The 138591-nt window shown below is 41.6% G+C and overlaps 1 protein-coding gene across 4 annotated transcripts; it reads left to right on the top strand.

The window, feature by feature from the left end:
• The first annotated feature begins 2455 nt into the window (after positions 1-2455).
• osbpl8 (oxysterol binding protein-like 8) lies at positions 2456-120227 on the top strand. Of its 4 annotated transcripts, none has more exons than XM_080051038.1 (24): positions 2456-2739; positions 50331-50419; positions 71515-71551; positions 74622-74798; positions 96632-96705; positions 98215-98295; positions 98625-98726; positions 99300-99503; positions 100638-100722; positions 101602-101767; positions 102803-103028; positions 105089-105273; positions 105894-105975; positions 106120-106218; positions 106464-106560; positions 108307-108405; positions 111985-112082; positions 113020-113109; positions 113494-113630; positions 113983-114168; positions 114749-114902; positions 116989-117091; positions 117212-117317; positions 117415-120227. In XM_080051038.1, the coding sequence occupies exons 2-24, from the start codon at positions 50375-50377 to the stop codon at positions 117542-117544; spliced, it is 2763 nt and encodes a 920-aa protein (XP_079907164.1). In that variant the 5' UTR covers positions 2456-2739; positions 50331-50374; the 3' UTR covers positions 117545-120227. The 4 variants fall into 4 exon arrangements, with proteins under 4 accessions (XP_079907164.1, XP_079907166.1, XP_079907165.1 ...); XM_080051040.1 differs by having other exon boundaries at positions 114749-114836; XM_080051039.1 differs by lacking the exon at positions 2456-2739 and adding an exon at positions 3082-3113.
• Positions 120228-138591: the final 18364 nt, after the last annotated feature.

Genomic DNA, 138591 nt, shown 5'->3' on the forward strand with positions numbered 1-138591 from the left:
TACCACTTCCTTCCCCCACTTGACTGAGATCAGCTGTTAGCCTAGGCTACTATCACTATCAAGCCTTCATAAACAGTTTGAAATAGCCTATATAACATCCACTAGTGCCTCGATTAACCTCAGGGCAAAGGCGGCCGTTACACTGATCATTAAGATCAAGCCCAAATGACTAAATCATACGTTTACAATAGCCCACAGTCTGACTCTGCAGACTGGAACTAGGGAACCTATAAAGGAGACAGGGTTTGTGGACAACTGCAGGGAAGGCAAGATGAAGCTCATAAAAGGCCTATACCGTTTTGCCCCAGGGTTACTGGGCTCATTAGACATAAACCCACTATACAGACAGGCTCTACAGTAAATCAACCAATCTTAATTTAAACCTGCCTTGTGATCATTTCAGGGGCCATGCTGAGAGTATTTCTGTGTAAAAGCGCATGCCCAAATAGAAGGCTATGTCTTTGGATAAAATTAAATATATATTTTTTTTATTTGAATTTAATTTAAGTGCTCTCACACTTAGTACATTCAGTGGTGTTTTTACTTTTGTTTATTTCAAATCTTCAATAGCTCCAAGAATATGTATAGCCTACACAGTAACTAGTTGCACAAGCAAGGGTATGCTTTGTATTCTGATTAAATATGCATAGCACACAATGTACCGTTTGTAAGGATGGCATTTCTATGGAACAACAAAACCCTACACAGAAACCTATTGATTCAATTATTTAAGGTGAGACGGAAGCTTCACAAGAAGGGTTTAAGTCTAGGATACAGAGTGTCTTTAAATTTAAAATGATTGCAAAAAAATTACACACAAACCATCATAGCAATTTAATAAACAATGAATACATTTACAATATAGCCTACTTTTAACATTGTTCTGATAAGAATATAAAACAGAACAGAATTGAGTAGAACAAATTCAAATCTAAATTCAAATCCTAGTACTTGTGTGCATAATATTGTCATGAGGACATGTGTATTTACAGCCATGGAGGAGAATGATTGATGGTTTCTGACAGCTCAGGAGGCCAAAGACAGCTAATGGAAGGCATGGACAAGATTGCAGTTACTCATTTGTGCCAGATGCTCTCCATGTCCCATCGCACCTATTTCTACTGAACCTAAACCTCCATCAGCCACTGGATGTCACTCTTTACCCAAGCATGCAGCTCCATGAACACAACTACAGTCAATAAACCTACTTTTTTTTTTACTAAGTCCAATACCATTATAAGATTGAATACAAATATTGATGATATCATTCCACACACACCCCGAATATAGTAAAGCAAATGAGTCACAGAAGAGTGCTTGACATTGTATTAAGCCTATGTGATATTACATAATCTTTCCTAATTATTTTCACTCCCACCCCCACATAGGCCCACATTTTTTTTTTTAATTGTATATATTACAACATATTGCCTATATTTTAGTAGGTCAACCCTCAATATCTTGATTAGTGCATTTTATATATGAATGGCATGGATTTAGCCAGCTAAGGTAATCATGATTTCCACCCCCTTGATGTGACCTACTGGACTAATGGATCTTTAACAAGGTCTCGACATGTTCAGCTGGACTGCGTTTCAAGGGAAAGTGGACTGAACTGGTCACATGCATGTTGATGTTGACGATGTCTCGTCCAGCCAGGCAAATCAGATGATCACCGAGCAGAAAAAATGGAGGAAGTGTGATGTTGCGTCAAGTTCCCTCATTTTTAATCCGAATCCGAATGTTAATTGTAAGGCCTTCAAAATAAAAGTCAGGATCGCAGCACGAGTACAAAAATGTAACTATACAGTGAATTATTATTGCCATTAATATTACTGAAGCCAATTTTGATTAAAATAATATAAACTTTATTTGTGCACACTTAATAATATGCTTTGCAGAACTAATCTTAAAACAATTTACAATGTAGTAGCAATGACACAATAGGCCTACTACAGTACAATAGTTACACTATGATTATGTAAGAAATATGACTTATCAAGAGACCGCAATATTCAGCTAGCAAGACTAATGCAATTATACAGTCTAAAACAAATAACAAAACCAAAAGACAATGTTTCTAAGGTTTACATAAACAGACTTCTTTACAAAATAGTCATATTTCATAAGAAGCTTTAGAATTATTATTCCCCTGTTTGTATCAAAATGTAGGCTCAATGTTATATTTAACACAATTAATATAAGACAACTGTTCATGGTAAGATCATTTAAGATAAATGAAATAACAATAAAATGGATATAAATCAAGATTAAAACAAGTTGTTTTGGTATGGACAGAAATAGAAAACTAAGGTGCCTGTAAATTTGACATTTGCGTGACTTTTAATCTGAAATCTATAACCGGAAATACAGTTCAAAGTGACTGACTTGACCTGTGTCCGCTCAAAAGCAAAACCAACCCATGACAGCGCAGCGCAGGCGGGCTAGTGGCTAACAAGTTGACCATATCGGCGGTTAACAGACAGAATAAAACACACCAGCAATTGTTAACTCAAATGTTTTAAACCGGCCCCAAACTTGTACAATTGGACAACATGACCTCACTGGGCTGAGAAGGACGCGAGACATCAACAGCCGAAGAGGCGAATTATTATAAGAAATAAAATAATTTGAAACGTCGCCAGCTAACTGTTAGCGGGCAGACAAACGTCAAACGTGAGGACTGCCTGAAAATTCACAGCCAACGTTTCCTTCCGCGAGACCCCCGACGAAGCAGAGGTAAGCGAACAAAATTACTTAAAACAACTAAATAAACCAGCTGCTAATAGTGTGAAATAAACGCAGCTAGTACGCAGCTAGCTCATAAGTAAGTTCTCTGTGTATGTGAATGTGTGGTAAATTGACAGCCATGTCTATGCGGCTGAGCAGTGCGTACTATTATGTAATAAACCAGGGCTAGCGATAGCAGAGTTAGAGGTTTAGCAGTGTCTCTCTCCATCTCCATCCGCCTCCTAGAACGCCTTCCCGTCGGCCCCAGTAGCTACTCCTCTTATGACATCACGATAGAGACGGTCATACAGTTTTATAGTGTGTAATGTTAGCCTGTTGGCAGTCGTGCAATTTGGACGGGGTGTGCATATTCAGCAAAGTGGGTAAGTAAGGCATGCTTAATTTTGATTTCCTGCAACCACAATGCATCTATTGAATTGAAGATCTTCTTTTGGCTTTGGTTGTACGTCACGACATGTCACGTTGCCCCTTGTCTAACATGACCTCCCCTCGCTGTCTACATATAGCCCATCATGCATAACACACACACACACACACACACACACACACACACACACACACACACACACACACACACACACACACACACACACACACACACACACACACACACACACACACACACACACACACACACACAGGAGCCCCGAGCAGAAACGGGACACTGAACAGGGCCAGCAAGAACGGTTCCTAATTGTGTCAGACAACTGATGCATCCGCCACATCCTGACCTGTTATCAGATACCAGCCCTGTCATGCCATTTGCCTTTCCAAGGTTTAGAATTAGATGGAGGTTTCTCCCTCACTCCTAATCACTCTCTACAGTAGATCCTATACAAGGTTTCACAGTTCAAATGCTAATTCTGTAATTGAGGCCTCAAATATCAGGTTTCCTGACCTTTCAGTTGAGGAAGTGAGAAGCAGGAACTTCAGACAGAAGCAAGTACGAATGCTTTTTGTTTAATTGTTTTTTTTGGTCATGAAATTGGTCCGATTGAAAGACACAGGATGATGCACTTCAAATGGTAATAACTAGGGTGTCTTGATTCTCCAAGTACTAGATTCTATTTGATTTTTGATTTTAAGGTCACAATTTGATTCAATTCTTGATTATTTGAAACAGCTGGTCGGATCAGGGAATGGTCTAAAATGTCAACCCGGTATCACGCCGAGGCGTGAGATCCACACGCATGGACCGGCGGCTCTATTACACGCCTTGCCTGACCAGGGCGTGTGAGTTACGCGCACCTCCCGCCCGTCTAAATGAACGGAGGAATAGTCTAAATGAACGGAGGAATAGCACCAACAGGGGCCGACATGTTCTCCCAGGAATAGCACAACATGTTCTCCCAGCATTTCAATACTATCTAGCTGCAGCCCCCTGGGTGGTTAGGGTTAGGGCAAGGGGACAGGGAGAGGTTAGAATATAGATAGAACATTGACGGGAACAGCGCGGCGGCCATCTTGACTACGGGAGGTGCGCGACCGCGGCGGCCATCTTGACTACGGGAGGTGCGCGTGTAACTCACACGCCCTGGTCAGGCAAGGCGTGTAATAGAGCCGCCGGTCCATGCGTGTGGATCTCACGCCTCGGCGTGAGATCGGGTTGAAAATGTACAGGTGCTCCAGGAGGAGATCTACAGTAGAAACACTGCTCTAGTGTATGACCAGACCGCAAGACTGGCACATAGCTCAGTTTTCAGTATGAATGAAATCGCTCTTTCATTGGAATGGTCCTTGAAGCCCCTTTCATGCTTTCCATGTGCGCGTCGCAGCATAATAATGTAAATATAGTTATAAAGTAATAATACGGCACACAACACCAGACAAGTCCATGGGACGTGGGAACGCAAACTACATCCATAACTGTGATTTCAGAGAGGCAGGAGGGGGTTCAAGTTGTGTTGACGTTTCAGCAGTTGCCATGGTGTCTTTTGGCTGCAGGTAGGTATAGGAGGAGGTTACTCACAGCGGCTTCATGCTGTGAGTGTGTTTTCTCTCTCTCTCTCTCTCTCTCTCTCTCTCTCTCTCTCTCTCTCTCTCTCTCTCTCTCTCTCTCTCGTGGCAAACATGCTGAACATGACATTGGGATTGAACTACATTTTCGAAGGTTGAGATCGTGAATTAATTTCAATCGATTTCCAACTCACAATCAAGATCGTGACACCCCTCGAAATACAGTAGCCCTCCTACTCTGGTTTTTGTCTAACCCCATATAGTAGGTGAGATCATTGGAATTGAGTTAACTTATTGACCACAGGTGACTTAGGTTCTATACTGTATTTCCATAGTTTCCATCCTCTGCTTATTTGCATGTAAATCTCTGACCGTCTTCGCCAAATATTTGCAGGGGTGAGGCTCGCACTCCAAGTTTACGAGAGTGACCAGCTTATTTGCCAGCCAAATGGAGTTTCCATGCTGCCCTTCTGGAGCCACAGTTTGTTGGCTGGCCTCTCCTCGCTTCACCGGCAGAGACATGTAGCTCTTCATTTGAATGCAGAATCCACTTTGAGAGCAAAGGCATTGTGTTCATTCTGAAATGCAAAAGAACAGCAACAGATAGGAAAGGAAAACACTTTGCTGGAACAGAAAACGGAAGTGGTTTCCCACAGGGAAACGCCACAAGTAATGTTGTACACATAGCATCACATCGGTATGATTTCCCGTATTAAATAGTGATGCCATTAAAGGTTGGTTTAGGCTGCAGCTAACAGTCATTTACATCATGAATTAATTTGATTATTTTTTCAGTATGTTTGTTTCTGTGAATTGTCAGAAAAATTGTGAGAGGCCAGGCCCTGTCTGCACAAGGTATTTGTGAAAAAAGAAATGCATGAAATTCTAAATATTAACCACTCCATCTCTTAGTTGTCTCCACATCCATCTACACTGGTTTTATAGGGCCAAAGGGCAGATTGTTGTGTCAGCTGTAGCTGTCATTTGGGTTTTATACGTGTTTGTTTGCGCGTGTATGAGAGATTAGATAATGTGGGTGAAATGGGGTGAGCAGACATCATTTTCCAGTAATGGTTTGCTTAGCACGAAAAGGCTCTTTGTTGTCAACACGACCTTGTTCTCCTTACACATCTTTTTTTCAATGTAGTTTTGACTCACCATCCCATGTTTAGTTTTACTATCAGCAATTAGATCATATGAAGAGGTCAACTCTATTTAATTGTTTGTCTGAAACTGCCAAATAGGCTTTTGTCTATTCTATTGTTGCACTGAAGGGTCTCATTCCAGATTAATAATGACAATACACTTTTTTTAAAAGTTCTATTGTTGCAAATAGAACATTTGAAATACATCCTTTCTTTTCAATGGATTCTTGCTATCCAATTAAAAATGAATATGTTTTACAGGAAGATGGGCTTTTTGCGGGCATGCTGACACATGACTGTGACTCGGAGCAACTTGTCTGTCACTGAATTGGAATTCAATGTGTTGCGTTATGAAACCTGTTTTCCTATACTGTGAAAGCACTTTGATGGTGAGAGTAATGAATTCCATTTTATGTTGATCAACTTAGCACTTCCTCCACCTGTGATAAGCACACCCCCAGATACCCCTTAATCTAACTGGAAATCAGATTCTAGGCCAATCAGAGCAGACTGAGCTTTTTGGAAGGCAGGGCTTAGAGAGACACTGTATGAAACTGAGCGTTTCCGACTGAGGCTTAAGAGAGGAGATTTAGCAATGGAACTGTGAGAAATATAAAGGGTTCTTTTGGACACTAGAACATGAAAACAGTTTCTTGTAGAACCCCAATAACAATTTTGAACCTGAACATGAGCATAATATTTTACCTTTAACTTCAGAGCAAATATTCACTCTCAGTAAGACCCACAGCAAGCTTTTCTCTTCTGCCTCCAGACTGTAACACTATTAACAGCTATAACAAATGCTCTGTTTCACATAAAGTTATTGAAATGCCATGGCCTGTGCATCAGTGCAGTATAATCATCCCTGCTGGAGAATGGGCTGTGGTCTTGCAGATTAGACTCATTTGTTCTCTCAAAAGACAGACTTTTTGTAGTGATAGAGCTGCCTCTTGCTTCCCTTCAATCGGATAAATCCAAAAGCAGCGCATAAATCAGCCTTTATTAGCATCCAATATAAAGGTTAGCTCAGGCTTACCAATGAAAACAGCTGTTTTTTATTACCGTGAAACTATATTATGTGTAACTTTTCATTTAATAGTCGAGACCTTTATTATTCCGAGAAGCTCGGCTACCCTTGGTTCCCACACATCAAATACATCTGAACAAACATTTCATTTGCCCCTGTCTCCTCCAGTAATGAAAGTGTTCAGTTAAGTGTGACTTCTTGTATCAGCCTTGCACCAGGTCCACTGCCGCTGAGCAGGATTTGTTATTTGATAAAGGGAAGTGGGCGTGTCAAACCCTTCATGAATGTCCCAGTCCATTAACTTCAGTGTCCGCCCTCGTCAGGCCCCCAGGGCAATGGGGCATAGCTTTCCAGGCAGGTGAACCTTATCACTGTCACTGCCCACCTGAACTGTAGCTTCCTCCTATATCACAGAGAGATACAGCTTTCAAAGTTACACATGTTGCATCAAATCCAACCAACTATAAAGGACTGTAATGCTGTTTTGGCTTAGAATCCTCTGTACTATAGATGTAAAGAATTATCTATGTCTTGCTGACTCAAAATGCTAACAAATATAGAATGAAATCATGTAAAATGTGTGTCTTCATTTATCCAGCGACTCAAGGAACAAAGCTTGGATCTACTGAGTCACTTAAACCCTTCCCACAGAGCTGTGATAGTGGATTTTGTTCGAAGCGTAAAGCAGATTTACAGTCAATCCCCCTCATAGAATGGAAACAGTTAAGATTAGTTTTTTAAGCGGCCTTACTCATCTTTAACACCAAATAATATGTATTCCTACTTTCTTGCTTACTTACACTAACATGAAGAGAATTACCATCTTACTATTTTATATTAATATTTCTATTGAAGAATCCATATGTTTTTCTTCAATTGCTATATCGAGATATATATTGTTCAGCCTAAAAATATCGGGATATGAAGTTTTGTCAATATCGTGCAGCCCTACTTTGCACCTTTAAGTATTATGAGTGTTATTTGCTCCCCACTAAATGTCCCTAAAGCAGCAGCCACCACCATCATCTTCACTTGATGCACCCCAGTGTTTTAAGCAAGCTAATAACAGGTATTTGAGGGGGAAATTATCATGACTTTTGCTGCAGCTAATTGTCTGACATACATTATAGTTGCATCTGTTTTTACAATTGAGATAAAGAAGAAAGCTGGGGAAATGGAAATCAAGAACAACCTTCTGGGAGTCTTACAAAACATCAAGAACACTTGGATACAGCAACATGTTCAGTCGCTAAATCGAGAAAGGAAAGAAAAGGCATTCTCTCCAGGGATTTAGTTAAAAACAAGAATACATTTGTAATATGAATCAGTCCCATGGCCTTTCCCTCACAGAGGAATCTTGCTTTGCTGCATAACTTTCATTACTAGCCATCAGTTCTGCAACACAGCTGTCACAGCCAAAATAAAACCATTGTGTCTTAGCTAATGAGCTGGCTCATGAAAGCTTGGCTTTGGCCACACCTAGCAATGTACTGTGGGCATTTCAGCTGTTCCACCGTATATCTACAAGAGTGGACAAAATAATCAAACAAGCATACTGGATAACATATTTGACAGATGGAGCAATTGATTACCAGCCAGCAATGTTTTTATGCGAGTCTCTTGATAATTCACTGCTGCAGCTTTCTAAAAAGGATCAGCCAAATGTATTCTTGTTTTCTCAGAACACAATAAAAAAAACTAAATCCCTGGAGAGAATGCCTTTTCTTTCCTTTCTCGATTTAGCGACTGAACATGTTGCTGTATCCAAGTGTTCTTGATGTTTTGTAAGACTCCCAGAAGGTTGTTAGATTTCCATTTCCCCAGCTTTCTTCTTTATCTCTATTGTAAAAACAGATGCAACTATAATGCATGTCAGACAATTAGCTGCAGCAAAAGTCATGATAATTTCCCCCTCAAATACCTGTTATTAGCTTGCTTAAAACACTGGGGTGCATCAAGTGAAGATGATGGTGGTGGCTGCTGCTTTAGGGGCATTTTCAATCCCAATATTAAAGCAACCTTATTGCATTTGGCATTGCATGCACATACATAGATCCACACCTTTAATATCTACAGTATTAAGAGCCATGCCCTTAGCTTTGCTTAAAGTGTGTTCAATTACACATTTCGTCTATTTGTCCTGGCATTTGGGTGGATCCATAGTAATTAATTTGTCAGTAATTTTCACCATTTATATTGAAACTACTTTTCAGAATTACGTTTTATAGTTTAATCAGCAAATCTTACTTGTCATTGAGTTTCTTAATGTTTTTTTTTTTTTTTTTTTTTTTTTTTTTTTTTACAAATCCGGGCCTGCTCTGGTCATGGATCCAGTTATGGTCTCTACGGCTCAGGCTTTGTTCTCAAGCTGAACGAGTTAACGTATTTTGTACCTGCCCTGTTTCCTTGTGTCCTAATTCACTCATTCAGACTGCAGAATCCGGAGCACAGCTGCAGCTCTTTGAGGGATGAACAATGCATTGCTTTTGATGAGCCTGTTTGATATAGAGACATTGTGATGCCTTGTTTTGCTGAGCTCAGGCTAAGAGAGTACAGTGTGCAGCAAGGATACAATTTAATATCGTACCAGAAAGTTATCACTCACTGTTAGGGTGAACAGAATTACAGCAGCGTTTAGCTTTTGACAGGTTGGTATTACAACCGCTATATGCACAGAGTTTTCTTTTTGCCAATAATCGCCGACCAGCGAGGAACTAGGTAACTGAATGATTAGATGCCATTTACTGTACTTCTCTCTCGTATGTCAGTGGCCTAATATCATTACTCACTGTAGATTTTAAATCAAGATACTGTCCTTAATGGTATGGTGGACGATAGCTAAATTAGTCTTTCTGCAACTGTATGTCCATCATAGACTTTTCCTTTATCTCTTGGCTGATCACAAATAAAATAACAACTTTTCTTTTGAGATAGAGTGTTCAAGATACGTTTTGATTTTATCTCTCATATTTCTCTGTTGTTGTGTTCTCATCACCATTTTATTTGTTTACTAAAAAAACTTCCTTATCACTTTGTACTTAAGTTATCTCTGCAGGCCCATCTCTCCACCCTCTGATCAGGTTTGGCAGGCTTTACTGAGTCTCTGGCAAAGATTTGTCACTGATTATTCCTGCGTTTGAGGACACTGCCTTCTTCAACAAAGAGATGTATAACTTTGAGGAATTGTTGTAGAATTGTGCTTTTGTCCGTGCACTGCCCTCCATATAAAAAAACGGACTCCACATTACAAGGCTTTGGTCTTTGTCCCTGTTCTCAGTCTCTTTAATACCTTTGAAGATGACTTTTCACTGCAATGGTGTAATCTCCTCACTTGGTCCCGGCAATCCAGCAAGGTCAGATGAGATCCTCCAGTCTCATTGAATAGAATGTGATGCTTGCCACAGGAGCAACTGTCTAAGACAGACTAACCTTTTTTACTAGGAGCACTGGCGCCCCTAACTCAGAATTGTTAGGGGTGCAAGCAGACAATTTAGGGGCAAACATTAAATAGACCTGCAACGCATCTATTAAAATGTTTCCCAATTTAAACTATATTAGGCCTACTGATATTGTATTGCCAGCATGTTTTGGACCACACTGACAACAGATGATACAGTTCATTGTGTTTTTGATTTTGCATCACCATGTGAAATTCTTCAGACATTCCTTTAGGAAAAGTAATTTTTTTGCCCATTTTCACCACAACCACTAGATCCAAGCCCTCTGATTTTTCCTACTCTATCTCTGCTGACTCCTGTAAGGAAAATAGCCTAGTTATTGGCCCAAAAGTAACTAGTAGGAACTAGATGACACTATCAACTAATTTGCATTATAGCCTATGCTATTCTGAAAGTTAAATTAATAGAAAATGCTGACCAGGTAATTTACAAATTAACTACTTCTATTTACATTACAAACTCACTTTACACACTTTTTTAGTTGCCATATAACTACAAGGTTAGTCAGCGGTGAGGAGTAGACAGCTCCGTTGCTACTCTGCTCTTGTGCGCGTGGTTAAAAAAAAATCGCAAGATGTGTCTCTGGACTCTAACATCCTTATCGCTATAGCGGAAAGTCGTCAAATATAGCGGAAAAAGTCGCCAGTTGGCAACATGAGATGAGAGTAGGTCACGTGATCCGCGCTGTTGATCGTTCCACTGATCACTCGTGGACTATCCCTTCTCTCTATCTCTCTCTCAAAGCACTAATAATAATAATGATACAAATGTCGGAGAATTTTCCGGTCGCGCGCGTGCCCCTAGTTTTAAAAACTACTCGCACTGTCTCCAAAAATGGTTGCAAAATGCGAGCATTTGGTCGCAGTCTAGAGCCCAGGGGCCTCTCCGAATAGTCTTTTTTGCATAGGAAATTTCCTTTCCTATCGAGATGAACCGGAAGTACTCGGCGGATAGGCGATTCGAATTCTCAAAATGCTTAGGGAAGGCATAGGAAAGGAGCCTCGATTCATCCTTTAACCCTCCTTTAGCATAGGTTACTCCGGACCAACCTATGCGAAAGGAAAGGAGATAGTGGTATCCCACAATCCTTTACGGCGGCAATATTTAAAGGAAGAAGCCACCGACGGAGTTAACCGACTCTACACAAATACGAACGAGAGAGAATAGAGGAAGATTTAACTCGGCTAAAACAAAATCCCCCCCCCCATAAAGATAATAAAGAACCCATAAAAGACCAACATCATAATAGTTTTTTTCGTAGCACATAATTTACACCATAAGAAAACAAAATGACAACTAATGAAGAATACTGGGGGCAGTTCATTTCAATATCAACAGCGTAGCCTCTTTTTTTCCACAAGTGAATTGGGCTTCAAGTGGCCTTAAATATTCCCATTGGCTAAGTCCGATCTAAGTGATTCTCACTCTGTTGGCGACACCCTGATTAAAATCAATATGAAAAGAACCCATGGATCAAACAAGCGCTTGTTGTAGTCCATTTTCGGAAAATAGTGTAGTTTCACGCGAGTGACTCGCGTCAGCAATACTCGCCGTCACGCAATGACATTGGATAGGAAAAGTGGAGTTGAATTCATTTGAAACAGTGCTGTCTTTTCCTATGTTCGATAGGAAGCACCTTTAATCTCTCCTTAACCCCGATGACTAGGGCTGTGTCAAAACAATCGAAATATCGAAATATCGCGATACTTAGTTTCGCGATATCAGTATCGATTTTTATAACTAAAAATCGATATATATATTTTTTTTATGATTTTTTATTTTTTTTGCTTTTCAAGGCTTTATTGACAGTGCAGAGACACAGATATGAAATGGGGCAGAGAGGGAAAGAAATGCAGAGAACAACCACGGGTCAGATTCAAACCCATGTCTGCTGTCAGGCCTGAGCCTCTAGGATACTGACTATTGAAGTTAAATATGTTTTGTTTAGAACACTTAAGATTCACTGTGTCACAAAAGCACACTGATGTGTTTTCATTTGCATTGTGTCCTGTACAGTTAGTACAAGAGTGAATTGCATTTGTTATTTTTATGTTATGGCAGCTGCAGTTTGATCATTTGCCAAAACCAAAAAAAAAGGAAGAAAATAGTAAAGGAAGTTGTGAATGAAATAGTTTTGACTTCATTTGTCTGTGCAATTATCAATATATTGTGCTGTTATGTTTGACAGGGCAACTTGTTTATGGAATATCGCAATATATCGTGATATATCAAGATACGCAATATATCGTGATATATCGTATCGTGATACGTATCGTATCGCGAAGTCCTTGACGATACCCAGCCCTACCGATGACGTTTAGGGGTTAAGGTATAGGAAAGGAGGCTTATAGGTTAGGAGATTGGACTATTCGGAGAGGCCCCTGGTCTAAAACTAAAACAAGATGGTAGTGGCTTTTATACTCATATGGATAGTTTATCAAACTGCTGTAGATGAACACTAACATGCTAGCCAGCTTGACTAGCACAAGTCAGTCACAATAGCTCATTTTCTTACTGTTCTGTTTTGCAGATTTACTTGGCCGCTAAGAGCACCCCCACTAATTGAGGCAATTCCTTTGGTACTAATTGAAATGTTCTAAATGTTCCATTGCATTGGAAATGTGAGTTGTAATTCCAAGCCAAACTACTGGGTTTGACAGTTTGCAAGCAGATGCAGTCATAATCGATACCTGATGTATTCTGGTTTGGAGGGAGGTCTGTATGTCTTATAGATGTATGCATTGTCTGATCCGCAGCAGCTAACTTAGATTAGCCAATTTGCTGCACTCTGCTCTACAGCCACCTGCCACAGGATAGCAGATAGGCCAATCCAGGCTGATGCTTTACGAGCAGCTTCAAGCTCCAACCAACTGTGTAATACAGTTAATATAATGCGTCTATCTGTGTAGGGATAATGGGAAGGGTGAGAAATTGTTGTTACAGTAAACTCCACAAAGGGCATTTGATAAAATTTCTATAGGAGAATGCACTATCCTTTATTTAGGGAATATAACAACATTTCCCTTTGCACAGAAATAATGTCTCGTGTTTTTTGAATAGTCGTTTTTTCCCCGCATCAGGCTGTTGTGGAAACCAGACTGTTTTTCCCTTCAGGGGAACGACACATAAACCAGCAAAGGGACTTCATTTTGAGGTAGTGGAGGTGTCCGGAGATCATTGTGAGATTTAATTGAAAAATATACACACACACACAAACACAGAATCCTCACGCTATCAAACTCCCTACATCATAGGCATGTGAGCAGACACTTATGCTCTTAATTTCATAAAGGAACAGATCACAGCATTAAAAGCATCAACTGAGACAGAGCATATGGTCCAGAGCCTGATAACACTCCCATGTTCAGAGATGCACCATGATAACATGGCAGGTTGGTGAAGAATATAGGACATACGGGGTAAAGATAGGGAGGATTAATTTTCATGTATGAGATCCAAGATTATATTCTGTGAGTTTAGAATGAGGAGCTTCCCAGTGGATCAGTGAACCTGAATCCACTTAACAAGGAAAGTAGAAGGCACTGTGTGAGAAGATGTTGGGCATTTATTAGCATTTGGAAATGTTACCGACTAAAAAACAAACACACTGTTAAATAATAATGAAGTGTTCTATGAAGCCCTATTCCATATAAATCTTCCTATAATCCAGCCTCTCTGTATACTCCAAACAAACATGCCTACAAAAGACTTTGAGAATAAGCCTTGATCCCTCTAAAGAGGAAGTTGACAGAGAACTTATATTTTAATGGTTTGTAGCTAACCAGGAGGCAGCTTGTGCGTGATAAAAACTTTAAACTGGGTCATAATTTACCAGGACAACATTAGCACTTTGTTTTCCCTGATTTATTACTACAAAGTGCATGCACAATGGCATCCATAAAACAGTGACACATCAATCTTAATTTCATTGGCGCACATCACCGCAATTTGTAAAATGAAACATTTCTAAGCGGTATGATGTCAATCTCTCAGTTATTTCGGGTGGCTCTGTTTGAGGGGCTCTGCTACGATTGTGGAGCCCCCTTACAACATGCAGCCTTTCCCAGCAATGTGCTGGTATTTTGCTGGGTAGGGGTAATTTGTGAATGAAAGCCAGACTCGCTGTTACGGCAAATCACGGTTCACGGCGTGAACTAACCGCGAAGGGAAATGTACACATCCTCATGCCTGTGTGAAAAAAGACAGTGCCGATGACGTATTTGATCCGCGATTCGTTTACAACAGCAGCAGTGCCTTGAAATCAACATCTTTTGTTTGTTAAACGTGCTATGAGGAACTTTTTAATATTTCTGAAAGAGTCACATTTTTCCTCTGATGATCATGAATGACATGTAACAGCAAATGAGACCATCAGTGCAAAGAATGATATTTTTATAAAGTTTTTCTTAATGCCTTTGTCATGGGTACACTCACCAAGGAACAACAGCTAGCGTAGTAGAAACACAACCGCTTTTGTCCAAAGGGGGTGCTAGAAATAACAAAAACGGAAAGTTCCTCAGAGCACCTTTAAGTTATATTCTTCTATAATGGCTGAAAATAAGAAACAACAATAGAGCCCGAACAATAGAGCTCATCTCTGTCCGCGCAGAAGACAGGCAGGAACGTCAGCTGCCTTGATCAAGCTTCTTCTTCTTCTGTTGACTTTGGCAGTGTATATGCTACTAGGCGTATTACTGCCCCCTGCTAGATATCTAGCACCACCTATTACTGGCATTGCCATGTCATGCATAAACAAGCACAACACAGGAATGTTCTTGGATGTGTGTGTGAATAGTGAAAATCAATAGTGGTGCTGGGAATGTCTCCCCTGTAATTTCCTGGGAACCAAGTGTGAAAGGGGATCAATACACTCAGACTGAGGTCACATCCAGCATCCAATGAATATATAAATATGATAAGCGTACTCCTCACTCATTGCACACACACAGAGGGAGCTCTAACTGCCGCCTTGCAGCACTAGCCTACATTTTAGAGGAGGAAGAAGAAAAAATATGGTGATGTCATCTCTCTCTCTCTATCTCTCTCTCTCTCTTTCTGGTCCTCTCTCAGAGGCTGTGTTGTAAACGTAATGGTGCTTTCTGCAACCCGAGCTGCGTGAGGTAGGTTCTTCATTCAGCTCCTGCGCTCTCTTATGCACATGTGCATGTTGAATCGGTCTAATTTCCTCTGTGCCTGTGTATCTGTGTCCTTGCACTGGATTTGGATAAATGTAGCCTGTTAATGTTCTTATCTGTTGAATAGTTTCACTAGTCTTGAAGCTCCTTTTTGGGTGTTTTTCACACTGCATGCACGTGTGGGAAGCCTCGGAAGGGTAACGGATGCTACTACATCGAGGTCACATCACACTTCAGCCTAATGAGGTGTCCTGATACCCGGCTTGCTACTCAATGTACTCGTGTCTGTGTGCGGTGGTGTCAGGCTGCAGCCGTTGAAATCCCAGGCTAAGTTGCTGAGCTGAATCATATTTGTCCAGCTGCTGACAGCACTAAGCATGTTGGGATAATGACTAACATCCCGTCTCCCAGCTCCCCCCCCGTTTTTTTCCCATGTACTGTATTCCTAAAAGGTCATTCTCGGGTCACAGGAATATCGCCTGTGCCTGTTACCTTTACACTCGTTACTTCCTCATGATGTCCCGAAGCCTTTGAAAACCTAGAATATGAATTATGTTTTGGTTAAATGCGCTGGCATCTCCGCTTCACTTTTTTTTTCTTCTCTTTTCTGTTATGCAAGAGGTGTCTTACACACACACACACACACACAAAAGTAGACACATATTCAAATAGAGCTGTTTGCGTACATATTTCCACCGTGCAGCTCTATGACTCTGTTTTCTCTGTGAATTTCCTCTGGGTCTCTCTGGCAGGAGAGGTTTAGTGGTGTCCGTTAGGAGCGATCAGCCAGTTCATAAAAGGCATATCACCCAGCAGCAGTTTCTCCTAATAAGGGATAGAACGCTCTGAGGTCACTGTCTCCTTGAACCACACGGGAGTTCAGGGCTTCTCATCCTCCTCCTTCTCATCAGCATTCCCATCCACATGACGCTCAGATGGATCAGATAGAAGGCTGTTGCTGGGTGCTGAGTCACCTTGTTGAATTCAAAAGAGTAGCAGTTATAGGGAGGGGGGCAGGGGATATCAAAGATTCACATGCCAATTTTTGATTGTTAGAGATGATACTAAAGCACTTGTTTTAGGATTTTGATCTTATAAGAACACTCAAATAATCAGGTTTCATACAATACTGTTCTTGTCTCTAGTTGAGTAGAGCTCTATTGTATCTCCATCTTTAGAACAATTGCAGTGCTGTATTTATGACCTGTTTTCTCCAGTGTGACTTAGCTCAGGACTGACAGCTTTTATTCATTGTTTGGCATATAAGGAATAAGTATAGCCTTATCCTTTAAATTGCCTCCTGTTAGAATGTCTGCAACCTTTGCTGCTTTCAATTATTACTAGAACTGCAAGCAGTTGTGAACGGGGGCCAAGCCTCCCACGCGACTCGGGATCGGGCGTCGTCGTCCGCGTCGCCGGCCCCTCGCTTCACGGAATCCGGGGAAGTAAAGATTTTGAATGTGGGATGTTCGGTGTGGAAGTTATAGCCCCAAACGCGTTTCCTTTGATTTTTGTGGTTTTGGCGCCCCCTATGGATTACATTCGCAAAACTACGTTAGACGGAAAGATGCAGCTCAATGTACCAAACAAGTGGATGTCAAGTTTTTGAATGTGCGATGTTCGGTTGGGGAGTTATAGCAAAATGAAATTGTGAACCTCTCCATTGTAAAGACACTTTTTTGAATTTTCCCATTTTCCCGCCGAAAGACTTAGGAAATGGCGAAAAGAGGCAAAAAAATTGAAAAACTCTTTTTTTAAATAAGTCTGGCCCACATAGGAATTTCTTGCCCATATTTTTTTTATAGACTCAGGTATGCCCCATGATAGTCTCCCTTGAGTTTCAAGAAAATCCCTCTTTTTTTTTTTTTTTACGGATTTTCGCAAATCTTTAAAGCGCTACCGTTTGGTCTTCCGATGGTCGTAGAAGAATTATTTGACCAACTTTTGCTCGTGGGAGTTGGTAGAGCATAATGTTTTTGGTTTCGTATAAATCGGGCAAAAACTGTAGGAGGAGTATGTTTTGGTGACTGACACAGTTTTTGCGATATAGCGAAAAATCTATATATACGCAAATGGGCGTGGCCTATCTCAAAAGATGCATCTAACTTGTGTGCATCAGTGGATATAAAGTTTTTGACTGTCGGACTTTCGGTGCGGAAGTTATAGCCCAAAACGCCTTTTCCTTTGTTGTAGCGCCACCTAGTGGCCGGGATGTCTGAATTTTTTCCTCTGCGTACGTACCATGGACCTGGATAAGCCATGCAAGTGGCATGTCCCAACCCTTTACGGTTTGGGCTGCAGCACCACTTTTACGCATGGAAGAATAAGAATAAGAACTAGAACTGCGAGCAGTTGTGAACGGGGGCCAAGCCTCCCACGCGACTCGGGATCGGGCGTCGTCGTCCGCGGCGCCGGCCCCTCGCTTCACGGAATCCGGGGATGTAAAGTTTTTGAATGTGCGATGTTCGGTGTGGGAGTTATAGCCCCAAACGCGTTTTCTTTGCTTTTTGTGGTTTTGGTGCCCCCTATGGATGACATTCGCAAAACTGTGTTATACAGAAAGATGCAGCTCAATGTACCAAACAAGTGGATGTCAAGTTTTTGAATGTGTGATGTTTGGTGTGGGAGTTATAGCCCCACACGCATTTTCTTAGCTTTTTGTGGTTTTGGCGCCCCCTATGGATGACATCCGCAAAACTATGTTAGATGGAAAGATGCAGCTCAATGTACCGAACAAGTGGATGTCAAGTTTTAGAATGTGGGATGTTCGGTTTGGGAGTTATAGACCAAAAGGCAAAAAAATTGCAGAGAAAGATGCTCAAGTGGATAAGGAGATGTATACTTTTTGTGTTTTTGGCGCCCCCTTTTGGCGAAATTTTCCAAATTTTTTTGAGGATGTTCATTAGGACAGTACGACCATATTTCTAAAATATTGTCTTGATACGATGTATAGTTTTGGATTTATGATCACTTACGTACAAGGTATTACAAGGAAGCTAATCGGCGAATCTTTAAAGCGCTACCGTTTGGTCTTCCGATGGTCGTAGAAAAATTATTTGACCAACTTTTGCTCGTGGGAGTCATTAGAGCATAATGCTTTTGGTTTCGTCCAAATCGGGCGAAAACTGTAGGAGGAGTATGTTTTGGTGACTGACACAGTTTTTGCGACGTAGCAAAAAATGTATCCTATCGCAAATGGGCGTGGCCTATCTCAAAAGATGCAGCTGACTTGTGGGCATCTGTGGGTATAAAGTTTTTGACTGTCGGACTTTCGGTGTGGAAGTTATAGCCTCAAACGCGTTTTCCATTGTTGTAGCGCCACCTAGTGGCCGGGATGTCTGAATTTTTTCGTCTGTGTACCAGGCACGGACCTGGATCTAGTCATGCAAGTGGCATGTCCCAGCCTTTTACGGTTTGGGCTGCAGCACCATTTTAAATAAAAAGAAGAAGAAATGATCCATATCGAAAAATCGAATCTTTAAAGCGCTAGCGTTTGGTCTTCCGATGGCTGTAGAAAAATTATTTGACCAACTTTTGCTCGTGGGAGTCGGTAGAGCATAATGCTTTTGGTTTCGTCCAAATCGGGCAAAAACTGTAGGAGGAGTATGTTTTGGTGACTGACACAGTTTTTGCGACGTAGCGAAAAATGTATATATACGGAAATGGGCGTGGCCTATCTCAAAAGATGCAACTGACTTGTGGGCATCTGTGGATATAAAGTTTTTGACTGTCGGACTTTCGGTGTGGAAGTTATACACGTTTTCCTTTTTTTGTAGCGCCACCTAGTGGCCGGCATGTCTGAATTTTTTTGTCTGCGTACCAGGCACGGACTTGGATCTAGTCATGCAAGTGGCATGTCCCAACCCTTTACGGTTTGGGCTGCAGCACCACTTTTACAGGTGGAAGAATAACTAGAACTGCAAGCAGTTGTGAACGGGGGCCAAGCCTCCCACGCGACTCGGGATCGGGCGTCGTCGTCCGCGTCCGCGTCGCCGGCCCCTCGCTTCACGGAATCCGGGGAAGTAAAGATTTTGAATGTGGGATGTTCGGTGTGGAAGTTATAGCCCCAAACGCGTTTCCTTTGCTTTTTGTGGTTTTGGCGCCCCCTATGGATGACATTTGCAAAACTACGTTAGATAGAAAGATGCAGCTCAATGTACCAAACAAGTGGATGTCAAGTTTTTGAATGTGCGATGTTCGGTTGGGGAGTTATGAGCAAAATTAAATTGTGAACCTCTCCATTGTAAAGACAGTTTTTTGAATTTTCCCATTTTCCCGCCGAAAGACTTAGGAAATGGCGAAAACAGGCAAAAAAATTGAAAAACTCTTTTTTTTAATAAGTCCCGCCCAGAAAGGAATTTCTTGCCCATATTTTTGCCATAGACTCAGGTATGCCCCATGATAGTCTCCCTTGAGTTTCAAGAAAATCCCTTTTTTTTTTTTTTTTAACGGATTTTCGCAAATCTTTAAAGCGCTACCGTTTAGTCTTCCGATGGTCGTAGAGAAATTATTTGACCAACTTTTGCTCGTGGGAGTTGGTAGAGCATAATGCTTTTGGTTTCGTCCAAATCGGGTGAAAACTGTAGGAGGTGTATGTTTTGGTGACTGACACAGTTTTTGCGATGTAGCGAAAAATGTATATATACGCAAATGGGCGTGGCCTATCTCAAAAGATGCAGCTGACTTGTGGGCATCTGTGGATATAAAGTTTTTGACTGTCGGACTTTCGGTGCGGAAGTTATAGCCCAAAACGCCTTTTCCTTTGTTGTAGCGCCACCTAGTGGCCGGGATGTTTGAATTTTTTTGTCTGCGTACGGGGTACGGACTTGGATGAGCCCTGCAAGTGGCATGTCCCAACCCTTTACGGTTTGGGCTGCAGCACCACTTTTATGTGGAGAAGAATAATAAGAAGAACTAGAACTGCAAGCAGTTGTGAACGGGGGCCAAGCCTCCCGCGCGACTCGGGATCGGGCTTCGTCGTCCGCGGCGCCGGCCCCTCGCTTCACGGAATCCGGGGATGTAAAGTTTTTGAATGTGCGATGTTCGGTGTGGGAGTTATAGCCCCAAACGCGTTTTCTTTGCTTTTTGTGGTTTTGGCGCCCCCTATGGATGACATTCGCAAAACTACGTTAGATAGAAAGATGCAGCTCAATGTACCAAACAAGTGGATGTCAAGTTTTTGAATGTGCGATGTTCGGTTGGGGAGTTATAGCATAATCAAAGTGTCAACCTCTCCATTGTAAAGACACTTTTTTGAATTTTCCCATTTTCCCGCCTAAAGACTTAGAAAATGGCGAAAACAGGCAAAAAAATTGAAAAACTATTTTTTTTAATAAGTCCGGCCCACATAAAAATTTATTTCCCATATTTTTGCCATAGGCTCAGGTATGCCCCATGATAGTCTCCCTTCAGTTTCAAGAAAATCCCCCTTTTTTTTTTTTTAAAGGAATTTTCGCGAATCTTTAAAGCGCTACCGTTTGATCTTCCAATGGTCGTAGAAAAACTATTTGACCCACTTTTGCTCGTGGGAGTCGGTAGAGCGTAATGCTTTTGGTTTCGTCCAAATCGGGCAAAAACTGTAGGAGGAGTATGTTTTGGTGACTGACACAGTTTTTGCGACGTAGCAAAAAATCTATCCTATCGCAAATGGGCGTGGCCTATCTCAAAAGATGCAGCTGACTTGTGGGCATCTGTGGATATAAAGTTTTTGACTGTCGGACTTTCGGTGTGGGAGTTATAGCCCAAAACGCATTTTCCTTTGTTGTAGCGCCACCTAGTGGCCGGGATATCTGAATTTTTTTGTCTGCGTACGGGGTACGGACCTGGATAAGCCATGCAAGTGGCATGTCCCAACCCTTTACGGTTTGGGCTGCAGCACCACTTTTATGTGGAGAAGAATAAGAATAATAAAAGGCCCAACAAAAACAATAGGGTTCCCTGCCCCGCAGGGCTTGGGAACCGCGTTGCTCTGCAAAACGCGGTCCCAGCCCTACTCGGGCTTGGCCCCCTAATAATCCCTACAAGATCAATAGGGTTCCCTGCCCCGCAGGGCTTGGGAACCGCGTTGCTCTGCAAAACGCGGTCCCAGCCCTACTCGGGCTTGGCCCCCTAATAATAATCCCTACAAGAACAATAGGGTTCCCTGCCCCGCAGGGCTTTGGAACCGCGTTGCTCTGCAAAACGCGGTCCCAGCCCTACTCGGGCTTGGCCCCCTAACTAGAACTGCAAGCAGTTGTGGACGGGGGCCAAGCCGTCCCGCGCGACTCGGGATCGGGCGTCGTCGTGCGCGGTGCCGGCCCCTCGCTTCACGGAATCCGGGGATGTGAAGTTTTTGACTGTGGGATGTTTGGTGTGGAAGTTATAGCCCCTAACGCGTTTTCCTTGCTTTTTGTGGTTTTGGCGCCCTCTATGGATGACATTCGCAAAACTGCGTTAGATAGAAAGATTCAGGTCAATGTACCAAACAAGTGGATGTCAAGTTTTTTAATGTGCGATGTGTGGTTGGGGAGTTATGAGCAAAAGCAGATTGTCAGCCTTGACAAAATGGCGGCCGGAGCTAATTGCACAATGTAATGTCAATGGACATGCTAGCATTCCCGCCTTTTTTCTTTGACGGAAAAAAAATAAATCTAATTGTATTAAAAAGTCCCTTAAACATTACTATTTCTTGGCCATATTTTTTATATAGACTCGGGTATGCCCCTTGATGGTTTCCCGTGAGTTTTAAGAAAATTCCTCTGGCCAATTAGCAGATATCAAATTTCCTCGTTTATGGCGCCCCCTTATGGCGAAATTCTCCAAATGTTTTATTGAACGCAATTAAGGGTAGCCCCAACATATGTTTAGAATTTGGACTTGATCCGACTTATGATTTTGGATTTATAAATTTCTACGTGAAACGTAGCTAATGTGCAAATCTTTAAAGCGCTACCGTTTGGTCGTCCGATGGTCGTAGAAAAAGTCTTTACACAACTTTTGCGCGTGGGAGTCGGTAGAGCATAATGCTTTTGGTTTCGTCCAAATCGGGCAAAAACTCTAGGAGGTGTGTGTTTTGGTGACTGACACAGTTTTTGCGATGTAGAGAAAAATATTCCCACCCGCAAATGGGCGTGTCCTATTCCAGAAGATGCAGCTGACTTGCGGGCATCTGTGGATATAAAGTTTTTGACGGTGGGATGTTCGGTGTGGAAGTTATAGCCCCAAACGCGTTTCCTTTGCTTTTTGTGGTTTTGGCGCCCCCTATGGATGACATGCGCAAAACTTCGTTACATAGAAAGATGTAGGTCAATGTACCAAACAAGTGGATGTCAAGTTTTTGAATGTGCGATGTTTGGTTGGGGAGTTATGAGCAAAATCAAATTGTCAACCTCTCCACGTTTTTGAATTTTCCCGCCAAATAGTTCGAAACAGGAAGTGAAAGTGCAAAACTAATTTGTTTAATAAATCCGGCATACATAGGAATTTCTTGGCCAGATTTTTGGTATAGACTCAGGTATGCCCCATGATAGTGTCCCTTGAGTTTCAAGAAAATCCCTTTTGTTTCTTTTTTCGGGGGGATTTGCGCGAATGTTTGAAGCGCTAGCGTTTGGTCTTCCGACGGTCGTAGAAAAATTCCTTATCTAACTTTTGCTCGTGGGAGTCGGTAGAGCATAATGCTTTTGGTTTCGTCCAAATCGGGCGAAAACTGTAGGAGGAGTGTGTTTTGGTGACTGACACAGTTTTTGCGATGTAGCAAAAAATCTATCTATACGCAAATGGGCGTGGCCTATCTCGGAAGATGCAGCCGACTTGTGGGCATCTGTGGATATAAAGTTTTTGACTGTCGGACTTTCGGTGCGGAAGTTATAGCCCCAAAGGCGTTGTCCTTTGCTGTAGCGCCATCTAGTGGTTGGCATGTCTGAATTTTTGTGTCTGCGTACCAGGCACAGACCTGGATAAGCCCGACAAGTGGCATGTCTTTCCACTTTCTGGTTTGGGCTGCAGCACCACTTCTGCGCGTCTCCAAATAATAATAATAACTAGAACTGCAAGCAGTTGTGGACGGGGGCCAAGCCGTCCCGTGCGACTCGGGATCGGGCGTCGTCGTCCGCGGCGCCGGCCCCTCGCTTCACGGAATCCGGGGATGTAAAGTTTTTGAATGTGGGATGTTCGGTTCAGGAGTTATAGACCAAAAGGCGAAGAAATGGCAGAGAAAGATGCTGAAGTGTGTTTTTGGCGGCCCCTTTTGGAGCAATTTAAGGAGAAAGTAGAACCAACAGTAGGACAAACACATGTGTGAAGTTTGGTGTCAATAGGATGAATCGTTTTGGATTTAGGAGCAGTTTGGTACAAGGTAGCTAATGTGCAAATGTTGAAAGTGCTACCGTTTGGTCTTCCGACGGTCGTAGAGAAATTATTTAGTCAACTTTTGTTCGTGGGAGTCCATAGAGCATAATGCTTTTGGTTTCGTCCGAATCGGATAAAAACTGTAGGAGGTGTGTGTTTTGGTGACTGACACAGTTTTTGCGATGTAGCGAAAAAAAATCCCACCCGCAAATGTGCGTGGCCTATCTGAAAAGATGCAGCTGACTTGCGGGCATCTGTGGATGTAAAGTTTTGGACTGTGGGATGTTCGGTGTGGAAGTTATAGCCCCAAACGCGTTTTATTTGCGTTTTGTGGTTTTGGCGCCCCCTGTGGATGACATTCGCAAAACTGCGTTAGATAGAAAGATGTAGCTCAATGTACCAAAGAAGTGGATGTCAAGTTTTTGAATGTGCGATGTTTGGTTGCGGAGTTATGAGCAAAATCAAATTGTCTACCTCTCCACGTTTTTGAATTTTCCCGCCAAATAGTTCAAACAGGAAGTGAAAGTGCAAAACTAATTTGTTGAATAAATCCGGCATACATAGGAATTTCTTGGCCAGATTTTTTTTATAGACTCAGGTATGCCCCATGATAGTCTCCCTTGAGTTTCAAGAAAATTCCCTTTTTTTTTTTTTTCGGGGGGATTTGCGCGAATGTTTGAAGCGCTACCGTTTGGTCTTCCGATGGTCGTAGAAAAATTCTTTATCTTACTTTTGCTCGTGGGAGTCGGTAGAGCATAATGCTTTTGGTTTCGTCCAAATCGGGCGAAAACTGTAGGAGGAGTATGTTTTGGTGACTGACACAGTTTTTGCGATGTAGCGAAAAATTTATATATACGCAAATGGGCGTGGCCTATCTCAAAAGATGCAGCTGACTTGTGGGCATCTGTGGATATAAAGTTTTTGACTGTCGGACTTTCGGTGCGGAAGTTATAGCCCAAAACGCGTTTTCCTTTGTTGTAGCGCCACCTAGTGGCCGGGATGTCTGAATTTTTTTGTATGCTGAGAGACCGGGGCTCTGAACTAGTGATGCAAGTGGCATGTCCCAACCCTTTACGGTTTGGGCTGCAGCACCACTTTAAAACATGGAAGAATAATAATAATAACTAGAACTGCAAGCAGTTGTGAACGGGGGCCAAGCCTCCCACGCGACTCGGGATCGGGCGTCGTCGTCCGCGGCGCCGGCCCCTCGCTTCACGGAATCCGGGGATGTAAAGTTTTTGAATGTGGGATGTTCGGTGTGGGAGTTATAGCCCCAAACGCGTTTTCTTTGCTTTTTGTGGTTTTGGCGCCCCCTATGGATGACATTTGCAAAACTGTGTTTGATAGAAAGATGTTGCTCAATGTACCGAACAAGTGGATGTCAAGTTTTTGAATGTGCGATGTTCGGTTGGGGAGTTATAGCAAAATCAAATTGTCAACCTCTCCATTGTAAAGACACTTTTTTGAATTTTCACATTTTCCCGCCTAAAGACTTAGAAAATCGCGAAAACAGGCAAAAAAATTTAAAAACTCTTTTTTTTAATAAGTCCGGCCCACATAGGAATTTGTTGCCCATATTTTTGCCATAGGCTCGGGTATGCCCCATGATAGTCTCCCTTCAGTTTCAAGAAAATCCCCCTTTTTTTTTTTTTTTAAGGAATTATCGTGAATCTTTAAAGCGCTACCGTTTGGTCTTCCGATGGTCGTAGAACAATTATTTGACCTTCCTTTGCTCGTGGGAGTCGGTAGAGCATAATGCTTTTGGTTTCGTCCAAATCGGGCGAAAACTGTAGGAGGAGTATGTTTTGGTGACTGACACAGTTTTTGCGATGTAGCAAAAAACGTATATATACGCAAATGGGCGTGGCCTATCCCAAAAGATGCAGCTGACTTGCGGGCATCTGTGGATGTAAAGTTTTTGACTGTGGGATGTTCGGTGTGGAAGTTATAGGCCCAAACGCGTTTCCTTTGCTTTTTGTGGTTTTGGCGCCCCCTATGGATGACATTCGCGAAACTGCGTTAGATAGAAAGATGCAGCTCAGTGTACCAAAGAAGTGGATGTCAAGTTTGTGAATGTGCGATGTTTGGTTGGGGAGTTATGAGTAAAATCAAATTGTCAACCTCTCCACGTTTTTGAATTTTCCCGCCAAATAGTTCGAAACAGGAAGTGAAAGTGCAAAACTAATTTGTTTAATAAATCCGGCATACATAGGAATTTCTTGCCCATATTTTTTGTATAGACTCAGGTACGCCCCATGATAGTGTCCCTTGAGTTTCAAGAAAATCCCTTTATTTTATTTTTTTAAGGAATTTTCGCAAATCTTTAAAGCGCTACCGTTTGGTCTTCCGATGGTCGTAGAAAAATTATTTGACTTACTTTTGCTCGTGGGAGTCGGTAGAGCATAATGCTTTTGGTTTCGTCCAAATCGGGCGAAAACTGTAGGAGGAGTATGTTTTGGTGACTGACACAGTTTTCACGATGTAGCGAAAAATGTATATATACGCAAATGGGCGTGGCCTATCTCAAAAGATGCAGCTGACTTGTGGGCATCTGTGGATATAAAGTTTTTGACTGTCGGACTTTCGGTGTGGGAGTTATAGCCCCAAACATGTTTTTTTATTGTTGTAGCGCCACCTAGTGGCTGGCATGTCTGAATTTTTTTGTCTGCGTACCAGGCACGGACCTGGATAAGCCCTGCAAGTGGCATGTCCCAACCCTTTACGGTTTGGGCTGCAGCACCACTTTTACGTAAGGAAAAATAATAATAATAATAATAATCCCTACAAGAACAATAGGGTTCCCTGCCCCGCAGGGCTTGGGAACCGCGTTGCTCTGCAAAACGCGGTCCCAGCCCTACTCGGGCTTGGCCCCCTAATAACTAGAACTGCAAGCAGTTGTGAACGGGGGCCATCCACGCGACTCGGGATGGGGCGTGGTCGTCCGCGGCGCCGGCCCCTCGCTTCACGGAATCCGGGGATGTAAAGTTTTTGAATGTGCGATGTTCGGTGTGGGAGTTATAGCCCCAAACGCGTTTTCTTTGCTTTTTGTGGTTTTGGCGCCCCCTATGGATGACATTCGCAAAACTACGTTAGATAGAAAGATGCAGCTCAATGTACCGAACAAGTGGATGTCAAGTTTTTGAATGTGCGATGTTCGGTTGGGGAGTTAGAGCAAAATGAAATTGTCAACCTCTCCATTGTAAAGAGACTTTTTTGAATTTTCCCATTTTCCCGCCGAAAGACTTAGGAAATGGCGAAAAAAGGCAAAAAAATTGAAAAACTCTTTTTTTTAATAAGTCCGGCATACATAGGAATTTCTTGCCCATATTTTATTTATAGACTCAGGTATGCCCCATGATAGTCTCCCTTGAGTTTCAAGAAAATGCCTTTATTTTTATTTTTTTAAGGGATTTGCGCGAATGTTTGAAGCGCTACCGTTTGGTCTTCCGATGGTCGTAGAAAAATTCTTTATGCTATTTTTGCTCGTGGGAGTCGGTAGAGCATAATGCTTTTGGTTTCGTCCAAATCGGACGAAAACTGTAGGAGGAGTATGTTTTGGTGACTGATACAGTTTTTGCGATGTAGCGAAAAATGTATATATACGCAAATGGGCGTGGCCTATCTGAAAAGATGCAGCTGACTTGTGGGCATCTGTGGATATAAAGTTTTTGACTGTCGGACTTCCGGTGCAGAAGTTATAGCCCAAAACGCCTTTTCCTTTGTTGTAGCGCCACCTAGTGGCCGGGATGTCTGAATTTTTTTGTCTGCGTACGGGGTACGGACCTGGATAAGCCATGGAAGTGGCATGTCCCAACCCTTTACGGTTTGGGCTGCAGCACCACTTTTATGTGGAGAAGAATAATAAGAACTAGAACTGCAAGCAGTTGTGAACGGGGGCCAAGCCTCCCACGCGACTCGGGATCGGGCGTCGTCGTCCGCGGCGCCGGCCCCTCGCTTCACGGAATCCGGGGATGTAAAGTTTTTGAATGTGGGATGTTCGGTGTGGGAGTTATAGCCCCAAACGCGTTTTCTTTGCTTTTTGTGGTTTTGGCGCCCCCTATGGATGACATTTGCAAAACTGTGTTTGATAGAAAGATGTTGCTCAATGTACCGAACAAGTGGATGTCAAGTTTTTGAATGTGCGATGTTCGGTTGGGGAGTTATAGCAAAATCAAATTGTCAACCTCTCCATTGTAAAGACACTTTTTTGAATTTTCACATTTTCCCGCCTAAAGACTTAGAAAATCGCGAAAACAGGCAAAAAAATTTAAAAACTCTTTTTTTTAATAAGTCCGGCCCACATAGGAATTTGTTGCCCATATTTTTGCCATAGGCTCGGGTATGCCCCATGATAGTCTCCCTTCAGTTTCAAGAAAATCCCCCTTTTTTTTTTTTTTTAAGGAATTATCGTGAATCTTTAAAGCGCTACCGTTTGGTCTTCCGATGGTCGTAGAACAATTATTTGACCTTCCTTTGCTCGTGGGAGTCGGTAGAGCATAATGCTTTTGGTTTCGTCCAAATCGGGCGAAAACTGTAGGAGGAGTATGTTTTGGTGACTGACACAGTTTTTGCGATGTAGCAAAAAACGTATATATACGCAAATGGGCGTGGCCTATCCCAAAAGATGCAGCTGACTTGCGGGCATCTGTGGATGTAAAGTTTTTGACTGTGGGATGTTCGGTGTGGAAGTTATAGGCCCAAACGCGTTTCCTTTGCTTTTTGTGGTTTTGGCGCCCCCTATGGATGACATTCGCGAAACTGCGTTAGATAGAAAGATGCAGCTCAGTGTACCAAAGAAGTGGATGTCAAGTTTGTGAATGTGCGATGTTTGGTTGGGGAGTTATGAGTAAAATCAAATTGTCAACCTCTCCACGTTTTTGAATTTTCCCGCCAAATAGTTCGAAACAGGAAGTGAAAGTGCAAAACTAATTTGTTTAATAAATCCGGCATACATAGGAATTTCTTGCCCATATTTTTTGTATAGACTCAGGTACGCCCCATGATAGTGTCCCTTGAGTTTCAAGAAAATCCCTTTATTTTATTTTTTTAAGGAATTTTCGCAAATCTTTAAAGCGCTACCGTTTGGTCTTCCGATGGTCGTAGAAAAATTATTTGACTTACTTTTGCTCGTGGGAGTCGGTAGAGCATAATGCTTTTGGTTTCGTCCAAATCGGGCGAAAACTGTAGGAGGAGTATGTTTTGGTGACTGACACAGTTTTCACGATGTAGCGAAAAATGTATATATACGCAAATGGGCGTGGCCTATCTCAAAAGATGCAGCTGACTTGTGGGCATCTGTGGATATAAAGTTTTTGACTGTCGGACTTTCGGTGTGGGAGTTATAGCCCCAAACATGTTTTTTTATTGTTGTAGCGCCACCTAGTGGCTGGCATGTCTGAATTTTTTTGTCTGCGTACCAGGCACGGACCTGGATAAGCCCTGCAAGTGGCATGTCCCAACCCTTTACGGTTTGGGCTGCAGCACCACTTTTACGTAAGGAAAAATAATAATAATAATAATAATCCCTACAAGAACAATAGGGTTCCCTGCCCCGCAGGGCTTGGGAACCGCGTTGCTCTGCAAAACGCGGTCCCAGCCCTACTCGGGCTTGGCCCCCTAATAATCCCAGCAAAAACAATAGGGTTCCCAGCCCTGCGGGCTGGGAACCGCGTTGCTCTGCATAACGCGGTTCCCAGCCCTACTCGGGCTTGGCCCCCTAATAATAATAATAATCCCAGCAAGAACAATAGGGTTCCCTGCCCCGCAGGGCTTGGGAACCGCGTTGCTCTGCAAAACGCGGTCCCAGCCCTTCTCGGGCTTGGCCCCCTAATAATTCCTACTAAATCAATAGGGTTCCCTGCCCCGCAGTGTCATGGAACCGCGATGCTCTGCATTCCGCGGTCCCTTGCCCTTCTCGGGCTTGGCCCCCTAACTAGAACTGCAAGCAGTTGTGAACGGGGGCCAAGCCTCCCACGCGACTCGGGATCGGGCGTCGTCGTCCGCGGCGCCGGCCCCTCGCTTCACGGAATCCGAGGATGTAAAGTTTTTGAATGTGGGATGTTCGGTTTGGGAGTTATAGACCAAAAGGCAAAAAAAATCGCAGAGAAAGATGCTCAAGTGTGTTTTTGGCGCCCCCTTTTGGAGCAATTTAAGGAAAAAGTAGAACCAACCTGAGAACCATAGGACAAACACATGTGTGAAGTTTGGTGTTAATAGGATGAATCGTTTTGGATTTAGGAGCAGTTTGGTACAAGGTAGCTAATGTGCAAATCTTTAAAGCGCTACCGCTTGGTCTTCTGATGGTCGTAGAAAAATGATTTACACAACTTTTGCTCGTGGGAGTCGGTAGAGCATAATGCTTTTGGTTTCGTCCAAATCGGGCAAAAACTGTAGGAGGAATGTGTTTTGGTGACTGACACAGCGATGTAGGGAAAAAAAATCCCATACGGAAATGGGCGTGGCCTATCTGAAAAGATACAGCTGACTTGTGGGCATCTGTGAATATAAAGTTTTTGACTGTGGGATGTTCGGTGTGGAAGTTATAGCCCCAAACACGTTTTCTTTGCTTTTAGTGGTTTTGGCGCCCCCTATGGATGACATTCGCAAAACTACGTCAGATAGAAATATGCAGCTCAATGTACCGAACAAGTGGATGTCAAGTTTTTGAATGTGCGATGTTCGGTTGGGGAGTTATAGCAAAATCAAATTGTCGACCTCTCCATTGTAAAGACACTTTTTGAATTTTCCCGCCTAAAGACTTAGAAAATGGCGAAAACAGGCAAAAAAATTGAAAAACTCTTTTTTTTAATAAGTCCGGCCCACATAGGAATTTCTTGCCCATATTTTTGCCATAGACTCAGGTATGCCCCATGATAGTCTCCCTTCAGTTTCAAGAAAATCCCCCTTTTTTTTTTTTTTTAAGGAATGTTCGCGAATCTTTAAAGCGCTACCGTTTGGTCTTCCGATGGTCGTAGAAAAACTATTTGACCAAATCTTGCTCGTGGGAGTCGGTAGAGAATAATGCTTTTGGTTTCGTCCAAATCGGGCGAAAACTGTAGGAGGAGTATGTTTTGGTGACTGACACAGTTTTTGCGATGTAGCGAAAAATGTATATATACGCAAATGGGCGTGGCCTATCTCAAAAGATGCAGCTGACTTGTGGGCATATGTGGATATAAAGTTTTTGACTGTCGGACTTTCGGTGTGGGAGTTATAGCCCCAAACGTGTTTTTCGGCTGTTGTAGCGCCACCTAGTGGCCGGCATGTCTGAATTTTTTTGTCTGCGTACGGGGTACGGACCTGGATATGCCCTGGAAGTGGCATGTCCCAACCCTTTACGGTTTGGGCTGCAGCACCACTTTTACGCGGAGAAAAATAATAATAACTAGAACTGCAAGCAGTTGTGAACGGGGGCCAAGCCTCCCACGCGACTCGGGATCGGGCGTCGTTGTCCGCGGCGCCGGCCCCTCGCTTCACGGAATCCGGAGATGTAAAGTTTTTGAATGTGCGATGTTCGGTGTGGGAGTTATAGCCCCAAACGCGTTTTCTTTGCTTTTTGTGGTTTTGGCGCCCCCTATGGATGACATTCGCAAAACTACGTTAGATAGAAAGATGCAGCTCAATGTACCAAACAAGTGGATGTCAAGTTTTTGAATGTGCGATGTTCGGTTGGGGAGTTATAGCAAAATCAAATTGTCAACCTCTCCATTGTAAAGACACTTTTTTGAATTTTCCCATTTTCCCGCCTAAAGACTTAGAAAATGGCGAAAACAGGCCAAAAAATTGAAAAACTCTTTTTTTTAATAAGTCCGGCCCACATAAAAATTTCTTTCCCATATTTTTGCCATAGGCTCAGGTATGCCCCATGATAATCTCCCTTCAGTTTCAAGAAAAACCCCTTTTTTATTTTTTTTAAGGAATTTTCGCGAATCTTTAAAGCGCTACCGTTTGGTCTTCCGATAGTCGTAGAAAAACTATTTGACCCACTTTTGCTCGTGGGAGTCAGGAGAGCATAATGCTTTTGGTTTCGTCCAAATCGGGCGAAAACTGTAGGAGGAGTATGTTTTGGTGACTGACACAGTTTTTGCGATGTAGCAAAAAATGTATATATACGCAAATGGGCGTGGCCTATCTCAAAAGCTGCAACTGACTTGTGGGCATCTGTGGATATAAAGTTTTTGACTGTCGGACTTTCGGTGCGGAAGTTATAGACCCAAACGTGTTTTTCTGCTGTTGTAGCGCCACCTAGTGGCAGGCATGTCTGAATTTTTGTGTCTGCGTACGGGGTACGGACCTGGATATGCCCTGGAAGTGGCATGTCCCAACCCTTTACGGTTTGGGCTGCAGCACCACTTTTACGCGGAGAAAAATAATAATAATAACTAGAACTGCAAGCAGTTGTGAACGGGGGCCAAGCCTCCCACGCGACTCGGGATCGGGCGTTGTCGTCCGCGGCGCCGGCCCCTGGCTTCACGGAATCCGGAGATGTAAAGTTTTTTAATGTGCGATGTTCGGTGTGGGAGTTATAGCCCCAAACGCGTTTTCTTTGCTTTTTGTGGTTTTGGCGCCCCCTATGGATGACATTCGCAAAACTACGTTAGATAGAAAGATGCAGCTCAATGTACCAAACAAGTGGATGTCAAGTTTTTGAATGTGCGATGTTCGGTTGGGGAGTTATAGCAAAATCAAATTCTCATCCTCTCCATTGTAAAGACACTTTTTTGAATTTTCCCATTTTCCCGCCTAAAGACTTAGAAAATGGCGAAAACAGGCAAAAAAATTGAAAAACTCTTTTTTTTAATAAGTCCGGCCCACATAGAAATTTCTAGCCCATATTTTTTCCATAGGCTCAGGTATGCCCCATGATAGTCTCCCTTCAGTTTCAAGAAAATCCCCTTTTTTTTTTTTTTTAAGGAATTTTCGCGAATCTTTCAAGCGCTACTGTTTGGTCTTCCGATGGTCGTAGAAAAACTATTTGACCCACTTTTGCTCGTGGGAGTCAGGAGAGCGTAATGCTTTTGGTTTCGTCCAAATCGGGCGAAAACTGTAGGAGGAGTATGTTTTGGTGACTGACACAGTTTTTGCGACGTAGAAAAATATCTATCCTATCGCAAATGGGCGTGGCCTATCTCAAAAGATGCAGCTGACTTGTGGGCATCTGTGGATATAAAGGTTTTGACTGTCGGCCTTTCGGTGCGGAAGTTATAGCCCAAAACGCCTTTTCCTTTGTTGTAGCGCCACCTAGTGGCCGGCATGTCTGAATTTTTTTGTATGCTGAGAGACCGGGGGTCTGAACTAGTGATGCAAGTGGCATGTCCCAACCCTTTACGGTTTGGGCTGCAGCACCACTTGTACGTAAGGAATAGGAATAATAATAATAACTAGAACTGCGAGCAGTTGTGAACGGGGGCCAAGCCTCCCACGCGACTCGGGATCGGGCGTTGTCGTCCGCGGCGCCGGCCCCTCGCTTCACGGAATCCGGGGATGTAAAGTTTTTGAATGTGCGATGTTCGGTGTGGGAGTTATAGCCCCAAACGCGTTTTCTTTGCTTTTTGTGGTTTTGGCGCCCCCAATGGATGACATTCGCAAAACTAGGTTAGATAGAAAGATGCAGCTCAATGTACCAAACAAGTGGATGTCAAGTTTTTGAATGTGCGATGTTCGGTTGGGGAGTTATAGCAAAATCAAATTGTCAACCTCTCCATTGTAAAGACACTTTTTTGAATTTTCCCGCCTAAAGACTTAGAAAATGGCGAAAACAGGCAAAAAAATTGAAAAACTCTTTTTTCTAATAAGTCCGGCCCACATTAAAATTTATTTCCCATATTTTTGCCATAGGCTCAGGTATGCCCCATGATAGTCTCGCTTGAGTTTCAAGAAAAACCCCTTTTTTATTTTTTTTAAGGAATTTTCGCGAATCTTTAAAGCGCTACCGTTTGGTCTTCCGATAGTCGTAGAAAAACTATTTGACCCACTTTTGCTCGTGGGAGTCAGGAGAGCATAATGCTTTTGGTTTCGTCCAAATCGGGCGAAAACTGTAGGAGGAGTATGTTTTGGTGACTGACACAGTTTTTGCGATGTAGCAAAAAATGTATATATACGCAAATGGGCGTGGCCTATCTCAAAAGCTGCAACTGACTTGTGGGCATCTGTGGATATAAAGTTTTTGACTGTCGGACTTTCGGTGCGGAAGTTATAGACCCAAACGTGTTTTTCTGCTGTTGTAGCGCCACCTAGTGGCAGGCATGTCTGAATTTTTGTGTCTGCGTACGGGGTACGGACCTGGATATGCCCTGGAAGTGGCATGTCCCAACCCTTTACGGTTTGGGCTGCAGCACCACTTTTACGCGGAGAAAAATAATAATAATAACTAGAACTGCAAGCAGTTGTGAACGGGGGCCAAGCCTCCCACGCGACTCGGGATCGGGCGTTGTCGTCCGCGGCGCCGGCCCCTGGCTTCACGGAATCCGGAGATGTAAAGTTTTTTAATGTGCGATGTTCGGTGTGGGAGTTATAGCCCCAAACGCGTTTTCTTTGCTTTTTGTGGTTTTGGCGCCCCCTATGGATGACATTCGCAAAACTACGTTAGATAGAAAGATGCAGCTCAATGTACCAAACAAGTGGATGTCAAGTTTTTGAATGTGCGATGTTCGGTTGGGGAGTTATAGCAAAATCAAATTCTCATCCTCTCCATTGTAAAGACACTTTTTTGAATTTTCCCATTTTCCCGCCTAAAGACTTAGAAAATGGCGAAAACAGGCAAAAAAATTGAAAAACTCTTTTTTTTAATAAGTCCGGCCCACATAGAAATTTCTAGCCCATATTTTTTCCATAGGCTCAGGTATGCCCCATGATAGTCTCCCTTCAGTTTCAAGAAAATCCCCTTTTTTTTTTTTTTTAAGGAATTTTCGCGAATCTTTCAAGCGCTACTGTTTGGTCTTCCGATGGTCGTAGAAAAACTATTTGACCCACTTTTGCTCGTGGGAGTCAGGAGAGCGTAATGCTTTTGGTTTCGTCCAAATCGGGCGAAAACTGTAGGAGGAGTATGTTTTGGTGACTGACACAGTTTTTGCGACGTAGAAAAATATCTATCCTATCGCAAATGGGCGTGGCCTATCTCAAAAGATGCAGCTGACTTGTGGGCATCTGTGGATATAAAGGTTTTGACTGTCGGCCTTTCGGTGCGGAAGTTATAGCCCAAAACGCCTTTTCCTTTGTTGTAGCGCCACCTAGTGGCCGGCATGTCTGAATTTTTTTGTATGCTGAGAGACCGGGGGTCTGAACTAGTGATGCAAGTGGCATGTCCCAACCCTTTACGGTTTGGGCTGCAGCACCACTTGTACGTAAGGAATAGGAATAATAATAATAACTAGAACTGCGAGCAGTTGTGAACGGGGGCCAAGCCTCCCACGCGACTCGGGATCGGGCGTTGTCGTCCGCGGCGCCGGCCCCTCGCTTCACGGAATCCGGGGATGTAAAGTTTTTGAATGTGCGATGTTCGGTGTGGGAGTTATAGCCCCAAACGCGTTTTCTTTGCTTTTTGTGGTTTTGGCGCCCCCAATGGATGACATTCGCAAAACTAGGTTAGATAGAAAGATGCAGCTCAATGTACCAAACAAGTGGATGTCAAGTTTTTGAATGTGCGATGTTCGGTTGGGGAGTTATAGCAAAATCAAATTGTCAACCTCTCCATTGTAAAGACACTTTTTTGAATTTTCCCGCCTAAAGACTTAGAAAATGGCGAAAACAGGCAAAAAAATTGAAAAACTCTTTTTTCTAATAAGTCCGGCCCACATTAAAATTTATTTCCCATATTTTTGCCATAGGCTCAGGTATGCCCCATGATAGTCTCGCTTGAGTTTCAAGAAAAACCCCTTTTTTATTTTTTTTAAGGAATTTTCGCGAATCTTTAAAGCGCTACCGTTTGGTCTTCCGATAGTCGTAGAAAAACTATTTGACCCACTTTTGCTCGTGGGAGTCAGGAGAGCATAATGCTTTTGGTTTCGTCCAAATCGGGCGAAAACTGTAGGAGGAGTATGTTTTGGTGACTGACACAGTTTTTGCGATGTAGCAAAAAATGTATATATACGCAAATGGGCGTGGCCTATCTCAAAAGCTGCAACTGACTTGTGGGCATCTGTGGATATAAAGTTTTTGACTGTCGGACTTTCGGTGCGGAAGTTATAGACCCAAACGTGTTTTTCTGCTGTTGTAGCGCCACCTAGTGGCAGGCATGTCTGAATTTTTGTGTCTGCGTACGGGGTACGGACCTGGATATGCCCTGGAAGTGGCATGTCCCAACCCTTTACGGTTTGGGCTGCAGCACCACTTTTACGCGGAGAAAAATAATAATAATAACTAGAACTGCAAGCAGTTGTGAACGGGGGCCAAGCCTCCCACGCGACTCGGGATCGGGCGTTGTCGTCCGCGGCGCCGGCCCCTGGCTTCACGGAATCCGGAGATGTAAAGTTTTTTAATGTGCGATGTTCGGTGTGGGAGTTATAGCCCCAAACGCGTTTTCTTTGCTTTTTGTGGTTTTGGCGCCCCCTATGGATGACATTCGCAAAACTACGTTAGATAGAAAGATGCAGCTCAATGTACCAAACAAGTGGATGTCAAGTTTTTGAATGTGCGATGTTCGGTTGGGGAGTTATAGCAAAATCAAATTCTCATCCTCTCCATTGTAAAGACACTTTTTTGAATTTTCCCATTTTCCCGCCTAAAGACTTAGAAAATGGCGAAAACAGGCAAAAAAATTGAAAAACTCTTTTTTTTAATAAGTCCGGCCCACATAGAAATTTCTAGCCCATATTTTTTCCATAGGCTCAGGTATGCCCCATGATAGTCTCCCTTCAGTTTCAAGAAAATCCCCTTTTTTTTTTTTTTTAAGGAATTTTCGCGAATCTTTCAAGCGCTACTGTTTGGTCTTCCGATGGTCGTAGAAAAACTATTTGACCCACTTTTGCTCGTGGGAGTCAGGAGAGCGTAATGCTTTTGGTTTCGTCCAAATCGGGCGAAAACTGTAGGAGGAGTATGTTTTGGTGACTGACACAGTTTTTGCGACGTAGAAAAATATCTATCCTATCGCAAATGGGCGTGGCCTATCTCAAAAGATGCAGCTGACTTGTGGGCATCTGTGGATATAAAGGTTTTGACTGTCGGCCTTTCGGTGCGGAAGTTATAGCCCAAAACGCCTTTTCCTTTGTTGTAGCGCCACCTAGTGGCCGGCATGTCTGAATTTTTTTGTATGCTGAGAGACCGGGGGTCTGAACTAGTGATGCAAGTGGCATGTCCCAACCCTTTACGGTTTGGGCTGCAGCACCACTTGTACGTAAGGAATAGGAATAATAATAATAACTAGAACTGCGAGCAGTTGTGAACGGGGGCCAAGCCTCCCACGCGACTCGGGATCGGGCGTTGTCGTCCGCGGCGCCGGCCCCTCGCTTCACGGAATCCGGGGATGTAAAGTTTTTGAATGTGCGATGTTCGGTGTGGGAGTTATAGCCCCAAACGCGTTTTCTTTGCTTTTTGTGGTTTTGGCGCCCCCAATGGATGACATTCGCAAAACTAGGTTAGATAGAAAGATGCAGCTCAATGTACCAAACAAGTGGATGTCAAGTTTTTGAATGTGCGATGTTCGGTTGGGGAGTTATAGCAAAATCAAATTGTCAACCTCTCCATTGTAAAGACACTTTTTTGAATTTTCCCGCCTAAAGACTTAGAAAATGGCGAAAACAGGCAAAAAAATTGAAAAACTCTTTTTTCTAATAAGTCCGGCCCACATTAAAATTTATTTCCCATATTTTTGCCATAGGCTCAGGTATGCCCCATGATAGTCTCGCTTGAGTTTCAAGAAAATCCCTCTTTTTTTTTTTTTTAAGGGATTTTCGCAAATCTTGAAAGCGCTACCGTTTGGTCTTCCGATGGTCGTAGAAAAATTATTTGACCAACTTTTGCTCGTGGGAGTCGGTAAAGCATAATGCTTTTGGTTTCGTCCAAATCGGGCGAAAACTGTAGGAGGTGTATGTTTTGGTGACTGACACAGTTTTTGCGATGTAGCGAAAAATGTATATATACGCAAATGGGCGTGGCCTATCTCAAAAGATGCAGCTGACTTGTGGGCATCTGTGGATATAAAGTTTTTGACTGTCGGACTTTCGGTGCGGAAGTTATAGCCCAAAACGCCTTTTCCTTTGTTGTAGCGCCACCTAGTGGCCGGGATGTTTGAATTTTTTTGTCTGCGTACGGGGTACGGACTTGGATGAGCCCTGCAAGTGGCATGTCCCAACCCTTTACGGTTTGGGCTGCAGCACCACTTTTATGTGGAGAAGAATAATAAGAAGAATAATCCCTACAAGATCAATAGGGTTCCCTGCCCCGCAGGGCTTGGGAACCGCGTTGCTCTGCAAAACGCGGTCCCAGCCCTACTCGGGCTTGGCCCCCTAATAATAATCCCTACAAGATCAATAGGGTTCCCTGCCCCGCAGGGCTTGGGAACCGCGTTGCTCTGCAAAACGCGGTCCCAGCCCTACTCGGGCTTGGCCCCCTAATAAAAGGCCCAACAAAAACAATAGGGTTCCCTGCCCCGCAGGGCTTGGGAACCGCGTTGCTCTGCATTACGCGGTCCCAGCCCTACTCGGGCTTGGCCCCCTAACTAGAACTGCAAGCAGTTGTGAACGGGGGCCAAGCCTTCCACGCGACTCGGGATCGGGCGTCGTCGTCCGCGGCGCCGGCCCCTCGCTTCACGGAATCCGGGGATGTAAAGTTTTTGAATGTGGGATGTTTGGTTTGGGAGTTATAGACCAAAAGGCAAAAAGATTGCAGAGAAAGATGCTCAAGTGTGTTTTTGGCGCCCCCTTTTGGAGCAATTTAAGGAAAAAGTAGAACCAACCTGAGAACCACAGGACAAACACATGTGTGAAGTTTGGTGTTAATAGGATGAATCGTTTTGGATTTAGGAGCAGTTTGGTACAAGGTAGCTAATATGCAAATCTTTAAAGCGCTACCGTTTGGTCTTCCGAAGGTCGTAGAACAATTATGTATACAAATGTTGCTCGTGGGAGTCGGTAGAGCATAATGCTTTTGGTTTCGTCCAAATCGGGCGAAAACTGTAGGAGGAGTGTGTTTTGGAGACTGACACAGTTTTTGCGATGTAGGGGAAAAAATTCCCATACACAAATGGGCGTGGCCTATCTGAAAAGATGCAACTGACTTGTAGGCATCTGTGGATATAAAGTGTTTGACTGTGGGATGTTCGGTGTGGGAGTTATAGCCCCAAACGCGTTTTCTTTGCTTTTTGTGGTTTTGGCGCCCCCTATGGATGACATTCGCAAAACTACGTTAGATAGAAAGATGCAACTTAATGTACCAAACAAGTGGATGTCAAGTTTTTGAATGTGCGATGTTCGGTTGGGGAGTTATAGCAAAATCAAATTGTCATCCTCTCCATTGTAAAGACACTTTTTTGAATTTTCCCATTTTCCCGCCGAAAGACTTAGGAAATGGCGAAAACAGGCAAAAAAATTTAAAAACTCTTTTTTTTAATAAGTCCGGCATACATAGGAATTTCTTGGCCATATTTTTTTTATAGACTCAGGTATGCCCCATGATAGTCTCCCTTGAGTTTCAAGAAAATCCCTATTTTTTTTTTTTTTTACGGATTTTCGCAAATCTTTAAAGCGCTACCGTTTGGTCTTCCAATGGTCGTAGAAAAACTATTTGACCAACTTTTGCTCGTGGGAGTTGGTAGAGCATAATGGTTTTGGTTTCGTCCAAATCGGGCGAAAACTGTAGGAGGAGTATGTTTTGGTGACTGACACAGTTTTCGCGATGTAGCGAAAAATTTATATATACGCAAATGGGCGTGGCCTATCTCAAAAGATGCATCTAACTTGTGTGCATCAGTGGATATAAAGTTTTTGACTGTCGGACTTTCGGTGCGGAAGTTATAGCCCAAAACGCCTTTTCCTTTGTTGTAGCGCCACCTAGTGGCCGGGATGTCTGAATTTTTTCCTCTGCGTACGTACCATGGACCTGGATAAGCCATGCAAGTGGCATGTCCCAACCCTTTACGGTTTGGGCTGCAGCACCACTTTTACGCATGGAAGAATAAGAATAAAGAATAATCCCAGCAAAAACAATAGGGTTCCCTGCCCCGCAGGGCTTGGGAACCGCGTTGCTCTGCAAAACGCGGTCCCAGCCCTTCTCGGGCTTGGCCCCCTAACTAGAACTGCAAGCAGTTGTGGACGGGGGCCAAGCCGTCCCGTGCGACTCGGGATCGGGCGTCGTCGTCCGCGGCGCCGGCCCCTCGCTTCACGGAATCCGGGGATGTAAAGTTTTTGAATGTGGGATGTTCGGTTCAGGAGTTATAGACCAAAAGGCGAAGAAATGGCAGAGAAAGATGCTGAAGTGTGTTTTTGGCAGCCCCTTTTGGAGCAATTTAAGGAGAAAGTAGAACCAACAATAGGACAAACACATGTGTGAAGTTTGGTGTCAATAGGATGAATCGTTTTGGATTTAGGAGCAGTTTGGTACAAGGTAGCTAATGTGCAAATGTTGAAAGTGCTACCGTTTGGTCTTCCGACGGTCGTAGAGAAATTATTTAGTCAACTTTTGTTCGTGGGAGTCCGTAGAGTATAATGCTTTTGGTTTCGTCCGAATCGGGCGAAAACTGTAGGAGGAGTATGTTTTGGTGACTGACACAGTTTTTGCAATGTAGCGAAAAATGTATATATACGCAAATGGGCGTGGCCTATCTCAAAAGATGCAGCTGACTTGTGGGCATCTGTGGATATAAAGTTTTTGACTGTCGGACTTTCGGTGTGGGAGTTATAGCCCAAAACGCATTTTCCTTTGTTCCGGGATATCTGAATTTTTTTGTCTGCGTACGGGGTACGGACCTGGATAAGCCATGCAAGTGGCATGTCCCAACCCTACTTTCTGGTTTGGGCTGTTTTAAATAAAAAGAAGAAGAAATGTTCAATATCGAAAAATCAAATCTTTAAAGCGCGAGCGTTTGGTCTTCCGATGGTCGTAGATAAATGATTTAACCATCTTTTGCTCGTGGGAGTCGGTAGAGCATAATGCTTTTGGTTTGGTCCAAATCGGGCGAAAACTGTAGAAGGTGTGTGTTTTGGTGACTGACACAGTTTTTGCGATGTAGGGAAAAAAATTCCCACCCGCAAATGGGCGTGGCCTATCCCAAAAGATGCAGCTGACTTGTGGGCATCTGTGGATATAAAGTTTTTGACTGTGGGATGTTCGGTGTGGAAGTTATGGCCCCAAACGCCTTTTCTTTGCGTTTTGTGGTTTTGGCACCCCCTATGGATGACTTTCGCAAAACTGCGTTAGATAGAAAGATGCAGCTCAATGTACCAAACAAGTGGATGTCAAGTTTTTGAATGTGCGATGTTTGGTTGGGGAGTTATGAGCAAAATCAAATTGTCAACCTCTCCACTTATTTGAATTTTCCCGCCAAATAGTTCGAAACAGGAAGTGAAAGTGCAAAACTAATTTGTTGAATAAATCCGGCATACATAGGATTTTCTTGCCCATATTTTTTGTATAGACTCAGGTATGCCCCATGATAGTCTCCCTTGAGTTTCAAGAAAATCCCTTTATTTATTTTTTTCGGGGGGATTTGCGCGAATGTTTGAAGCGCTAGCGTTTGGTCTTCCGATGGTCGTAGAACAATTCTTTATCCAACTTTTGCTCGTGGGAGTCGGTAGAGCATAATGCTTTTGGTTTCGTCCAAATCGGATAAAAACTGGAGGAGGAGTGTGTTTTGGTGACTGACACAGTTTTTGCGATGTAGCAAAAAATCTATCTATACGCAAATGGGCGTGGCCTATCCCAAAAGATGCAGCTGACTTGTGGGCATCTGTGGATATAAAGTTTTTGACTGTCGGACTTTCGGTGTGGAAGTTATAGCCCCAAACGCGTTGTCCTTTGCTGTAGCGCCACCTAGTGGTTGGCATGTCTGATTTTTTGTGTCTGCGTACACAGCACGGACCTGGATAAGCCCGACAAGTGGCATGTCTTCACACTTTATGGTTTGGGCTGCAGCACCACTTTTACGAGATTTGGGCGGAAGAATAATAATAATTCCTACTAAATCAATAGGGTTCCATGCCCCGCATTGTCATGGAACCGCGATGCTCTGCATTCCGCGGTCCCTTGCCCTTCTCGGGCTTGGCCCCCTAATAAAGAATAATCCCAGCAAAAACAATAGGGTTCCCTGCCCCGCAGGGCTTGGGAACCGCGTTGCTCTGCAAAACGCGGTCCCAGCCCTTCTCGGGCTTGGCCCCCTAATTATACATGTTATACATTATACATTTTCTGACAGATGTCTATACATTTTCCACTGACATGTAAACAATCTATCCTAGTCAGTGGGATGAAAAGTAATTCTCATTGTGTTGAAAACGGGGCTGGATTCTCTTTAGTGTACCAAGGCAATCCTCTGCCTCTACTTACATGGTTGATTACAATTCCTCACTCCCTGACCTACATGGATTAACTATGTCTAAAGATGGTCTCCCCCTGAGCACCACACAAAAAAACTAGGACCGACACAAGATTACAGTGTACCAAGCAAATTGAATGTCCTCTCTCCCCACTCTCTTTGTGCTGTTGTCATTTCCATAGAGAGCGCTTTTGAAAACATAATTTGACCATCAGCCTCCTGATCCTGACAAGCTGACATTTAGCCTGAATAGCCTCATGTTTGTCTCTACTGGAATTTGCGTGTAGCCTATTTTATCTGTAAATTTGATGCTTAGTGGAGTTCAGAACTACACTTAATCTGTTTCTGTGTCTATGAATACGTTTTAAAAGGGGAAGTGATGACAATGCTATAACCATAGTGCTGTAGGGGATCGAAGGCTGCAAAGTTTCCTACATTGTAAGGAAGAGCATGCATGAGCAATTAATTGATTATAAATTATAAAAACTTTGGTGATCCCTCGACTATTCATCCTTTGCCATCACCAGGTCAAAATATCATTTGTACAATACTTAAAGGCCTACTTCACCGGTTTGAATATGAAGGTGTATTGAATTCTGAGATCCTATGTAGTATAAATGTGCAAAAAAAATTGAAATTGGTTCATCCTAGCCTGAGAAAAGGCAGAAAGAGTGTTTTTTTTAACCCTATATTAATCTTACTGTGACATCACAGTAAGATAACTATAGGGTTAAAAAAAAACCTTACTTTGTAAATATTACTGTGATTTCTCCTACTGTGACATCACAGTAATATTTACAAAGTAATTTTTTTTTTAACCCTATATTTATCTTACTGTGATGTCACAGTAAGATTAATATAGGGTTAAAAAAAAACTCTTTCTGCCTTTTCTCAGGCTAGGATGAACCAATTTAAAAAATGTTTGCACAGTTATACTACATAGGATCTCAGAATTCAATACACCTTCATATTCAAACCGGTGAAGTAGGCCTTTAAGTTAAAGAATAAACAACACAACTAATGAAATTCCCATCTGCCCCAGCTGCACTCTGTGTTTAATGCTGACAGTAGCTCTGTGCCTATAGTACAGCCTCACAAAGTATTTTGTATCAGTTGTATCATTGAGCCATTTGCCTTAAGGGAGGGTACCTATGTGGTTAGTCCTGCCTTTCATCTGCGTAGCTGGTCACGTTAGCATTTAGCACTCTTTGGCCATTGTGATGCAACTTTGAAGTATCTTTGATCGCACAGGTGTCCAAGCAGAAGACAGTCAGCCAATGTTTAGCCATGGTGATGTTTTCCTTATGATTTGATGGTTTGGGCAAAATTCTGATAAAATGGAGGATTTCAGACCGTATAGGATCACAAACTAATATGTGATGTTAATTAGGCCTGCAATATATCAGGAAAACATGCGATAACGAAAATTATTGTTTAATATTGCGATGACAGTATCACTAGCGCTAATGAAAAAAATACGTAAAGGCACACTATGCAACATTTTAATGAAAAAATAAATGATAGTCAGCCAAAAATAATCCCTCTCAATGATAAATTCTGCTTCACTAGAAAATGTTGTGGTGTGTTTATCTGCACATTTGTCGGTTTTGTTTTGTAAACACAGGATTCAGACATAGCTCCTCTGTCGGACCCCTCGTGACCCCCCCGTGGACCCTTAACGCCTGAGTAACAAAGCAGATCAGTTTAGTCTGACCCAGTTGGTGATAAATTGTTGATGTCTCTGGCGATAGCATAGGCTACACACTTGTTGGCTTTCATGTAAATCCCAGCTAGCTAAAGCGTAATCCGAGAGCTATATTTTCACATCCATGCACTTTACCACCTCAGCCACACTAGCGTCTTTTGGCCAAATATATTGACATGCAGAGAAGGGATGCATGGCGCATCATTTATTCCAGTTCAAGCTGTATTTGCAATACGTATACCGCTATACCAACACAATTATGATACATTTTCTATATATTTTACAGCCCATATATATATTATATTATTATTTATGGAAACATTTGTATTATGGGATGTCTTGGTAAACCAATGCTGTTTGGAGCAAACAACTCTCCAAGCAGCATATGTTTTGTATAAAGATGTTGAAAAAGAAAATAAGCAACATTTGCTGTGAGAGCTTTGAGTTGGAGATTATAATAAAAGTTTTTTCACCACTTTGCAGGAGTGGAAGCAATAGACCTTGTTCAGAATTATCAGAGTGGCTGACTGCTTTTGCTTTAAGGAGTGGTGATGAAGGACAAATAGAATCCTCAAACATAGATATAAAAATAACAAACTGAGGAGCTGTTGGATCCGGTAACAGCAGTCTAAAATGGCCAAGTGCTCCAGGAGAGAATGGAGAAACACTGCTTTAGTGTTTTTATTGTTTTGTTTTTTTCAAAATGAGCGATATCGTCGATATTGTCATTTTACACATCGTTAAAACAACAATTAAGATATCATTGTTGACGATGAATATTGCACACCCCTACATGTGATATGGTGACAATCTCATCCTTTGCTTTTATCACTCACCTAGCTCGGTAACACAACGTATGTATCACTTAACCACGGACAGTCATTTTACCAAACACTCGGTGACAGCCATGATGGGCTTCTAAAGATCTGCCTCTCGGGCTGTCAGAGAGCTATCTCCCCTTTTGAGTAGCGGGCAGCAACATTGCTGCAATCAGCTTAGGATCCTGAAATGATTGCTGTCCGTTCCTGCCCTTTTGCTGAGCTCCGCTGTTAATCCAAAAACAATTCAAATCAAATAATTTCACTGCTGCAGATGACAATTGTGACAAGCAACCCAAACTAATGTATTCTGATCTGGCATCCCATTATTTTCCAGACCAAGCATTTTCCTTTAAAAAGAAAACCCGGATTTTAAAACCAAACTTAGTGTGCATTACATGTTGTCATATTTATAATGTTAAAAGGTCTTAGCTTAAACCAGCTTAAAGATCCAGAAGGATATGACTTGACATAAATAACCTTTATGGGAGTTCAGTTGCATTTGATGCAAGGGATTTTGTGTATTTATTTTTGAGGGTTGCCAGGGCCTTTAACAGTTTGCTCCATTTACTTATCTGTAAATCGAATGAGGTGGATAGCCATTCATATTCACATACCCTGTACTTTATTTATGCTTTTAATGTATGAGCATAGTTAAGAAAAATCTGTAGACTAAAACATATTTTATCCCCAGAGATTCCCTGTTATTGTAGAACTCCCTCAGCCAGTGTGTCTTTGTTTTGGGTCCAATGCCAGTGTGTACTGAAATGTAATGCCAAGCCACAAGTTTAGGATTCCCCTTGCGTTTGCCCTCTGTATTCGGCAGTGATTCATGGCTCTTAGCTACAGTGGTAACACTGAAGCTGACTGTCTGTTGCCAGTTGTGCGAAGGGGCAGTGTCAGTAGAGTGTGGGAAAAGTGAAGACAATAGAACCATAGCAGAGGGGATTGCCTGTCACTGGCTCGTCCATTATGTATTAAGTGAAGTCTCCAACATGCACATTATCAAAGTTTGGAATAAACATCAGATAACATTAAGACTCCAAAGCTATTAACCACACTACTGGCACTCTGTACGTGACTAAGCAGTTCATTGACTCCAATGCTTACGTGAGCATGCTAATAAGCTTGCAGTGACAATGTTAAGATTTTAATGTTTAACAGTTATAATGATTACCTTTTAACCATCTTCGTATCGGGTGTTAACATGCAGACATTTGACATTGGGAGCTAATGGGGAATTCCCTTGGTTGTGTATGTTTTCAGTCATGAGGAACTAATCCTGAAGGGAACATGAAATTGAATGGCAATCCATCCAATAGTAGACCTTAAAAAAATAAAAAGATTCCCGCTATATCCCCAATAGGGCTGCTGCAAATAGAGGGCAGCTTCCAAGCAAATGTATATTTAGTCATCCCAAAAAAATATAACTGCAGCAGAAGCTGAAGCATATTTTGCACTGAGAGAGGATAGAGATGGAGCGTGTGAACTTAATACTGAAAATGTAAGTCAATGGGAAAGAGCTAAGTCTCTATACCCAGAAAAAAAGGACGCTTCATGTGGGGGTCAGTTGTTGCTGCAACACACTTAAACATTTACTGACACTAGTATAATACAAAAAAAGTAACCTCCCTTGCTCTGACACAAAATAAGTCCCTGCTGTGCTTTTTGGCCTTGATTTTGTTATTTTCCCAGCTCAGCTGTTTGGCTGCTGCTCCAGGCTGAGTCTCGAGCTGATTGCTAAAGCTGGTTTGAAAAAGAAGTTAAAAGCATCAGTCTCAGCATGACGGGTTCATGAGCGTGGAGGCCATATGAAATGTGTGTGTGTGCTGGCTGTGGTCAAGAGGCTGTTGGAGCGTTACATTAGTAGAATGACTAGTGAAGGGATTAAGTAACCTTGTCTTTTGTCAGGATGTCCTCCTGTCCTCTGTCGGATATTGGGCACTATTTGTCTCTAAGGAGTGTCCTAAAGCGGCTTCCTTCCTTCTACTACCTTCTTGGCACCTATGCAAGGAAACTCATTTGCAGATTTGGCAAGAGCTGCCTTCCTGTTTCCTAAATGCAACTATAAACAAAACTACATAGACTTGCAAATATACTACATAATCATGAGGAAAGTCATTTTGGGGGGAAACAATATTGGAAAATAGTTTCCCAAAGAAATGGTTTATATGAGTAAATTATATTTTATATGGGATTTTATAGGGGTTGTGACACATTAAATACCAGTTGAAGGGACATATTTCTCCATATCATTTCATGTTGCGGTGTCAACCCTCAAGTCATAGTCCTACACATAATCAGATAAAAGTCTCCATTGTGACCACTGGGGTCATGCAAAGGAGCCGATTCAACTACCAATCTTTAAGTCGCAAAATGTGGAATGGATCATGCTATTCCGGCTATATGGGGTAGCTGAATATCTGATTTTACATAGAATTGCTTGGTTTCTCCCAATAACTCATGATACATCACCTATTGTGGTATTTAAATAACAGCCTATTATACTGTACAATCTGTAAATTATTCATGATGAGCTTTTAATCAATATCCTTAGTGGCCGTGAATGGTAGACTAAGTCACAATATAGTACATTTGTATGCCAAGTCAAGAAGACAAACTGTAATTGGGTGTTTCAGCTACTTTGTCAGGTGTAGAAAAAAATGGAAGACAATGTCGCAAATGGGAATATAGATCAATGAGCAGAAAAAGAAACATGATTGGACTATAGGCTAGATTTGACCAATCAGATTGAACTATGTACATTCTTAGTCGGGGACACCCCTTGTTCCATTAAAATATACACACAAAACAGCAATCAGTGTAAGTGGCTGCCTCCTATAATCTAGAGAACATTTTCAGAAAAAAAAACATGTGTTGGCAGGCAGCTTCTTCACCCAAAATAATCTCCCCGAAAGCATATAGTGTAATTAACAGATGGTCTGGCTTGTTCACAAACTCATGTTGAGGATTTAGCTGACAGCAACATTACCATTGCAAATTGCAGGGTTGTGCCTGTATTTTATTGTGTACAGGTACAGACAGTGTTGCAATGGAGACCAAGTAAGTAATGAGTTTGACCGTTTAAGGGCAATGATCCGCCGTTGCTTAACTGTTGTCATTGTGTTAAACCCGCCTCTAGCGCGCCTGGGGAGCATGCCCGTTTGTCATTGGCGCCAGTATGGAAGAATCGGCTGGGTTCACCAAGGCTATGTTAGCTCTGCTTCTCATAAATCACACAACTAGCATATTTTTGTTTCTCAATTGAGAATAGATCATTAATAATTATTATGGGAATCCTAAGTATTAACCCTTGTAAATAGGGCTACCCATAACGGAAAATGCTTTTAACGATTTGAATTTCTTGCATCTGTGTGCAAGTAATGCAACTGTTTATCTGTTCTTAACTGTAGCCTACTGAACCATTTTAATTTATTTTTGCCTGTGGCTCCACATCTGTTACCTTCACAAAGCTTCATTTTGTTGGCTTTTAGCCTGTGTGTTTATTGGGGTGAATTGTATTTGTATGAAAAAAAGACAACAATAGGAACAGAAAATGACATTATACATTACACTACATGTAAATCAGCTGACGCACAAATTTGTCTTTCAATTTTAGGTCGATGGTATAAGTCCTTGACATCTCGCTCGGACCAATATATTATTTATTTAAACAAATCACTGCATTATCCAACCAAAATGTCTGTGCTCTCGTCTCGTTTGGAGAAACCAGACGTATCTGCAACTACGTGTCAAGTGACGCTGCGTTAAATGTAGATATAATTGCCTCGTCTGCTCTATTTTCACCTAGTAAATTGAAATAAACCTGAAGGAAAAATTACAGAAGACATAACTTCGGTGTCCTCAACAAAAGATAGGGATCCAGACCTCGGTGAACTCATAGCTGGCTACGGCCATGTCTGTGGGCATTTGAGATTCTGTGTGTATACTATCCTTGTATGTTCTTGTCAACTTTTTGTTGACTTTGGGTCCACTTGATGAGTAAAATACAGGACTCTTATCATGGATCTTTATTTCTTGAAAGAACTGTTACAGTTGGAACCCTTTTAGAACTTGGACCAAGTGTTGTTAACTGTTGTTAATTGTTAACTCGTCTTTTAACTTGGAATACTTTGAATATTACTTTTTCTATATGATTTATAGAATTGAGAATTAATTTTGTCCCTCATATTCCAGAAAATAGTTGTCTTCAAATGTTCTTGTTTGCTCTGACCAATGGTCTAGAACCCAAAGATATTACATTACAATGAAAGAAATATGCAGAAAAAGCAGAAATATCTTAACAATTTAAGAGTTACAACCAATCATTTTGTAGCATGTTTAGAGAAAAGACTGTTTGATTAATCAATGATTTGTTTCAACCCTACTTTTGAGGTAATCACTGTGTCAGATTATGCCATGAGTCGTACAGTCTCGATCTGTGAAATAAAAGATAATTCCTTTTCATGTGTGTTTCAAATGAGTTTTGTATCCTCCTGTCTTTTTCTTGTGATTCACATACACATGCCATGTTGTTGCTTTGATTTTTTCAACTGTTATTAGAAAAATAGCTTTATTATATACAGGGCCTAGTGTTTATGTGTGCTGCTGACAGTATGTGAGCAGATCTTTATTTAATCTGAGTTGTATCATGGCAAATTGAGTCAAATGCATACGTGCTCTGGGCCTACCCTGTAATGTCCCACTATAGAAAATATACAAGAATAGGGGCGCCCTTAGCTCAGTTGGTAGGGCGTCCCCCCCCCCCCATGGGCCTCGGCCAGCAGCGGACCCGGGTTCGATTCCAGCCCGCGGTCGTTCTCTGCATGTCACTCCCCTCTCTGCCCCATTTCAACTCTGTCTATACACGATCAATAAAAGCATAAAAATGCCAAAAAAAATATCTTTAGAGAAAATATACAAGAATTCCTTTAAATTTAAGTAACTTGCAACAGATACCCTCACTGATGTACCAAGTACCAGCCACACAGAAACCTTCGCTGGATGGATACAGGTTATAAACAGTGTCAAGCTTTACTGCTTCTAGAGGGAAAGGAAGCAGAGGCCAGACAAAAAAACATGAAATAAAAGAATGAATTCCCCTGGAGGAAAGGAGCTCACAGGCTGACCTTTCTGTCCTGGTTGCTAAAACAGGCTGTTTATTGAAGGCCTCGAGCTACGCAACTGTGTTTGGGTGACAAAAGGCAGTGGAGAAGTGTAGGCTGGTTTTTCTGCATTAGTATACAATGACAGAAATGAGAGGGCTCCTTCAATGTGCTTCTCTTTGGCAAACGGCCAGTGCAGCCGGAGCTATCTGAAATGTTATAGATGAGTAGGCATGATGTTACAAATACTTATAAAATGCAAAGTAACCATCCCACATGAGGTCAAAGAGTACTTCAGCAGTATCCCAAGCTGAAAAAGAACTGCTTTTGAAACACCTCCCATGCTTAAAATTTTTTACACACTCTACAAGTGAAAGAAATGTTACGCATTTGTTATACTATGTTCCTGTAGCAGTAACACATTGCTTTTCTCTCCTAACAGATATGCAGTCGTCAGAGCAGCACTGACTCTGGATTAACACGAGCATGGAGTCCTCCTCTGAGTCCCAGCAGGAACCTGAGAAAACTTTGGTGAGTCAACATACTCCCATATGTACACTGTCGCACTTCAACATAATACGAAGATATTCTTTCCAAAACTAGAGATTGACCGACTATTCCAAAAAAGGGAACTAGGAAACCAATTGGAATAAATCAAAACATGTAATGGTTCTTTGAAAGGATCATAGATTTTGGACTGATGAGCTTAATGTGATATTTATAATTGAGACTATTGGAATGAAAACTCCTCTACTCTACACAAAGTATACACTTTACATAATGTCGGCTCCACTATCTTAAATCCACCACCATGCATCATTGCCTTTTCGACACAGATGCCTGCAATAATAATTGGTGGTCGTTACTCAACCACTATGTATAGTCTTAAATCGGAAAAGGTTCCTATTTCCTGCTGGCATCTGCGATGGGATGTCTGCTGTAGGAGTACACTGTCTGTACCTTAATGATTAGCTGAAGGTACTAATATTACTAACCTGCCACAGGCCTGTCAGGCTCACAGTGGCAGACGCTACACTTTGCAGCCTGTAATTAAACTTGAGTCAGGTGTGTGTGTGTGTGTGTGTGTGTGTGTGTGTGTGTGTGTGTGTGTGTGTGTGTGTGTGTGTGTGTGTGTGTGTGTGTGTGTGTGTGTCTGTCAGTATAGACCACACTGTTTAAGTCACTTTAGCTGCAGACAGTTAAGGTTCCAACAGAGCTGTGTGGCAGCTTCCTGTTTGGAATTGCAGGTTGACAGTGTCCTATTCTAGCAAATCCAACTTAAAGAATAAAAAAGATCTGCACTCAGGCATCTGTTATTTCATTACAGTACACACATTTTAAATGGATGTTTTCACAAAAATAAGGTAGGAGACACAAAACAACACTGACACAAATATGGCATAATATGTAACCCTAATTTGATCAGGTACTGTAATATCATTAAGACCCGAGTAGCTCTTTAAAAGGTTAATTTTTTTGTGTGAGCCAACCATGAGATCTTGTGAAAAATATTTTTATATTTGATAAGTGATGTGATTTATGTATTAACCAAAATGTGTAGTCCTATTCTTGTTGCTAGTGATGATCAGTGTACTTAATTGATTACACATTGATAAGTGCAATATTTATTTATTGTAATGAAGTGCAAAACAAAATGACTAACAACATCAAGGCTTTCTAGGGTGGAATGAGCAGAAGGGCAGTACCATATGTCTCCATAGCTAAACAAAGACACACAGCTAAGCACAATCTAGTATCAGATTTTTCATAACCATGGTCCTCATATTTATGAGAATGAACAACTAAAATGTGTTAACCATGTTGAACCATGTTCTTTTATGTGTATGAATAACAGGAAGACATACAATGGAATTATAATTTTTTGTTAATTATAGATATTTTGTCTTATCTGTATTCAGGACAACTTTAAGGTTATGCAGAGATGTCTGAACATTTATAAAAGTGTATTGATCTAGACACAGGCTTAGTTGGAGAACAGTCATATCATATGCATACCAAGTTTATCAGTTTCACAAACATTTATTTTTGAAGACTTGTAGAGTATGGAAGACTATCATACGCGTGCATTGTGAATATTAATGACCCAAATACAGAACCTAAAGTCCTTTGTACCTCTTAATTATTACAAGGTTAACTACAAGGTTATGACAAGGTCGATTTCAGTACAGATCCGCCTGTGTTCAACCAGACATACAGCAGTTCAGGGCATCAACAACATATCCTCACTTACTATCTAGCAAAGGATTGTCTCCATTTAGAAAGTCAAAGAGCAAGGATGGGAAACAGAGGCACCTTCAGTCAGTCAGCACACACACTTTCACACACCCACACATCAGATACCACTTCCTCTCAGTTCCTGGATTGTGTTTCTGCCCTTTCATTTCACCTTATAAATAATCCTCAGTAGCCATTTTTCAGCGAGAAGGAGGGCAATTATAATTGCAGATAAATGGTGATAACAGTACTGGCCATCTCTTCCACAGGCCTCCACAACCCGCAGTGACTTACAATGGGATTGTATGGGCTTAGAGCTGAAAGCCTTTTCCTACTTCTTTAAAGCTATACTGTACGATCTGAGAGAGCTAGCATGATTTGAAATTAGCTTGTCCTCGGAGTTCCGTTTAACTCCTCCCTCTCCCCTCGGGACTCCCTCCCCCACCCCTCGACACACAGCCGTGCACGAGCGCTGCTGGCTGCACTTCCCAATTGCACTGTTTACCAGTGATTGTTAACATTTAACTCACACACACAAACACTCACACATAGGCTACATGCAGAAAAGGCCCCAAAGTTTATAGGTTACAGTGTTGTTATTTCTTATAGAGTGTTGAGATGAGTTTTGTTCAGTGTGGATGACAGTATAGCTGTCAGTTAGTGGCCGTGACGTCAGTCGGCCGGAGGGTCTGTCTAGTAAGTTTCCTTTTCTCTTCTCTCTCGGTCAGGTGTGTGAGCGCGCATGTTGCCGCAGTAGTCGACACAGTTGAAACGTGTTTATGTGAATCACCCGTGTGTGAGTAAGTACATGCAGTCCCGATCGCTGTTATAAGTTACAGTTTATGGATGTTATTGACGGCCGCGATTCGCAGGTCGCAACAGCTGTTCTAACGTCTCCTCACGAGCGGAATGTAAGCCTGTGTCTCTTTTCCTGCGATCTATGCTGCTGTGCCTGTGAAAGAAGGAAAATAAAGAGCGGAAAAACCATACTCCTCTTCTCATGCTTATAGTCTGACGTTTTTGGCCTTAAGTGGTGTTCTGGCCGACACCTCTGAAGTGAAACCAGTGATAAGCAGATCAGCGCGGTACCGGTAGGCGACATCCACCAGTTTCCTCCGCTACACTAGGCTACATGATGAAAGATACAGAGCAGTAGCCTACTTAAAAATATAGCCTACTTTTTAATCTTTGGGTTTTGGGGAAAGTAGCAAGTCTTGTCAAGTCAAAAGGCTCAAGTCACGAGTCTAGTCCACTGCCAGGTAGCCTACTACGATATGGCACGAACGCTTTCTCTGCCCTCCGTGAACGCGCTCAGGCTCGCACACAGAGGGGAGAGAACGCGCAGGATTGTGATTGGTTCTTTAGATACGGGTCCATCGTCTCCGATTGGTCAGCATTTTAACAGGTTTATAGAAGGTACAGAATTTGGGGGTTTTTCGTTTCTTTTTCATTGCCCATAAGTCATTTATTGCTGTTGGGGTGTAAAAAGCACTTTTCACAACATATTAAAAAGTGCATATTGCAGATAATCTCCTATGATGCCTTTAAGTCTTGCTTAGAGTGAGAATGAATAACAATTGAAAACTCTTTGTACTGCAAGCTAATTTACCTTGTCTTCTCCAGAACCTAAATCAGTGAATTATCTCCTGATGCTTAGCCTCATAGGTACTGTTTATTTGTAATGCTTTCTTTTGGTTAGAATTAAAGTTGATAGTGTACCTCTCTGCGATTTAGCAATAAACCGTGTTTGTGGGGAGTCTGGGCAGTGTGTTATATCCCTTCATCACATATTATGAACGACTGCAGTAGTGCCAGCCAGGATGGTGTGAGACATAGACCGTGTGACGTATTGTGTTGCTGGCACATCCTGGTGTTTGTTGAAAGGGTCCGTCGGTAGAGAAGGACAGCTCCCAACATGAGATGAAATGCTCTGGGACTCACGCCAGGTGTCTGCCGCTCCTTCCCTCACTCTGAAACATCCACCACCATTCAGTCTACTGTCATTTGCATTGTAATGTAATGAAAGGCCTGGTGACCTGCTGTTAGGAATACGCAGCAGTGAAAAACCACACAGACGGTCATTATTCACTTGAACAATGGGTTGGTGGTGGCTTAGTTAAGAGAAGAGGATCTCTGACTAGGAGATCAGTCAGTGCAGTTACATGGAACAACTAGATTGGATTAAGACATACCGAACTTGCCAGTCGAACGGACCGCGTCACTTGTTTGAGTATACATGGCCTTTAAAAAATTCGATAAATGGCCGGAGCATGGCTGACTCCGCTATGCTAGGTGGCGCTGTAGCCCTTTCAACAAGTGGTTATAGAGCCAGGTCCGGTTCCTTCCCGGCAACAACACTACTATTTATTACGTCGTCTCCGTTCACTTCCTTGTGAAATCCCCGACAGGGAACTCTCGAGCAAGCGCAGAACACAAAGTCCGATATGCGATATGCGATCCTGTATACATGCAGGTAGAATGCAGACAATGAATGAGTTATCTAGGTATTCCGTTAAGTGTTATTTGTGTGCGAAGTAGATTGGATAAAGGTGTTTACATCTATTTTACAAGTCCTGTTGAGGTCTTATTTGTTTATTTACCCGATTATGAGTCTGAGAGGATTGGAGCAGCTGAAATTTATGAGAAACTACTTTTATTCTTTAACCCCCATTTGTTCTAGAGGAGATTTACAGTTGTGATGTGATCTTCAGGAACAACGTACAACAACATACCATTCTCTTCTGATGCCACAAAACTTGCCATTAACAAGTTTGTATCAAACATAACAAGGCCCATAATACCTCCAAGACTCATGATTGATTCTACATATCCCACACTTTGAATGAGAACGAAGCAGTAAAGGGAATTCTTGCGTTAGTTTGGAATTCTTCTTGTTTACTGCACATAAAGACCTATATTGACAGTCTGGAGGCCAAGATTACTTTAATAATAAAAATCGACCAATGGCTTCCCCCCTTAATGGCATCCTTCCATGCATGTCGGGAGACCTCTGCGGCTGCATGAATGATCTGCATTAAACTCTAAACCGATATAGATTCAGAGACTCAAGTTGGCCCAGATTTATTGACTCAATGTATTCAAAGAGCCATTTCACTTAAAGGTCACTTCTGTGCTCTAGTGATTGCAATTTCGGTGTGTCGGTCCATCCGTTTGGCCCAGACTGAAATATCTCAACAACTACTGGATAGATTGCCATTTACCCTGTCCCCCTTACGGTCACCCTTCATCTTACTGCCAATTTGGATTCACTGCCTAGAAAGGTAGCGGTCATGGAAGGAGAGCCTGGGCAGGGAGTGGCGGCTGCTATCTCAGCCAGAAAGTCTAAAAGAATTTTCAAAATGTAAAGATATGTGGCCTTGAAGTTCTACTGTCAGCTCTGTGTGATTGAGAAGCAGAGCCCTGTCTTCGTATATTCTTATCCACCTCTCTAAGTACAGACCTTAAAATTACCCTTATGGTTAATAATTTAGATCCAGTATGGGTTTCCCTACCATTATTCTTGTTAGCTGGAAAAGGTCTTATACTAATAAGAGCAGAGACGAGGGCAGCCGGGATAATATTTGTAACTTTTTACCACCTTGGGAAGTTTTCATGTTTTACCTCTGCCTCAATTAGTACTTTCTCATATTTCGTACTTGAATACCTTGTAAGAAAATAGGCATGAACTTGTGGCATTCAGTGGGTTACTTTAAATGTATTTAAATGATGTTATTATAATAACTAAATGCTCCTAGTTATATTCAAACTGATCATTTATCTGCGGCTAGCTTTGATGCATCCCCTTACTTACAGTAATATGCAAGATGTCTGTTCCTCTACTATAACTGATTTCTCCAAGTGTGGTACGAAATCTGAAAAAGCATTATCTTTATGAATATGACACCAATACTTTGATGGCTAGTTTGGATGACGTGGTGGATCATGGGTACGTACGGCTTGGGCGATAGAATTTGCAGCAGGTGGCAAGGCATAATTGTGGTTCATCATAATGGCGTAAACAATACAATACAATGTTATTATCTACGTATTAAAGCCTGTATTATCCGGTCATCCCCGTGTTTCACCAGTCTATGGTTTTGCCGGACGATATATATAACTCTGGTTATGTCATTTTGTGAATGATGCAAAATTAATACATATTTCACCTTTAATGTCATAGACTTAATGATATCTGACAAAGTGTCCTAGAAGTGCAAGACAGCAATATGAATTTACTATCACAGTACTATTAACTAATCTCGATTCTGCTCATATGAATATAATTTTCTTCCTGGCAAATAAGTAGAGCTTGTGCCTTGTTTCTTGGAGCGACCATGCCACATAATATGACTAGGAATAGGACTCAGGAGGCTACAGGGAGCCAGAGGTGAAAATTGGCTTCAGGCTGTTTTTTTGGGGAACTGAGAAACTGAAGTGGCTTCAGCTTGCTGCGCAGCGAGGTCGGACTCAGGATGCTGTCGCCCAAACTGAGCAGACAGCCTGAGCCGATGGGACACATTCTCACAACTGAAGTGAATAAGCTAAAGTAAACAGGAAAAGGCAAGGTTACCCTCCACAGCTTTAGCTTGGCCTCAGATGCAAAATAAAACAACAAAAATGTACTAAATATATCAGGGAAGTTGTAGTTGTTAAAGGAATAGTTACATTTTTTTTTATTCAAGACTAGGTGACAGAAACCACCACGTTATTTGCGTACTATATTTTTTCACAAAACATACTAGAAGTAAACTAGGAAGTTCCTGTGACGGTCATGTATGTATTTGATTCTAAAATGACACGTGTTTGAAAAATAGAATGCAACATAACGTGATACATAACCAAGTCCCAACAAACACACAGGAGGATTTAGTGATGTTTTCGTCTTTTGATCTTTTGAATTGCTCCCCTTGACTATCAGTGTGTGAGCTAAGCTAAACTGGATGAGTGACCTTTGCCCATTTCTATATCAAAAATGCACTCACAGTTGCAGGAGCGGTTTCTGACTGTCACCTATTCTTGAGCCAAAGAGTGAGGCAAAAAGCTAATAATAAAAAGGGTTGAACTATTCCTTTAACATACAGGATAAACCAAGTGTAGTGTAAAACATTGGAGGATAGTGTGTTCAGCCAACATTTCTACAGTCCTTCACTGACAAAAAAAGTCAGTCATATCAGTCTTTTAGCTGGAACGAGGAGGTGGGCGGGCTATTGATTTGAGGGCAGTAATCAAGACATTGCATCACATACTGTAGATTGGATTATCAGTAGAAACGCTGTGGGTCTGCAACCTCTAAAGATGCAGGCATTAAAGTGTTGCTTTTTACTATAGGACCGGGACCCTATTTTTAATGGTGTGATCAGTGCACACATGACCAGAATAAATTACAATAAAATTTCAATAAATACATTTCAATAAACGACCTCACCTGCAAGCACACACACACACACACACACACACACACACACACACACACGCACACACGCACACACGCACTCACGCAGTCGCACGCACGCAGGGACACATATACACAGACACACTCACCCCTCTTGGAGTATCCAGTTCCTTTGGCTGCCAGAGGGTAATGTATTGTGCTCACTGGCTGCAATCACGATGTTTTTTTTATGTTGGATTCAAAAGTTTCAAAGGAGTGGCTTGTGTGCCATCATGTATTAAATCCTGTAGCCATTTATATGTACTCTTTACAACCCTATACGGTAATGCCTGTTGTTTGTAGACATTCAAGCATCCATGAATGTATCCTCCATTAAGGACACAGTATCAGTCCTTTAGTAAAAGACCTGTTTTATAATACCCTTTGTGTGGGGGTCTTCTTTCATCCTTGGTTCTCTGAACATGAATGAGATATCTCATAATGGAATATGCCAGAAATAGAAAGGAATGTTGGGCTGGTTGATATGGCAAAAACTATGGTCACTGTTTTAATTCTGTAATAGTAGACTCGAATTTTGAAATAATAAAAAAAATTATGAGCTGCAACAGGAGTTACATACTAGATTGTACAAAGGTAAAGACTCTTCAATGTTCGCAGTAGAATCAGTTGGTAATGTTAGTTTGTTTCGGGAGGGTTTCTCCGATTGCCCGCTACTTGTTTACAGGATGCATTAGCACTAGCACAAGCTTTATTTATTTATTTTTTGTGGTGTTTCCTGTCTTTGCTGGCACAAGTTTGTATTAGTTAAGAGTATACATTACCTGTTTCATGTCATGTAAGTAGTCTAGCGTCTTTTCAAGCTACCTACTCCAATGTTTGTCCGAACAGGGCTCTACTCAGCTGAAACAAGGCCACATGTCTGACATCTTGTGAGCTGTCACTTGTTGTGTGTGGTGCGCACTTCTTTATGTTTCTGTCCCCCTTCTCTATTTCCATTAGAGTTAACAGCCTGCCATGCTGCTATCGTGCATAGGTCTGTGTACAATGACCTTGCTATAAAAAAGTGCATTGATTTGAGCATTCCTACTCAGGTCAATGTTATGACATTTTACCCACACTTAATGCACTAAAGTGAGACGTAATTTACATTCAAACGGATAAAGAAAGAACATAGTTTTCCATATTCCGGATGTGGGTGTGTGACTTTATGCACTTTGAAGTCAAATTTAGAAGCCTTTGCTTCTCTATGAATTACTGAATTGCAGTATTTCCTCAACAAAAAAACATATAAAGCCCAATTACTGTTACAGATTTTTGTGCTGCTACAATTACTGCCATAAGTGGATGCTTTGTTATTCCTTCATCTTTGAGAAAATATTGTCAAAGTCACACTGAATCACACTCAGCAGGGGTTTCCGGCCTGCAGCTGAGCCCTTTTAGTCTTATTAAAATGTCCAGTGTTCCGTTGCAAATGAGCTTTACATGTTCTGAACGTGACTGAAGCAATTTCTTTGTAAGGTTGACTACTACAGTGTCCTTGAAGCTTGAAGGAAGTTTGTGTTGTTTTACTTCCTTTTTCCCCACAGTATAGTTCAAGGAACAGAAGTGTTTTTGTCAAGATCAAACTCATTTCTAAACTAAACTCATGATGTGAATCATGGTCATCCCTTTCAGCAGACTACATTTAGACTGCTCCGTTTCAATTTACGCTTTGTAAATTCATGTTCAGACAGATTAAGTCAATATCCTGGATAAAGCATGTAGTATGACTACACGTCTGTGTGAAAGAGGGTTTCCAGAACCTCAGCCACTTGCGACCACAGCAACTGCATCAAATAAAGATTGTAGTCCTACACTAGTCTCCGGTTTTCAAAGTAACATAACAGTTAAAATTAATAACATTACAACATACATTTTTTATCCCCTCCTTGAAAATAAATGAATGCATTTCTCCAAAGTGCATAGACATTAGTGTGGCACTAATGTAAACTTACTGAACCTTGTATTGACTGCATTTCATGGTGTCACATTTTCAATGGTCACATTTTGGAAAATACACGTACTTTCCCATCTTGCTTGAAAAGATTGATACTACTGTCATATCTGTCTGTCCAAAGCAACATCCAGCAGCTGGTCAGCTGAGCTTAGCATGAAGATATAAATGAGGGGTAGACAGGGAGCCTGGCTTTGTCTAATTACCAAAATGTATCTTCTGTGTGTTTTAAGGCATATAAAAATAAAAGTATGAAAACACACCGTTGTGTTTTTTCGCAAAGGGTTCTTTGGTCTGGTCTTATCACAGTTGGGAGTAAGACCAGTTGCCTTGCATCCTCATGCTGATGACAAAACTCCAGGAAATAGTCCAGCACATAAGCTGAACCCTGTTCCTTATGGGAACAAGCAAACAAAGAATTGTGTCAAAGCAGATGGGGGCTTTTATGAGACTTGCCAGGCCGGGAGGAATGGAAAACAAAACTGGTTGCCATGCTGAGTTTTCAAACTATCTTAAGTCTTTTCGTCATCCACCATGGGGACAAATTTGGCTGCAGTCATGCAGTTACATTTCGTAAAACAGCTACAGCTGACTGCTAAAGCACTGTGTTTTACCATCACCCATCCTGTCCATCTTGATTGCAGAGCACAAACACAAATGATGTGTGTTGTGCAAAGTAAACACAGCAGACCTCAGTTTCACCTTCCCTGTCAGAACTAAATGTGTTCGCTGATGATGACATCCAAAGCATTTGCAAATGCAGTGCTGTTTTGAAGACTATTCTTATGGAAATTAAACCACAGTAAAATTGAATCCAGTGTTTTGCTGCATCTACAAATGGCCTTTGGTTGATGCATCTACTGCAAAAACAAGCTATTCAACATGTTTACATTCATATGTGAAGTACGGCCTTGTTTCTTTAAATGGCCCCCCGTTTTGTGGTGTGTGTGGAAAACTGTTAAATGGAAACTATAGCCGGTAGCTCCAGGGCATTAAAGTATGCATTATGTGGCCTGTAATAAGGTTGCACGGCTGCCACATGCATATGCTGTCCTCTGGGGTGTTTTTCCATTATGGCCAGGGTTCGCTTTGGTTTATCGGTGCAGGAAGTTCTCAGTCAACAACAGCATGAGGAAGAGCCGCGTGGTTACAGTTGCCGTGCTCGAGGGCGTACACAGAGCTTTGACTTGGGCTAATAGCAGCGTCAGTACAACAAGTAAAGCTTCAGCCCTTTATAAACAGACACAGCCTACTTTCTTATTTTGCGACGGTGGTTGTGTGTCACACGATGTTTGGGTAGATGACGGGGTTTAAAAGAGTTGTGTTGTAGTCTAAGTGCTTTTAGAAAAAGGAGGACAGTGATGGAGGATGGATGGGGACAGGAAATGTCATGAGTGCTTTGTGGCCAGACTCAGGAACACTAAACAAATGCCAGTGATGTTACAAATTTACAGAGTAGGAAAACAGGAAGATTGCTGAAGTAACGATAAGAAGAGAAATAGCAGGAAAGCGCACTCACCAGAGAGCGAGAGAGAGAGAGAGAGAGAGAGAGAGAGAGAGAGAGAGAGATCGAATTCTCTTGCATGCTTGCTCTCTCTCTCTCTGCCTTGTCTCCTCCCTTCAATGTTTAGTGTGTGTGTCTGTCTCGTGTGTGTTTGGGAGAGACGCGGCTGAGCTCAGTGGCTTGTCGTGCCGGGTTTATTCTGACCAAGAACAGCGGCGAGCTCACCTCCCATCGGCGGACTGACACACGGTACGGATTTCCTGTTATTCTGTAAAGGAACCTTAATGCTATCAAGTGTCAAAACGGGAAACAGGAGCGAGTGTATTAGACTGCATGTCAGTGAGTTAAAAAAAACATACTGCGTAAAGTTGCTTTTGAAGAATTGTGTTGTGCAATAGAATCTGGACATGTTCGTTAAAACTTGTAATTAGTCTTAGGAGAATTTGTTTTAATTTGTGGTGTTTCTGTAAACTTTAGACATGCCTTTGTGATCAGGTTTCACACTTGCACATACGGTAAGTGGAGTCTGCTGTGTCAATTCCACATGAGTTTGCCCAGTGTGTTGTCATTGGGTGAAGGCCACGGTCTTCTCAAGGTTGAGGTGTACAACTAACAACATCATGCTGCTTCTCTTAGTGTGGCCTAGCACGTCGCATGTCTCAGTATTTTTTGTTCAAGAAGACCTTGCATGGACTGCTGCAGGCTACTAGCTAAGACATACAGGGATCTAATTGAGGCTAATGACACAGTGGGGAGGTCAGTCTCCGGTTGCTTGACACAGAGGAAGGAGCAACATCAAGTACATTGTAGAAACATGATAGGACCTTTATGAAACGTTTTCAAGTCCAAATGAAGTTTTCAAGTACAGTTTTAAAGGAGACTTAATGAAGTGCTGGCAATCACATAAATTAACAACAGCAATGGCAGCCAATATTCTTGTTTGCTACCTAAATGTCTGACCATGTGCGTGTCCCAATTGAATGAGGGCAAATTAACCAATTATCTGTTGCTGGGATGCAGTTATATAACAGTAGTTTTCCAGGATTGGTTGTGTTCTTGTTTTTCATTTTGTTCACTACAAAAGAAGCAGGAACCTGAAGGGAGTGTATTCAGGTAGATAGTACTAGTGGAGGCATGTGTTCATTCATTTTGGACAAATGATGGAGCCTGGAGTTAAACCTGGTATGCTTCCTACAACAGAACAGGGAATGGTTTTTGAACAAGCGTGCAAATGGTTTAGCACAGCAGACCAGCAAAAACACATTTTTGTAATCATCTAAATTAATCATAGCCTTGTGATCAGATTGAATTGCCATTTTATCTTTGATACATTTTTCAGACCATAAGTTTAAACAGGAAAGGTGCTGAAGGTATGTGTTATATTATTATGTTATATTTATGGATTATTATTGATATGATAGATAGATAGATTCACACAGAAGAGTAGAGCAGTAACGGTTGCTGGGAACAATTTACCTTCTGTTATATGTAGAAATATGTAGATTTAACAGTTGTTACTACTACTGTATTGCGTCTGTGTTGTCCATGCCCTTGGCTATTTTTCTGGCTTTGGCAGAGTAAAATGACGTCCTTAATCTTAATCCAGCAGACAAAAGTCTGATTGGCGACATTGATTCATGGGACTGGTTTAAACGGTTACACGGTGGAAATGTTTTTGTGTACAGGGTAAACCGTGACGTTATAGTTGTCGTCCACATTCTAAGAACATTTACCCTGTTGCCTCTGTGCTGTCCATAGTGACACAGAGCACCCCCTGCAGTGATGGAACTGAGACTTGACACTATGTCAGGCCAATGGAGCCACCTAGTTACCCCCCAGCTCTCCCTGTTGAAGGCTGACTTGCTGAAATGCTACAGTATGATGCAGCCCTGTCTGCAGCCTGTGTGTGGTCCAGCGTAGTGCTGAACCACCCCACACCCCTCCCTGCTCCTTCCTCATTAAAGATTAAAAAAACAGACAAGACACAATTGTACATAATACTATAGATCGTAAAAACGACGATCAACTTTCTTCCCAGTCGTCTTTGAGGTGACATCATACTCTCTTATCTTAGTGATGTAATGAGGAGATGAGACGCAGAAACCCACCGGGATTGCTCCTGTGTTTGCTGTTTTTTCCAAACGTGCCCTGCTGCTGAGAATGATCTCTTTATGGATTTCCTGTCAGGCCATACAAGGATTGCCATTTCCTTTCTGTCCTCCTCCAGCTGTATCTGGAGCAGAGGTTCAGTACTAATACTAGAATAATATACATTTAATTGTAGCACCTCCAAACACATTTTATATTAAAAACCACCATGAGAGCTATTAGCTGAAATGTTTCTATATTATAAAAAGGATGGACCGTTACATGTTTTTTACAGTATGTTTTAATAATAGGAGGAAGCCAGAGAACAGGTTTTTCATTGCAACAATCTTCATGTCCAGCTTGTCCAATACATGTAACAACCACAGTTAACAACAGAACGTAAATGGAGCAGAAAAATGCACATCTGGCTAATACCCGATTCTCATTCTCAACGGTCATTGCAGGGCAAATTTACAGATCACTTGCATCAGTGCATCCTGAGTTGAAGACATTTTCCTCTGAGACTTATCAGACACCTCATCCTTCTGTTCAGACTTTCATGCAGGCGGTCTAATTAACAGGAGCGGTATTTAGGCTCACTGGCATCACACTGGCCATGCTCCACGGTGATCACAGCTGCTCCACCACATCTCAGTAGGTTCCAATGACCAATTTTTGGACAATTGCCCAATATAGCTCCACCAGAGGAATAAGTGATTGATCAGAGTTTTGTCTTTGGGCATGGAGAGGTGATGATGACAAGTCAGGCCTGCTCAGTGTCACGTTGGTTTCAGACAAAGGACATGTCAACGTTTGCTTCTTATCTTTCTATGCTATGGACACAGCATGAGACTGATCCGATCCAATATTGGTATCCGGTCCAATATGGCTGCATCAAATAAAAGACTGACGCCACCGATCTACCTACCGATCAGAATTTCATAGTCCCGTTTTTTGATGTCATTATATGAACTATGAAGGAACTCCCACCATTTCAAAGGCAGAGCTTAATCCTTTATACTTCACACATCATACCGTCCACCACTAATTAATTAACTACAATTATAACAACTATAATATCGGACAGTTTCTCTATCTGCTGATATCCAACAACAAGATATCCAAATGGGTCGGAACTTAAACATCGTGGATTGTGTATCTCTACACAGTAACTCAAATACATAAAGAAACTCTATACCGGTATGCCTCCTTATCCATTGAATGGATTTTGGGTCTCACAGTAAACAGTTTTTACTACCTTGGCCATGGTCTTACTTTGGACAGTATCTTTGCCAACAGAGTCGACTTTGGCCACCCTCTCTGTGGTCCAAACGATTGGACCTTATATTTATGGCGCGTGTTGCAGCACTACTCTTGCTGTAAATCAGCAGGAGTGCATTGGGCGGCTCCCAAGATCTGCAACGTACACATTCGTTCCCCTCCCGCCTGAACTCGAGCTCTGGCCATAGACTTTCCTCGTGTTGACAGATGTGTCACTCCTTTGATGGATTAGGCCGCTCCAACACTACCGCATGCTGGCTTGGACTGTGTGTTTGCACTCGGAGCGAGTGCTGCAGAGGAGGATGATTTGAGGGCTTGTGGAACGTAGGGCCATGGCAGTTTGGAAAACACTTAAGAAATGCCAGCAAAATTGAGTAAATCACAGAGAAGATGTGAGGTATGACATTTTCTCATGTTGCTCCTGTTTCCCTAATGAATACAATAATTGTTTTGTATGACAATGACGATGACTTTAGGCAATATGTGACAGGCGTTTTTATATTGTAGATTACAGAGCAAATGGAAATGTAATCAGGCCAAATTAAATCCCATTCCTTTATCCTGTGATCATTTTGTAATGATCAACCCCACACAGTCTTTCTATCTCATCTTTTTATGCACGCTTTTGGCTTTTTGTTTGAAGTTATTGGTTTTTGATTGCATTTTATGTGTATTACATCATTCCACCTGTACATTTCATCAAGCCAAACAAATAAAAAACTCTGCATAATATTTCAGCATGTAGTACTTTATATTCACTTTAGTACTTTAAAGCGTTATTGCTTGCCAACACAGTAGCTGATTGTGGTACTGATAATTAAGGGATACCTTTTCTGAGGAGATCCCCGCTGGACAATGATGTCATTTTTCATTTTACTCTTGGGGTCAGAAAAGCTTGAGCAAGCTATTTGTGCCTGCCAGAGAAACATGACATCAGTGTTCAGTTAATGGGTGGTTTCCTGAACTTTGGCTAGTTTAATTATAAGGCCGCTCCCATGCTTCACTAGAACACTAAAGATGACTATAAATGCCTCCCTATCACTGGACTGTAACCAGCTAAAGCTTCTATCTGCCCTGTTTTGATGTCAGTTGTTTACTGTTACTGTAGTGTCTATCTTCATGCAGGAAATAATGTTCTCTCGTGATTCTGATGAGGATTTTACCTCTAAGACAACCAGTCCTTTCATTAAAGTTGATTCCCATGTACAAGAACCACATCTGGGGCAAAATCTCAACCGTAGAGGTCTGATTGTATCAAGTTGCTTAATTAAAGCGGGCACAGAGAACATGACCAGATACCATCATGTCCTGTGGTTTTACTGGAAACTATAAAAGTTGTTTTCAGTTGAATTACACTGGATTTTGGTTGTTCTATGCTTTTTCATTGGACACATTTTTGATGGGAGAAATGTTCAAGCTTTGAAGCTCTTGGAAATAGTCCAAAGCACATAGATTGTTTTCCTTGTGCTAATACATTGTAGATGTTGATGGATCCCAGTAATTATCTTCTGAAATAGCAAAGCTCTTAGCTTGGCTTTAGAAACACCACTGATTAATGCAGTGTCACAACAGCTGCTGTGAGGAACTTCATTATAGTGTGTGGTAGGCAACTTCCCCATTAACCTAAATGGCTGTTGAGTTACTCCCATGTCACAACCTCAATAAGCACATGATAGAAATTCACCATTGGCATTAACATGTTGCATAGTTATCAAATACAATTTGAGAAGTTTACAGCATTTTTGTGCACACTAAATGTATCACTCTTTGATCTCCGCTTTGGAATTGGGTCACTGATGCAACAAAGATTGAGGGATGAAAAAATGTGCTAAAATGAATTGTCACTTATTGACTTTCGACAAATTATCAAAATAGTTAAATGAACAGGATTTTTGTGTCTGTAAGATTTACGTTTAGGTCGTTTTTCTTTCATTTCTCTACTACAGAGAGGAGCTATGAAAAGATTACTCGCCCCTCCCTACACATGTAAAATAAATAAAACGCTAATGTTTGTAACCACACAGTCACTGGATTTCTAAGAATGTACGGTCTGTGTTAGTTAAACAAATAGCTACCAGTAATGACTCAGCTGTGGAGCAGTGGACTATAGTGTCTAGAAAGATGTTGCTCTCTTTCCCTTTGGGTCTCTGTTCTATATTCTTTGCTTTCTCTTTTCTTAGTCTCCACATTAACATGTAGTCATGACTTCTACAACAACTTGTGCACATACTCTTACAAGCTCCATTTTCAGACCTTTGTAGGTTGAATACACCTGATTGCCCATTCAGTTATAGTCCAGCATTTAGGCTTTGCCTTCATAACAGTGGGTCTTGATTGTTAGCTGAATAAATGGAAAAAGGTGCCCTTCAGATGTAGAAAAAGGGGATAAAAGCTGCCGCTGTTATCGCTTTTTTCCCCCGCTACTAAAAAGAAACTGGGTCAGAATTCTGCTGCAAGTGATGTTTAAACATTATGTAATATGTGTTGCATTTTATCCTGCGTAAGCACTAAGCACACTTCAACTTTCCAGGGGTGGAGGGAATTCACTGTGTTATAGGCAGTGTTTTTCTGCAGAGGTTTGGGATCTTTGGATGCGATGGGGTTAATTGAAATGTCCCTTTTCTATTAATTACTGTACTGTTTACTGTAATGTAGTTTGACATGGGTTGATTAATAAAATAATACATTTTAATGGGATCAGTGCATTCACTCCTTGGGATAAACTAAGTCTCTGTAGATTTTTCGTCACCCAGGAACTTACAACGTCGACCAATAGCAAGCCTTCTTGACAGGGCTGACCTTTGAGGGAGCAGGGAGCCAGGAAGTCCAAGATGGAGGAAGCTATCTTCTCTAATTAGCTATGTTGCCCAATTCCAATTTAATTAACCTCCTCTGTCAGACTTTACACTGCTACCAAATAATGTTTAAGACAGTTAGAAGACAGGTGTAGGTGCAGGTCTTTTGGATATTTGGAATACATTAGTTAAAATGAGTATCCCAATAGCAAGCCGTTAGCATGCTTTTTAGCTCAGAGATATATTTTTCCCAATCATAAAAACTCCTTATTGAGTGAAATGATGTATAAGACAGGTTGAGTACACATTACAGTACAAATAAAATTGTTCACAGCCAACAGTCCTTAAGTCGTCAATGATTTGCAATGTGCCAAAAAGGAGCAAACCAGGAACAAAGGAGCAATAAAATAAGAAGACAGGAGCACAGATATTGGAATCAAAATCGCTATTTTTACAGTTAAAAAAAGAAGAACAAGTCTTAAACCTGCAAAGAGGCTCACAAAATGAAATGAAAAACCCCCAAAGTGGTTTTGCACCATTACTCTCATCTCTGCTCTTGCTTTATGCCTCTGCTTCAGACAGAACTTGTAATATTTCAGTTTTACTTCAGAACATCTCCTTCGCTGTCCTTGTGTGTCATCTCAGACACAGCAGGCTGCTGGCTTTGGTCTGACAGTCAGATAAAAGGCAGGCAAAAATCCTCTCAAACGGAGACTGTAAAATATCACCTAGTCCTAAAATACAGCCTTTTTCCCTGAGGGAGGGCTGGATAACCACACCTTGAGTTGATATGAGAGCGCTGTGTTTTATTTTGGTAATCCAGTGAAGGTTGTCTACACACTTACCTAAAGGTCGCTCCGACACAATAAAAATTGTGCTGGTCTGAGCCAGAGAGATGCAACAATAATGCTAATTGTAAGCTGATATGAATACATCTGCAGTCATGGTTGAAATATTGGCCTTAATTTCCATGTACTATGTTTTGTCCTTCATTGGAGAACAATGTGAGCTGTCATTGTGAATCTATTTGCTTGAGTCATGTTATCCGACTTCGCCTTCATCAAACACATCAGGTCACGGATTGCTCACACAGACAAATGTTACATTCAGAATTGTTTTTGTAGTTTGTCAGTTCCTCATTTGTCTCAAAGTTCTTTCGGCTTTGGCTGCTCCTGCTCTCAGTACTTTTGTCAAATTAAAAGTGCATTTGATTAGCTTATAGAATAGTAGTACATCCATCTAAATCTCATATCAGGTCACTAACTTCAGTCAACAAAATTGTATTTTCTGCCTCATTTATTTATTGTAATGGCCATATTGGCCTTTGTATTCACTATAATGCAGCCACCTCCTCATCCATTCAGCCATTCACTTGGTGCAAAGATTACATTTTTTTTAGACGACCGGTCGGCTTACGTTTTGATTATATTTTTTTCCTGGATCAATGTCAATGTCTTTACCCATGAAAAGGACCCCTTTCATTCTGATACATTTTAAAGCTTCCCCTATGATTCAATATGTCACCCACTAGCTTTTCAAATGCTTATATAGGCCTGCCACATGGAGTGATCCAACTGTGTCTCTGATTACACTGTACGAATAAAACTCTTCTCAGGCTGCCTGACAGTTTATAGTTTCCATCAGTGAAACTTTAAGATTATTTATAGTCCTTAACTTTGTCTCTCTGTCATTCCCTCACTCACCTCCGCCCCCACACTCATCTGCATGATTAATCAGCACTAATTATCAGATGAGGCTCTTCTGGAGAGCACTTCCATGCCGTGTTCACAATTATGTCTGTCAGTCAAGGAAACGTGGGACAGCTGCCATGAGTTTGTATCTTGTTGAACCAGAAAGATCATATGATTAAGAGGTGTTGGAAATAGGGCTTTGCTTACGGATTGCAGTATTAACGTGCAGGTTAGAAAAAACAAAAGATTGTTGATTTGAATCCCTGAACTATTGACCCAAAAGTGTAAGTGTGTTTTCTCACTGTGATGTAAATGAGCTGAGCCAAGATTATAATTAGAAACCCACTTTGTTGCTGCCCCTCCACAAAGCCTTGTTAATTGACCTCTTTGACTTCCACTGACAGTTTCCCAAATCCTACCCGCCTTATTGTTGTAAGCAGCTCTTACTGTTGTCTATCCTCTCAGACAGTGGCTCTCAAGCTTTCTAGCCAATCACAACTTGATTTTGCGCGTCCGTCTGACTGGAGATTATTGCATTTCGGTCCAGGTGTGACGTCACTTTGCCACCCACGCTCTCCACTTCATCCTTACAGACTGCCTGCCATCAGGAGTCAGTTAAGATCTTGATAAATGGGCACTTCCACGTAAATCATTTTGAAAGCCGAACATCTTCCTCAGAATAGAGAGATTAAGAAAACTTTGGGATTGATTGTCATTTTGTATCCGAGAGACGTTTTTACGATGTTAAAGAAAATCGATTGATTGTGTTAGTCAGACTGAAACCGGACTTTTAAAATACATGTAAACATGTTAGTCCGAAATGAAATCATACACAATTTGATTATTCAAACTAACACTGCCAGATAATGTGTTTGGGAGTCTTTGACCTGGAAGTCGGATAGTAATCGTACTAGTTTGTTATCTGCTCCCTAACAAGTTTGCCCCTAACTTAATAGGTCAACCAAAAAAGGGTCCCTGAAAGCCACCTATCCAAGCGGGGTCAGACATACTTTGGTCAATAAATCGATTCCCCTACCGTGCTTGTATACAGGGACAATGACATTTGTCCAATTAATTGGCCTTGTCGGTATATAACCTTAGTTGTACTAAACTGTGCATGTAAACATACTGATTTATTGAGTGTGCGACTAAACAGAATCAGTGCGATTGCAGCTCACCTGCTGCTGATATGTTGCTTGCAGGACAGAGGATAGCGTTTGGTTAGCAAATGTGATTGGAGCCTGTTTATTTTTGTCCAGCTGTTTAGTTCTGCAGCCGTCTGCTGTACAAGAGCAGGTGGAGGGAATTGTTTGGGGCCAGAGATAAACAGCTGGCAAGGGAGAGCTAATATTGCTACTCTGTGGGGTTGGACTTAATTCATTTTCAGGTTGCAGACACAGTGCATCCACCTTTTTAGATTAAAGAGATGGTCCAGTACTTGAATTGAGTCCAAACCTTTTTATATATGGTCCAAACTAAACCATTTCAACAACCCCAGACTATTGACCTAGTGCCACCATGAGTTTTAGATTTATGTATGGACGACTATTGGATGGACTGTGATGCAATTTAGTCCAGACACTAATGGTGCTGAGGGGATGAATTCTAATGACTCTTGTGATCCCCTGACTTTTATTTTTGCACCACTGCCAGGGCAAAGTCTTACTAATCCAGTGAAATGTCTCTGCCAGATGGATGGGCCCAAAATGTTGCACAGTCATTTTTGGTTCCCAAATGATGCATGTGCCATAATGACTTTGGTAATCCGCTGACTTTTCTTCTAGTGCAAATATAAAGGTGACATTTGTGAGTGAAATGGCAACTATTAAATTGACTAAAATTCAATTCTGTATGCACATTCATGCCCCCATCAGGATGAAATGTAATTACTTGCGTTTCTTCATTTTTTCCTCAAGTGCCATCATGTGGCCACATTTTGAATTAGTGTTAAAGTACAGCTTCAGAGACACTTGGATGGCTGTAGACTCTGGAGAACGTTTTCTGATTATAGAGACTAAATTACAAATTAGAAAAGAAAAAGATGATTAATGAATATATCAGTTGCATACTGTAGTACATTTTATTTTGGTGGTATAATCAGCTTCCATCTGATAATGAAGGACAAGTGTAACATATGTTTCAGTATTGCTTTAGTTAGAGAATGAATGGATATGTGTCATGTCAGTCAACATGTAAGCATTTGCTCTTGTAAACTAGTATGGGTAGTAGTCAGTTATTTCAATCATCTTGTATTACCCATTCCTCCATCTTCCCTGCCATTGCCTCAATCATTTTCCAGTTGTGTCAAGTTGTGTCTCACGTTACATTTTTTGGTTGAACTAATGTCTGTTTTTTTTCTTTTGTTTCCTGTCTCTTGTCTCCTTTTTTTTCTTTTGTATTATTCGTGGTTGTCGTGTGTCGCTGCGGCTTCTCCCACTGCTGCTGACGCTCTCCACTACCGCCCATCCTGCCCCACGCAAACCTACCACTGCCTGGTCAACAACACACGGTGGACGGACGCCCGTCTTCCCTTCACCCCCTTGTATCTCCCACACACTTTTTCAATCCCCCTCACTCTCTGTTCCCCCACTTTCACTTTTTCCCCCCACCCTATCGTACCTCTGTCTTCAACCTTGTCTCCTGCTAGCAACATGCAGAGTTGAGAGAGCACCATGCCACCTCCGGTAAGCCACTCACCTTTCAGAAATTGGGCTAAGGGCCGTGCACACAGTCTGGGGAAGGATTTGGAATGGTATTATGGAGTAGATAAAGCATTAAAGAGTGTGTGTGTTTCAAGTAGCATAAAAAGCTAATAGTATTGCATCCCTTTTCAACAATTTTGTCACAAATCTTCTTTTACAGTGGCTTGAAAAAGTATTCATACCCCTTGAACTTTTCCACATTTTGTCACGTAACAACCACACAAGTACATTTATTTTATTGGGATTTCATGTGATAGACCAACACAAAGTGGTGCATAATTGTGAAGTGGAAGGAAAAGAAACATGGGTTTCCTTTTTTTTAATAAATAAAAAACTGAAATATGTGGCGTGCATAAGTATTCAGCCCCCCTGAGTCAATACGTTGTAGAACCACCTATCGTTGTAATTACAGCTCCAAGTCTATTTGGGTATGTCTCTACCAGCTTTGTACATCTACAGACTGACAGTTTTGCCCATTCATCCTTGCAAAATAGCTTGAGCTTCAGATTCAGAATCAGATTGTATGGAAAGCGTCTGTGAAAAGTAATTTTCAAGTCTTTCCAGATATTCTCAATTGTATTTAGCTCCTGACTTTGACTGGGCCGTTCTAACACATGACTATGTGTTGATCTAACCATTCCATTGTAGATCTGGCTGTATGTTTAGGGTCATTGTCCTGCTGGAAGGTGAACCTCCACCCCACTATCAAGTCTTTTGCAGACTCTAACAGGTTGTGTGCTCTGTATTTGGCTCCATCCATCTTCCTATCAACTCTAACCAGCTTCCCCGACCCCGTCCCTGCTGAAGAACAGGACCCCCCCACTTGAAGTTTTTGGCCTAAATGCAAAATCCAATGTGTGGTGGAAAACTAACACTGCACATCACCCTGGACACACCATCCCCACCGTGAAACATGGTGGTGGCAGCATCATGCTGTGGGTGTCCTGTTCTTCAGCAGGTACGGGGAAGCTGGTCAGAGTTGATAGGAAGATGGATGGAGCCAAATACAGGGCAGAAAACCTGTTAGAGTCTGCAAAAGACTTGAGACTGGGTGGAGGTTCACCTTCAAGAAGGACTACTACCCTAAACTTACAGCCATATCTACAACCGAATGGTTTAGATCAAAGCATAGTCATGTTTTAGAATGGCCCAGTCAAAGTCCAGACCTAAATACAATTGAGAATATGTGGAAACATTTTTAAATTGCTGTTCACAAACGCTTTCCATCCAATCTGAAGCTTGGGCTATTTTGCAAAGAAGAAAAAAAAATGTCAGTCTGTAGATGTACAAAGCTGGTAGAGACATACCCAAATAGACTTGGAGCTGTAATTGCATAGATAAGTGGTTCTACAACGTTTTGACTGGGGGGGCTGAATACTTTTGCACGCCACACTTTTTAGTTTTTATTTATAAAAAAAATTGTAAATCATATTTCATTTTCATTCCACTTCACAATTATGCGCCACTTTGTGTTGGTCTATCACATGAAATCCCAATAAAATAAATGTACGTGTGTGGTTTTAAAGTGACAAAATGTGGAAAAGTTCAAGGGGGATGAATACTTTTTCAAGCCACTGTAGCCTACATGTGTTAATTTTTCTCATCGTATTGTGTCTGTGCTCAAACTACTCTTAGGGTTGTTACATTTATTTGCCAGCACTTTTAAATCATCCAGGAAAGGTCTACCTACTACCCTCATTAATAAACCACTAACTGCAGTCTGTCATAGAGCAGAAAGTCTCTTTGGTATTCATTTTGCTTGGGGCTTTCTTTGTACTTTTTAGGCTTTTAAAATTGTATACGCCGTCTGTCTGTAGCACTGCTGCATCCTTAAGAAAACGCCAAGACCTTCTTTTGAGTGTCTTTATCAGCTTTCTCACCGCTATTGTGGAGTTTCAAACCTTAAAACTTAACTGTGACACTTGTGAGATAGCAGTGTCTTTTTGCAAAGTGTCACCATGTACGGTATACTTGGCTACATGTGTGTTTTTGTCCACCTATGTCCTCTTTCCCCCCCGTCACGTTTTCTGTTGGAAACGTGTCACAGTTTGTATACACATATGTACGTACTAAGCTATCGTCCACAACAATTCAAGTGCTGAACACACACCGGTGTCTGATAGGACATACTGGCACCGATGTCAATGGATTATGATAATGGATTATATAGTATCTTTGTTACCATGTGTGTTTTTGCGATGTGCATAATCTGCAATTCATCCAAAATCCACTGACAAAAGAGACCAAGCCTCACTTTGTTGTGTAATATATCCAGTTGAAAAAATTAATTGTGCAATAAAAAAAGATAATCAGTTTGATATTGGAACCTAGTAGGGTGTGTTATTTAAAGGGTTCTTACAGTATTCTGACAGGGCTTTGGGGATGCATTTTACTTGTCTTGCAATCATATTAATCACGCAGGTCTGAAAAACAATAATAAAAAAAAAACATAAATGCCCCTATTCTTGTTTCAAAAATAAAAATAAGGTGTATAATAACTAACCTGTCTTCACTTTTGGGCTTCTAAAAATGTTCTCTGCCTGATAAACCTAATAAGTTCCATGTAATGTATACTTCCCAAATCTCCTCACAACTCACTACTAATGTTGTCATACTAATGTTGTCATACTAATGTTGTCATAATGTGAACATTGTTGGGTTTGGTGTGGTGTGCTATTAGCAGCTACCGTATAACAAAACCAGGGAGAGTCTGTTTCATAGCCTTTTTATTTTCATACCTTTATTTTGGTCCTCAGCCAACCGTCGAATGCTCCCATTTCCTTGGAATAACACGCCCACTTGCTCTACATGTATTAGCAGGAGGAAAACAAGGTGGAGCGATAAGGGTTATCAGCTGTCATGAAACACACCTCTTTATTCTATTCAACACAATTCTTCAAGGTTTTCGAAATGTGCTGATACAAAAGGCTCTACAAAAGGGCTCTCTGTAGATGATGTGAAGTGAGAAGTCTTTTGTCTAATGTCCTTATTTCTCTCTCTCTCTCTCTCTCTCTCTCTCTCTCTCTCTCTCTCTCGCTCTCTCTCTGTGTAGCTGCCGTAGTGAGCGGGGATGACAGCCTCCTTCTGACCCCAGGCAGGATGAGCCAGCGCCAGGTCAAGGAGCGGGACAAGGAGAGGGAGAAGGAGAAGGAGATAGGCCTCCTAACGCCCAGCAAGGAACACCTGACCAGCCCCTCCAACCTCAGCCCTGGCCTCAGCTACACCCACGGTAAGATACAGTTTTCCATTGCACCCCACAGTTTCTTGCAAGTAGGCAGGCTTTAAAGGTCACCTTTTGTGCAAAATGCACTTTTCCATGGGTTTTCACCATTAATGGCCGCGTTTCCCAGATTCGATCATTCTTTGGGACCAAAGAAGGGTCGAAAGAAGGGTTCGCCTAAGAAGGAGAACTAAGATACGGGTGTTTCCCAGATGGCTTCTTAAGTGCCATCTTTGGAGAAGCCGTAAGATGAAGCGAAAGAAGCTCTTTAGTGGGAGCTGTCCACCGCGGTGGTGCTGAAACTGAATAAATCGATGCCAGGCGAATCGATCACCCACCTCTTTATCAGTGCATAAGTCACACACAGCGCCCCGTGGTCTCCCCCACACTGGTGGAATTAGGCTACGCATGTATCGTGTGTGGGTACGGGTGTGTGTGTGGCAACAAGTGTATCCAAGTAGTAATCAAGCCCATTAGCGCATATATAGGCCTACCCTGTGGATATAGGCACACACATGTGAGAATGGAAGAAAGCGGCAGCAAAAGAAACAAGCGGGAACCGTCGTTTACCGCGGAGGAGATGGGCGTCTTAGTGGACTAGGTCTGGCAGCGCCAGGGAGTTTTATTCGGGGGAACAAGGGGCAAAAAGAACATCACGGTGAAGAACCGTGTTAGGCAGGCCATAGCCGAAAATATGTCCCCCTCCAGCCCATGTGGCCTGCGTGACAGCCGTGCTGTGAGGAAGAAGTGGCAGGAGTTCCAGAACCAAACAAAAAGGAAGAGTGCGAAGGTTTCACTAATCAATCTCCCTTCGTTGCAGGTGATGCAGACGCCCAGTAAAGACAGCGCTGAGTAACCCCTCCCCCTTATGGTTTCAATAAACTACTTCGGTTTCCTTTTCAACCATGTATTATGTGGATAATTTTGCATTGAAATGGTATCAAACCTAGCAACAAAAAGTCCCAGGCAATTTGTAATTTATCTAAGCGTAGGTTAATGACGTATGCGAATTGTGCGCCCTTTCAACACAGCATGTTTTGCCGCTAATTTCCCACTTGTTACATGGTCACCTCAGAAACGTGGACACTATACTCCCACATACTGTATGCAACAATACTTCCTTAACATTCCAGTGCCAGACTTTCAGGTAAAGCACCCGGACACTGCAGCAATAATCATAGTGTGCAGGACGTTATATGTAGCCTACATCTGCTGGTTCTGTTTATTTATTTCAGCCTTCAGGCCTGATAGTTGATATGGGTGATGTGGTGGTTGTGGGTTTATGGTTTAGTGATCAGTGCTTGGTGACTGGTGGTGAAGAGGTAGGGACTGGGGTTGTTGGACCTCAGAAGAGGTTGATATGTTCCTAAAAACGCTGCGCAGCCAGGGGCTGCATCTCCGGGCTGAAGGGAAAATTGCAGCGGGTTGCTCTGGATGTGTGGAGACACCAGAGTGATCAGCCGTTGGATCTCCGCACGGGGCAGCCGGTACTTTGCCTGGACGGCCCGGTCTGATAGCACGTCCAGTGGGGAGAAGTGAATGTGTTGTATTACAGCCATGGTTTCTCACACGCGTGGACTTTGGCAACGCCTTTTTAGCAGGTGGAGCCGCTCTCAATGAGGTTCAGCTGAGTTCAATTAAATCTGTTTCCTTGATATCTGTGATATGCCACAGGGTTGTTGATTTTTTTTTATGTGTAGTACTATAAACTCTGTGAGTGGAAAACGTAAACGTGTAATTAATTAAAAAAAAAAATCTCTACTATTATTCTATGTTTCTTGCGCCAGTGGTCCGCATTGAGCATTGTTTTATTTTATTAGAAAAGTGGAGGAAATAAATTTCCCTGACGCGGCATGATCACTGACGATTTGGTCGCTAAGAAGGTTGTAAGAGTGGGTCAGCTCCTTCTTACAGTTCCGTCTTAGTGAAAGAGCTACTTTCGCTAAGAACGAATCTGGGAAACGCATTCTTCTTTCACAGCGTTCTTAAGAGCGCTCCAAAGAAGTACTTAGCCCAAAGAGGCTCTTAACGAATCTGGGAAACGCGGCCAATATGGGTCCCCCCATTGTGACGAGAGACTACCAAAGTATAAGAAGAAACAACCCTCTCTCTTTTTCTCCACCTCCACCTTTCTGAACATGTTTGGTCAAATAAACCACTCCGATATATCTCCCCTTATGACAGCATAAGGAATTGCTTTAAAAGTCTACAGGATGGGATTAAAGTTCCCATGAAAACTTTGTTCTTTTTATTTTTTTTTTATTTTTCATTTTTGGTAATACTAGCTCTATGAGATGATGTTGAAAGCAGAACTCCAGTACCTCTTCAGCCATTGTCCTGATAAAACATGAATATGAATATTCATTGGTTTGCTGAGTGGTCGAAGCGTCTGTCTCATAACTGAAAGGTCACAGCATTGGATCAGTGCGGCAGCAGCAACCATCCCACTGAACATGGGCAAACTGCTTCTGAATGTACAATGCTCCAGATAAAAAACAATAGCTACAAGCCGTACATGTAAACATGCTGTGTCAAAGATCCAAACACACACACACTAACTGTTTGAACCCACTGAACTGTCTAGAGACCTGCATATATCCTGAGCCTACTTCATCCCACTTTGTCTTTGTTTTCTGGCTTTATGTTTCCTTAGATTTAAGATTAACACTTAAAGACAATAAATAGCAGACTGGTGACAGTGGACATTTCTAGCCTTGGACCAGCTGACAGTGTTATAGCGTTTACCTTTTCACAACACCGCCTTCTCCTGGTTGAGAAACAATAGTCCCTTTTACACAGGGATTCCAGAACGACCATCCGCTAATATGCCAGCTTTGTGCATTTACACTGGATCAAGCTTGCGGTTGTGGTCGGGCATTTAGTACTTTTTAAAAACGTCACACTTGCCACGCCCTAAGCATTCAAACAGAGAGTGTTGCTGGAATCTAACCACCTCAAAGATAGTAAAATTGCCGGAACGATCTGTTACACCTTTCCGTGTCGGCAGCATTTACACTGCAGGGCAATGCAGAAGAAAGCAGTTACATTCCCAGCTTTCAGGGACAATGTAAAAAGGCCTAATGACTAATACTCACTGGCCAATCACTAGTTCCCAGCCTGCCTGTGTACTGATGCACACCCACAAACCTGAGCAGGCTTCTCTGTAACGCTGTGATGTTGATGTTTATAGGTGCATTAAATGCACTTTGTGACAAAACAAGACTCTTTGGGGGATCGTAACCCCTGAAGTTCATAATGGCTGCAGTGTATGAGCTATGGGGCGAAAGAGCTTTTAAATCATCATGTGTACTTAGTTTGTTGTTCATCATTAATATCCTGATCCTCTGACCCTTGATTCTATAAAAGCCTGTTACCCTCAAGCTCTGTCATTTCAAGAGGTCATCACAATCTGGCTGCATGGTTGGAAATCCTCTCAGTTTGTTTCAGTGACATGTTTTGCAATCTAAAAATAGTCATACGGCAGACGAGGAACAGATCAAATAGAGAGTGTATAATTGTGGAGAAATAAGCTCAAGGGTGAATTTGGCTATGGTCTTACATCACCCCTCATGCTGCCGCTACCTTGTGCTTGTGTTACAGCGCTCTCTTGTGGATTCTTTGTGCATCTTCTCAGTATCTGTTCTGTTTAAAGTTTGGTATAGCTAGGTTTTGTTTTATGACAGCCCTGCGAGAATGGGGATTTAAATTTTTTTTTTTGGACCAGCTATACAAGCTTCAAAACTCACCAGCTGATTTGTATTTATGTGAAGTGAACCATGTCAAACATGTTAACAGTGTTCAGCCTGATGTTGCCTGGTAGAGGGGATCTCACCGGAATCACAGGACACATGTGAAACATAAATGTGAAGCTGTGAGGACATGTCTTTGCTGCCAGATTCAATGAACAACAGGAAAGTTGCAGGTTTGCAGCACTCATTGCACTAATTCAAGTGTAAATATCCAACCTTATAATCAAAGTGCATCATTTCAAACATGTAAATCATTAATGCTTGAATTTTAAACGTGGTTATGAAACATTTGGCTTGTTCTAGAATTACATTTTATATTTATTGCCACAACAAGTTGAATCCATTTGCATGTTAACTCTTTGCAACCACAAGAGGGAGTAGGAAAAGCATCCCCCAAAAATACATCCCCATTGTTTGACCTACACACACAACACATCACACATTAAATTGTTTGACTCTCTATGGCACTTTGTCAGTGTGTTACCTGTATGTGTCTGTGCATGTGTGGGTGTACTTACAACACAATCAAATGTCACTTCTTTAAAAGCTTGTTCTTCTTAACTGACTTCTGACTGTGGGTGTAGTTATTTATGTATTTATTAAGAATACGATTTTTCGTCATGCAATACACTAACGTAGTAGTAAAAGATTCCCTTTGTGTAATTGTCCTTCAGCTGTCGTGCGCACTGTATTGTCAAGGTGATACCGTAAGTATTTGTTATACCTTGACTAATAATTTTCAGAGTGCACTGCATGTGTTTAGTCGGCACAATACAGCAACAGCACATACCTACAAGAATGAATTAAAGGCTGTCCGTGAAGAAAGCGTCAGTGAGATGGTATTAAAAAGCTTATTTTTCACCCTTGGCTATCCCTGTATGCCCAAAATAGGTATCCATGGCAACATATTTTCCTTCAACTAATGTCAAAGGGATGACGGTGGGCCTTCTATTTGTTAGTCGTGACCAATGTTTAAAGATCAGGACTATCTTTTATATTGAAAGGTGCAGTAAATAATGACTGTTTGTTGACTTTGTTTTATCATGGAGTTAATTTAAGTCAGAGTTGCAGTGACGCAGTTATTTCTGAATTGAATAGACGATTGTAGGAGTTGTGTGTAAATTCACATCTTAGGCGTGAAAATTGATTATGAAGAGCGAGAGACTCATTTTAGTCACTTGATGCTCAGAAAACAACAAACGTGATTTCTCGAGGATAATTCTCCTAGTTCTGTCGGAGATAATTACATTTGAAAAGTACCCAATCAGTGAAGTGCTTCACCTCTGACTGACCAATTCACATTATAGCATGCATTAGGAAATGCTCTCTAAAAGCCTTTTTTATGTAACATAGAGTTTCTTCCTATACCCTTTCTTAGAAAGAACCTAACATTAGCATCAGAAGGTTTTTGCATACAAAGAAAAATGGTGACACTATTGTAAATCTTATATTCTTTCTAGTATTATTATACCTTGTGAATCACAATTATCAAGTTTGATATTTCATTATATGATTTGTTTTTATTGTTTTTTTTACTGTAAAATATATAAATCATTGGCTTAAAATAAATCAAGTATTGGTCAGACTATAATGGAGAGTAGCAAAACAGTTTTTTACAGTAATCCTTAGGCAGCTGGAGTGTCCATGGTCTGGCTGCCAAGAAAGCTGCCTTCTCTTAAGGACACAGTGAGAACAAAAATAAAGCCTAGAGTTCGTCTGACAAGGCTTCTTCATTAGGCCTTGAAACAACTCTCACCTTAACCACCTTGCACTGACTCGCTGTCCTCTTTCCAGGTAAAAAAAAAAGTCTTCCTTCGCTGGAGAATAAGAATAATGGAGTGCCTATTCACTGATTTCCTCAGACTCAAAGCGCTTTACATTGTTTTGGCTCTCATTCACCCATTCACACAAACACACTCATACACCAATGGCAGCAGCAACCATGCAGGGCTCAGGCCTATCATCGGGAGCTATTTGGGGTTCAGTGTCTTGCCTGGGTTGGGAATCCAACCACCGACCCTGCAATCAGCCGAAGACCGCTTTTACTGCTTAGCCACATCCGCCGTAAAATTATAATGAAGAGGACATACTTCAAGAATTGAGAAATGGCTTTAAATACAAAAAAATGAAACGAAGATGGAGAAATACAGAGAAGATATCAATTGAAAGGTAATGAAGTTGAATTGAGGGGAGAAATTAAAAGCAAGAGAGCAGTTTGGGTCAGCAAGGATTTAAGCTCAGCCTCGGGGATTATGCTCTGTCAGACGGGAGTTAACGAACATGGAGGGGGCAGGTTTTCTCTGGAACCTCAGCCACTGCCAATACAGCGTTCCTTCTTCCGTCTACGCTCTCATCCAATCAGTGAATCAGCCCCCAAGAGAGGCCTGGGCGCTATGAGGGATGAGGCCTGCCAGGAGAGATATGCACTGTAGATAGCAAAGTGTCAGTGGAAGTTAAAGGAGGACTGGACGAAGATGGCGGAGAATATCGCGGCCGCAGGGTCTGAGCTCTGCTCGGAAGGCCCAAGGCTTGCCTGGACTGCCACAGTCTGGATCTAAAGCAGGAGGGGTTTTGGCGATTAGAGTCCTGTCAGCACTTGACCTTGGGACACTTTTCTTTTAGTTTTAGCCTGAAAGAAAGCAAGGTACAGTATAAATTAGTAACAGTTGATTAGGTAGAGCTTGACGCGTCTGTGAGGGTTAGGTTAGGTCCTACACAAAATCTCTTCCAGGGAGGTTAAGTGTATGTACTGTCTTGTGGCTTTCTATATTGCGCTTTCTTAAGTGTGTGTTGTCAATGTAAGGTGCCTCTCATGAGGATAGAAGGAAGATCACAGATCACAATGTAAAATGGCTCTAAATGACCAAAGTTGGCATGTGGATGGAATCAAGGCTTGTGATTCTTTTGAGTGCCTGACTGTTCTTACCGTGAGACTTGGAGAAGAGGTATACAGTGAAAGATGCCTGCAGGCCAGGGTTCAAAAAGCCTCTTTATTGCAGAGCTAATCCCCGGCTTACAGGGTCTCCACACATAGCGTGTTTGTAAAACTAGATGTCTGCATGTGACCTACCGTCTGCAGTGTATCACTTACACTGCATGGTGTCAGATGTATTGCATGTCATTGGTCAGTGTGTCTGTCTGTAAACACGATTGTTTCTTTGAGCTGTTCAAAATATTTTATTCTCTATATAATTTGTGAATGGCTACAAAGCAAAAATGTTGTCCTCTTGTCCTTACATTTGTGTTCCCATCCGTGTTCCTGTAATATTAGCTCAGAAAGCTTGTTTCCCATCATTGTTCTCTTGAAGGAAATTCACACCATCCAATAGTCTTTAGATATTTTGTTTTCTGGCCAAAGCAGTAAACCTTACTGACTGACATACTATCTCTAGAGCCCACTGGCAAGGCTAATAAAACTGGGTACTGGAAGGTGTCCAAGACCAGGTAAATCTTTAGGATGCAAATCTAGCAATCATTTTATTCCTCAAAGTGAACCCCTGTGCTAGCCTGTTAGGCATGTCAGCACTCGTTATACCAGACACCAGTTCACCTGATACATAAAGCACTGGAGCTGGTGGACGTGCTGTAACTCCATCCGGCAGGTCCAGCCAAGGGCTAATTACCAAACAATAGTTGCATTTTTACACTTGATGGCTCCACAAAGTACAATAAAACTTGAAACTTGAAAACGTGAAGCATACAATGATCAGGAACGCAGATGGCAAAAACTGTTTGTATAGGAAGGCACAACACAGGGATGAATTACAGATTGAAATTGGACTGAATGTTTACAATAGGTTAAAGTCATGCTTGAATATGGGCTATGAATTAAACCTATTTATTTAAGTGAATGTGGTTAGGTTATGATTTGCCAAAGTCAGTGCTCCTTAAACAAGGGCCAATCCTGCTGGAAATATCTTGAAAAATGTCCCAGATGATGACTATACTTAGCAAACGCTTCTCAAATTCCACTGGGCCAACAGAAATGGAATTATCCTGTGCCAGCAGGTTAATTAGGTCTGGGATCTGATTCATACATTCAGAGCATTCTAATTATCTGTGTTAATTAAAGTATATTCGAGTCCAGCCATGAGAGCTGCAGATTTATCAGAATTTTTATTAATCGGTTAGCTCAGGGACAGTTTTTTTTGTGGAAGGTATAACACTGTTAACCTCTCCAAGCTATCGTGGATGAAATGTCTCTATGGACCATTGGTGGCAAGGTTTGGTATAATGCCAGGAGAATGCTTTAAGGTTTTTGAAGGGCTGGAATGAAAGGGTCAAAATAGGAAAGGTCAGCTCAAAGGATACAAATGCCAGTGGACTATGGAAGGTTCAACAGTACCCAACGCCAAGCCTGGGCATTTCATTTATTTTACGGCCTTAAGTGCAACAACTAACAAGATTATTTTTTTTATAAAAATTAAAAAGGAGAGGCATAAAATGGATACTTAGGTTATGTGAATGAACTCAATTTCTCCAAGGATTCTGACAAATATCCAAACTTATCAGCTGCTCTGACTCTAAGCCACATTTATTCCCAAAAATACAGTTGGATTTGCACCATTGAGATAACATTTCCAAAAACTATATCCTTAGTGCGACACATATTTCTGCCACTAAAGCAATTAAATCACATACTCGGTCAAAGAAAACACAATTGCCTTTTGCACTTTTATAACAGTACTCAGAAAAAACGCACATTTCAAGGCAGCATTTAGTTACCTCTGCAGACTTTTTCAGAATGATGACTCCCCAGCTGTAATAGCTGAATAAATTAATTGTGAATTATAATAGCATGGAGATGCATATTGGATTATGATTATAGCAATTTTTTTGGAAGTAGTCTCTCTAGTTGACATTTTTCTTTTGGTTAATGTCTGGGGGAATACAATAGGGTCAACTGAGCGCTGTTGTGGTAAAGTGCTTCCTTCTGTCCTCATTATAGCTTGTGTTTTGTGATTGAATGTGCAAGTGTGTGTGCAGTCTCATGCAAAGCAGTCACAGATCAAAAGTTGCATTGCCTGAGTGATAAAGACTAGATTAAATTAGTGTGATTAGAAAGAGGCAGAGTGTGTGCATACAGTGTCTTTAAGGGACATTTCACAGCTATTAATATGGATAGTGATTAAGAAATTGAATGCCATTATTAACACAACAACCTCTTAAAAGACTACAATGTTGAGGGAGGCATCAGTAGGTACCAGTAGGTATTGCATGCCCCCCCCAATCCTGGAAAATAACTGTTTACCAGACTGTTATCTTGTCTACCTACAGAATGCAAGCCTTTCTGCAATAAGACATTACCTGTGTCTTTATCAATGCACAACTGTCAAACAACAAAGAATGTTTGTGAATGTTCTTACATTGATGCTGCCAACAACTTACAATTATCATCTACCTAAGCGGTTATATTATCAGCAAAAACCATATTGTTCGATGAATATAAAGAGTGGCTTCTGATAGAAAATGATTTGTTTGATCCCTTTTGGTAACACGGTGTTAAGATCAGTAAACATCTCTTACAGAATCTTATCTTTTTTTTTCTTACTGGAAAAAACCTTCAGGCAGCCATTGTGAAAACAATCTAATCACAAGGTCAATTTTGTACCTGTTCAAAAGCTTTTGATCATGCCAAACTTATTTATCAGCTTTCCATCCTTGCTGCTGTTTCCAAGGTCAAGAACACATTTTAACATCAACTTTTAAGCCAACAGTGAGAAGTCCTTAAAATGCTCAAAAAAACAAAAATGTGGCCATTTACAAATCAATGACTAGACAATGTGCCGATGAACACTGTTTGATATGGTCAAAATCCCAAAACTACTACAACAAAATGGACTTTGTGGTGAGAGTTCCTTATTTGCTCCTTCCAAGACCAAGAATTACTTTCAACCTGAGATCCACGTTGCTGTTAAGCTAAAAAGCTAATAAATAATGTAAAACCTGGGCATTATAATGCATGACTTGCAAAGTAATTTAAGCTAAGTTTGATTAATGGGGATAAGGGACTCTGATTTGATAAGCAGATGTAACACTGAAATCAGAATCAATAAACCAGGTTTAATAAAAAAAAAAAACTGAGAAATCAATGACCCTCTGTTGCTACAAACATCAGCTCTTCCTCAAACTGACAGAATTAAAGGAATAGTTCAAAAATTCTAATTGTTAGCTTTTTTTCATTCTCCCGCTCAAGTAAAGGCGACAGAAACCATTCTTGTAACTGTGAGTGCATTGTTTATATAGATATGGGAAAGGTTGGTCATCCAGGTTCGCTTAACTCAACAATGTAGTCAAGGGGAGCAAGTCAAAAATAAAAAACTTTACGACATCACTAAACGCTCCTGTGAGCTTGTTGGGACTTTCTTATTTACCACGTTATGTTGTGCTCTATATTTTGACACTTTATGTCCTCTTAGAACCAAATACATACTGGAAAGAAACAAGGAAGTGCCCATGACTTTCACGTATGTAATTATTTCTAAAATGACATAACATGTAAACATATAGAAAGCAATATAACGTAGTAAATAAAAAGTCCCAATCTATGTCCTTTTCTAAATAAAAAATGCCCGCACAGTTACAGGAACGGTTTATGTCGCCGTTCCTTTAGCCGGAGAGTTAGGCAAAAAGCTAAAAATTTTAAATGTTGAACTATTCCTTCAAGCAAAAACAAACACTCAATAGTGAAACTGTTTTTTACTCCCAGTTGCTCTGCTGTGCCCATCCTGGCAGCCCTTTACAGACACACACTATCTGTGTTGCCACTAGTTGGAAGGCAGGAATAACAATAGCAGCTTGAGCCTCCCTGCTTGTTGCATTTATTCATCGGTGGTCTATGGCCCATACAAATCTGCTCAGACTCAGAATGACAAGTGATGTTACATTGGGTATATTTTAATGTGTGGAAATGCCCAATTTCCATGGTTGTTGTGAGCAAAGAAAAAGAGGCTTATCCTGGCCAAATCCTCCCTGTACAACAACCATGTCAGAAATAGAATGCTGACACTAAATTGGCCTCAGGTGATATTTAGAAAACATTAACAAGTGTTGTGGACATCATGGACAGGCCACCCAAAGGACCAGTTTGTTGAAGTGCGGTGAAGTGTCCCTTTTTAAATGTAAAATCATGAATAAAAAATGAAGCGAAAGATTGGGCAGACGAGAAAGACGAGATGTGGAACATGAGGGTTATTATTTACAAGGGAAGATGCAGCTCTCCTACCCGTCTGGAAGAGAGGGAGTAGGAGGGGCTCAGTTTATTCCTTATTAAGTACTTACAGGCTGCTGCTTTCATACACACTCATAGAGAGAGAGAGAGAGAGAGAGAGAGAGAGAGAGAGAGAGAGAGAGAGAGAGAGAGAGAGAGAGAGAGAGTGTGTGTGTGTGTCTGTTTGTGTGAAGGGGAAGGGAGCAGTCTGCTGAACGGGGCGTAGAGGAAAGAAGCATACTGCACTGGTTCAAAGCCTTGTGTCTGAGCTACTCTGTATTCAATGGTCGGTTTATTTGCTTGGCGCACTAGCTGACTTGGACGGATCAAACTGTTTCCAGAGCCCCCTGGACCTTCTCCCTTTGAGTTTCCCCAGCACCCTCCCTACCACCACCCCTCCCTCCCTTTCCCTCCCAAACGCCGAGGGAGATCCCGTCGGACCCATGATGAAGGAGGAGGGCCAGCTGAGACGTCGCCGTTTCTCCATGTGTGGCGGGACGGCGTCAATCCGACCTCCGCACCCGGACGGACGCAAACTCATCCGCAATGCCTCCTTCGGGGGCTATAACGAGCTGTCACCCATCTCGCTGCCAGGTGCGTGTGTGATGGTTTGGTGGAGATGGTATTTTGTGGAGCTCTAATCTAGGAAGTGTTGACTTACCCATTAGTGTAGACCCTGTAGTTGTACCTTGTGAGTGACTAGTGTCGTAGTACTTGGTGATAAAGGAGAGCAGTGATAGGCTGTGAAGTTGATGTGTCAAATAGTTCTCTTCTGTGGCTATTAAGTTTGGTTCATCGGTAGTGTTGACTTTCAATATATTGCATTAGATTACTCTTTCAAACAGAAAACTAACAGAGGTATCATAATTAATATGCTCTAAGCTTGTTTGGACTCAGCTGATTTGTGTCTGATCAGTCTTGGGTTGGGTTCAGCCTGAGCTTGGATGAGTTTGGCTAGTATGACTTATTTCACTGGTCTTAAGTTTCTGCAACAAAAGCATATTGTTCTTGTGAGCAGAGGGAAAGGAACCAAAAATGTCAATTTGAATGCATTATCACCATGAACACAGTGGAGGGGGCGACTTTCTCTTACCGCATCTATTCCCAATAATCACACATGGAAGTAACTGCAAAAAAGTATAATTTAATGTCCATTTAATTTAAATCCTCCTCACTAAGAAATTATGATGGAGCAGCTATTGTGCATCATTTTCCATTTTTCAAAAGAGGATAAAATCATATGTGTCAAGTCAACGGGAGGCTTCAAGCCCTGCCTCGGTCAGAGTTTCTCATAGCAACTGTTGAGTGACATCTGAGGGCTGGTGTTGCTAGGAGATGCACAGTCATCTTCTCGGGTGCGCCACTGAAGGGAGCACGTCATAATTGAATATTCTATGAACATGAAATACGCTTTTCCCTCTTTTTTTGACAATCGGACATAGCTTAGCCATCAACAGTGATTAAATGCATCTGTTCCAGTACAACATCCAACAGTTGGTTGATGTTTGTTTTTTTCCACTCAGGAAATGTAAGCAGGAAAGCCAGGCCATCTTCCATGTTGAAAGTGGAAAGTAATTAGCCAAGATTCTAGCCACGGATTCCCCTTTTTATTTATTAATTTTATTTCAACATCTGATGAATCACCGACAGCAGTTACACATTGTAGAAGAGGTGATGCTGCCTGCATAACACGTCTCTCTTTTAACGTTCCCGGAAATGGTGACATGAAATTACCAGTAGTCCCTTGACCTTAGAAATGTACAATTTATGGCCAAAAAGGTACAAAAGTCAGAATAATCACAGGGGATTCTTTACCAAAACAAAAAGCTTATTTCAGTTCAACTTCAAACAAAGGGCAACTGTCATTTCTTAAAGGTCATAAAATATCTAAAGCAACAGGTTTGAGATATGGTTAAATGCTCTGAATCAGGAAACATACCGTGTTTGTCTTATCAAAATCTAACTGCTGCATATGCATCTTTTGAAGAATTGTGCTTGGTCATAGCTGTGATATATTTGTTAGTGACTCAATACCTCATGGACCCTCTCTCCTCTTTGTCCATTTATGGGCTATGGCAGTATTAACAGGCTGGTGCAAACTGATAATAAAGGAGGGTCAGCATAACTTTTTTTTTGTTTTTACTCAGGCTCCAATGAGCCAAACCTCTTTGAGAGTGCAGAGTTAATCCTTGTTTTTAGAAGCACAGCATATCCCACGGAACATTTAGGATTAAATCAGTTTAGTGTTCATTTGTAAAAACCTGGAGGCAGACAGCTGGTAACCCCCTGGAGCGCTGAGAGAATGGATGTTCTCTGGTCCACCTTTGCAGCTGTTTTTTTAATCCAGTGAAGGCTGACTTCGCATAAACACTCCCACACTTTCATGTACAGCCTGCCCTCTGCAGTTTTCCCAATGAGCAGCTCAGTCAGATAAATGCTTTGCCCAAGGGCATATTAGCTACAGCTGCTTTCTGAGGGGGAGATTCTTTATCATTGTCTTTCTTTACTCAAGACCTTTCCGTGTCTGGGGATTAATGCAGGTAACCTTGGCCACAAGTCAGCCCAGTTTGTTTCCCCTAAAAGCCAGCACTACCTGCAGCAATACAAATAACCTGAGCCACGAGACGCGGCTGACTGTTTTTCTCACAGTCAGTTTCCGGACTCGGCTCCAGTCAACCTTTTTTAAGATGCTTTGCTAGCAGGCACTGACTTTAAGGGAGATAGGTGGTGCAGGCAGGTTGCAATCACTCGCTTTCTGTTTGGTTTTGATGTTATGTATATTTTACTTCAATCTCCCTGTTTTTTCACGTTCAAAATTTCCGACTCCACGCTACGGTGGAGTCTGCTGAAACGGCTGTGCCTTCTCTTGCATAGCTTTATCATAATCACAATTTGTAACCTCTGAGGCTGTGTCTCATAGAAAACAGCTTTTGCAATGATGATGGTTGATGACTAATTTTCTTTTGTCTGATGGCAATGTGTGTAGTGTCAAAAGCTCTACTTGATGGTTATGCTTGCCAATCAACTAATTGCCTCTGGCCATTTCATTTCTTTTTTTGGAGGAGTGGGGGGGGGGGGTATCTTTTACAATTTTGCCATTAGAAATGCAGATATAGGGCCTAAATGTGTTTCTGTTGCACTTGCAACTTGCCATATACTTATTTTGCTACGTATTTAAATAAAACTCCTTTGAGTTGCATGATGGTTTCATCTTCTTAAATATGAGTTTACTTCTTTCATTATGTTAAACAGTCAGACAAATACAAAAGCAATTGAAGAAATCACAATTAACGCCTGATTTAACTGTTATTGAACAACTCTTAAGCCAAATTTATATGTTGTCTGGTCTTAACTCAATTTTGAAATTAGCAAACATTTGATACATTATATAGCTGTAATGATGAGTTGAGTATTCCATTAGCCAATTACATTTGTTTTTTTATATATGCAACCATGTTGGTGATCCATAATACTGTGTTTCACAGACTTATTTCCTAACATAATGTCAGATATTTTCCTCTCACTGCTTCTACAATGATTTGCCACTTTTCTTTCTGAAGAAAGACTGTTCAAATTCAAGGCTCGTATCTTGAATTTTTACTTCTGAGTTTGATGAGAAGCCAGTGTGTAAAGAAATAAAAATCAATGTTACATGAGACATTTTCAATGACGTAATCAAAAGATTAGCAGCATTTGGACAACGTATAAGTGGTCCAGGGACATCTTTCTGAAGTAGATGAAGAACTTTGTATTAGTCAAGATGTTAAAGATCTCCTATTATACTACTTTTCTGGTCTTAATTTCTTGTTAAAAACTGCTATAGAGCAACCTGACACGAATCACATCACAAAAAACGATGTAGATTTTCGGGAAACGCTTCCTCTCATCTGGGCGATTCAGCAGTCTCTGTCCACACTCGGCTTTGTGCTTCTCCGCCCCCTCCCCCCCCTTCCTGCAAACCCCACTCCGTTGTGATTGGTTACCTTCCTTCCGGAACACTTTCAGCAGCGTGCGGGCAGATTTGAGAGCAGGAAGGTGGGGGCATGGCCGGAGCGCGACACCACGTTGCAGTATTACCATACATGGAAAAATCCAGGAACGTGACGACACGATGGCAGGTAATTTGAACCGATTTGAATTCTCGACCGGCTGCCCTAGTGTTTAGTGCTCTGCACAGCCACCCCAGACGGTCAGCAGGGAATACGTCTAAATACATGCACGTAATTATTTGATACACTAGTATGGTTAAACATGACTATAAATCATTATAACAACGTTTATAGGTCATAAAAGTCAAAACAGTATAATAGGTCCTCTTTAAAAAAAACTAAAGGAGATACCAAGACAGAACATTGAGGAACACCAAAAGACAGAAGGCCACATCCACAAAAGGATTGCAGCGCTTTTGCGACCACTAAACTGATGCAAATGAGAGAAAAAAATAGCGCCCATCCACGGTCCATTCTTAGTGGAGTTGGCCCCAGAATTTCCGTTATTGAGGCAATGAGGCATGAGAAACCTTGTCTGAAAGGTAAGAGGAAGTACCATACATCCAGAGATAATTTGAGACTCTGAGTAGTATGTTGTTCTCATCAGCTGTAAGCTGCTTAGCAACCCAACGACTTTTGCAGGACCTTAGCTATGAAAGGTTACTTGGAACTTAAAGTGGTTGAACAACAGGTAGTTTCTTATAAGCTTGGACCAATAGAGCCTATGACATTTTACAATGAGACATCTAAAGACATCACCTGTCAAATGAAAATAATTATTAGTTGCAGCTGTAATTAATTCAATTTTTTTTCATTAGGCTAGTACAAAAGAGTTTTAAGGTTCACTACTAGGCCACAAATTGTACCAGAAATTAATCTTTCCTAAACCTTCTTCTAAATATTAAACGTTGGGACACCAGGTCATTGTTTTTACCAAGGGCCAAGTGCACATGAACCCAGCCCCGGTGCACTATAAATAGCACACTGACCGAAAACAGCAGCCATGGTAATATAACCTGCCTAATCCTGCACATCCTGTTTGAAATATCACCCCTTCCAAGAGATAATGTGGTAGAACAGTCATGTCAAGCTGCCTTGTGTGCAGACAGGATAAATGCAAAAAGCCATTTTAATGTGAATTGGTCCACTTCATCACAGATTTTGATAAGGTTGTTCGTGCAATACCCTGACGGCCCGCACAAGAAACAGGTTTAAAGGCTAGGAACGAGGTCTATGATTAAAATCATTAAATGCAAACACAGATTTGAGTTTAGCTTTGTGAGTATGAAACTCTTAATCATTTATACCCCTACAAACTGTGATATCCCACAAACACACTTACTCGGAAAGTTATATGGCATTGTGTTGTTCATTTGTGAAATTGCTGCCTAATATTGAGTGGTTGCGCCCCTTTCATGTCGAGGGAAATGGATTTGGTAGTTGAAAATGGTGCATTTTTTAAGATAATAAGACAAGTGCAAGAAGCTTTACCCTTGTGGTCATGCTGCAGGTTGGAAAATTCATTGTCCTCTCTGACCATGAAGAAAATGTGATGAGACAGGTTTCAGATGACTTTGAGGATGTGGTGCACTACAGTAGCAAAACACATGTGTATTACAATAAATAAAAGGATAGGATTCACAATAACTGTATTGGCCACCAAATCGATAGACATCTAAAAGTTTACCACATTTACCTCTTTTACCTTGGGCAGACCAGCCTTCTCTCATTTTTCATGATTTCCTTGAGCTCACATAGTAGAGACACTGTTGCCATGGCAAGCCTTCCAAAGAAGCATACACTGAGGGAATTTGCTAAAATGAATGTATTGTGAAGAGTTACATCTCATTTTAGGACTTAATAGCTGAGACTTAATCTCTAACAAGAAAAATTCAGTCACAAGAAAATTCATATCCTATAATACTAAAATGGAAATAAATAGAATATACATGTTTATAGAGGGTTTATTTTCTTAAAATATAATGTTAACATAGTATTGAACTGAATTACGAGTTCTCATTATCATTTTCCCCTTACTTTTCCCTCTTAGTTTATGTTAAGTCCGAGCGAGGCATATTGGTGCAATGCTTCAGGGGATCTGGACTGTTTTGAAATCGTGAGGCATTGATGTGGAACGACAGTCATTGTTGCTGCATACAGCTCTTCTTCTCTCAGTCTCTTTACCATTTCAGTCAATTTACTCTCCCAAATTCTTTCTCTCAACCTGCTATCTATGATGTTTGATGCAGAGTGACATCATTGCAGCCCTAGTATTTTGAAAGCAAATGCCTTAGTCAGTCTGCAGTGGGACGTGATTCATCTACAACTTCAGCGATACACACAAACAAACGCCCCCCCCCCCCCCCCCTGATACTCTTTCACCTAAAGCAAGCACTGTCGATTTAACCCATTGGCATACTGAATGTTGCAAATGGAAGATACATTTTAAATTGGTGCAGTTAGGCAAATAAAATTGGTTCTCATTAAGATATTTGATCAAATAAAAATCTAATCAAAAGGGATTTGTGCTGAAAGTGACTTACTTAGCTTTCATCCAGGGATATCTCCCAAAGGATGTTCACTGAACAGTTCTATGTAGACATTTAAATTGATCTTCCTTCCTTTGATATTTTATATCCAAAATTGTTTCCTATCTTTTTATTTTTTATTTTTATGTTGGCTCTCCAATTTAGAGCATTTTCCAAATAGGTCGCTGTGAGAGGTATTGAATAGACCGGATGCAAACCTTTTAGGTTATTTTTCTACCACACTTTGGGAATGCTGCTGCAAAGGTGGGGGTATTATCAAATAAAAGCTACGCATTTTGTACCTTGCACCAGAGCTTTGACTACATTTGGGATTGTCTCACATTAAAGAGACAACTAAGTCATGTATGGCATGGTAAAAGTCAAGGGAGTGTCGAGTAGTTGCCAAAAATGAAGAACATTACTTGAATGATATAATTCTTAGGTTACTTAAGTAACAAGCGGTTGCCATCCATTAGATGCGGTCGGCAACAGTCCACCGAGTAAAGCAGATGGGGACAGCAGCATCCAAGAAGTATCTGTCTGGGAGACAGGACTTTGACCTAAGCCAGCCCTAGTGGCATCCATCAGCAGTGTCACCATTATCTATGTGACAGCTTAACAGCAAACAATACATCTCTGCCAGCTGATCTCTGCTCCCATAAGTCGTTCCTTGAAGCATTTATTTTTTTAACTACTTTAAAACCCTTTCAAGTATTGGCTGTTTAATACGTCAAATATTTGATGTTATTTTGACGAATGTTTTTTTAACACTTATTAAGGCAAGTGTTACAGCAAAATACAGCCAGCAATGTTCAGAGTCACTCTATTGGAAACGGTGTGACGAAAGCGCATTTTACAATTCATAGCATTTATGTATGAAATTCACACCACTAAAACCCTCTCTGCCTCTCCATCTCCTTCGGGTTTCACTCATAATTGCTTCCTGCCTCAGCCATTGTCCTTTATGGAAGAAACACTTAATGCAATTTCCTGAAAAGCCCCCACCCCCCAATACAAATCCCATATCCTAACCATTGTCCTGTAACATTTTGTCTAATTAAAAAAGTTACCAAAAAAGTTCACAGGGGTTGTAGTAATGAGAGTAGGCTTTGGCCGTAATCCTTCCAAAAGGAGGCATCTGTTTCTAAAAGTAACACCTGAAATGATGCGTTGTACATGATTAGAAAAAAAGAGTTCATAGTATATCCTTCTATCGCAATGGCAAGGTTGGAACACACTTTTTCCCCATGTTTAACTTACTGATAGATAAACTTTTGTTTTTCTACCCATTATGTCAACTAGCATTATTTATTTAACAATATGCATAAGGCCTTGTGTCTAGCTTTTTCGCACTATCATAAATTAATTCTTTTTGCAACAAGATATTTGTGTGTGTGTGTGTGTGTGTCCTCTTGCCATCGTAACACATTTGGGTCTCTGAACATGAGTTTTAATCATGTGCAGAGGTGGCCTCTTAAATTGTCCCGAACTGAAATTGGACAGTGGCACTCCATCATCACTGTGGACTCCTTTAATTTATTCAGACTGCTTGATTGCAAATCGAACAGGCTAACAACTATGCAAATTAGTGAGCACATCAACTCAGTTATCATTCTTTATGTTTCTTTGTCTCGCTTGGGTTATCCATTAACCAAATTGTCTATTTTTTGTTTACTTTATTTCAAAAAATGTTTTACAATAGAACAAAAACAAGACAAAAAGAAAACATAGTTTAAAGGATTGCCTAAACATTAGTCAGTACTAAGGATTAAACAGTATAGAGTAAAATAAAATAAAATACTAACCGCAGCAGATCACATGAATCAAGCAGTTAAGTATCAACCAAATAAGTTTTTAAAAGATTTATTATTACATGGGAACATGGGAAATAAAAATCAACTTGTCTTTTACTTTAGGAACAAACGAGCAGAGATAGATGGATTCATTTCACAGACAATATTACATTTTAATCAACTTAATGCATCTATTATGATCCTATCTGTTTGTCAAGATTGACGAAGAGCTACGCAACCTCTTGTGGCTTTCTATTGTAGGTCAATTGCCCTTGAGTTGTTTTCCAGATGGAGTTGGCATGGAGATCAAGTGGGCACAGATGGTCTGGTGGAACAACATAGATTGGCATTAAAACAAAGGCAGCACTATATCTAATATGGCAAGAAAGATAATCGCATGCCCTGGTTGCTTATATCACTGCAGTTTCCTAATTGGAGCCTTTTTTCATTTAAACTATGTAGCTCTAGTTTCCTTTGTCATTTCATTAAGTGTACTGTAACAGACATGAATGCTCTTAATTCATGAGCAAGAAGCACTTGGATAGCAGGGTATTTTCCCTTTCTGTTAGAGGTGTTGTTAAGGGAGAAAGTAGTTCCACTGGTGTATGTGTGTTTACTCATTATAGTCGAAGGAAATATCTCCCCTACGGCGCTATTGTACCTTCCGTGGCTATGTCCTTATTGTTTTGGTGTTTGGTTGCTATCTCAATCTTTATTGCTCTCTTTATGTGTACACAATACACTCCCAGGCTAGGCAAACACGATGCGACTATTTTTCCAATGATACATTTACTACAGCGCTTCCTTCATTCTCATGGCTGAATTCTGGTGGCCGTGGGTAGGAGACGGGAGCTATAAAATATTTACAGGCTCTCTGTCACCTTTAGTCTGCCGGGGTCTCAGTGGGGGATCTGTTGCCAAGGTTGGATTAATTGGTCAGGAACTTGCGCAGTAATAAAGATTGGAAATGCTAAGGTGGTGCTCAAAGGCTTTCATATACATATTCATCAAGGCCATGTTTGACATTAACAGGAAAGCATATTTCTCTCACTGACTTAATTGGAAAAGTTGAGCCGTCCAAATTATGTTTCTTTGTGTGCCCAGTGTCCACACCCACATTGTCCCAGCCACACTATGGATTAAAACAGGGAACCTCCTCGTGTCATTAGCCTTAACTTATCTAACTTTAAAGCTCAGGACATAGGTAGCACTTGTAGCCGGCAGCCTGCTTGTTGCCAGCCAGATTCCGTGGCCTGCTTCCAATTACTTGGAAGTACGCCGTACTCAACTGACCGACATCATGTAACTAGGCCAGACGATTGGACTTGAAAGCGTCGAAAGTGTTTTCCAAAACATTTGATATCCAATCACCAGTTGATCTCAGCAGTGGGAACACTATAGTAAACAGTCGGGTAAAAGCTATAGAGAAAACTGGGACAGCAGCTTCTTCAAAAGGCTTTAGACATTAATAGTTCATTCACTTGCTGAAAATAAAAAAATATTTTCTTATCAATTAATCTTCCTGTTTTATCTATTAATCAATTTTTCTTTTTGTCTAATGGGGAAAATGCCTATTGAGCCACGTTTCCAGTGAACAGTTCAGTACGGCACACATTTGTTTGCATTTTGACTGACAAAAGTTGGAAATCATACCATAATAAGCGGAAAGTGCCGTATTTATTTTTGTCGCCCTTTTGTTAGGGTACTAAACCATTCCAAAGGGGTGGAGCTACACATGGCAGTCTGTTGAATGGTCAACATAATCATCATTTCCATGCAAGCTTATATAGTCACCTCGGCAACAGTGAAGAGTCTTGTGTTGTCGGCTTTTTTGTGATTGTTTATTGTGTGGTGTTTTTCCTCCTCATTTAATTAATCAGCAGGCTACAGTGTGACCGTGCGATGCCGAACTGTGCCGTGTCGAACCGAACTGTGCCACTCAGTCAGTAGCGGCCTTAGCTATGTTTCAACCCATTCAATTCAATGGGGCCCGCCCTTTTTATGAATAATTCTTGAGCATGCTACCAGGCCCAGGGGCCTCAGGGGGCCCTAAGCCAGAGATACTGATAGTAACTTTTCATGTTGCATTGTCAAAGAGCTCAGTCACTCATGTCAATAACATGGTCCAAAGAAACACTGACTTCCTTAATATGTTTTTACAATTAATTGTATGTATCTGTGTAGAAAAGTCAGTGTACCTGACTGGATAGGTAGGAGTGGGGGGGGCCTTTAAGAGTCTGCACCCAGTGGCCCATCATCTCATAAACCGTCTACGAACCAACTGGATTCTACAATCTGTTTTCTTTTTTGCGGGCAGCATGCACAGCATTCACAAGAAATATGTATTAAAAAAATAAATAAATTAAAAAAAAGTGGGGGGCCCCACACTAGGTCTTGAATGGGGCCCCCAGATCGTTAAGGCCGCCCCTGCACTCAGTGGAAACAAGGCATTAGTGTGCCATGGGGCCCATGGGGCCTTTCCACAGTGCTGGTTGTCTAATGTATTGGAATGCTGTTGGTAGAGAAATTATGGACTGAGCATTTCTTTATGCTGTTGTGTTTGTTCCTCACAGGTTTCGAGCGAGGGAAGGAGGACCTCTTGTCTCTGCCTTTGAAAGAAGACTCACATTCCATTTCCAAGAGCAAGGTAAGGAGAGCCCCTCCACTGAGTTGTTGTTCTGTGATGGTTGCTGGGGAGGAACGGTGCTCTGAAGTCCGTGTTGTACTTAAACCAGAGAATATGAGAATAACTTCACGTCTTCTGTTCTTTACCTGTCTCGCCTCATTCTGAGCCTACAGTAGTATAGAGATACCTGTAAACATCTTGTCACTATTTATTTATGGGATCATTTCTATTAAAATGTTTAGCTTTGGCTTGGTGTACATATCACCTAAATTATAGGTTGTTTTTGTCCTATCACCTGGTCACATGATGCAATATAACTAAATATGGTTCATGGGTCGCTGTGTAATTACTCACACCTGAAGAAGACTAAATTGATGGTCGAAACATTGTGTCTTTAAATAATAACATTTTCTTCAGAGCTGTAAGCTGTAACATTTCCTCTTTTGACACTTATTTTTGTCCTGCACCAGCCACATTTGGATGTGCATAACATCGCCTTTGTGAACTACATTGAGATGACTCACTCATTAATTACACTGTGTCAAACATTCATCATTTAACATTTAAACTGAGATGTTTCTTGTGGGGGAGGCCCGTCTAGTTCATCTGTCCTGGTCCACGTCAAATATGTTTGTCAGTGCAAACGTGGGCGTCTGAGTCACAGAGACGCTCTCATCAGACAGGAATACTATTCAAGTTTTGTTCTGATTTTGTATGAAGTATGAAGACTTATGACATTAGTCATTTCAAATATTCAAAGGCTCTTTATCAGCAAAGCTTCCCAAAACCAAGGCAACACTTTGATGAATCCCTATCTATGGACTTCTGATATGATGAGCATCCAACACATGCCATGAAAAGCAGAATTGACGCTTGGCCATGTTTCTGTCAATCTTCCCAGGATTAAATGCTGTCCCAGCCAGGGCCTACTCGGTGTGGGTTTCTGAAGAGAAAGGGATTTGAAAGAGTAGATGTCAGCTTTGGTGCTCGTGACCATGTACATTTCGTCTTTGAGCAACCCTGCCTGTGTGCATCTAAGGCCTTAAGTAGCCCTGCTTTAGGATCCCCGTCTCACGTCCTCGTCTGTTTGTCCACTGTAAATCGCTCCAACTGGCTAGCTGCAGTGGCATTTATAGGCTTCATTTGGCTAACTGAGCTAAGTTTGGGCTACCAGGGAAGCAGGTGAGCTTGAGAGGGAAAATAAGTAAACACATCAATGAAACACACCAAATAGTTTAAAATAATCCCTTTGAAGAATATTACCTTTAAATACATTTCAGCTTTTTCTCATGTTTTTGAAGTGAGTCGGTTGTCCGTTTTTCCTTGATTCTTGTTCAATTGAGTCAAACATAATTTTTGTTACTCTATATGAGTTAAAAAGGAACACTTTGATATTACATTCAGTCGTTTAGTGGGTGAATTTATTTGGAACACATCGCAATGGGGAATAATATAGATTGTTGTTGTCTTCAGAGATTATTCAATGTTATCCCCCCCTCTGCCCCCCCCCCCCCCTTTTTGTTTTGACAGTCTGAAACAAAGCTGTATAATGGCTCAGACAAGGATGTGTCGGCGTCTGGAGGGAAGCTCACGAAAAAGGAGTCCCTCAAGGTAAGTTAGCTTTAATCAGCTTAGCTCTTGCTTTCCCGGACACTGAGTCTTAAAAATACCCCTTATATGGAGAGTATAACACGTAGCCTTACGCTAGTGGTGTCACCCTGGGTCAACTCGTGTCACATTAGTGATCCTAATCACATTGTACGCTATACATGCTATAAATGTCAATATATCCTGACCTTTTTGTATTGTTGCACATTAGAAAAGGGCAGATTCCTACTCTATTATTTGCTGCCAAATGTAATTCAGTGAGAAAGCAAGTGTGGAGTATTAATATGCCCAGCTGTGTAAATCGATGAGTGATGTCTGTGTGCTCGGTGTAGGTGCAGAAGAAAAACTACAGGGAAGAAAAGAAGAGGGCAACCAAGGAGCTTCTCAGCACCATCACTGATCCTTCTGTCATCGTCATGGCCGACTGGCTGAAGGTATGAACGTGTGGATATTCCCTTTCTTATGTTGTGTTTGTTGATTGCAAAGAATACTATCATTATCATTCACCAACTTTTTTTTAAATAACAGTAGGTGTCAGAGCTCAACAGTAAGCTGTAAGTGGTTGCCAGGCATCAGCTTTTGGTTGCCGAAACTGAAAATATGTTTACAGTTTTTAGTCATCTTATATTTTGATATAAAAATACAGGCAACGCTGCAGTTGCTATGCTTGATAAGTCAGTCAATAATGACAGAATTCTGAGTCAGGTACAACCCTACTCTATAACATACTAAGATTGTGCGATCATCTCCCAAGTGTTACTGTAAATTAGCCAACTAATAAGTCAAACGAGAAACTTTATCTCATGCATGCCTGTGAAAGCCACACGCAAGTTAACTCACCAACACCCCGTGTTGGCTTCTTGGTACAGTTTAAATATCCCACCACCCCAGAAAAATTCTTACACTGTGAATAACCCCACTTTGAGTTCTCAAGTAGCGCATAGCTGAAGCTGCTTTTGATAAAGTAAGGCCTTATCCTATCTGACATTTATCTGTGTTGGATCCAGATCCGTGGCACTCTGAAGAGCTGGACCAAGCTGTGGTGTGTTCTGAAACCAGGCGTCCTGCTCATCTACAAAACCCACAAAAATGGCCAGTGGGTGGGAACGGTGCTGCTCAACGCCTGTGAGCTCATCGAACGGCCATCCAAGAAGGACGGCTTCTGCTTCAAGCTCTTCCACCCGCTGGAGCAGTCCATCTGGGCTGTCAAGGTACATAGACATGCCATACATTGACCTTATTATGGAGCCTTCCAATCTGGATATATACAGGGCATTTTTCAAATAGCAAATATCCCAAGATCATCGAAAATTGAAGTCTACAACTATTTGTTTCGCTTTTGTTGAATTAGAGTGTTACTAGTAGTAAGTAAAGTAAAAAAAACAAAAAAACAGACACTTTTTTAATTAAAAAACATTAATAATCAATTAAGGATAAAAATATACAGGCAATGCCAGTTGGGGAAAGATAAAGAAAAGTCAGTGAAACCTGGCGGAGGTAGTTGGTGACAGCAGCAATGAATAGAAGAGTCAGCCAATGATCACAGTGAAAGGTGAAATTGGAATAAATTAAAGGCTTATAAAGGATTAAATAGTATAGTAAATGTCATAATAAAATACAGAATAATATACGGGCACAGTCTAGGTCATTAATGGGATACAATGAGATAGGAAGCTCGAAAAGCTCGAAAAGGATAATAGTGTTATGCAGATAGATACATTTTAATGGTGGCTGTTTTTCTCTCAAAATGAATACTAACAATCAGGTGTCCTTTGTCCCCTGCAGTTAAAATAAATAGTTCAGCAGATGTGGACATTGTTAACCGTATAATCAACAGCTCATCTTTGCTTCTTTCAGGCCATTTTCATATTTGCCAGAGCACAGTTCCCTTTTGTTCCATTTTCTCTAACCTCTGCTCAGTCGACCACTCCAACTGTAATTTGGTAGTCATCACTGACCTCGCATTGCAAGCGTTTTTCCCTTTTGTTCATGCTATGAAAAGGCTTGAATACCAATTAGCATGCTCTCCCCATTGTCCACTTCACCATTTGAAATAAACACTTCACTCAATCAGCTTCCGTCATAGCTTGTTTGCATGATGACACACTCAAGACTATAGATTTAATCTAATCTGCATTCATAAATGATTAAAAAAACTGAGAACAAAATCCGCAGCTTCAACGAGTTAAGCACAAAGGAAGTTACAAAACGGCCTCAAACTAGAGAAAAAGCTCAAAATGAGCTGATCAAACCTATTACAACTCTCTTTAATATAATACCTGCCTGAGACACTGAATTTGATGTTAAACATACATTTCCTCCGTTTTCTTTCCCGCTGTCATCAGGGTCCTAAAGGAGAAGCAGTCGGCTCCATCACTCAGCCGCTACCCAGCAGCCACCTCATCTTCCGCGCTGCCTCTGAATCTGATGGTACGAGACAGGCTGTCAATCCCACTTCAGCTATTTGTCGATACAACTTACATTGAGTGATGAATACCAATCCATAAGTTTACATTGGTATTTTTTGTTGGAGGTTACATGAACACTTACCTTTTGTTATTTTGAAACCAATTCAATATGTTAACATGAGCAACTGAGAACAACCGGACCTGCTTAACATAGGCGCTCTTGTATGCCGATAATGGTGGGAAAATATCAGACATTAATATGGCCTTCGGAAAAACCACACTTATACATGTCTGAGTGAGTCTGTGCTTTCTAGGTCAGTTGACTGGCGAGAAGGAAACCTGAGACTTTTCACTCACTCTGTGAACATTCCTGCCCGCTCGTTTGTCTCCACACACTGAAATCCTTTCAACTCTAATGTGTTGGTACCCTGGGTGAATGGTACCATCGTGGTTTTGGCCACAGCCCATTTACCAGTAGCACTGTGTCTCTGTCCATGGTGCTGAAGCATCCAAACAAGGCTCCCCCTCTCTGAGTCTCTCTCCGTGGTGCTGAATGCTGGATTAGTCAAGTAGTCAAACCAGTGTCTCACTTGCTAGTTTCTACCCGAGTGCACTGTATTTACTCTCCTTCATTTTCTTTCTGTGTGTACATTTTAAGTTTTATGTACTTTATATATATCCCTGAAAATATTTTATATCATTACGATTGCTACAGCATAGTTGACGCCCTGTAAAGTGGTTTGTATTAAAATGAGAATGCACTTCTGAAACTAGTCCCGGAATGGGAACAGGTGTATTGGTTCCATTAAAAATAAATTATATATTTCGAATGTTTACTTTTTAATCATCAAATGGTGCACCTGTCTTGGTCAAAGCACCTCAGTATAAATCTCTTGTCCAGGCCGGTGCTGGATGGACGCCTTAGAGCTGGCCCTGAAGTGCTCCAGCCTGCTGAAGAGGTCCATGATCCGCGATGGGAAAGAGGACATGAGCACAGTGGGCACCGGCGGGGAACACTCCATTAACTTCTACAGCCTCCTCCGAGCCCACAACATCCATGGGTTCCAGTGAGTAGCAGAGGAAATCAATCAAACACAGACACATACACACAATACACTAACAACAACAACCACAACAAAAACAGAAGACCAACAACTAAGAAACATATCTTGAAGGTGTATTCCCTACAACATCAGTCAGTAGTATTAAGGATAAAACTGTCAACACTAAGTAAAATAAACAAATACAAACCGCAGCAGAGAACATGAATCAAGCAGTTAAGGATCTTCCAATAATGTCGAAAATGGTTTCCACTAGGGGTGTGAACGTTTACAAAAATGTCTAACCGTGTACACAACGGAATTTTTTTCGTGTATTTTTAACTGTGACGTCATTGTCCTCGTGCGCCCGCCGTCCTGTAGGCGAGCGCACACACACACATACGCGTTCGCCTGTTATGTGCGCCGTCATTATCGCACTTCATTAATTTCCTGATTAATATAGCCTATCGCTTTCCACATGTCCACGTTTATGCAGGTTGAACAGGTGTTCAAAGTTCGGGCTACTTACGCGCGTAGTTCACGTCAAGCGGGTAACTTTAATCTTTAGGTTATCTTTCATCACTCTTCCGTGGCTGTGAGTCGAGCCCGAGAACGGCGCCTCCCCGTGTGTGTGTGCGTGTGTTTGCGATTATACACACACTCACACACACACGCCGAGGGACAGACAGATTGGGCAGAATAGCTTTTATCCTCCCCAAGTAGTTTATTAGTGATGTAAAATCAATAAATGCGTGTCTCCAGAACATATTTAAAAACTTTGAAAAAAAGAACATTTAAAATTTGAAGATTTTTTTTTTAAACGGTTTTCGTTTATTGATTTTTCCTAAACGGTTATGATTTACTAAACGGTTACTCGTGTACACGTGTACACGTGCACACACCTAGTTTCCACACCTTTCTAAACTTGTCTTGGGATTTCCGTTTGTAGCAAATATGTTCACAATTTATCTTAGCAAAGGAACCCCTCCAACCCCCTTACATTTTTCAGCTACCAGCTCTTTTTCCAACTTGAACTTCTTACCACTTGACACTTTCCTTCAGGTTCAATGACAGCGACCATTTGAAAGACCCGGACCTGTACTCGGACAAGTCGGACCGGGAGGGAGAGCAGGACCACGAGGAGTCCGACCCAGAAGGCCTGGAGAAGAGTGAGGAGAGCGACAGCGACACGTCAGAGCGCCAAGACGACTCCTACATCGACATGGACCCCAACGAGCACGTGAGGGAAACCCCGTACCTGGAGCAGTCCCACGAGGAGCTGGGAGAGGTAAGGAACAAACACGTTAGCCCCTTTTACACAGAGATTGCGGCATATTGACGGAACAACATCACTCCAAAATGCCGGCTTTGCTTCTGTGTTATTTACACAGAACCAAGCAACGCCGGCCTGCTGGCGCATCAGTAGCCCTTTTACACAGCGTTCCGGAATGAAAGAGGTGCTTGTAAACAGCGTCAGGTGTGACGTAAACATTTAGCGCCGCGCCGGTCAGCTGCTTTACAACAACAACACTGGCCAGTGAATTGAGAGCAGAAGTGCTGGAGCTTGCAGTAAGAGGGCCGTATTTTACTGTCCCCACGATGTGCCGGTTGATCTCGCTACACGCTGAGTCCAACATCTCTGGGACTGTTAACCAAACTGACAAAAATCACTCCGCTGCTCACTGCTTCGCCTCTGTGTCTTTGTGTGTGTGTGTGTGTGTTTGTGTGTGTGTGTGTGTGTGTTTGTGTGACAGGTTGGCTGTGAGCGAGTCTCTTTGTGAGGGCAGCGATCTGCCAATCAGACATACACATACACATACACACAGTGTGTGAAGTCACGTTACTGTAGACAGAAATAAAGTGTGGATATACGCTCAGACTTAGGATAATAATAGCGGCGGCGATCCGGTCGCAGCTTAGCTTAGCCTAGCCTAGCTTAGCCTAGCTTTCCCATTGTACAACTTCCCCTGGGCAGAAATAGACTCATACACTCTGCAAAATGAAGCGTGGGGGTTTGGATTGAGCAGCGGACCTTATGATCAACTAGATTATACGCCGTTCCTTTTATTTGGTGATTTTTACGGGACATCAGGCCGCCGTGGTTAATGTTAAACACATGTCCTTCAACTGCTAACATGGTCGCATGTTTAGAACGTAGGCTATGGAACGTCAAACGCCCCCCTGTTCCGCAACAACAAGCTGGCCGCATTTATACAGAGAGGCGGAACTGATTGTGTCGGCAATCTTACTACCCCCCGAGGTAGTAAAATTCCCGGAACAATCTCTTGCACCTTTCTTCCCTCGTTCCGCAACGGTCGCATTTATACAGCAGGGCGGAGGGCCGAAATTCTGGCATATTCCCGGCTTTCACTGGCTGTGTAAAAGGGGCTTTTGATTCAACTCCACTGTTTTACTAGAAAGCTAATTTTAAAAAAAAATCAAGATTTGGTATGACTGCAGCATAACACTAAATTCCCAAATGATTTTCTTGCAACCATTTTCATCTTGAGCTTGGATTAAAGGATAAAAAAAAAAATTATGTATAAAGTTTCTTGCATAATGTGGAGAAATTAGCATGTTCCTCTGCTGGGGCTGCTAGTGAGAGAGCTGTAACTTGGACAGGCTTTGATCACAGTCTGTGTGAGTGGGTGTCTGCAAGAGACTTCGTGTTGTGACAAAGTGTGAAAGTACTTGTATGTATTTCCGTACCGATGACATCTGAGTTTTAACAGCTCACTAATTAAACATCTAGTGAAGCAGAAGCAGAGTGTTTGTAGTAAGGAGATCGTTAAAACTTCCTTTTGCTAACCAACTGTACAAACAGTCACATAACACCTTTAAAGCAATTGGAGTCAAGTGTAAGAATGTTAAAGACAGAGCAGTGTTAATTCTACATGACAGTGCCAGTACAGGGCAACATTAGGAAAATATCGATAAAAAGAGATTGACTTTTAATCTTACGAAATTGAAATTATTTCAATTTCATTCAATTCAACTTGGCTTGATATATTTGCAGTTGGCTTGTTATTGGTAATGGCTAATGATAATGCGTTCGTTTTGGCTCCTAAATGGGGAGCATCAAGGCGAATTATGCAGGTGAATAGGGTACAATTCTTAACTTATAGATATCATCATGAAACTTTACCTGTTGATTACCTACAATCAAATTATTATTTTTTGTATGACAAGGAAATGTTGTACATTTGCATATCTTTAAAAAAAAAGTGTATATATATTATAGGAGAAAAAATACAGATGCAGACAGATGAGGTTTAGTCAAGTAAACACGCAAATGTACATTTTGTATATGAAAAATCTGGTTTTCCCTCTGTGTGTCTCCCTCTCCAGGCTGGCGAAGAATCTCAGACAGAGACGGTTTCTGAGGAGAATAAATCTCTGATCTGGACTCTGCTGAAGCAGGTGCGACCGGGCATGGACTTATCCAAGGTGGTGCTGCCCACCTTCATCCTGGAGCCACGCTCCTTTCTGGACAAACTCTCCGACTACTACTACCACGCAGACTTCCTGTCAGAGTAAGCACCTCCCGTTTTCTCTTTGTTTTAAGGCCTTTAAAGGTATAGTTTGACATTTCGGGAAATCCGCTCGTTTGCCTTCTTGCCAAGAGCGAGATGGCAAGGTTAATAGCGATTTTATTGTTATGCTAAATAAGATGCTGGAGACAGCAGGCTTATTAGCGTAGTAAAGGATAGACTGGAAGTTCAGTGACACACTTCTGTCCAAAGTTCAAACTTAACAGAATTCAAAACTTGCTTAAATAAGGTTCTTCTTTGCACAGTGCATGTGTGTAATCTCTTTGGGTGCATAGAGAGGGTTTACATAAATAGTACAACTGGCATCTTGTTAGATACACATTTATTGAATTTTGTTGATGTGAATACATATCGGGGTTTATTTTCATTAGTTTACAGGGGATCCCTTGTGTTTTAAATGTGTCTTTATAGTTGAAGTTGAGTGGCACTTTTCCCTGAATATGTCTCACTGTTATAAGAAAGGGAAACATATTCTTAACAAGTTCTGTTGATACTTAACAGCACAATGAAAAGCAGAGAAGAGCTTACATGTCGCACAGAGTTCTACCCAGTAAGGCATGTATTGAAGAGAACTTTCAGTCTGAGATTGTTCCTTTTCTCAGGGCTGCAATCGAAGAGAACGCCTACAACCGGATGAAGAAGGTGGTGAAGTGGTACATCTCTGGATTTTACAAAAAGCCACAGGTCAGGGGAGGAAAAACGTGCACAAACAAACTTATGTTGATGAGCTAGTGCAACAAATTAAATATTATTCTACCCGGAATGCTTTCTATATACAATATTATCATACTAAAATCATATGTCATGTTTTTTTGTTCTTATCCAAAGGGGTTGAAGAAGCCTTATAACCCCATTATCGGGGAGACGTACCGCTGCATGTGGCTCCACCAGCAGACCAACAGTAAGACCTTCTACATCGCAGAGCAGGTAACCACTGACTTAACTACTAAATACCTGAGTGTGCATTCCACCTACCGGTATATTAAAAAAACTCAGTGGAAGTTTCCTTAGGTTGAGGTATTGTAATACCTCGGCTATCTGTCATAAACTAAATCTATGGCCATGGTCATTGTTTCGACTGATTTAAAATCCCCCAAATTAAGTTCCCTTATATTTCCTCTTAATTTAGTCAAATTCAAGTTGAGTAAATCAGTGCGTGTGCCTTTCTTCAGGTTTCCCATCATCCTCCAGTGTCCGCCTTCTATGTGAGCAACAGGAAGGACGGATTCTGTCTCAGTGGCAGCATCCTCGCCAAGTCCAAGTTCTACGGTATACACACCAGGGATGGAAATTAACACCCGCCACACGCCAAATGCGGGTAGATTTGCGTGCTGGCGTGTAAATTGTGTCACTTCACCCGCCACTGTGTCGGGTAATACTTTCCAGTCAGGTCCGATCTAATTTGCATATTTAATACATTCGTCATGAACATGATGACAGGGCGCTACACAGTTCAACAGTTTCTTTTTGCCTTTCTAGTCGAACTGAACTACGGCGCGATCCGCTCCGCTAGGAAATACTATCTGCGAGTTAACGTGTGGAGGCATAAGTCGACAAATCAATCGACTTACTTTGCCCCCTTTTTTTCTTCCCACAGCAGAGGTTGAGGTGCTGAAAATAAAGTGAAAACTGCGCTTTTCCTTTAAGCAGCAGAGCTGCCGCCGTTGTTACAGTATTTGCATCAAAGCCCTAATGGTAATACAAATGAGATGCTTTATTTAAACGCTGTCCGTGCTTAGAGGTGATTTTAATTGTGTCGGCTGAAACAGAAACTAACGGAGGGATTCGGCTCACATACAGTCCCTTGAGTCGCGCAGTCAGTTTGCCGACATGGCTTTGTATTTAAGGCTCGAGACATACAATCAGATCGCATACAAACAGGGAAGCCTTTCCCATCGATATCGCTAACGGGGAGAATATCCCCGGTTATTATTTGAGCCTCAAACCACAGAGTTCTTCCCCGTGCGGTGGCTCGCGCACTCACTAGTGATCTCACGGTGAAACGCTGCTTTGCTCGGAGGAAGGCATCGTGTGTTTCTAGATGATTTAACGTCATAGTCTCAGACGAGCGTTTAACATTATGCTGCATCTTTTGCACTGCACTGTTTTTTATCAACAGTGAAAAAATGGTCCCACACCGGACTCTTATGTGTAGCTGATTACTTCATGCACGCACCTTGCAGAAGTGACGCTCCTGCAGCGCGCTCACGACCAGACGTGACACGGTGACATCTCCCATTAATAAAACGGCATAACTCCCTGATTTTCAGATTTCTATTTTTAAATTCGACTTGAGCGCAAGTGGAAAACCGGTCAATGTGTCGACACATTCACATCCCTAATGCATATGGAGAAAGTGATAAACAATATCAACATTTCATATCATTAACTAAAAAGAAAAAAGAAATCTAAAGGTAACTTCAATACTGTATTATAATTATTGACTAAATGATGAAAAAAAGGTGTCTGCAGGGCCAGTGAAAATATACAAGGGGCCAGTAAAACTCGGATCTATTGGCCAAGCGGGCCAGTTGGGAAAAAAAGTTGCATTGAACCCAGAGTATATATGGAGTTCAATTATACAATGTTTTGAAATAAAGATGGCGTGTATTGTGTATCATATATAGTAAGAGTGTACCATTTAATTTGCAACTCAGTTCCTTGGTAGCACCTACTTACAGTACAAATGACTTCTGATGGAAAACATTTGTATGAAAAACACTTTCATTAGCTATTCTTACTATTGTATTGTTTAACATTAACGCATATATTAAAAAAGATATTGCGTATAAAAAGTGGCTGGTAAAAAAGATGAGTGGCTGGTAGATTTTTAAATCTACCTGCCACAGTGGCTGGTAGGCAAAAAAGTTAATTTCCATCCCTGATACACACCCACACACACTCACACCCACACATACTTACGTGAAAATGTATTGAATGCCGTCCACAGGCTCCTAAGATTGTAATAAAACAACTGTGGATCGAACTAATCAAACTGTGTTGCTTCCATTTTAGGAAACTCCCTGTCGGCCATATTGGACGGGGAGGCTCGGCTCACCTTCCTAAACAGAGGGGAGGACTACGTGATGAACATGCCCTACGCTCACTGTAAAGGTCAGACTGCAGCAGCCTGCTCTTTGATCTCACTTCAGAAGTGTTTCAATTATATATATATATATATATATATACAATCATATGAAAAAGTTTGGGAACCCCTCTCAGCCGGCATTATAATTGACTCTGCTTTCACAAAACAAATATAAAAGTGGTATGTCTTTAATTTACCAGGAACAGCTAAGTACTGTGATGTTTTCCAAACAAAGATTTTTTGAAAAGCAGTATTTGGTTGTATGAAATAAAATAAAATGTGAAAAACTGGCTGTGCAAAAATATGGGTACCCTTGTGGTTTTGTTGATTTTAATGCCTGTAACAGCATGTAAAACTGATGATTTTAAACACAAAGTTGGTTGGATTATGTTGTTAAGCCTTGAACCTCATAGAATTGTCTGTTTAATCATGAGAAAATGTATTTTAGGTGCCTAAATGCAAGTTGCACTTCTCTTTGACTCTCTGCTGAAGTGAGACAGAATGGGATCATCAAAACAGCTCCCAAAAGATCTTAAAAACAAAGATTATTCATTGTCATGGTTTAGGGGAAGGCTACAAGAAGCTTTCCCAAAGGTTTCAATTGTCAATTTCTACTGTAAGGAACGTTGTCAGGGAATGGAAGGACACAGGCACAGTTGCAGTTAAACCCAGGTCTAGCAGACCAAGAAAAGTACAAGAGCGGCATATGCGGCGGATTGTGAGAATGGTTGCACACAACCCAAAGATTACCTCCAAAGACCTGCAAGAACATCTGGCTGCAGATTGTGTATCTGTACATGGTTCTACAATTCAGTGCAATTTGCACCAAAACATCTGTATGGCCGGGTGATGAGAAGGAAGCCCTTTCTGCGCCCACGCCACAGATACAGTTGCATGCAAGTATGCAAAAGCTCATTTAGACAAGCCAGATTCATATTGGAAGAAAATGCTTTGGACTGATGAGACAAAAATTTAGTTATTTGGTCTTTATAAAAAGCAGATGTTTTGGTGCAAATTGCGCTGAATTGTTGAACGATGTACAGATACACAATCTGCAGCCAGATGTTCTTGCAGGTCTTTGGAGGTGATCTGTGGGTTGTGTGCAACCATTCTCACAATCCTCCACCTATGCCGCTCCTTTTTTTTTCTTGATCTGCCATGCCTGGGTTTAACTGCCACTATGCCTGTGTCCTTCCATTTCCTGACAACGTTCCCTACAGTTGAAATTGACAATTAAAACCTTTGGGAAAGCTTCTTGTAGCCTTCCTCTAAACCATGACAATGAACAATCTTTGTTTTTCAGATCTTTTGGGAGCTGTTTTGATGATCCCATTCTGTCTCACTTCAGCAGAGAGTCAAAGAGAAGTGCAACTTGCATTTAGGCACCTAAAATACATTTTCTCATGATTAAACAGACAATTATATGAGGTTCAAGGCTTAACAACATAATCCAACCAACTTTGTGTTTAAAGTCATCAGTTTTACATGCTGTTACAGGCATTAAAATCAACAAAACCACAAGGGTACCCATATTTTTGCACAGCCAGTTTTTCACATTTTATTTTATTTCATACAACCAAATACTGCTTTTTAAAAAATCTTTGTTTGGAAAACATCCCAGTACTTAACTGTTCCTGGTAAATTAAAGACATACCACTTTTATATTTGTTTTGTGAAAGCAGAGTCAATTATAATGCCGGCTGAGAGGGGTTCCCAAACTTTTTCATATGACTGTATATAGGGGAGAACGGGGTAATCTGAGCCACTTTTTACATTTGCTCCCCTCTAAGCGAGCTAAAATGATTTATCACTCAAACTTACACATTTCCCATTAATTCAGGATGTTTTCTAGAAATGGGCATTAGCAGAATTTTTTCAAGACAAAGTGCAGTGAAAATATGATTGTTTTAAAAAAAGTTGTCATGTGGCTCACTTTACCCCAGCTGTGGGGTAAACTGAGACAGACCAGAAAAATCAAGGGGGTAAACTGATCCACTTACTTTTTCCACTCTGAAACTACCATAACAACACATATTGTAACAGTTAGAATCCTGAAAGCTAGCCACACATTCCAGAACTAATGTTGGACTCGTAAAAGAATGATTTCTTGGGGTTTGGTCAATTAAGCAAAGCAAATTTTCTAAACACTTGAAAGTAACTCTGAACAAAATCAAATACAACACATTATAATTCAAAAGGTTTTAATAAGATTCAAATGAAAGATAGAACCAGTTAGATAAGAACACAGTCTGGGGGTCAGAACACAGGACCCTTAGAGCCAGCTTGTGTCTGGGGGTCAAGGCATACGAAAATCAGAACCAGCGAGAACAGCCTGGGACTCAGAACACAGGAGAAGACCCAACTGGATTATAACATCAGCCTGTCATACTCTACAACTAGGCCTACTCTACATTCCAGCCCTGAAGGTTACAGGGAAAGATGAGAAGGTGCTCTTTCTGTGTGGTTGCCCCAGGTCGTCTTCCTGGTGTATTTCCTTGGCATGATGGCTTTTCTACAATGTGTATGACATTAAAATAAAACACATGTTATGTAATATTGCATTAAAATAGGTTTAAGACTAAACTTAACTTGTGCCTCATGGGTGGGGAAAGTGAGACAGTGCCTCACTTTCCCCCACAGCATTTGGCTCACTTTCCCCCACCACCACAATTTGAGAAAAAACGACCTCTCTTAGCATTTCAGGCTAATCTTTAGCTAATATCATCACATGGTTTTTATATGTTGGTAGTTCATCAACACGTATGATAGAAGTTTTTCTACGTGAACACATTTGCTTTGGCACAACAGTTGATTAAGTTGACAGCAAGAAAATTTACTTTTACATGCAAACTACCTATTTTGGTGAAAAAAACATGCTTACCACAGCACCATGAGGTCCTCTCTTTCAGGGCCATGGGGAAATGAGAGGGGCTTGAAAACATATATCTCACATGACCAAAAATGTTTTCCGTTGCCTAGATACAGGGGGTGGCTCACATTACCCGATGCCTAAGATTCCCCCGTTCTCCCCTATATATATATATATATATATATACAGTACAGTATATGTGCTGTGTAGCCGCATTTCCTCCACTGGAATTCTCCCTGTCTCCCTGCTAAAATAGAGAAATAATCTGTTGACCATTATATTGACATCACACCAGCAACATTCACTACAGTTTTGCCTTTTCTGGCGTGTCTTTCAAAATGAAACCTTTCGCACGTGTGTATACATGAGCAAATCAGTTTTTGAATACACAAAGCCAAGTTTCTGTCGGACCTTAACATTAATTAATAAGGTATCATAAAAGGACGTGCAGTGCAGTTTCTTCTACTGTTTCTTAACCTGAATCGTCGGCCTGCTTGGCATAACCTTCCCGGGAATTCCAGTAAAAAAACAAATACAACGTGCAACATTGGTGTAGCAATTAAGAGCATAAGCAGTGTAATTAAACTAAAAATGAAGTTGGACATCAAAAGGACATTTACCTGACATAAAACCATTCAATGAATGCATCTTGGAAAAGCTTGGGAAGCTGTTGATGTACCTAAAACAAGACTATATTTACTGATCAGTCCTGTGCTGGCTTCTTTCCACCTTGCAGGCATCCTGTATGGCACCATGACCCTGGAGCTGGGTGGTCAGATCTGCATTGCGTGTGAGAAAACGGGCTACAGTGCTCAGCTCGAGTTCAAACTGAAGGTATGTCCCTGAGACTAGCGGAAATGTAACGTCAGTCCTTTTGTTGAAAGAGTAGATCTGTTCTGAATACACCTCTTCAGAGGGAACTCTTCAAATCCTTTCGTAGATAAAATACCTCTAAGTCTCTGTCATTTCAAAAACAGTTTCTCACTTTTCTAAATGTCTCACTCCCTACCACACCATCACCCACTCCACCATTCCACTCCTCCTCCCCCCTTAAAACACATCCCTTCCACCATGCCACCATTTACACCTTTAACTGCATCATTCTGTCAAAAACTAGCGACAGGTACATGAGAATGCAATCAATACATTCAAAATACAAATCACGATGGCAGTCCTGTCCTCTCATTATTCTTAGACTTATTGTTATTTTCATCGTGCAGAGCTATATTTAAGCTGCATGTAGTTAAGTTAAAGAGGGAGCACTAATGAATGCACTGTGGACGTCACTAGAATCATTACGTTGAAGTACTTTGATTAACCAAGTGGAATTGGAAGGTGATTGTGGCTGCGATCTTATTTTCTTTTGCAGTCAAATTAAATTGGTCTTAAATTAAAATACACGTTAAGCCTCATCTCCATGACTTGATTTCTTCTGCTCCGTCAGACGCATTTATGTCGTTTTTGAGTTGTTTTTAGGAACAAAACAAACCAAAGCATGCTATACCATTCTGTTTCGAATTACTTCCAGACACATAAATGCAGATAAAATGACACACAATAAACAACTGCATTTTTCTGCATTTTACCCCCCCCCCCCACAGTAATTGCAGCAAATAAACTGTATGTGTACATGTATCCTCTGCTCCCTTCCCCCATACTGTATGTCCTCTTTTCCCCCCTATGTCCTGCTTCTTCCCTTGCTCCTGTTTACCTTTCCTTATCTATTCCTTCCTCCTTCCCTCTCTCCTTCCTCTCCCCCTCTTTCCTGCAGCCGTTCCTGGGCAGCAGCGACAGCGTCAATCAGATCTCTGGGAAGATCAAGCTGGGAAAGGAGGTGTTAGCCACGCTAGAAGGACACTGGGTAAGACGAACTCTTCACACATTTTTGACTGATGACTGCTAGTAATATTATGAGCTCTAAAGTATACAATATGCAGCATGCAGGGTTGAAGACACACTGTAGTTAGGTTAGGGCCTGTGTTGCAATGCCTGATGTGCAATATTTCCTTCTTTATAATCAATATTTGTTTGCTTGCCGGCGGCCTTTTGCCAATAGGGCAGTATTGGAACTTACTGTAAATGTAATCAGACAATTTAGAAATAATATATTAAAACAAAAAAGGCATCGGCCTCTCTTACCCACAGTTATGAACTAACTATGTAACTCAGACAACAGCTTTACTATGTTTAAGCCTGTGTGTTCTTTATGAGAGTAAGGCGAGCTTGTTGTCTATTGCCCTCACAGGACAGTGAGATCTTCATCAATGACAAGAAGACGGGGACGGTGGACACATTCTGGAACCCCACGCCAGAGCTGAGGCAGAGTCGACTGACCCGCTGCACCGTCCCCCCAGAGGAGCAGGGAGAGATGGAATCAGAAAGGTCTATCTATCTATCTATCTATCTATCTATCTATCTATCTATCTATCTATCTATCTATCTATCTATCTATCTATCTATCTATCTATCTATCTATCTATCTATCTATCTATCTATCTATCTATCTATCTATCTATCTATCTATCTATCTATCTATCTATCTATCTATCTATCTATCTATCTATCTATCTATCTATCTTTCTTTCTTTCTTTCTTTCGATCTTTGACCGCTTGATATATGTTAGTGACTTCTTTAAAAGCAGCTTGAGCAGTTTTTTTTTATTCCATCTATCCAGTGTCCCTTTGAGGAGTGTAGCTAAACGTCATGCCTTGTCTCCCTTCTCAACCCCCCCAGACTGTGGCAGCAAGTGACCCGGGCCATCAACAACAAGGACCAGACGGAGGCCACCAACGAGAAGTTCCTCCTGGAGGAGGTCCAGAGGAAGTCTGCCCGCGAGCGCAAGGCCAAGTGTGAGGACTGGATCTCCACTCTCTTCGAGCAGGACCCGGTCACCGGAGAGTGGCATTACAGATATGCCGAGTGAGTGACTATGATTATATAGAATGTACTTTAATGTACAGACTCAGGGTGCAAATCTGTAATAAATCAGCTTATAATTGTGTTCCAACATATTCAAAAATGTTTGAATAAGTTCCCCCTGAATTTAGATGTATGTATAACAATGTGTTGCTCATATGTGCCAATTCAATTTGGTTGTTGTGCTTAAAATGGTAATTAATATTATGTCTATTTGTGGACCGTTATTAGTCTATGACAAATACTGTGTCCACATCTTTCCACTGTTGCTAATATTGGGCTGTTAAGTTGAAAGTCTCCCCCAATTGCTACCCTGTCTTCCATATTGAATAGTGTGACGGGCTGCCATCTAGTGCTGATTCCCTACAACTGCAGTGGTAGTGTCCAACATGCTACCAGACTGTACTGAATGTTGAATGATAGACAGGCCAGCCCTCTAATGTTCTCCCATTATACTCTATTCCATTAATGTATTTCTTTGTCTCTGTCATCTTAACATTTGCCCATGTCCATCTGACTATTTCTCCTCTCCCCCCCGTTCTCCTCCACCTCGCCCTGTGTGTGTGCCCCCCCTCCCCCCCAGCACGAGGCCATGGGACCCGCTCAACGACCTGATCCAGTTTGAGAAAGACGGCTGTATCCAGACCAAGGTCCGACACCGCACCCCTATGGTACGTTCTGGCAGTCTTATTAGTCTGAGTAACCAGGGGCCGCGGAGGGACAATTGCAAGTGCCAGGTAGGTCGTCCTGATCGCCATTTAAAAAACAAAAAACACAAAGCTCGCCGCCTCAGCCACTTCCCACGCAGCAAGCCGCTGCACCGTCTTTCTTTGTCGCTTCTTTACTTTGTGTGGTCGTTGCTGTGCCGCCATCGCCGTCGTCGCCTCTGCTCCTTTTTTTTTACATTTATTTATTACGTTTTTGTCTACATTTTTTTCTTTTCCTACCCTGGCACCTGCTGTTCTCTCTGTATGGGAGCAAATGTTTTGTCAACCTGCATGCTCACGTAAGCGGATTACCAAGTGTTACCTCCTTCGTTGCCCCACCTTCTCAAGAGGAAACTGATCATTTCATATGTGTTAAACAGGCCTGATTTGGAAATATTGTTTTCCTGCAGGCTCCAGACATGTTCTTGTATTGTGTGAGAAACTATAAAGTTCTATTATTGTACAGTAATTTACCACTTATACACACACTTTGTAGATGCATCAAGACAATTTTTATTTGTAATTGTACATCATGTAACTAAGCATCATCTGATTCTGCCATTTCTCTTAAAGGTGGAGTCAGTGATTCTGGAGAACGCTTTTTTTTTTTAAATCAGTGAATATTTCCTCACGATCAGCTTCCTGTCCTGGGTGTGGGCAACAACAACAAGAATCTGTTGTTAATACAAAGCCTCGTCTCTGGTATATAAACAAAGGGTATGAAAACAGAGGTGGCCTACCGTGGTTATTAACATATCCGTTTACAGAGCCTAGGCTTTTCAGAGCACACACTACAAACAGGTAGATCGTGAGGGAGATAACTACTGATATTGACTATAAGAGTTCTCCAGAATCGCTGACTCCACCTTTAAATAAATGTTTTTAACTCTCCAAAATATCTTACAATGACAGTGGAGGTAGAATCTATAGATGCAAATCCAATTTCCAACCAATGTGAGGGCTAAAATAGTTCCTTTAAGCATGTAAGAAAGAACCACACCATTGGATATCAATATAAATGGAACAATACCTGTTTATATATTTTTTGCACTTCAGGTAGTTTTCTCCCATACAAAGTCTAAAATAGAGAACAGCTTCACCCATCACATCGACATCAACAGACCCGACCACCTCCATCAACGCCTGGTTGACATCTGTCCCCTGTGCTCATCTTCATTTCCATGTTGTGTTCGCTCACTGCCCCCCCGACTTCTACTGAGCCCCTCCTCGTTCATGTCATGTTGAGAAGCCAAACCCTGCTGCTGTGGTGCGGCCGGTGTAATAGCTGCTTGTACGTTTGCAGTTTGTAAAACAGTTGTAGTTTTGTGCCTGTTTGTTCAAAGTAACCACCTGCCAAGAGCCCACGCATGTGACGTCTGCATATGGTCAAAGCATCAATAACTTGAGCCTGGTGAGAGCAGCCTGATCTGGTGTCAGCTTCACATTGGTTTCTCTCCAGTCTCTGTGGGGAGGAGTCAGCTAAAAAAAATCTGATTGGTTTGTGTATCTTAATCCAGCTTTGTCAGACAAGCCATATCTCACATGCTTATTTGTCGATCTATTTGACATCAATGACCACATGAAGCAATCGGGCTGCCTGCCGCTAACGGACAGAAAGTGGGGAGGTCCGACTGGTGGTCTGACTGGAGATTAGATTGACGACTGCATGAACCAATCAGGGGCTGCCTTCCACTAACGGACAGGACCGGCTCCTCCCCCACGGAGATTGGAGAAAGTCGGATTTCAATCCCTCTGAATATTGTTTAATGTCCTAGCCCTTGGCAGGGTTGGTTCATTTGAAATGCTTTGACTGATACTGTGCATGTCTGAGTGGAAGTGTGTGTGTGGAGGGAGGGGGGGGGGGGAGCTTTTGCATGTTGAAAACATTTAGTTGTATTGATGTGTATGTAAACAATTATGCTTCTCTACTTTGTATTTTGGAGTCTTCTGTGATTTACTCTGGATGTCAAGATACTGTATGTTTGTACTGTACGTGCTCTTATTTGGCTGTAAATGTTGTATCCTGCTTCTGTGTTTGACCTGTTACTCTTTGTGTTTGTACGTGTGTGTGTGTATATGTGTGTGTGTGTGTGTATGTGTGTGTGGGTGTGTATAGGTTACGGTGCCAAAGAGGAAACACAAGAGTGAAAAGCCCAAGAGCCCAGAGAGCGGCTGCTCCTCACCGGAACCCGACCGCCAAGACTCGTCTGGCAGCGAACGTGAGTCACACTCACTTACACTTTGCATGTTGAAAAAAAAAGAAACCTCTCTAAAACTTTCACTTTCTCCTGTTTCTTTCACTTTTCTCACTTTTCTCCTCCGGTCTCCTGTTTGTGCAGGACACAAAAGCAAGCATAACAGTCGGCTGAGGAAAAAAGGAGCCGACCTCAGTGAACTTCAAAGTGCCATTGAATCTATAAAGAAGACGCAGGAGGACATTAACAGGTGAGGAGTTAACATCAGTCCCGATGTAGCCTGGACGTGATATGATGTCCACCTTTTTGAGCTTCAGCCCCATAATCCCCTGCTGTGTGTTTTGTAGGAGCATCGGTGTGCTGCGCAGTCGTGCATCAGGCCGGACGGAGGGCAGCTCTTTCCTGCAGCAACGCGACTATATCATCATCGTGTTCCTCATCCTCCTTCAGGTCTTCATCAACTATGTCTTCAAGTAGCAGCCATACCCCTCTCACACACACACACACACACACACACACACACACACACACACACACACGCACACACACACGCACACACACACCTTCTGAACAAGACAAGACTTAACTGTGGGGGACTTGAACTCTGACTTCTCACAATAAGCAACTAAGATCAACGCTCTTCTTCTTCTGTCTCTATTCAATCCAACCTGCACACTTCCAAAAATGGAAAGAGACTTTGAAAAAAAAAAAAATATGCGTGCTTGTTTTTAACCAGTCGACGATTCTAAAACTCTGGGGAGATCCACAGATTTCAAAGCGGGGAGGAGAGATTGTTGGAGGTGAGATTTTTGGTGCGATGAAGTCTCGACTGCCACTCTGCAGCTTTTTTTGATTTGCCTTTGACGTAAGAGGCAAAAGGCAGCAGCCATTGTTTTTAGTCGTTTGTTTTGTTTTGTTCTTTCCGACAGAGGGGAAACTACTCTGTTGATTTTGCATTTCACCTCAAACAACAGGGAACCTTTTAACACAGAGACAAGTCCCACGACTCAGATGGACACGCAGATTTTTAAATAACACCTATCATTTTTATTTTTTAAAACCTTTTGTTTGTTTGCTTGGTGTGTCCTATGTGAATAGAGTTATGCTTGGAGAAAGGGAGAGGAAAAACAAAGGGGTCCAATCTATGTGACTATTTATTTTTTTATTATCCGATACTTTCATATTGGCCGGGTGAAATGGACGAGGCAGACAAATAACCCGAGCGGACAGAAGCTATTCATTTCTGCTGTGTGCTGAAACGTCACCATGTTTTGCATACAAAGTCAATGTTTCAAGAAAAAAAAATGTCAGAGGTCTGACACGTCATTGTATACTGTAGGTAGCATGTACAGACAGGAGGAGTGCAGTTAAGATATTATTAGCCCTATGTACAGTGTTTTGTCTTAAGGCACAGATGCACTGGAAATGTCAGACGTTTGTGTTGGCCATCATTTCAGTCACCATTATTACCAGTACATCAAAATGCCGTTACATTTCTGCTCCGAGGAGGTTCGGAGCATCAGCAGGGGGTCAAAAAAATTAAGATTTTTGTGATTTTCTCATGAGCTTCAGTGAACACTGCCCTAGTTTCAGGTGAAAGGAGGTGATGTGTTTTTAATCCAAGACAACAAAGCTAAGTGAAGAAGTCTCCAAACTGCCTCCCTAGACCATAATGGCAAGTCAGCTGTTAATTGCTGTCTTTAGCTTCATATTTAATGTACAGAATGATATCAATAATATTATCTATCTTACAGCAAAAAGTTAACTCATGTTTTTCCTAAAAACAAACTAAATATTGCTTTTGAATAAGTTATTTTAAATTGCAGTGTTACGTTGTGCAGCCATTAAGACACAATATGAAATGAGTATGGACCCGCTGGTCTTCAGAAACACTCTCCACACTGAGCCATGGACAAAAAAAACCTTAACACTCCCCTTAAATGATGACTGCAGCGCCATAATGGCAAAGTCAAATCCAGAGCATCTATCATCGCTTCCAGTGCTTTTGCGCCTCCAATGTCACCAGTAGAATAGACACTTTAGTAGTCCACTAGTGGTAGGAGGAGATAGACTTTTATAATTACTACTACTATAACCATAGTAAACCATTCCAAATGTACGCAAGTACCAGCCAAACGCAGTGTGTAGAGTAGGAGTCGGCCCCGTTCACTGTGTACATATCAAATGGGGCCACTTGTTCCTCGCGACTAGCGTGTGGCGTCGCAACACCAAGGTTCGTAATACAGACACTCCCACGCTCTGTGCACAAGCCAGTCTTTTTAACCTTGTGTGTCTTTTTGTCCACTGCTCTGTAAATACACATGGACACGAAAGAAATTTAAAAAAATAATTGAAGGATACACAATTAGATTCCCATCAAATATGTGTCCGATTGATCTAAAGCAGTTGCTGTTATTCAGCAGTAGATGCAGAATTAGAGACATTTTGTCAGCGTATATTGTGGTTCCAATTTGTTGCCTTCCTCTTGGGAAACCTGGATTTTGAAATGTCAAATTTTCAGAAACAGTATGCTAGATAACAAAGCTCAGAAATAGTTGTCAGACCCTGAAAATGTACAGGCTCATGAGGACTATGTGATTTATGAGGAATTACTACATTTACGCCGTGTTTAGTACTATTAGAGAGAAATATGAACTCTGGTCGCTCCAATCTAGTACGTTTACTAAAAAATACATTTGAAGTTAGTTTGTTTCATTTGTTTTCAGCAACAACCAAGGATGGAGGTAGCATATTGGAACCCACAACTGACCTTTTAACACACACGTTGTTAAGAAATTGAGGCAATTGAAAAAAAGATTCCAACCACTCTCGGACTGTCACTGAACATTGATATTGTATATCTCTTTCGCCTGTCATGATGTTAGCCTTTTCGACGTTTACATATCCGATTGCCTCCGCCGTCAGCAGACTGTTGAGCGATGACAACTTTGTAACGCTAACACAGGTTAAATCAAGATAAAGACTGGTAGCATCGTATGGGAAGCCAGCTTGTATACCCCGCCCCCGTAAGTTACCCGGCTGGCCCGTGTGTATCTGTACGTGTATTTTTTTCGTGTATCCTCATTGCCTCGATCGCTCATCTTAAATAGAGATATCCAGATGTTAGAATGTGGAGAAAATAAGTATATACCAGTGCCTTCTAGAGTTGGACTGGGGAGGGGGGTTTAGAGGGGGGGGAGATGGTAGGAACTTGGCAGGGATGTGGAGGGGGGGGGGGGGGGGGTGATGTGGAGCATAAAAAAACTTAGCCACGTCTCAAGGTCAACTGATGATGAAGGGAATGATCTGGATTAATAAAAAGCAATAGTGGCCCCGTGACTTGACTTGACTTGGACTGGCACCCCATCAGTGGCTGTAGTCACTGTAGTGTTTTAGAGCGGGACGTGCCATACGAAGTCCAAACAAAGCGGCTCCATGACTCACCCAACCCCCAGCCACTCAGCAGTCCTGCCTCCCCTCCTGAAGCGGTCGCCATAGCAACTAACCCGTAGGTTTCCAGATGCTGATTCCTGCCACGGGAGAGCGAGGGAGGGAGAGAGACCACTACTCTCCATTGTCGTCCTTGTCCCTCTCTCGCTCTCTCACACACCAAATTCAGAGGGGGGGGGGATAAAACATCTCTGCTGTCTGTCATTGTTGTTGTTGTTGTTGCTGTATCTGTAAAATAAGAACATGATTTTATTTATTCCTCTTTTTGTATGTGGGTTTTATGTTTTGTTTTTTGTTTTTCTGCTCGTAGTTTTTAGGTCACAGTTCAACGTTTTTCGATGCTTATTTTAAGGATCGCACACACGGATCAGTTTTATTCCACTGTTCGCTACTCGACGTCACACACAAGCGACTGTCCTGTCTTGAGTACCTGAATATATTCACTGTATCTCCATGGCAACTATAACTTCCTTGAAGCTTATGGTCACATGTAACATAACACAGAATAAAAAAATTTAAAAAAATGACATCCTGGGGTCTTCTTTCTGTGTTTGGTGTAAAATAAATATATTGTGTGAAAAAAACATCATTGTCATATGAAACTGTATAAGACATGTATAGCCTATTCTTATTGGGTTTGGTGACTCGTTCTGTTTACATTATCCATCCAAAAAGGTGTCCATTTGGTATCCAGTTTAAGGTATAGTTCAACTACTAAGAGGTGCAAAATGGCTAAAATATAGACCTCTACCTTAACATGGCATCATCAAATGACACAAAATGAATTAAGATCCATAAAATGAAAATAGATATTAAATGAAGATATAGAAAGGGTTGAAAGTGGTAATGAAACATTTGATTTGAGATGTATGTAGGCCTAAATGATTATAAAATAATTGTGCGCATTGGCTCCTGGCTTGTGTTATTAGAATATTTCAATCACCAATTGAAATAATAGTTAACATTTCATGTGAAAACATTAAGTTGTGTGTAGAACACCTCTACCGCCTTTAGAGGGAGACATAGTCTTCTTTGTCATTGATATATTCCCTTTCTCACACATACACACACAAATCTCTATATCCAGCTGTGACCTCTTGCGTAAGGTTAACCATAATTTTTAAGAATGTGACTCTTTCCAGGAAGCCTGGAGGATACAGAGCGTTTGGGGCTGGACTGCTGCAGTTTCATATCCGCGGATCGGCTGATTGTTGTTGTGCCCTTGAACAAAGAACTTTACCCCCTGCCATCCCAGTGACAAGAGAAGAGAGAGAATATAGGGTAAGGAAGAAACCCAGGGCTTGTTACATGATGTTCATTTTAGTACAACTATATTCATCCATTGTAATATTGCTATGAAAAGGGAAAGTGTGGCAATATGAAAAGGCAGATATGACATAGTTAGTGTTTCTGTTGCTGAAGATTGTGTACTTAACATGTCTGAGATGAGCGATTGTCACAGTTATTAGTGAGGATTACAATACCAAGTACCCAAACACAAATAGGCCTAATACATAAAATAAATGGATTAGATCATTATAATGTTAAACTTTAAAAACTGAATAAGTATACTCCTGAAATCCTCACATCCTGAATTTAGGAAAAAAACAAAAAACATTTTAAAAAGCCAACCACTGATGTAAGCTTGAGCAGACCCCTAACCCATACAGAGACAGTTGGCTGCTGGGTCTATTGGCCGGGCGTCCCCCAGTGTCATTTTCTCCTCAGCCAAGGACATTGACAAAGGTTGATAGAGCACAACAGTTTTTCCTGTCCATCTCAGATGACAACAAAACATCTGATATCAATCCCTCACTCTGCCCCCTTCCTCACTCTGCTCTGCTGCTCTGCATCAATACCATGGTGCTGCTGTGGATGGAGGGAGGAATGGAGAGAACGGAGAGAGGAGGTAAAGGAAGGCAGCTGGCCAAGGCATGAAGAGGAAACAGGCTTTTAGTCAAAATCGGTGTTTTTCGATTCCATACACTTTAATCAAATATTAATGCAAAGAAACAGTGCCTCATAGTAAGAATAGGTAGTGTGTGATGGTGGCAAGTCATATTGCACATTAAAGTCCTATCTCCTTCATATTATTTTAAACATGATATTGAAGTTGAAAGTACTTATTGCACATAGTAATATATCAACTACTGTACGTTATAATAAATGACGATAACCAAACCATTGCACATGATATTGACCATAATATGTCCTCCATAATATTTAAACATGAAAGTGAGATTTCTTACGTGTCTCTGCACCAATTGACTACATTGAAGGAAAACCCATCTTATTTCAATGCATATCATAATGTTACAAACACACAATCCTTTTTTCTGATGTAAATCTTCATTTCTCTTCATCAAACCGCTCTCCAGAATTTGTATTTGTCATTCCTACATTGATATAAGCCTAAGACAATGATATAACTAGAGTTACCATTGCTACTGTTGATACTTCTTACAGACAGCTGTTACAGGCAGGTTTAAAACCCAATCCATCCGAATGCATTTGGCTTTTAGCCACACTAAAAAGCAAAGGCCAGTGCAAGCCATGCAAGCAAATCCTCAATATTGTATTATGATGACTAATGCTAGAGATGATCAGAGGGAGGCAGTTTTACCCACCATCATTGGGACTGGGACTGAAGTAAGGATAGGGTTTCTCAGTGAAGTTACAGCCTCTAAAGGTGTAGATGAGAGCTGCAGCATCAGGGGACTGCTCATTATTCTGACAGCTCAAAAGTCCAACATATTTTCCCTTCAGACCGAAAGGCCATTTGTTTGACGTTGTCTCGAAAATACACACTCTCCATAACGTTTTTCTTGCCTTTAATATTTAAAGGTCAAATATTTTGTAATCTTCAGGTTCAAATTTGTAATGTTGAGTTCTAAAGAGTTTTAGCGGTGTAGTGTCCAAAAAACTCTTTATATTTCTCACAGTGCCATTGCTGAATCTCCTCTTTTCAGCCTCCATATGAAACGCTCCATTTTAGAGCCTACTCTATCTCTTTAAGCCTCACCTTAATATATGTTGACTTGCAAACAATGCGGATTTGTTTCAGCGAAAGACCAGGTTTGGCACAATAAAAATAAAGCCACATATCTCTCTTAACACAATAATACAAATCCAACTTTGGGTTTTGCTTTCGGAATGAGGGACCGTCAGGCCAATGAACAATCGGTCCAATGGGAAATATGTCGGACTACTGAGCTGTTGGAATAATGGGCTAATGTTCTGAAGCCCCTTCCACGGCTAGGTGTTCAGGAGAGCAATACATCCAATTCAAGAGCTCTGTATTCATCATTCCTCATCCTTCATCCTTCCATCAGCAAACATCTCCTTTGATTCCTTTATCCCAGCTCAACCAGCTCTCCTCACAATCCCCACATAAGAGTGAACTTTGACCTCTGTCCAGTCTTTGTTGGGTGGGGCAGGGATCAGAGAAGGGAAGCTTTGAAAGAGGGTAGAGGTTGTCTTCAGACTGTGAGAGCTTCTCCAGCTCAGAGTTTCTCTTCATCAGCTGAGAGATCTCCTCTTCCAGCTCTTTGATGAAGCCTCCAGCCTGTTTCTCTCTTGTTTTCAGCTTCTCTTCAATCATCTCAGTGAATAGAGCCATACCTTCATTTTCCTTTACGAGAAGAACAACGTCATGAAGCTTGTGTGCTTCAGTGCAGAATTGACACTCAAACACAAACAAATCTTGTCAGTCTTATAGAACATCTCTAGAGGTCTCTCGTGCTGTCTTTCAAGTCCTTTACAGGATTGGTCAGCTCCGCAGGCCAAGGAATCTGTGATGACACTCCTCTCCATTGTTGTAAGTCTTACAGTAGGACTTCAGTCACACCAACCAGGGCTTCAAGGCCTTCACTTAGGTTTCCGTTTCATTTTTAACATAGATCTTCTCCGGCTTTGGCACATTGTTGCTCTAACTCGCTGCTGGTTTTTGAAAAGACTGTCTGAACTGAGCGACCATCTCAGACCCGTACACACCTCACGTGTTGACCCGCAGTTTAGGTCTCTTGTCAAAAAGCTCTTTCTTTACACACTTGCACTGGAGGTTAATATCCCAGTGTTCTGTGATGCAGAAGTTGTGTCCACACGGTATGGTGACTGGAACAGTGAACACATCCAGACAGATGGAACACACAGTGCGTTTACATGCAGACTCATAATCGGGTAACTAAACGAATAAGACCTCAACAGGACTTTTAAACTGCATGTAAACACCTTTATCCGATCTACTTCGGACACAAATCGGCACAATAACGGACAAGAGAAGTCGGATAAGAACACCTAGATAACTTGTTCATTGTCGGCTTTCTCTCTGCATGTATACAGGGATCGGACATCGCATATCGGACTTCTCGTTCTGTGCTTGTGTGCCTGCACGTCTGATAGGGTTATTGACGGAAGGGAACCGGACATGGCTCTAAAACCACTTGTTGAAAGCATGGTTGAAAGGGCTACAGCGCCACCTAGCATAGTGGAGACAGCCATGCATCGGACATTTATCCGATTTCTGAAAGGCCATGTATACTCAGACAAGTGACACAGTCCGTTCGAGTGTCTTGTTCGATATATGTGATAATCCAATCTAGTTGTGCCATGGAAACGCACTGACAGAAACTGTTAGAATGTTGTGTAAATGTATTAACATTTGATGAATATCAGACAACGTAATTGTGTAGATATTACATTACATTTCATTTAGCTGACACCTTTATCCAAAACGACTTCTAATAAGTTACAAACTCGGAACAGCAAGATTCATATAAGTACATTACCTTCAAATAAGCCAAACTACAAAATGCATCATGTTAAGTGCATTTTTTAAAACCATCATTATCATATAAGGTGCAATCGGAATAGATGGGTTCTTAGCCTGCGGTGAAGAGCCCGTTCCACCATTCGTGAGCCACGACAGCAAAGAGTTGTGATTTTGTTGACTGACTAAGGTGTCCCGCGAAGTAAGGGAGCAGCAAGCTGATTGGCTGATGCATGAGCAGGGGGGACGGGCTGGTCCTGGTCCATTCGCGGCATAGAACGCAAGTAGTAGTGTCATAGACAGTTCCACTGGGCCTAACGTGTTCAGTCACAGTAGTAGTGTCATAGACAGTTCCACTGGGCCTAACGTCTTCAGTCATAGTAGTGTCATAGACAGTTCCACTGGGCCTAACGTGGTCAGTCACAGTAGTAGTGTCATAGACAGTTCCACTGGGCCTAATGTGTTCAGTCATAGTGTCATAGACAGTTCCACTGGGCCTAACGTCTTCAGTCATAGTAGTGTCATAGACAGTTCCACTGGGCCTAACGTGTTCAGTCATAGTAGTGTCATAGACAGTTCCACTGGGCCTAACGTGTTCAGTCATAGTAGTGTCATAGACTGTTCCACTGGGCCTAACATGTTCAGTCATAGTAGTAGTGTCATAGACAGTTCCACTGGGCCTAATGTGTTCAGTCATAGTAGTAGTGTCATAGACAGTTCCACTGGGCCTAACGTGTTCAGTCATAGTAGTAGTGTCATAGACAGTTCCACTGGGCCTAATGTGTTCAGTCATAGTAGTAGTGTCATAGACAGTTCCACTGGGCCTAATGTGTTCAGTCACAGTAGTAGTGTCATAGACAGTTCCACTGGGCCTAACGTGTTCAGTCATAGTAGTAGTGTCATAGACAGTTCCACTGGGCCTAACGTCTTCAGTCATAGTAGTGTCATAGACAGTTCCACTGGGCCTAACGTGTTCAGTCATAGTAGTGTCATAGACAGTTCCACTGGGCCTAACGTGTTCAGTCATAGTAGTGTCATAGACAGTTCCACTGGGCCTAACGTGGTCAGTCATAGTAGTGTCATAGACAGTTCCACTGGGCCTAACGTGGTCAGTCATAGTAGTGTCATAGACAGTTCCACTGGGCCTAACGTGTTCAGTCATAGTAGTAGTGTCATAGACAGTTCCACTGGGCCTAACGTGTTCAGTCATAGTAGTAGTGTCATAGACAGTTCCACTGGGCCTAACGTGGTCAGTCATAGTAGTAGTGTCATAGACAGTTCCACTGGGCCTAACGTGGTCAGTCATAGTAGTAGTGTCATAGACAGTTCCACTGGGCCTAACGTGTTCAGTCATAGTAGTGTCATAGACAGTTCCACTGGGCCTAACGTGTTCAGTCATAGTAGTGTCATAGACAGTTCCACTGGGCCTAACGTGTTCAGTCATAGTAGTAGTGTCATAGACAGTTCCACTGGGCCTAACGTGTTCAGTCATAGTAGTAGTGTCATAGACAGTTCCACTGGGCCTAACGTGTTCAGTCATAGTAGTAGTGTCATAGACAGTTCCACTGGGCCTAACGTGTTCAGTCATAGTAGTGTCATAGACAGTTCCACTGGGCCTAACGTGTTCAGTCATAGTAGTGTCATAGACAGTTCCACTGGGCCTACCGTGTTCAGTCATAGTAGTGTCATAGACAGTTCCACTGGGCCTAACGTGTTCAGTCATAGTAGTGTCATAGACAGTTCCACTGGGCCTAACGTGTTCAGTCATAGTAGTAGTGTCATAGACAGTTCCACTGGGCCTAACGTGTTCAGTCATAGTAGTAGTGTCATAGACAGTTCCACTGGGCCTAACGTGTTCATAGTAGTAGTGTCATAGACAGTTCCACTGGGCCTAACGTGGTCAGTCATAGTAGTGTCATAGACAGTTCCACTGGGCCTAACGTGTTCAGTCATAGTAGTGTCATAGACAGTTCCACTGGGCCTAACGTGTTCAGTCATAGTAGTGTCATAGACAGTTCCACTGGGCCTAACGTGTTCAGTCATAGTAGTAGTGTCATAGACAGTTCCACTGGGCCTAACGTGTTCAGTCATAGTAGTAGTGTCATAGACAGTTCCACTGGGCCTAACGTGTTCAGTCATAGTAGTGTCATAGACAGTTCCACTGGGCCTAACGTGTTCAGTCATAGAACTGCAAAAAAATCAACCAGGGGAGTATCTTTTTGGATACAGCTCATTTCATGTTAACTTGATAACAAAGATACAGAGGTAGGCTACTTTTGCTGAACTCAGAAATCAACAAGACTCGTAATTCCTGTCTCTTTTTCGGCAGTATTTATGCATTTGTTCGGACTTCAATAGCCAGAAAGAGATAACAGCTTTTTGTCCATCTTTATTGGCAAAGCTTGTCTGTACTTGTCCCAGCCAGAGGATAAATGTTCTATCCATCAAGCCTTTGGAGAATCTTCTTTCTGAACATCTAGCAGTTTTTGTTCCGTCCTAATTAGTCCTTGGGGGCTCTCCTGTTTGTGCTCTCGTAAAACATAATGAATTAGTGGCTAGGAAACCTTTGAGGTCTTTATCTTTCTGCCAATATTACAGATGTTTTCTTTGGGAACAATGAATTGGTGGTTATTGACTGCTAAACCAAGGAAATAGAGACAAAGGCTCCATATAGAGGAAAGCTACTCTTCCAATCATGGCGGTTAGTTTTTGATGAAATGAATGTCAAGCTGTTGGGCGCAAGCCTTTCCTCATGTCTCGTGTCGCTTCCATTTCTCCCAATCGCAATCCCCCTGTCTCCTTCCAAAAATGAAATTTGGGTTATCCTGATTCTGAATGGGCGGGATGTCACTGTTGCTAGGATACAAAAAAAAAGACAGTAAAGAAAGAAGGCGAGAACAGTGAGAAGGATGCAGCGATGTAAGAATAGGGAAACACCTCATCATTCTTTTATCATTATGTAATCTGCTCCTCTCTCTGCGTTGTCATGGTCTCCTCCCTCAGACTCCTCCCCCTCGGCATCATCCTGGCAACGGGCCGTCTGACTGATGTTGTCTTTGAGGTGATGCTCTGCAGCAGTGGACGCTGAGCAGAGTGTTACGCTGTTTAAAAGGGCTGAACATGTCACATAGGCACGCCACACACATTCAGACACATCAGCGGTTTCTTTCACATAAAGTAGCAGTGCCTTTCTCCAACCAAGTCCTTTCATTTATTTAGTAGAGGAGGGTTATTAATATTTACAGCCACTACAGTGTAGTTGGAGAGAGTGGTGCGTGAGTTACAAAAAAGGAAAGAAGAAAGGTTGGCACAAATGACCTTAAATTATGTTACATGTTCTTTGGAGCTTTGAGTTTAGTTTGTGTGTGTCAATAAAAATACATACCCGCATGAAAACTACTTTAAATCTGCAGAATTTCCTGTTGTCTTGCCATCTGGCGGTCAGCCATTTTCCTACTGTTATGTAACTTTTCAATTTGAAAGGAAATGTTGGATATTCAAAGAAAAAACAAGTGATGGCTGTGTCCTTGCTCTATATACATTTTATTGTCTATGTTTTATTGTCTGTGTCTATGTTAATAATATACCCGTTATCTTTAGATAACAAAGCTCTTGTTCTACCTTCAAATATTAGGTGCCATTGGATCAATATCATTAGTTCATTAACGAGACGATGAGGAGAAACCACAGGTAATAAAACGCATGATGTCTGTTAATAGCTTCTGTGTTGCTCCGATGGATAAATGTGGTTAGATTTGACTGGTGCTCTGTTGAGTAGGCCTACCTCATCTCATTGCGCATTGTTCTGGAATACAACTGGATATGTCTTTTTTAATCACCTTACAAATTTTGATGGATACGCTACGCACAGCCATTTGCATTTCGCCTTTTAGACATTTCTGGAAATTCTGTGAAAAGTTGCTCTATATTTGGATGAAAATCCGACTGGTTTCATCACCATGAGGGTGTTTCTCTTCGAGCTCATTATTCACAGATTGTAAAGATGTAGATGAAGAGTGGAGGAGCGCCGCTCTGTCCGACAAAGGGTGGGTTACGTCACCTGAAAGCCCTCTGTCCACTCAGGCAGCTGTAGTTTGCTGGTGTAGGCTTAATTGGGTTAACAGACATAACATGAGGTAATCCGCAGTGCTTGCAGTGCAGCAGGGTTGGGGAGGTTGCGCTGGGTGCTGGCTCAGCGTTGTGTTTATCCCCCTGTGGAATCGACAGAGCATAAAAGAACTGCTGCAGCGAGCCGCTTCTCATTCACGCCGGGATTAGTGGAGCATTTAGTCCTCTTTTTTATTATCATTTCCTTTTTTCTTTTTCACTCTCCCCCTCGGCCTGCCCTCGACAACACAAACACGGTCACACTTATTGAGCGACCTAGCTGACTCTCGGGGCAGTGGCGTCCATATAACCAGCTTTAAGGCTCTCCATCTCTGCCTACACTGCCCCCATCCTCCCTGACATCTGGGCCAGAGATAAGAAAAGTGTGATGGTTAAATTAAGGAAAGCACAAGCGCCAAAAAAAGCCTCTTTACGGTGATTTCCTGTTGGGACATTCTTTGGTCGAGGTTATATCACAGGTACACAGGCAGCAGCACATGGTCTCTCTCTTCATTTGAATGGCTGACTTAGATAAGGATTTCTTTTTTCCTCTGGTCCAGGATAGCAGAGCTGCAGCTATTTTTAGCAATGGGGATCGCTTTGGGGAACCCCTATAAGTGCAGCTGCTCGCCTCTCTGTCTGAAAACAACCTACTCTATTATCTACACCTCATAAGTTTAATTTGCAGTGAACAGCCAGAATACTTTAACCACGTCCAATCTCTTTTGACAAGCCTGATGAACAAAAAACGATGAGCGCTTACATACTACGACTAATCTAAGCAAGTACAGGCAGTTTAACAGCATTTGGAGGAAACATATGCCCTGCCTAAAGGACCATCTGTCCTCAAACATAAACAATGTTAATCTTTTCGATGTGACATTTTGAGCCGACATTAGCTGAGACAGCTGACGAGCCGGCATGTAACTCATATATTTGCACTCGGCACATATGGCTGCCCAAAGAAGCACAGGAGCTGTAGTGCTGACATTCATATCAGCTGCTCAGCCAAACACAGCAGCATTTGACTGCTATATAGCCTGTTATGGGAAATATCATGCAAATGCTAGTGCGTCTCATCGCTGGTTTGTGGGCAAATCAAACCTTGATGACATGTTACTGACAAAGGATCATGGTGGTTTTGCTATATGTATGTATGTGATGGTCAGTGACTTAATGTCACTGAATGACAAATAAACAAAATAAACAAAAGTTTGATTCAAATTTGAGATGAAGATTGTCTATAAAAACTTTGATATTTTTTGAATGTCAGCATGCTAACATGCTCACAATGGCAATGTTTGCCTTTTGCCGTTTAGCAGGAATAATGTGATAACCATTATCACCATTTATTTTGTGTGTTTGCTAAAGTTTGCTACAGAAATAATCACAGCTGAGGCTGATAGGAATGTATTAGAGAAATTAGGATTTGACCTGGGGATGACGCTAGAAGAAACGTCAATGGATCACTAAAGTAATTACAGTTCATCCTGAGGGTGACATGAATATTGCTGCTAAATGGATATTTCAAAACCTCACTGTGCAAAGTGAGGGACCACCAAAATCCTTTAGGAATCAATAATGTCTTTACCAAGTTTCATCACAAATCCATTCCTTAAAGATTGGCAAATGTACGCAGTGAGTACAGGTAGCGGATCATGAGGAGATATTCACTGATTTGGACAAAAAGTGATTTTGACAGCATGGCTGATTCCACCTTTAAGCAGCTGGCTCTAAAAACCCTGCAGTATTTATGAGTTGGTTACATTGTGAGTGTGTTTTCTCACTTGGAATAAGACTCTTTAATCAGTGGTTTGCACTGTGTGACCGAGGACAGCGGGCTGTGAACTGCATCCGTCAATTTCATTACCAAAGACAAATTATTTGCATACATACGCCGTGTTTCATTTAATAGACTCCTGAGCCCTGTCTCTGGTTTCCCTCCTTTAGCTTTGTGTTGCCATAAAAACAAAGGCTGGTCTAATGCTGGTGTAATGGGCCATATCATCAACAGATCACACCTTGTACGGATACAGTTTCAGCACTGCAGTGCTTTTTAACAGATGCCTCGTACAGTCAGTGCTGTGGGTCAGCACGGGACACAGTTGTTCTGGTAGGATGACCTTTGACCTGAAAGGTGTTGGGTATGCAAAGAGACTCTGTTGGGTGAGCTCCATCTCCTGTACTGTCATTTTCATTATTATTCATGTTTGTTGAGAACCGGTACGTCCATTCGTTTATCCAGGCTCAAACTGTGCATTACGATGTACTGTACGGTGTACTAACTTTACCGTTGTGGTTTACTCTCACGGCTCTCATCAATCAATCTTGTGTCTAGCAACTGCAGGCACCTGTTTAAAGTGAAGAACAAAACAGAGCTAAAAGAAGAGATAATATTGGAATATCCAGTGGCTATGACTTCAAATGAATGCTAATGTTACTCAGTGTCTGCTGGATTTTTTACATTCGAAACCTTTTTCTAATACTTTCGACATAATAAGTTCATAGGTGGATTATATGACAAAAGTGTTTCCTTCAGTTGTTGCACAGCCAAAAATGAATGAATCGCTTAAATAACTGAAGGAACCTTTGACGACAGCTGTTCACATTTGCAATTTTAATGTATACAATGACAATGCTCATATGTTGATGTTTAACAGGTAAAACGTTGGGTATTCTAACCAATGATGGTCATATTCTCAGTGATTTCTGTACTTCATCATGTGATATGTTACTCATAATACTGTAGCCTCCAAAAAAAATGCTGTGAGATGTTCCCATGCAACGCTAGCATGTTAAACCAGATTTCTCAAAATGTTAATTTTTTTTCTTAAATTACTCCAGCCCATTTTATTATGTTTACGTGAGCTGACTTTAAATGTGGCTCAAGGAGGAAATATAATCCCAAGTAAACAACCACTCTTTGTCTCCCTGCCTTTCTCATCTTTCTCCTTGCTGGCATTCTCTGGCTGCATCAAGTGGACCTGCTGCTATAGATAGACGACTCACTTTCACATCACTGGTGAATACTGATTCCCTTTGTTTTGGAGTTGTTGATATCAGGGTTTTTCTTTTGTTTTGTTTGTGAAGACGATTTTTTGTTTCATCTGCACAGATCACTACAAAATGGCACCCTCCTGTACTTGTTTCTCCTGCTTAAGCCTCTGTGTACAGCCTGACACCTACCAGCTTTATTTGCATGTGCTGTCACTGAGACTGACGGCTGAAACTACAGAGCAGGAAGAGAAGCACTGCAGACACTGACTCAGAGATTTTGAAGCGCTGGCTGTCTCCTCTGGTTGCCTGCCTGCCTGCCTGGCCACCACTCTTCTGACTCCTCAGCACCTTATCAGACTCCTATGTGGGTCTCTGCTCACTCTGGTTATGCTCTGTCCTGACCCAGACACAAACCTGCACCTGGGATTGGCGCTGGGGTCGGTTAGGAGGTCTTGAATATATTATCATATATTGTAAATTCATAGTTTGCTCTAAGGAACTGTCATAATGATGCTGATAAAACATGAAGGGGGGCTGAAAGAGAAGGGGGTCACAGTCACTTCAACCATGACAAGCGATGAGCTGAAAATGAATAGTTACCTCCATCTCCCAAACAACATCCAATGCAGGCCTTACCTAAAGAAAACTGGATGAATCTTTGCTAATCTACGCTCGTCTGCTTGATTACTGATCTGCAATGTTACCAAGAGCAACTTTTAAAGAGGTAGTCTACTTTAGGATTTAGCCAAATATGCATTTCTTGCACAGAGTAACATGAGAAGATCGATACCACTCTCTTGTCTGTGTGGAGCTAGAGCTAGGAGACGATAAGCTTAGCTTAGCAGAAATGGCTGGAAACAGGCAGAAACTGCTAGCCTCATGTAAGACTACACCTTACAGCAACTTTAAAGCTCATTAATTAACATGTTGTGTGTTTTCTTACAGTATAAACATACAGTAATATGGAAGTAATGTGATATAAATGTTTATTTAAAAAGATTGGTCATATCCAGGGACATGAAGGTTGATTTTTCAATGTTAAGTTGCCAAGAAACCATCAGAGGTTCTGCACTGCTTTGTAATAGTAGTAGTTGAACTACATCCCTCCATCTTAATCCACAAATTGCCATTTTTATAAGACCAATAAGACAACATATGCTAAATTGCTAATATAGGCTTAAGTGAGCTTTAGAAGTGTGCCGATTATATTACCTTTGAACAGAGCCAAGCTAGCGGTTAACCCTTGCATCCAGAGTCATGTGTATCCATATACACTGCTATCTTCCAGGTTCCACTGTCAATAGTGAATTTATCTAATCATATCCACCTTTGTTTTTCTGACCAAGTTGACATGTGACGTGTGAAAGCAGGAAATGGTGTTATTCCCACCTCTGTACAGATGTGTGCTGCCTTCCGTCTGACAGTTCTATTCCATTCCACTCTGCTGTCTGCGCTGTTCAGACACACACCATAGCAGCTGTCTGCCTCTGAAATCATCACAGTTTTAGATTATTGACATTAATAGAAGTAGACAAAAGTGTGTGAAGGTCAAGTGATAATATAATTCAGGTGTCCATTAATTAGCAAGGCACTGAAGGCTCAGAGCCTGACAGTGTGAAGCACATCTGTGGTTGTACCAAAGTTAACTTTCCTTTGATTCAAATGAATATAACTGTTGGAGGTGTTTGAAAAGAATCTGATTCTTGTTATCAGGCGATGTCTTTTGCACAAACGATGAAAAGCCTTGAAAATGAGGCGAAGACGAGTCGTGAGCCGCGCAGGTTAGAAACAAAGAGCTTCTTAAAGGATTCCATAAATGGAAGCGAGAGAGAAATCAGAATGACAATGACATCAATGACTTTGAACTCTCAAACAGATGCAATCTTTTTCACATTTACTGCAGTGTCTCTCAGTATTTATATTTATAGAAGCAGACAGCTGATGTAGCCATTTTGCTGGAGTGGTCTTAGACACTTTTAAATGTGAGGGAGACAGTTTGGTAAAATGAGTAAAAGGTTGTCAAGACTCATACAACACCCTGGTCGGTTTTGCTAATAACTGTACATTATTTAGTTATATGTTCAGTGTAATAAATTAATCCATCAGGAATTAATCATCAGGCAATACATTGCTGCTATATGTAACTCCAAACAGCCATACAACCACGGACAAATTATGAAACAATGGGGCTTTTTTCAGACCGACCCTCCTAGAGGAGCAAGACATTCACACTTTCCACAACCTGTCTCCTTGTGGTTGTTTTGCATTTCTACTGTATATAGTCCTTTGAATTTCGAACAAGAGTTGTTATCAATCACTTCATACAGAGGCTCTGGTCCAGGGGCCCTTGTCCTTAACTTGTTTGGCTCGTTGTGCAATCCAGTGCCTCGTTTCCACTGAGCTGCACAGTTTGGTTTGGTACGGTATGGTTTGGTACAGAGCGGTAATCCTAGATCTGGCTTGCGGTTCCATTGCCGACAGCACCCTTTCTTGGTAGGCGGTGTGTATCCAGGATGGCGATAGCTGCAGTCACAGCTGTTGAGCGGCAATGTCTGCGGCAGTCAGTATTGTGACATCATAAAAGCGGGCCTACGAAAAGGATGACCAAAATAAGTATGGTAACGTATGCTTATTTTGGTACCCCTCCAAACTTTTGACAGTGGAAACTGAAATAATTGCATGCTGTACTATATCAAACCGAACTGTACCTCTCGCCTGCCTCTGCCTTTTTGCTAACAGATTATATTATTATAGCATTAACGTCATAGCAGTGTTATGGGTAGTGTAGGAAGATGCTAACACAGTCAGGTCCTGGAAAATAGTCGACAACAACAACAACAGAAGCAGCAGACATCTCTGTCGTTGTCGGTAGAACGCTGTGAGCTAGCGATCAATGGCAGGATGACTCAGTGAGAGTGGAGGAAGTCCATGCATGAGGAAAGGTTAGAGGAGGCTGCTGAGAGCCTTTTGGACTGGGGAAGCTTTTATCACAAAAAGCTCCAGTTGCTTATGCGGTTCATGTGGAGCACAGTGGCTGGACACTGCAGAACTAGTGTCAGGATTTAGGAAAGTAGAAAGTTATTTTGGTTGAATTCTGCCATTTTAAGACCACGGATGGTGGACACAGTCAGAAGATGTGGGTAGAAGAACTGATTAAAGGAAAGATAACCTTCTGTGAGGGAGCATGGACCACAAAGGCATCTACGTAGTGGGTGATGTGTGCACAGCTAAACAGATGCTCAAGGAATTAACATGTACCTCTATTATATAGATTGTATGGTTGTATTCCTAAAAGGTACAAGCCGTCAGCTATACCTCTTATTGCTAAAATATACTGTACATCATGATGTCACATTATATTTTATATGTTGAGTGGATGCCTCCTCTTTGACTTAATTGTGTTCTTACTTAAGGAGGCAAGTTCACGGACCTATTCTCCAAAGCAAACAATCCATTGTTAAATGGAGAAAATAGTCTGTAGTTGAATCCATAATACAAATATCATTAGTTGCAGCAGGCAGCCTTAGCCTATATAAAATAGTTCTAAGATGAGCTCCACCTCAACCGACTACAACAGCAAAATCCTGCTTTTACATTTATTCATGCGTAAGAATGATTTAATAATATCATACATACTGTTATAGTACAACCGCATGCAGATGCTACAGCCTACCATCCACCAACATATCACATTGTTTTGACCACGAATGCTAGGGATCTTTGTTTTTTAACTTTGTTTTATCTGAGTCTTAGTCTTGGATTTTATAATTTTCTTTTCAGAAAGTGCCATTATGCTTTATTAATTCCTTATTAACTTGGAGGGCATCAGTAGCTTCTATTTATATACCAATAACAACAGTGATGAATGTCCTCTCAGGTGTTATTACAGGGATGACAAGTGATGTTTTTCATAATAGAAAAGGCCTTGGTGGCCATCTGTGTGAAAACAGTGACTCACCCCCCGCCCCCCTCCCCTCGCTTCAACACTGGCCTGAGATCTGCTTTACTACCGTTTATGTAGCTTTATTGTTTTTAGTCTTTACTCAGTTTTACCTTACCCAGCCTGATAAACCGTACGGCGGCTAGAGCCAGCCTGTGGAACATGGCTGCAAACGGCCAGTGACAATGGTCCTCGCTGCGCCCAAACCAGCCGATGTGGCGCTTTTCATTGAACCTGAGGATTAGAAGCCAGTTGTCCCCTGGTCTCTTCAGAGGCCCAGCACGCTCTCCCTGTTCTCACAATGTTGCAATGTTGCAGTTCATTTCAGTTTGAAAGTTGCACTTTGTCCTGTGAGGGAAAAGGGGGCTAAAGCTTGATTAACAGTTTTAACCGGAAGGAGGATAGTCATGCTAGCTGCACAGTAAGGCTGTATTACTTTAGTGCCGTATTCACGCTACATCGCTCAAACCGTAACTATTGCTCATTCAGCTGTTCCGTTGTCATTACGGTCAGGACAGAGTTTATATTGGCCACTTTAAAAGAACAACACAGGTCAGCAAACTACTAGCAAAATGGCTGCAAAGCCTCCTAATTACATCCACTTAAAACAACAAACACTAATAGAATTGATTTAGCTTGTTTAACTCTCCTGTTATCCTCAAATATTTCTAACACATTTCACCCTTGGGGTCAATCTGACCCCGGGGATATTTGCCTCCAGAAAATGATTTACAGAAAATAGTTGACCAAGTTTTTTTGTTCATTTGTTGAATACATAAATAACCCCTTGATAATGAAACCTATCAGTGAGCTGACCTGGGGCCGTATTCACAAAACATTTTATCTTAGCGCTAAGAGTACTCCTAAGGAGCACTAAAAGTTCTTAGTAAGGAGTAATTTCTTAAAACCTATTCACAAAGCTGATAAGACCAACTTTTACTAAGGAATGGGAGGGACTCCTAAGCTAAGTCTAGAGGGCGGTGTTGACCCTGTTGCTATGGATGATGTCATGTTCATACCTTCTATGCCCACAGTGATTGGCTGAGAGGGAATGAGAGCTAAGAGTGAGTTTATGATAGAAACACTGTGGGAGATATCCATATCGTGTCGCTGTATTAAAGTGAAGAGTTTTTATATACAATTAATGACAAGTGACACTGATTTAACATGAAACCAAGATACTGCAGGGTTTCCCACACATTCGTTCACAATTAACCTACAATAGCGCCACATAGGTCTATTAATTTAAAATGTTACAATGATTTGAATCGGAAAAAATATCCTCATTGAACAGCTGCACGCCATGCACTCTCACTGTATTTCCCTCAACGGCGGACTATGCCGCAATAGTCAGACAGCGACAAACCAGGAAATTCGCAATTTAGAAACAACAACTGGCGAAATCGTAAAGTGCATGCGGAAGGAAAAAGGCGAGACACGCAACTATACAGTAGCCTAGCGGACCTGTGGAATGGAGGAGATGGAAGCGCCACATATGGGCCTACTCTAGTAACAAATTAAACCCAAACGTGACACCAACAGTAACTTTCAGTGCATCGTAAACCCAAAGCAACTGCAGGAAAAGGAACTTAATACATAATTTTTTATGTAAATATAATAAATATAAATGTGTCTATAGACCTACTTTCTAAACATAGCTTTACTAAGATCATTAAACCCTTACAGCTATTAAGGTACCTTTTGTAAAGCTCACTAGCATTAAATCTCTCCAAAATGCCATCAAATGAGTGTCTGTGATTTACTCTTAGTGACTTAGGAGTCCTCTCGAGGACTCCTAGCTTTTCATAGATTTAGGAGCTAGTTTTAGCGTTAAAATGCTTTGTGAATTACACTTATGTTAAAAAGTTAGGAGTCCTAAAATTAGGAGTGAAACGCCCCTTATTTTTGAGAGTTACTCCTAAATCAGCACGTTAGGACCTACTCTTAGCCTTAAAATGTTTTGTGAATACGGCCCCTGATCTCTAGCGCCACCGTCACCATACAAAATATTGCACTTGAGATGATCATTTCAGAGTGGAGGCATGTGTACTTGGGAAGACTTGGATGTGATCAACTCGCAAGCCTACATTGGCTTCCTCCTTTTGGCAGGAATCCCCCCCCTTCTTTAGTAAGTAGGATGCTTACCAATTTCACCATCTTAGCAGGCTAACATTGGCTAGTTATATCACTGAACACATAGTACAGCTCAGACTGTATGGGTGATCAGGCCTGTCTTTAGTTGTATTTATTCACAAATCAAAG

This window comes from Ammodytes marinus, assembly GCF_949987685.1.
Source record: "Ammodytes marinus genome assembly, chromosome: 22".
NCBI lineage: Eukaryota > Metazoa > Chordata > Actinopteri > Uranoscopiformes > Ammodytidae > Ammodytes > Ammodytes marinus.

Bases quoted from the DNA above. Each gene is read 5' to 3' on its own strand.
- osbpl8 (XM_080051038.1), top strand. From the start codon at position 50,375: ATGGAGTCCTCCTCTGAGTCCCAGCAGGAACCTGAGAAAACTTTG. The intron at 99,504-100,637 runs GTACATAGACAT...CGCTGTCATCAG, and splicing joins AGTCCATCTGGGCTGTCAAG to GGTCCTAAAGGAGAAGCAGT. The intron at 117,092-117,211 runs GTGAGTCACACT...CTGTTTGTGCAG, and splicing joins AGACTCGTCTGGCAGCGAAC to GACACAAAAGCAAGCATAAC.